The sequence below is a fragment of the Trematomus bernacchii genome, unplaced genomic scaffold (genome assembly GCF_902827165.1).
Source record: "Trematomus bernacchii unplaced genomic scaffold, fTreBer1.1, whole genome shotgun sequence".
In the NCBI taxonomy this organism is placed as follows: Eukaryota; Metazoa; Chordata; class Actinopteri; order Perciformes; family Nototheniidae; genus Trematomus; species Trematomus bernacchii.
The window spans coordinates 2,695,306-2,839,484 of record NW_022987581.1 but is presented as its reverse complement, the minus strand read 5'-3'; the positions used below and the strand labels follow the sequence as shown (position 1 = coordinate 2,839,484).

Here is a 144,179-nt window from a genome sequence, read left to right as displayed (position 1 = left end):
CTCACAAAAACTAAATTATTGACTTTTTTTTTTCTTTCTATAATCTCAGTGTCCTGTTATTTTACTGAGGACTCATAAATCTCCCAGTGCTTGGTCTAGAGCAGGGGTGTCAAACTCACGGCCCGGGGACCAAATCTGGCCCGTGACCTCATGTTATGTGGCCCCACAAGAGCTCTGAAAGAATATAATATATTTATTATACGGTTACATGCCGATTTACAGAAGCACGTTGTCCATAAACTACATGTGCCACAATGCATCTCAAATTGGACTTTTTTCTCAGAATTGGACTTTTTTTCTTCAAAATATTCATTTATTCTTAGAATCTGCATTTTTCTCAGAATCTGCCTTTTTTTCAAAATGTCACTTCTTTTTTTCGATTTTGACATTTTTTTCAGAATTTGGCTTTTCTTTTTAAATCATTTTGTGACATGCGCACTGAAGAGACTTGCAATTGTTTGCCCTAGACTTCTGCTTTCAGACGTAGTTAATTATGAAGTTATTACCCTATCCGATAATAATCCAATGCAGAGGCAATAATGTAATATAATACATTATTTGATATATAATATATATTTATATATGTATTTTTATATAGTCTTATAGATGAAACTGGCCCTTTGAGTGCAACTATAGGCGCTTTCACACCGGAGTACTTTTCCCAGGAATAGTTCCGATAGTTCCTGGGATTTTGCGTTCACACCAAAAAGATCTTGAACTAGAACTTTTTTTCGGGAACCTTTCCCCCCCTTTTCAGTCCCTGCTGGTGGTACTTTACTGGAGAGGAAAAGGTTCCAATTTCTGATTGGCTGGGCGAATTGCAAACCACGCCCCGTAAAACTCCGAAAAGTTTGGTGAAGCCGCCATTTTATTTGCTCGCATTAGCATTATTAGCATTAGCCCAGCGCCCAACGGAGAGAGACTAACTTATGGCAACACAAAATAAAACATGGGAGCGGTGGAGATGAGGAGGTGTCGGCGTTCTGGCGATTTACTCGGTAGGCTTCAGTAGAAGCTGCTGGGAGTCCCAGCAGAAGAAGAAGAAGTGACGTCAGCGGCTTCATTTGCCTAATCTTCCGTCAGGGACTTATTCCGGTGTGAACGCGATCAGCTCTTAGTTCCAGAACTAAAGATTTCCTGGGTAAAGTACTTGGTGTGAAAGCGCCTAATGATGCTAATGTGGCCCGAGATGAAATGTAGTTTGAAAGCCCTAATCTAGAGTCCTGGCAGTGCATGTTATCATTGTTTAGAAGCAGAATCTCTGGGACTCCATGCCACCAGTCCATATGAACTGGAGTAGCCTTTAATAATCACCCAGTCTACAACCAAAGCTAAAAATAGCCCCAGCAGGTGCTGAGATACACCGAACGCCTGAGATTATATGAATTACTAAAATGCTTAAGTGAATTTTCCAGGCTATTATTAAAAGAAGCCAGTGTTTGTAATCAGGTGTGGTGATGTCTCTCTGCTCCATAGCTTCTCTTTCCCTACACTCTTAAAGGGGACCTATCATGCAAAATGCACTTGTGTACGTCTTTTATACATGAATATGTGTCCCCGGTGTTCCAGGGAACTCACCAAGTGTCAGAAAACACAACCCTCTCTATTTTCCTCCATACCCAAATCTCTAAAAAAGGGGCTGCAACGGATCTGATAAAAACTGATCCAGATTTGAACACTGTCCTGACGTCAGGACGGTGGCGCTACGGCTATTGGGCCAACTCCACCAATCAGGAGGAGACAGCCACGGCCATTGCCGTTCGAAAGCGCTATTTCTACTTATGTGCAATGCCTTGTTTTCTTTTGTTGTTTTTTATGCTGCTGCAACTCAAAAATGTCTCAATTTGGGATCAATGAAGTACCTCTGATCTTATCTTATTTAAGTTAGAAGCTAAAATACAATTACTCATTGCATGCAAGTATAGGCTATGTTTTGTTGGTGCGCTGGAAAATGTTTGAATGGTTGATTTTATATGGAAAGCTTTGATATTAAAGGAAACGATAAAACGTCACGTCCTTCGTGCAGCGGGACATATGCTCACATGCACTGTGTGATGATTCTGTCAACAACAACAACAACAACAGCATGGCTCTTAAGGCTCCGTTACACAAACACACGAGGAAACTTGTGCAAGTATATAAGATCCGTGTCAGGCTGAAAGGGAAAGGTTCAATCTGCTTATGTTGATTCTTTTTAAGCCTCGTCGATAAAGCTTTACCAAACAATGAATGCCGCTTTATTCAAAGACGCTTTTAGTTAGTAGTAGATTTTAGTAGCTACCGTTTCGTCCAAAACAAAGGATGGTTAAAAGGATGTTAAATCCCGCTTTATCTAAAGAATATTTTGAGTTTTTCCTTTGCAACTGTTCCAACTCTGGGTTTGGTTTAAGAAACAAAGTCAGTGGGTTTTAATCATAAATACTCTGTTCATTTTTGTATTATAAAGACATTAATGGCGCATTTCCACTGCAGGGCCTTGCATGGCTTAGTACGGTATAGTTAGGCCTTGGTAAGCCAGGCTCACTTTATGCTCTCACTTATGTGGAAAGAGACTCTGAAAGTTTCAGGAACAAAGATTCTCTCTCTTTTTGTCCTGATCCATTTTTATAAAAACCTGTCGAAAATGAGCTGATCAGATTTTGGCCACTTTATGATGTCATAACGATGTTTTGTCTTGTGTAACCATTAGCCAATCAGCAACCAAGGTAACCCGCCCCCCCCTTATCACCTGAATCTCCTCCTAGAGCACCATTGAGTTCTTTTTAACCAAATCTCTCTCAGAGGGGCGTGGGGAGGGGCTCCTTATTTTCAACTAAAGTAACAGACAGAGAATCAGCACTTTGGAAACAGGGCTGAAACAGAGGGGATTATGGGTAATGCTGCAATGATCTGTTTGGTGTTTCAGCCAATCAGAGACAGGCTCTGGATATATCTGAGACCTGTGATATATTGATGAAAAACAGTATAATAGACGACCTTTAAAACACAGACTTTAAACGTAATTGTAGAAGTGATAATGTGAATGGAAAAGGAAAGAGACAGTCAATGTGTGGAGGAACTGATTGACTAAATGTAATCGAATGCAGAGAGAGAAACATCCCTCACCGCCTACAAATATGTCAGCCGAGGGATACGTTTCTCCAATAGCGTCCACCCAGCACCACTGACATCCATTAGTAGGTTTTCCGACCACAGAGCATGGTGTGCCGGGGCGTCGCGGTGAAGAAACAACCCACATGCTGCTCCTCCAGCACGTAGAGAGCCCTCTTATCTCACAATATCTTTACTACATCTGTGGTGCAGCACACTGAAGGTTTCAAACACAGCCGAACGTTGCTGGGTCACTAACTTGTGATTAACCCTCTGAGACCCACATAGGACATTTCCGTTTTTGTATATTTTTGCCTTATAAATTGTCATTTCTTTACAGTATAATCAAGTTTTACACATCCCAGAAACCAGCACAACCTCAGCTAATGATACATGTCACTCATTAGAGACTTATATACATTATAATAGGGGATATTTGCCCATAAAAAAAAAACGGGGCTTTTTACTTATTTCATTAAAAAGAACTGTTAACCATAACATTGAAAGAAACATTCAACACAGACAATTGCACACATGTATTACCATTGCATCACATATTTGTATTGCCGTTGTTTATAGCCGTTTCTGTAGTTTAAGAGGAACAACACGGCATGTCTCTGGCTCAAACAGCTGAGAAGTTATGACGCTTTGAACACAACGTGATATTTGGGATCGTAAACGGCTCCGTGGGTCTCAAGGTGATTCAATAAGTGTTATATCAAAGAAAATGCAAGCTTCATGCAGCAGCGCTCAATGGGCCATTGTCAAGTTTGTGAAATTCTGATTAAAACACAGTTGACATGATTCAACACGGCTTATTTCCTCATTTGAAAGCCAATTTGAAATACAGTATGTGCCAAGTGTTGTGAAAATGGAAGCAACCATTATGCAAGCAGTGTGAATTTGTTTAGCACATGTGAATCGTCAAGAATTCTTCTTATTTGACCTTCATCTTCATTGTTTGAGCGATCAACTATCCCTTTCCATTTTACCGTCACGTTTGACAGGGACTCCTTCCAATTTCGATTAATTCGCAGAGAGAGTTTGTTAGAGAGAATTCAACATACAATTTGACATGCTATTCATCAGGGGTAAAACATTGTCTGATCTACTCTCTAGGAAGAGTCTGTTGAAGTTTGCTTATAATATGGGAGAATTGCACTTATTTCAAGATTACCAGATTCCAGGTGGGCGGGGCTAAGGGAAGCTAATTGGAAATATGTTTAAAGAATATTGGAGCAACTAGTTTGGAATAGTTTGGCACTTGTTAATAGTCAATTATTCTCCAGATGAAGACTCTTCGAATACTACTCGTGAATAATCTTGATTTGTAACCATTTGAGGAATAGTTGAACATTTTTGAGAGATATACTTATTAGTTTTCTAGTGAAGAGTTACATGAGAAGATTAATGTCATGTGTTTCCATTATATACAAATGCACGCAGATACTTTGTCATTCAGACTGGAAACAGGAAGAACAGACTATCCTATATCTGTCAAACCAAACCTACATTTGCCCTCTGACACTTTAGCTTAACATGAAATATATAATGTCCTTTGATAATCTGTACAACATCTGAAGGGTTGAAAAACACAATTTGCCTTTTACTGCCAGGTAGCAAAGAAGCACATTAATACGTCTGAATATAAAACACTAAAACCTTTCAAAACAAACCTATCCTTTCTATCCCATTTCCCCCTCTCTAGGTTATTATCTTTAAAGAAGCACATTAATACGTCTGAATATTAAACACTAAAACCTTTCAAAACAAACCTACCCTTTCTATCCCATTTCCCCCTCTCTAGGTTATTATCTTTATATCGTTCAGGAGACATTTGCTGAACCCATTTAGAAAGATAAAGCCTGGATATTGAAAGGGAATTAGATTGTATGCTTTGAACGAAAATGCATCAAATAAAGCTCGGCGTGGACGCTCGGCTTGCCTCCGGAGTGACATTTGAACTGAAATGCTTCAGCTCTGAAACCCCAAACGATGGCAGCCCGTGAGGAAAAGCAGAAATTAAATAATTGCTTGGCTGGCAATTTTTTTTTTATTATTGTAAACCATACAGTGAGCAGACAACCGCAGCATTGTCTGAACTGAACTCTGTTATAATCCAACATCTCTCTCTCTCTCTCTCGTGTCTCTTTAATCTGATTGAGCCACAATAGTTGTAGGAGTTTCTATTTGAGAGGATTATCTCGTCCACAGCTGCCACGTTAGACGCATCCTCCTCGTCCCGCTTTATCACACGCTCAAATATTACAGCATTCACAAAAGAGACCTCAAGAGACCTCCACTCATTATTCAGTATCTCTCGGTAATACTGGGAAGTTATACAATAATGTCTTTAAATCCATCAACGGCGTTAATCTTATTTGCAAAAGATATTTCGTCTTTGAAAAGGAGATTTACTTCGGGTTGATGCAGAGGATTCATCTTTAATTTATTACATAATCTAATGAAAAGTCAGCGTAGCAACTCTAATCAAATCAAATCAAGTTTTAATTATATAGCACATTTTTAAAACGATTTTGGTCGAGCCAAAGTGCTGTACATGCAATAAAAAACACTTTACTGCGATAGCAAACAGAAGACAATAAATTACAACAGCAAATATAAAAATCAAACACAGGGAAAGTCAGGAGTCGTGCGTATAATCAAGTACTTGTTCATGTAGGGCTCGACATTATAAATGGCCCGCTGGCCCGGAAGCACTATTTAGACCCCCCGGGCCAGCAGAACGTACTTTCCACTTGCTTTAAAAAAAAATCAGTAAGACATAAAATCACATAGTCCTGTGGTATTGGTATTTTGAAAAGCAATTTTGTTAAATTGTTTAGTTTATTAACGCTACAACATAACGTTTCGTGAGGCGGTTGTCGTTGTTGGATGAAAAGCAAACAGCGGTTTGCTGCGGAGTAGAGCGTGAGCGCGCTCGTTCACTACAGACTTTCGCACCACCTAACCATTCGCCAAAATGTTTTTAATACCAGCGGTAACCGGCCAAGCGCAGGGCAAAAAACAATCTTCAAATAAAAGAAAGTCACCGGAGGAGTTAAAGGAGAGTGACAGGGGGTAGGAGAAGAAGAGGGAGAGAAAGTTTCAGCCAGCTTGATGGATGGAGTTGGCTTCAATATGATGCCAACATAAACAAGGTCTTTTGTCGGCTCTGTACTTCAACGCCGACCTATTCTGACAAGCAAGTGAAGAGTAGAAAATATAAAAGGTATTGGCTTTAGGGAAATGTCCCAGCAGTTTAGGAGAATGAAGGTTCTAATCCATTACATAGCCATTACATGCTAACTCCTGATGGCAGGAAGGCAGAAAGCGCATTATACTAATAATAATACTCATAGCAGAAATGTCTCTCCTTTTTTTCTTTTAACAATGACCACAATATAATAATTGCAATAAACCAAATATGAGCAATTGAGGAAAATGAGGAAGAACTGATGATTCAAATGTTGTAGTACAAGTAGTAATGTAGTTTGTGCATAAATTACTATTGCAACAAATGTGATTTTCTTCATTATTAGAGTCGATTTGTTGGACGAATGCCAGTTAGGGTTACAGTGGTGGGGCCACTTCCCTTAATGTGTACCCCTGTAGTAGGCTGCACAATTTGGAAAAAAGAATGAATTGCGATTATTTCTGTCAGATTTAGCTATTGCAATATGATTTGGAATAGAAGACGGATTGATCATTTTTGCATCATTATTCTCCTTTTGAATGAAAAATACATTAAAATGGTCATGTGCTTTATTTAGCTTTTAAGAAGTCCAAATAATGACGTCATAAAGATGTACAAAAAATGGACATGAGGGTTTTCAGTGACAAAAACGTTATTGATTAACTTTTTGCGGTGGTGGTGGTTTTGGGCTACAGGTGTAAAAAAACAGAGGACATTAAGTTAATATACATTTTGGCTGCATTTAACAAATATTGTGCTTTTTTGCACTAATCTTTTTTGTGGTTCTGATAACATTCTCAGCCCTAGCATGATCAGAAATCATGCCTAAAAGGACAGAAGTTATCATCTTTTGTCGGGTTTACAACGTTTTTTTGTGGGTTAATGAGGTGATTCCATAGTTATTTTTAATACCTTTTCACTGTTTATACCAATGCCGAACAAATATAGATTTTGGTTTGATTCAGAGGGGGTGCAGAGAAGACGACAAGAAGATTAAATCAAAATCCTTACTCTCTAAACTTGAATGCCACAAAGACAATCCTTTGTATAAACCTTAAGTATGTGAATTAAAGAAATAGCCACGTTCCAGAAGTCCTGGTTGCATAAGGTGCACGAAGGACAGACTTAGTAGGCATCGCCTGGCACGAGATGGAGATGGTGGGGGGGGTCAGAAACAACAAGATGATAACTAAAGCACATGTCTGCATGGGATTGCAATAAATCATCATCAGCAGCAGCAGCAGGGATTACTGAGGAGGGGTCGAGTTAATCTGAGCGAGCGGCAGGTCATTCAGAGAGAAAGAGAGACGAGCTTTATCAGAACCTCCCGGAACAAACACTGCCACCAAGTTACTGAAACTGATGGAGCCCGTTCTGCTGTCTATTTGCACCGTGATAACATCTGTATAGCGGCCAAAACTGAACTAAAAAAAACTGCTGCTGAGACGTAGTGGGGAATAATTGTGGAGCTGTGGAGATATCCAGACCTACAAATGGTTTTCTACAGACTTAATTAAACATAAATCAAATCATATGTATATATCTTTTACAATGAAAATGAGAATGATACGACTGAAACTGATGGAGCCCGTTCTGCTGTCTATTTGCACCGTGATAACATCTGTGCGGCCAAAACTGAACCAATAAAACTGAAATATAACTGCCGCTGACACGTAGTGGTGAATAATTGTGGAGATGTGGAGATATCCAGATGGAGATGTGGAGATATCCAGATGGAGATGTGGAGATATCCAGATGGAGATGTGGAGATATACAAATGGAGATGTGGAGATATACAAATGGTTTTCTACAGACTTAATTAAACATTAACTAAATCATTTGTATATATTTTACAATAAAAATGAGAATAAATACGCAAAAATGATCCCTGCGTTGGAAATCTTCCTCAGGGAATGATGCAAGTCCAGGCAAGAATATCCTTCCGTACATTTATTTCTTATAAACAAAGTACAATTGTACAGTTTCCTATATACTCTTGCTCTTTAGCCTTTACTATAGCATGCTTGTTTCACCCTGTGCGTTCCCTGGTAAAAACCATGTGCCTATACTGGTGGTCTAATCCCAACACCCCCTGTCTCCAATATATAACAATCACCAAAACTGCCTTCGACATAAAAGAAGGATTACCAACTCTTTTAAAAAACAAAAATCTAGCAATTCATGATCAGATGGATCCTACTGCTGGTCCTGAAACTGTAGACCGAAAAGACGTAATTCTGTCCTCCTGCTTACCGCATCATTTATGAGAATACATGTCATAACATTAAGACAACATATTCGAAGTGGTTTTCAATAACATATCCGTATATATTTATTTCTCCAAGTTGTGTTTTTGTGTGCACTGAGGAGTCTCAAACAGGCGTTTGTTTAATCATTTAAAGATTGGCTTTAATCAATGTTTGAAAATTAATTCTTCATATTTGATAAATGAGAGGTAACATTTTATTTATGGCATTATTTCCACATATTTCTCTCCATTCTTCCTTCTGCCAACGGTGTCACAGTTTCTCGTCTCTCCCGTGTGTGTGCTTAGTGCGTACGCATGGGTCAGAGTTTGCGTGGAGGACCGCACATTTTCCCGTCAAGTTTGTTTTTTATAAATCGCAAACATTGCGTAGAAACTGGCGTACGCCATCTTTTGAGCGTACGCACCGTTTATAAATGAGGCCACTGGTATTTTTTACCTTAACAGTTCACTATCTGGGACAGTATGGAGGGACAATGGGTCAAGTTTTTATATGTAAGATAATAATAATAAGTAGGGCTGTGCAATTAATCATATTTTAATCGCAATTACGATTTTGGCCTGCCACAATTACAAAAACAACATAATCGAAAAAAACAATTATTTTGCTTTGCTAGGTTGTGACAGTGCAACATATTTGATCTAATTAATTTTGGTCTCATTTATTTGTATTTATCATATTTATATATGTTTAGTAGCTTGGGGAAGTGCGCTCCAAAATATTTGTTGATCTTGTTTATTGGTATTTATTATTTTGATATTATTTATTTAAATGTATCATTTATTTTAGTATTGGTTTTTCAGTTGAATTATACGTTCAGGGTAATCAACAGTTAAAAATATACTGTTCAAATTATTATTTGTATTTGTTTTAAAGTTCAATAAATGGATTTTTTCAAAGTCAATGAATAATCGTATTTAATAATCGTGATATCAATTATTGACCCAAATAATCGTGATTATGATTTTTGCCATAATCGCACAGCCCTAATAATAAGTCATGATTTTTATTTTAGCGTTTTTCAACAACAACAAAAACGTTGAAATAACGATTGACTTCAAGACTAGCGAAACCCAGAAATGCTAAAATGCTGACTGGTTGTAGTTTTTTTAGGACTCATTCGTGCACAACTCCATTGTTGTAATAAATGGTTTCTAAACACCCTGAATTGTCTAAAGATGATCAGCTGTTCCACGCTTTGTGACAGATATGGAGCAGATTAAATGCCATCAGTTTTAGACGTGTGTGTGAAGAGACACGCAAGTCAACATTTAGCTTTGTTTGGCAAAAGAAACAGCTTTAAAAAAAGAACAAAAGCCGTCAAAATGAGTTTGACCTGCTTTGCTCCCAGCGGGGGGGCGGCAGCCTTGGATCAGGAGGCGATGAGTGCAGAAAGACAGAGAGAGAGATTACATTGGATTCCAGTAAATGAAGGGCTTGTAACAATCTTGTAATTAAAATAATGCTGAAGGTCATTAGCACATGAGGAGCCTCCCGTATAGAGCAGCATTATTATAACACCTCTCTCAGGGGATAAACGTTAGAGACCCCGGATAAAGAGGTTGAACGTGGCTTTGTTGTGGCATTAAAGTCACAACGGGCGGTAAAATAAAGACCTTAGTTCGTTATTTATTGAAAAGTGTAATGGAATCATGTGGTTTTAGAAAGGGATATAAACACAAAGAGGTTTTAAGCGTCTCAATTTGCGTCATTCTTACGTTTGCTGTTTTGAGTGAATAAGGGCATATCTTAGGTAATGGAAGTTACAAACACAGCACTGTACTAATTACAGATAAACATGTCTTCAATATTTAATAAGTGTACCTCTATACTGGTGTCAAGAAACATACATTTACTCAGAAGAATATCCCAATATATATCATGAACTATATCTACTGTCCTTTACATGTTTGAGACATTTTTCCTTAATACATCCTGATTTCTTTACTCCTGTATGAAAGTAAACTGGTTATCTTTGAGTTGTGGAATTACAAGACATTTGAGGACATCATCTTGGGATTTGGGGAAAATAAATCATAATTTTTCACCATTTTGTATAAATAAAAATCACCAGATTAATAAGCAAAGTGTTTGTTATTTCCTTTTTTTTCAATGAAAATCCACCAACTCTCAAACACAGGTAACTCTCAAACTTCACAAGATGTCATTTTACATTAAATGTCACTTGTTAGACGCTTTTATCCAAAGCTAAATGAAGTGTCTTGCCCAGGGTCACAACGACATACTGACTGCAATGGGGATGGTAGTGCTCCAATGGGGCTGGAACCAGTGCTCCAATAGGGCTGGAACCAGTGCTCCAATGGGGATGGAACCAGTGCTCCAATGGGGATGGAACCAGTGCTCCAATGGGGCAGGAACCAGTGCTCCAATAGGGCAGGAACCAGTGCTCCAATGGGGATGGTAGTGCTCCAATGGGGCTGGAACCAGTGCTCCAAGAGGGCTGGAACCAGTGCTCCAATGGGGATGGAACCAGTGCTCCAATGGGGATGGAACCAGTGCTCCAATGGGGATGGAACCAGTGCTCCAATAGGGCAGGAACCAGTGCTCCAATGGGGCAGGAACCAGTGCTCCAATGGGGCTGGAACCAGTGCTCCAATGGGGCTGGAACCAGTGCTCCAATGGGGATGGAACCAGTGCTCCAATGTGCTCCAATGGGGATTGAACCAGTGCTCCAATGGGGATGGAACCAGTGCTCCAATGTGCTCCAATGGGAATTGAACCAGTGCTCCAATGGGGATGGAACCAGTGCTCCAATAGGGCAGGAACCAGTGCTCCAATGGGGATGGAACCATTGCTCCAATGGGGCTGGAACCAGTGCTCCAATGTGCTCCAATGGGGATTGAACCAGTGCTCCAATGGGGATGGAACCAGTGATCCAATGGGGATGGAACCAGTGCTCCAATGGGGATGGAACCAGTGATCCAATGGGGATGGAACCAGTGATCCAATGGGGATGGAACCAGTGATCCAATGGGGATGGAACCAGTGCTCCAATGGGGATGGAACCAGTGATCCAATGGGGATGGAACCAGTGATCCAATGGGGATGGAACCAGTGATCCAATGGGGATGGAACCAGTGATCCAATGGGGATGGAACCAGTGCTCCAATGGGGATGGAACCAGTGCTCCAATGGGGATGGAACCAGTGCTCCAATGGGGCTGGAACCAGTGCTCCAATGGGGCTGGAACCAGTGATCCAATGGGGATGGAACCAGTGATCCAATGGGGATGGAACCAGTGCTCCAATGGGGATGGAACCAGTGATCCAATGGGGATGGAACCAGTGATCCAATGGGGATGGAACCAGTGCTCCAATGGGGATGGAACCAGTGATCCAATGGGGATGGAACCAGTGATCCAATGGGGATGGAACCAGTGCTCCAATGGGGATGGAACCAGTGATCCAATGGGGATGGAACCAGTGATCCAATGGGGATGGAACCAGTGATCCAATGGGGATGGAACCAGTGCTCCAATGGGGATGGAACCAGTGCTCCAATGGGGATGGAACCAGTGCTCCAATGGGGCTGGAACCAGTGCTCCAATGGGGATTGAACCAGTGCTCCAATGGGGATGGAACCAGTGCTCCAATGGGGCAGTGATCTGAAGATCAGCACTCTAACCCCCTGTGCCACAGCGTCCTTGTCATAAAGTAACAACTCTATTACCGACTGTTTTAGGCGTAAACCGACTGAATTAAGCAACATTCAAATGCATTTATAAATCAGGAAATGTTGTACACGGATATAAAATGAGATTGTATGAAGTCTTACAATACAATGTCAGTGATGGAGGATACATTAGGCCAGTGGTTCCCAAACGGTGTGCCGCGGCACACTGGTGTGCCGTGAGGCAAGTCCGGGTGTGCCGTGGGATTTTGTGACAACCATACGTTATTATTGCAATATACAACTACACAAAAATAATTATTTTTTAATTTACTATATCAGTACTTTGTATGCACTCATTTCATAATACAGAGGCAAACTCTATACCTAAAAACAATTCTTTTAAAAAAAAAATCCTCACAGAACCCCATATTTCGCTGTTAACGCAGTTGCAGGTGGGAATTATAAGACCGTGACACATCGAAGGCTGAAGGACAACACTAGAACTGTGTAACTTTTTTTCAATAAAATATTAAAGTCTTCCAGTCCGTGACTTTTCCTGAAAGTGTGTTATGTAGCACCCTATGTTGTTAAAAATTGTCAATATGAAGTCAGATTGAAGAAATCGCCCAAAAAAATTGCCATTTATACCTATTTCCGCCCAGCGGGTCATATTGACCCCACCCCTTTTCATATAAACATGACGTGTTGCTACAGCAACGCCTTTTGTCTACTGCGGTTCCTTATAGATTGAGAGATAGATTGAGAGAGAGAGAGATAGATGGATAGATATATTGATAGATAGTTATAGATAGAGAGAGAGAGAGAGAGAGAGAGAGAGAGAGAGAGAGAGAGAGATAGAGACAGTCTGTAGTGAAGGAGTGCGCTCCCGCTCACGGGAGACTGCTCGCGCTGAGCTCCGCAGCAAACAGCTGTGGGGCGAGTTGAAAGTACGTTATGCTGGCCGCGGTGTTTAAATAATGCTTCCGGGCCAGCGGGCCATTTATAATGTCGAGCCCTGAGAGTCCACAGATTATATTGGTATACGTTTCACCCCTGTGCTTTGATGAAGCCTAATTTGATAAAGTTTCAAATTAATTTCTGAAATATTTCGTTAATAAATATTTCATGAGTAATATAGTTGTCTTTGTCACATTTTATTTGGCATTAGTAAATAATTATGCACATTTACAGATATTTTACATGATATGAGTGATAACACCTGTTATAAGGGCTATTTCGCACAATAGGTGTGCCTTGAGATTTTTACTTGTCCTTTGGTGTGCCTTGGGCACAAAAAGTTTGGGAACCACTGCATTAGGCAACTCAACAAAAAAGATCTCATGACTATTGAGGCATAAGTGTAACGCCTGAAGAAAATATGGAAACAAATCTGAAGCCACCGGGCAAACTATCTGGGTTGTAAACTCTATAAACAGGGAGGGTGATAATTGATAAGGAAGGATAATTGTAGCCTCTTGTTTCCCCTCTCAACATCAATCTGACTCGGGGGAGGAAGCTCTTACGTCACGATGTTGTTTGTCACAGCTTGAATACTCAGAGCAGTTTATTTTGACAAAACCCTCTATTGACTCGTGTTTTAAAAAAAGAAAAAATCAGTAGTGCTTAACAGATGGGACAGCTTAGGCAAGTGTGTGCATTTAGGAACAACTGCTATAGCGTTAGGAATGATCTGATGCCAACGTGAGGATCACCAGCTGTTGTTGGAGAGATTAACCCCCCAAACACGAGAGGAACCAAATGCAAAGTCAGTGGAAGTGTTGATGCATTGCCTCCTATGTTATGTCAAGGAATAGGGCTGCACAGTTAATCAATATGTTAGGAAAATCAAGATATGGACTAGCCGGTATCCAAAATGCAGTAAAAACAATTTTTGGTAAAGGCAAAATATGTAAAAATATCTGAATGAAGTATCTGCAGAGAAGTCCCGACCTTCAAACAGTATTCTACAGATTTAATGCAAAAATGAAGAACAGAATCTCCCTAAAATATCCAAATGAATTGCAATATCGGTCAAAGATAATCGCAATTACTTATTTTACCAAAGTGTGCAGGCCTAAAAGAGGAATATTGGTCACTATGGCCCTAGTAGTCGTGTATTTATGATGTAGTGAAAAGGAATATTTCCCCCTGAAACATATAATTATTTCCTTTTTCAATTACAATTAGAATAATTATTCAAAGACAATCAACCCTACCAATTTCGTAAATAATATCAGTTAAAAATATCTCTAAATTTGTGATTTTTTCCATTAAACTACTTCACAAAAACATGCATTTTTGCCCAAACTCTAATATTTAATAAACTCTGGACTTGAGAGATGGGTAGCGCGCCTGCAAGCATGAGAGTAACTGCACAAAAGTGTTTTAAATACTCATTTCTTTGTGAAAATGCATGGGTTTGGGAAGTAGCAAGCATACGATTGGACTAAGAGGAGATGGATTAGACTGCAGGTGTTTTAAAAATATGTGTATTGCTACTCAAATGACTTATAAAATACAATAATAAAAGATGCTTCTCTACTTTGCTTTGGTTCTTTGTTGATAGTGAAGACAAATGTCAATTAACACAGGGTCAGTAATTGAAATAAAAATGGTAATTGTGTCAGTGAAGTATTCCTTCAAACTGATCAGTGTCTGGAATAGTTCTCGCTCATCAGAGATGGCAAAAGTACACACATCCTTTACTCAAGTAGAAGTACAGATACTCGTGTTTAAAAAAAGACTCTGTTAAAAGTAGAAGTACTGACTAAACTTCTTTACTCAAGTAAAAGTAAAGGGTTAGGGTTTGACGTCACGTCGTGCCACGTGACTTGAATTTTGAATTGAGCCGTCCCTTATAGATACTTTCTCTTTACGTATTAGTGATGGGAGTTCCGGCTCTTCTTAGTGAGCCGGATCATTTGGCTCGGCTCACTAAGAAGAGCCGGCTCTCTCGGCTCCTAAGCGGCTCTTCATGTTACCACAGTTTACCACGGAGCCTCAGTTTCGCCGCTGCGAGGCTCCGGCGCTCGCAGTTCACGCGCGTGCTCCACTAGCACCCCCCGTCAAGGCTCGCCGGCAGTACACTTTCCGTCACAGGAACACGCTTTGCTGGGGGCGAAAAGAATCCCACCAGACTCCTTTGCCCCTCCAACAGAGGGATGTCCTTTTTCCTTTTCGTCATTTCAAGCAATAAAAACTCGATCTTCTCTCGAATTAATTATTTTTTGGACGCCCTCGGCTCGAGTTCACGGCGTTCTGAGCTGAATAAGGGCGCCAAATGACGGCGGAAACGCTGGGAGGGAGTGATGTGGAGGTGAGAAGGAGAGAAATCTAATTACAGCTCTCTGACTCAACACTACTGAGAGGAAGAGCAGAAGAACGAGGCAAGAGAAGAAGAGTAGTGACGGAGGAGAAGAAGACAGAGGAGCACTTTGAAGAATCACACTCCTTGTGATCAGCTTAGGAAAACTCCTCAGGGGAAAATTACATAAAATGAGGGCATCTCTCTTTCTCCAAGCGAGCGTTTCTGTGGACTGTCCTCCATCTGTGGTGGCTGGCTCGCTAAATGCCTTTCTGTGAGAGCTCATCAATCCCCTGAAAGAGAAAGAAGTTGCCTTTTCATTTCCCATGATGCACTGCATTACTTTTTTTTTACAGTTCCCATTAGATGCAACATCCAACGTCAGTGACATCAACTTGCATTTTAAAAGATCCTTTTTGGTTTGGATTTTTGACTTTAAATGGAATTAAACAAAAGAGGACATTGAGTTCGTAAAGGCTGTAGAATATGGGAAAAACTACTAATTGTGATTTTTTTTTTTTACTCGTATTGCAATTGTGATATGACTCACGATCATCCTTTTGCATCAAATTTCTCGTAAGCATTAAAAAATATAATAAAACTAGAAAATTATTGTACTAGAAATATTGACTGTGTGAGTGACTGGATCCATAATGCAAGCGTTAAATAGAGAGCAGTGGCTGTCTTAATGCTTGTCTTTTATTTTTGAAATACATGCTGCTTCATGTGCTTTCTGTAAGGAAACAGAAACCCAGTAAACTTTCCCACACTCTATAGGGCTTATATTTTGAAGGGGTGTGGGTATGGTGAGAGGGGAAGTAAAGCAGTCATGGTCCGATTCTCTTTTAGGAAGATCTGCGCCAATTTGTTTAGTAGGTGTGTTTTAAGAGGTTTGTAGAGTAGGATATCTCTGCAGCTGTACAACACTTAATTAACATTTATTCAGCCTTCAAACTAAAATGTTCTGCTCAATATTATGCAATTTTGACATCATTTAGATCAAGCACTACTATGATAGTCGTTGGTTAAGACATTTCTGTCCATGGGAAGTGATCAAAACAGAAGAGACGTTGTTTTTTATGATTCAGAGGGTTTGAAGAAGTGTTCATAAAGACTACTTTGGCTCCAAATAATAAGCTGTGAAATTAAATAGATATGTCTGAATCAACTCTTTGACCCGTAAGTCAACAGGAGATGTCTTGAAAATGATTTTAATTAGGTTATATTAATAAGGATAATACATTTTATTTAAGAGGCGCCATTCAAAGCACCCAAGGACACCTTTGAATTCATAAAATTATCTAAAGAAAGGTTTAAAACAGTAAGAAAAGGACAGTAACAGTGAGCATGTAGGGAAACAGGGGACATGTAGCACTAGTGAGTAGGCTGATCTGAACAGGTGGGTTAGACTTTAATGTGGTGATCGTGTCAGACTGTCGGATGTGAAGGGGGGGAGTTCAAAGTTTTAAAGGTCACCTATTATGCAAAATCCACTCTTTCATGTCTCTTCTACATCAACATGTGTCCCCTCTTCTTCATGTCTCTTCTACATCAACACGTGTCCCCTCTTCTCCATGTCTCTTCTACATCAACATGTGTCCCCTCTTCTTCATGTCTCTTCTACATCAACATGTGTCCCCTCTTCTTCATGTCTCTTCTACATCAACATGTGTCCCCTCTTCTTCATGTCTCTTCTACATCAACATGTGTCCCCTCTTCTTCATGTCTCTTCTACATCAACATGTGTCCCCTCTTCTTCATGTCTCTTCTACATCAACATGTGTCCCCTCTTCTTCATGTCTCTTCTACATCAACATGTGTCCCCTCTTCTTCATGTCTCTTCTACATCAACATGTGTCCCCCTCTTCTTCATGTCTCTTCTACATCAACATGTGTCCCCTCTTTCTTCATGTCTCTTCTACATCAACATGTGTCCCCTCTTCCTTCATGGTCTCTTCTACATCAACATGTGTCCCCTCTTCCTCATGTCTCTTCTACATCAACAGTGTCCCCTCTTCTCATGTCTCTTCTACATCAACATGTGTCCCCTCTTCTTCATGTCTCTTCTACATCAACATGTGTCCCCTCTTCTTCATGTCTCCTCTAAATCAACATGTGTCCCCTCTTCCTCATGTCTCTTCTACATCAACATGTGGTCCCTCTTCTTCATGTCTCTTCTACATCAACATGTGTCCCCTCTATCTTCATGTCTCTTCTAGCATACAACATGTGTCCCCTCTTCTTCATGTCTCTTCTACATCAACATGTGTCCCCTCTTCTTCATGTCTCTTCTACATCAACATGTGTCCCCTCTTCTTCATGTCTCTTCTACATCAAACATGTGTCCCTCTCTTCTCTTTCATGTCTCTTCTCTGTCTACATCAACATGTGTCCCCTCTTCTTCATATCTCTTCTACATCACATTGGCCCCTCTTCTTCATGTCTCTTCTACATCAACATGTGTCCCCCTCTTCTTCATGGTCTCTTCTACAATCAACATGTGTCCCCTCTTCTTCATGTCTCTTCTACCATCAAACATGTGTCCCCTCTTCTTCATGTCTCTTCTACATCAACATTGGTCCCCTCTTCTTCATGTCTCTTCTACATCACATGTGTCCCCTCTTCCTCATGTCTCTTCTACATCAACATGTGTCCCTCTTCCTCATGTCTCTTCTACATCAACATGTGTCCCCCTCTTCTTCATGTCTCTTCTACATCACATGTGTCCCCTCTTCTTCATGTCTCTTCTACATCAACATGTGTCCCCTCTTCTTCATGTCTCCTCTACATCAACATGTGTCCCCTCTTCTTCATGTCTCTTCTACATCAACATGTGTCCCCTCTTCTTCATGTCTCTTCTACATCAACATGTGTCCCCTCTTCTTCATGTCTCTTCTACATCAACAATGTGTCCCCTCTTCTTCATGTCTCTTCTACATCAACATGTGTCCCCTCTTCTTCATGTCTCTTCTACATCAACATGTGTCCCCTCTTCTTCATGTCTCTTCTACATCAACATGTGTCCCCTCTTCTTCATGTCTCTTCTACATCAACATGTGTCCCCTCTGTGTAAAGAGACTCTGAAAGTTTCAGGAAAAAAGATTCTCTCTCTTTTTGTCCTGATCCATTTATATAAAAACCTGTCTGAAAATGAGCTGAAAATCAGATTTTGGCCACTTGATGATGTCATAACGATGTTTTGGCTTGTGTAACCATTAGCCAATCAGCAACCAAGGTAATCCCCCCACCACCACCTTATCACCTGAATCTCCTCCTATGCCCCTTTCACACCAAGGCTTTTCCCGTTCTAGCTCCGTGCTAGAGCTTTTCTGGTTCAGAACCGGTTCTTCGGTTCAGCTCCCGCTCTTTTCACACCGCTCAGAGCCCAACTGGTGCTGCCGCTGCTGCGTGATGACGTCACAGTTTACGGCGCTTACGGCGCTCACTACAACAACAACAACGGGGGGGGACTGCGTCGGGTCGATGATCGTGTTGCTTTTAATCATACGAAGCCAGATTAAATTAAATAACGACTTCTCCAACCTTATACTTTTCTCCAGAGTGCCGTGGTTCATTGTTTATTAATGTGTTTCAGCGGCATTTACCGACCGCTGCAGTGCTGGCTGCTCTTCAACGGGAGTTTATTCTCCCGTTAGCTCCGGGTTAGCTCACACGGCTCTAAAGTATTCACTGTCTGACTGTCACACAAGCAGCTGATACATATCCCCAGTTCCCCTTAAGTGAATGTGTGTCAGTCTGAATTGACGCTGTTTGGCATCACAACGCTGTTATGAAAGTTTCTCTGGTATAACATGGGTGATGTTAGCATAGCAACCGAAGCTAAACTGACTACTTGCTAAGCCGTTTTCTACAGGCACTTTTTACCGGCGTATTTTTCATTATGATTCTACTTGTGATAGTCGGACATGACAACCTGTACAGCCCATGTATTGATTCCATCCGATAGCTGCTATAATAACAAACAAAACGTCTGCCTGCTCTCCACAATGATCAATAACAGCGAACGGATGGTCAAAGTAAGGTACAAATAAACAGAATCACACGAAGCCTGGTTAGTGTTGCCTGACTTTATAAAGTGTGTTTTTTTTAACAAGTGTGTGGTTGCGTTCTAGTCACTTTGCTCAGCACTACTGCTTGTTACAACTTTTATTTGCCGTACTCGCCTTAACTGTTAGCTCAGGTTAATCTCGCCCCCCTCCGACGTAAGCGTGACTTATGCGGTTCTTGCTTCTAGACGGACAACTTTTTGGTGCTCGAAACGAACCGGATTCCGGAGCTATGACGCTGCTCCGCTGCGGTGTGAACAGGAAAACCCGGTGCTTTTCAAGCACCAGCACCGAACCGGCCCTGAAACACCGTTGGTGTGAATGGGGTACTAGAGCTCCATTGAGTTCTTTGTAACCAAATATCTCTCAGAGGGGCGTGGGGAGGGGCTCCTTATTTTCATCTAAAGTAACAGACAGAGAATCAGCACTTTGGAAACAGGACTGAAACAGAGGGGATTATGGGTAATGCTGCAATGATCTGTTTGGTGTTTCAGCCAATCAGATATATACAGAACCTGTCTCTGAGACCTGTGATATATTGATGAAAAACAGTATAATAGGAGACCTTTAAAGTTATCCTCATGTCCTAACTTCACATGTTCAGTACAGAGTGTTTCCACCATGCCGTATTAAAATGATATGCATTTCCTCAGAGCCCCGAACCCTCTGCACTCAACAGCTGGTCTTTGTGTGCAATGAGCTTTAACATTGAGCTATAAACCGAGAGGTTCTTTAAGGGCATTATTTAGGGAAAAAATATCATCATGTGGCTTTACCAGAGACGGATACAAACACAAAGGATGGTCTGAATCTATATAAAGACTGAACTATATATACTGTCCGTAGCTAAACGCAGAGTTAAAAATAATGTGTGTGCTATACGGTTCCCTTTTTTGGATTGAATCAAGAGCAGCAAAGATTAATGTCAACAAAGATTAATGTCAACTATTCAATAAAACGGCAAATATTCTTTGATAAAACTAAACTAAACTAGATCATTTTGGAGAGAAAAACCCTCTTAAATTCTCTGAGTCCAGCTTCTGAAATATAAAATATGTTCTTGTATCTTCACTCCTCTGTGACGGTAGACTGAATATCTTTGAGTTGTGGACAAAGCAAGACTTTTGACAACGTCATGTTTACATTTGGGAATATTTTTTACAGTTTGACATTTTACATAAATGTCTTTCGACAGATTCCTAGAAAATGAAATTAATCTTCAAGTAGAGCAGGAGTTAAATCTGTACACATTCTGCACAACATGCAATAAATCCCATTTGGAAGATATGAAAATTATAGTCATAAAACCTGACACGGATGACAGAGTGATAATGATAGTGTTTGCAAATTGAACTCACTCCTCACTATAGACTGAAATACTTCAATTACAAAAGGGGAGCATTTAATGCGAGAGTGCCCTTATAGAGAGGTGCAGGAATGAGTCTTAAACGCTGAAAGAGTCAGCATTTTAACCACTTCCTGTTTTTCTGAACATGCTTTTGGTTGTTATCCTGAAATAAGGTCTGTGGTTAACACAAGCTGAAGAGATCTTTTGTTCTAGGACATAAATGATGTCAGTAAATACCCCACTGGTGAATATCAAAACGGAGGTTACTAACAAGTGTCTTAATGAGACGACTAAACGTCACCACGCCCAACATTAGCCACCTTTAGCTTAGCGGTGGTGATGTGAAGTCATGTGACCGTGCTGTAGTTCCTTTATAGCCCAACATTAGCCACCTTTAGCTTAGCGGTGGTGACGTGAAGTCATGTGACCGTGCTGTGGTTCCTTTATAGCCCAACATTAGCCTCCTTTAGCTTAGCGGTGGTGACGTGAAGTCATGTGACCGTGCTGTAGTTCCTTTATAGCCCAACATTAGCCTCCTTTAGCTTAGCGGTGGTGACGTGAAGTCATGTGACCGTGCTGTAGTTCCTTTATAGCCCAACATTAGCCACCTTTAGCTTAACGGTGGTGACGAGAAGTCATGTGACCGTGTTGTAGTTCCTTTATAGCCCAACATTAGCCTCCTTTAGCTTAGCGCTGGTGACGTGAAGTCATGTGACCGTGCTGTAGTTCCTTTATAGCCCAACATTAGCCTCCTTTAGCTTAGCGGTGGAGACATGAAGTCATGTGACCGTGCTGTAGTTCCTTTATAGCCCAACATTAGCTTTTTACTTCAGAAATCATAAAGTGGTGTTAATATGTGGAGATGATCCTGCTGAACTAAACGTGCAAGTATCATAAACGTTTGACACAGAGATGATATTCTGCAGTAATCCAAGGGAAAAATACCATTGGATTTTTGTGGCGGGAACCGGGGAGATGCTACCTTCCTCCCTGCACCTCTCTATGGTTACTCTACTGCTGCTACTCTTTGCATAAGCTCTAAACAAACTGTCCCTGAGCACAATGTACTAACAAGCTGTGAGCAATAAAGGCCTCAGATATCAATAGAGATTGTCGACTCAATGGAGCGAGTTTCAGCAGCAGGCTTATTAAACCATGCACAGTTGGGCAGCTATTAGACCTTATGAGTGGGAAGTCGCTTGGACAAATAACTGTCACAACATTGAAACAGGAGAAAGGCAGGAAGAGGTTTATGCAAACACACTCTCCTACATTACTAAGCTAAAGCAATATTTGCAGTTTCAACATCGCCTTCCATTGGCTTTGTGAACAGCAACATGATGGTAGCGGCAACACGAGATGAAAAGGGGTTTCTATTTGAAAATACAATGTGTTTTTAGTAACTATTAATAATGAAAAACCTTTAGAAATACAGGTTGTGAAAGCATTGGATTAGAACCAAATAGAAAATAAATATTACCAGTAAATATACACATATCAACAGTTACAAATATACATCTATCGCTATATTGATTGAGTACGCAATATTAATATACAGAAGTGAAGTATGTTTACATTGATTGATGATCTGCTAACCTACAACGAACCGATGTTAGCAAAGCAATTACAGTTATGATATCTAATTTAAATGCAAAAGGATGACAGAAATTCTGTACTACTTCATCCTAAACGACTCATTTCTAAGTGTGTGTTTGTGTTTAAAGACTTCCTTTAATACCTATATTCCTTGTGGGCTATGTATCTTAAGGCTAGACGACGCAGCAAAGTCTTTAAAAAAGTTTTTCTTAGATTAACACACTGTTAGAATTAGACAAGAGAAAGAAGTGAGTCAGGGAAATGTACTTATCTAAGCTTTCTCTCCAGAGATCCAGCCCTTAATTAGAAAATAGTCTGCTCTTATGCTAATGTGAACAGAACACCAGTGAGATCCTAAAAGGCCCGTGGCAGTGTGAGGAAGGGTGAATCTCCGAAAACTGCACAATGAGCAACATAGCAGTAATTTATTGACCCTTCAGATCCACAGTCAGCTGAACTGCTGCTTCACACAGACGGCAGAGAAAGAAATCTGCTACTGGCTCTGAGCGATCAGAAAGGAAAAATCAAATAGAGGGATTTAGATTTTAGGATTGGAGCTCAGACGCTAATGACGGCTTATGAGTCTGTGGAGTGAGGTTTGGATTTTCAAGACATTTAAGGATACGACTCTTCCTCTCCTCAGAGGTCAGAGAAGCACTAATAGGCCACGAGGGAAGCATTCATCTGGGTGAATGTGGGGGGGGGCAATAAAAGAAAGGGTTGAAGGTACTGGCTTTTTGGGAGATAAACTAAGAGCCTTTGCAGTAGGGGTGGGGGAAATAATCGATACAGCATAGTATCGCGATACTTTGCGTGGCGATATTGTATCGTTACACGGACGCCAAGTATCGATATTTTATGATATGTAGCATATCCGTCCGAAACATGGTCGTACACTCGACTGGTGATTTCTAATGTATTGAAAACTCCAAAAACCAACATAAGAGCTACACAAAGACACAAAACAAGAAATACATTTAAGCTACATCCATATGAGCATTACTTTACCATTAAACAAGTGAACTTCAAATAGTTAGCAAAGTTATAATACAGTATATAAACGAATTAAGACTAACACTTAAATGTAAACTTTATCTTTTGATATCGCCGTATTTAAATGTTGATATCTCTCTGTTAATATCTGTACTTTATCTCCCTTCTTTTTCTCCGTCAAGTTTTTGCTTTGGGAACTTCCTGCTAATAGCGCAAATAAAACAGGAAGTTACGTTAAGACATGTATGCAATTGCAATGATAGTAACAAAAACAATGCCATCTCCTTTTCAGGTTCAAACATACATAAAATATTCATATTGAAAACCCATGTTTTAACCAGGAAGTGAAGACGGACATGGATATGAGCCATGTGATTTGCAATATCGCAATATATCGTATCGCAATACTTAGCATATCGTAGAATCGCAGTACGATCGTATCGTGGCTTAAGTATCGCGATAGTATCGTATCGTGGGGAGCCTGGTGATTCCCACCCCTACTCTGCAGACCATCTACATGCACACCAGGGCTGAACGATTAATCGATTTTAAATCGAAATTTGAAATGATGTGATTATCAAAGCCTGCGATTTTTTTTAAACATTTTTTTCTTCTTGTGTGTCAGTCATCCACACCAATCAGAAGTGCTGTGCTCCACATGTACCAGCCATTGTTAACCAATCAGAAGTGGCCCATGATAGCAGGTGATAGACAGATTGATCCAATCACCTGCCAAGTATCTTTGAAATACTTTTCCAAATGGCTTCCAATGGAGCTTTCCTTGATGGTTTGGTGAAACAAAGCATCTGAGTCAGGTTAGTAATGCTCCATCACATGTTTTACATCCATTACAGGGTGACTCTTAAACTGAAGCTTGACTTTAAAGCAACCCAACAGAAGTTTCATGTAAGTTTAGTTCTTTCACTCGTAGCTCGGGCTGCTAGAGACGGGAGCACGTTGATACGACCTTCCTAGCCGGAGATATGGCCACATTTTACAATAAACTTCCGTTGGGTCGCTTAAAAACAAAATCGCAATATCTGTCAGAAAAATTGCAATTAGATTATTTCCCCAAATCGTGCAGCCCTACTGCACACACACCTTTATAACACGCTACAGGGAAGGGAAAACCCCAAAAAGCAGAATAGGGCCTCTTTAATTCACTTAGTGCGAGATATCAGATTTTCGGTAAGATGTTGCCTCGCTGTGCAGCCTTCAAGGGGTTCAGGGTGAGGCGCAATCATTTCACTTTCAGTTATTTTGTCTCGTAGTGAGAGACTTGTGCTCTTGGCGCAGTGGATGCACACTGCAGAGTTTGCTGAGGAGACACAGGAAGCTGCTGGGTGTTGGAAGAGACGTCAAACAGGATGTGAAAACACTCGGCTGATGCATTAAGTGATGCACGCGCAGACACAAGGACACACTCATGTTGGGAAAGACAACTTTACTTCTGATTCTGGGCCGAATTTGATATGAAAACAGAAGGTTGGGGCAGCAGGAGGGTGGTGTCTCTTGAGGGAAAATAACTCTTTGTTTTGGGAAGATATGAGTCTTATTCAGTTAAAACAAAAAAGCTAAGTCACTGAACATACTCCGGAAAAATGATATGTTTGAGTGTGAAATATCTGTAGTGAGAAAACCACTTGATAATATAAGCATCAGAAATGTGCAGTATTTTTTTGTATAGTGTTGCACATAAAGAAATTGCGATATGGACTAGTGCAATATCCAAATCGCTGCAAGCACAATATTTATAAGAGGATAAATGTGTGTTAAAATCATAAAGTATCCATTAAACTATGGAAAAGTATTTTAAAGATTTAGGAAAACATATTTGTTTGGTCAAAATAAATCAAAAATAAATACATTTAAATCATTGTTTTCATGGACAATGACAAATATGAAATACATGTCATTATATCAGTCAAGATAATTGGTATTTATAATGATTATTAATAGTTAAAATCATGCATCCCAACTAGTTTATACACTTTTATCCTTCCGTCACATTTGAGTGGTATTATCTGGACAATGCAAACCTCTTTATTAAGTCTCAGCGTTTGTTTTATTTAGTTGTTGCACTCTCTGTGACTAAATATCAGAGATGGCAAAGGTACACACATCCTTTACTCAAGTAGAAGTACAGATACTGGTGTTTAAAAATACTCTGGTAAAAGTAGAAGTACTGACTAAACTTCTTAAGTACATTTCAAAGCCCATACTTCTTTACTTTTACTTAAGTAAAAAGTACCCATAACTAGCAGCTGTTTTAAAGAGTACCTGACCTCCCTTTATATTAATAGAACAATAATGTCATTGTTAGCTAATGAATGTTTCCATGCTGAACAACGGCAACATGACAACGTTTTCATTGGTCCCTCTTCTTTAGAGAAGACCAGGAAATGATGGATACACGGATCGTGTTCAAATCAATAGGCACGCAATGACTCTAAATAATAATGATCACGCCACCAAACACACATTCAAACTAAAGGAACCAGCCTGTTTGGAAAATGTGAGAAGTAGAAAGTACAGGTATTTGGGTTCAACATGTAAGAAGTAGAAAGTACAGGTATTTGGGTTCAACATGTAAGAAGTAGAAAGTACAGGTATTTGGGTTCAACATGTAAGAAGTAGAAAGTACAGGTATTTGTGTTCAACATGTAAGAAGTAGAAAGTACAGGTATTTGTGTTCAACATGTAAGAAGTAGAAAGTACAGGTATTTGGGTTCAACATGTAAGAAGTAGAAAGTACAGGTATTTGTGTTCAACATGTAAGAAGTAGAAAGTACAGGTATTTGAGTTCAAAATGTAAGAAATAGAAAGTACAGGTATTTGAGTTCAAAATGTAAGAAGTAGAAAGTACAGGTATTTGTGTTCAACATGTAAGATGTAGAAAGTACAGGTATTTGTGTTCAAAATGTAAGAAGTAGAAAGTACAGGTATTTGAGTTCAACATGTAAGAAGTAGAAAGTACAGGTATTTGAGTTCAACATGTAAGAAGTAGAAAGTACAGGTATTTGTGTTCAACATGTAAGAAGTAGAAAGTACAGGTATTTGAGTTCAACATGTAAGAAGTAGAAAGTACAGGTATTTGTGTTCAACATGTAAGAAGTAGAAAGTACAGGTATTTGGGTTCAAAATGTAAGAAGTAGAAAGTTCAGGTATTTGTGTTCAGAATGTAAGAAGTAGAAAGTACAGGTATTTGTGTTCAAAATGTAAGAAGTAGAAAGTACAGGTATTTGTGTTCAACATGTGAGAAGTAGAAAGTACAGGTATTTGAGTTCAACATGTAAGAAGTAGAAAGTACAGGTATTTGTGTTCAAAATGTAAGAAGTAGAAAGTACAGGTATTTGAGTTCAACATGTAAGAAGTAGAAAGTACAGGTATTTGTGTTCAACATGTAAGAAGTAGAAAGTACAGGTATTTGGGTTCAAAATGTAAGAAGTAGAAAGTACAGGTATTTGTGTTCAACATGTAAGAAGTAGAAAGTACAGGTATTTGTGTTCAACATGTAAGAAGTAGAAAGTACAGGTATTTGAGTTCAACATGTAAGAAGTAGAAAGTACAGGTATTTGTGTTCAACATGTAAGAAGTAGAAAGTACAGGTATTTGAGTTCAACATGTAAGAAGTAGAAAGTACAGGTATTTGAGTTCAACATGTAAGAAGTAGAAGTACAGGTATTTGTGGTTCAACATGTAAGAAGTAGAAAGTACAGGTATTTGTGTTCAACATGTAAGAAGTAGAAAGTTACAGGTATTTGTTGTTCAAAATGTAGAAGTAGAAAGTACAGGTATTTGGGTTCAACATGTAAGAAGTAGAAAGTACAGGTATTTGTGTTCAAACATGTAAGAAGTAGAAAGTACAGGTATTTGTGTTTCAACATGTAAGAAGTAGAAAGTACATGGTATTGGGGTTCAAAATGTAAGAAGTAGAAAGTACAGGTATTTGTGTTCAACATGTAAGAAGTAGAAAGTACAGGTATTTGTGTTCAACATGTAAGAAGTAGAAAGTACAGGTATTTGAGTTCAACATGTAAGAAGTAGAAAGTACAGGTATTTGTGTTCAACATGTAAGAAGTAGAAAGTACAGGTATTTGAGTTTCAACATGTTAAGAAGTAGAAAGTACAGGTATTTGAGTTCAACATGTAAGAAGTAGAAAGTACAGGTATTTGTGTTCAACATGTAAGAAGTAGAAAGTACAGGTATTTGTGTTCAACATGTAAGAAGTAGAAAGTACAGGTATTTGTATTCAAAATGTAAGAAGTAGAAAGTACAGGTATTTGGGTTCAACATGTAAGAAGTAGAAAGTACAGGTATTTGTGTTCAACATGTAAGAAGTAGAAAGTACAGGTATTTGTGTTCAACATGTAAGAAGTAGAAAGTACAGGTATTTGGGTTCAAAATGTAAGAAGTCAAAGTAAAAAGTGGTCAGAAAAAGAAGTAGTGGAGTAAAGTACTGATACCAGAAAAATGTACTTAAGTACAGTAACGAAGTATTTGTACTCCACTACTTCCCACCTCTGCTAAATATTAAATGTTACAGTATAATAAACAGTTACATCTTCTCTTTGTGAGCCGACATTAGCCTACGAGCGTCTTAATGTTCCTCAAAGGCCTCGGCTCCATCGGTAATATATCGGCAGAGCTCTCATTCGATTCCTGGTTGGCTTTAAATTGGCGTTTGATGGCGTAGTATTTCATTAGTGGCTGCTCTGTAGGATTTACAGCAGCCCGGCTCACACAGACGTCTCATAACGAACGATCTGAAAGGCGGATCTGGGAGTTGAAAGATCTGATGATAGGAGCTAATTCTGTCCGCCAGCAGGGCTGTTAATCTTTATTTATTTAAGGAGGAAATGAGAGCAAGTGCACAGTGCTCAGGGCAATGGCCACACTCTGCTCAGGCCTCCATAGCTTCCCTCTAGATCTGACACAGAAAATGACTCAGCGTAGCATTTAAAAAAACAGATGATTTCACTATTCTTAAATTGGACATTACTCCAACTTCTTAGGTTTAAAATATGTGTATTATATTGAATTGTATTACATATTTTTTATTGAACATTTTAACTCGAACTTCTCATGTTTATGTAAATGTTTTTATTCGATTTTATTTTATTTTTCACTTTGATTCATTTGATAATTTCAATATAAAACTGTGTGGGAGTTAACCACCGACTGTAGATGTGGCGGGAGGATAGGTCCTTACACGTGACGTGCTTCTATGTTTTTGAGAAGGGAAACTGCTGTGATGATGATGATGATGATGATGATGATTTATCTGTCGGTTGCCTTTCTGTTGAAACGCTACAGCAAAAAGGTCAAGTGAAACAAAGTTCTCATACATCTGAAACCAGCTCCAACAATGGATTTCTCACTTCTATAAATGACCTCAATTATTATTAGTACCACAGAGATCATTTACAGTCGTGATCTCCCAAGGACAAATATACTAGTAAGGACGTCAAAGTGATTATAACTGTTTTCCACCTCAAGAGGACACTGAGTATGTCAAGTGGTGATACTAAAGCTTTAACTGTCAAATAAACAATAGCAAAAGCGTAGATTTGACAACGAAAAGAGTCTAAAACACCTCCATGAATACATCATACAATAAACTTAAATACTGTGTACTGTGATGATATATAAATATGTGGATTTAATGTCTAAAGTGAATGTTCTGACGTTACCCGACAGTGAGAAAATGCACAAAAAACCCTTCAAATCTTACAGCTAGATTTAGAAAAAGATCTCTTTCTCACAAGTGGTAACTTCCCCTTTCTGTCTATGCATGATGGGAGATATCAGTGAAACTTAACTCGTCTGCATTATGCAAATGCGTCACGGGCCCACTCCCTGCACATTTGTACTGAGAGATGTTTTACATATAAACCCACGCTTCAGTGCTTTCAAATGTTTCTTATTTCTGTATCCACTAAAAGTAAGACAAATCCGGCTCCATGTTCAGATTACTGGGAAGCAGTTTGACTAGAAACTGTGTGAAAAGATAAAACAGGATGGTGGTTAAAACAGCTCTGTGTGCCAGTAACTGATAAAGAGAAACATGCACAATATGTACAGGAAAGCACAGACACCTCGATGTGAGAGGAGATAGCTTATACTTAAAATACAGAGTGGTGTAGGAAATGGTCCTAAAACTCAGATATGAAGTCATGTGACCGTGCTGTAGTTCCTTTAGCCCAACATTAGCCACCTTTAGCTTAGCGGTGGTGACGTGAAGTCATGTGACCGTGCTGTAGTTCCTTTAGCCCAACATTAGCCACCTTTAGCTTAGCGGTGGTGACGTGAAGTCATGTGACCGTGCTGTAGTTCCTTTATAGCCCAACATTAGCCACCTTTAGCTTAGCGGTGGTGACGTGAAGTCATGTGACCGTGCTATAGTTCCTTTATAGCCCAACATTAGCTTTTTACATCAGAAATCATAAAGTGGTGTTAATATGTGGAGATTATCCTGCTGAACAAAAACGTGTAAGAATCATAAACGTGTGTATGACACAGAGATAATTTTTGCTTCACTTCTCATGAACTGATATTTTAGAGAGCAAAACGTTGGAGTATGACTCAGGGCTGCGAATCAGAGGGGATTCTGGTCCAGTAGCTGCATGAGTCACAGTGACGCTCTCCGCCTGACAGCTGTGACAACTGATTACTAAATATATTGGAGGAATTGGGAAATACGAGCTTCATTTAATGTAATAAATGCTATTTGTGTACCTTTATCTAAGCAGGAGCGTGTGTTGAAACACAGTTATATTGAGGAGTGAAGAGGAGCTGAAGAAAGTGATCACACAAGAAGTTAAAGTAAGAATCGGCAATAAAAGAATATTAAATAACGTCCTATTTGAAATCACTCCCATTCATGGTTATGTTAAGTGATAGAAGTCAGCATGTGCACATTTCAGGATGATTAAAAAGTTCGACACAACAGGATTTCGTGTCCCCAAATCAACCTCTTGATCCCTCTCTGGCAGACCATTAGATAAATGGTTATATAACAGGTCTTAAATGTAAGCTATTGAAACGAGGTGGAAACTGCTGTGTGGAGTTCAGCCAGAGATGGAGCTGCCTAATATTTGGGCTTCATTAGAGGAGTGAGAGACACTCAAACTGTCATTAAATATAGGTCTGATGCCAATAGTACTATAGTAAAGGCCCAGACACACCAAGCTGACACCAAAGAACACGTCTCGACGGAACACGACTGTTGTGTCGCCTTGCGTCTCCTGCGTCTTAGCTATGTGTCGCACTGGAACACACCGCAAAGACTTCAGCCGACGGCCAAGAAGCACGTACGAACTGCGCATGCGTGAGTGGCAATAACTCTCCTTACCAGCAGGCGGTGGTAGTGTGTATTCGTCATTCAAAAGAGGCAACAAGCGGAAGACAGACTGCGTGATATATACAAACAACAAATAGCGTGTGCGTTCCATTTTCACCCTCGTCCATCGAAAACATGTTTAGTGCGGTACTGGCGGTATCAGCCCTTGGACTGTTGCTTGTGGAAGCAGATCGATTAAAATGAAAAATAATAGCCGTCTGTGTGTACCTTCTTAATCGTTTGTTTGCGTACCTCGCTTCTCATGCACTGATTCGCTAAGCTGAACAGCCAATCAGAGTGATTTCTTTTGCCGACACCTTCGTTGAATCGGGGGCGGAAGGTGTCGGTACGGCCGAGAAGACACGACGGGGCGGGACACACCAATCTGAGTAGGGCGACAGGGCGCTCATCGACGGCCAGACATCTATCGACGGCCTAAATCGGCGTGGTGTGTCTGGGCCAGAGAAATTCAAAATGTTCAATAGAAAGATTATAATAAAATAGAAATAGCTATAAAAGCACAAGAAGTTAATGTAAGATTTTAAATAAATGTTATTTAAATAAACATACATAAAGTACAGCACGTAACAATGACAAATATGTAGAATAATTGTTATCTATGTACTAGTGTAAATAAAGATATTAATGCTGAATTGCCCACTTTGAGAGGCTCCTGATGGCGACGTTAGTCCAGTGATATTGAGAGTGAATGAAAGCAGGAGTGAATAAATACAGCCGCCGTCTCCCAGTGACACTGAGACTGGGGAGAAGCTAAAGGATGCTACATGCAAACAGAGCTTTAACAAGGACCTACTTTCTCATGAGAGGAGCCTTTGTGCTGCGAGCAGAGCTGCTTAGTATTAGTATCAGCAGACTGATAGCTCTGCAGATGAAGAAAAGGGAGCCACTATGAACACACTGCACCTCAGGAGAGCTTCTGATGCTAACGCTGCTGCACTGTATGCTGTAGCCTCCGGTGAAGTTACACGTTATCTAACAGTCCTCAATAAACAAAACACACTGGTTATCTTAGTATTTATCTTTACGAGTGGTAGTTTCAATAGAGGGATATATGTAATGTATGTGTATATTGTACAATACTTTTATGTTATTTGATCTCTATTTGTGGATGGATCAACAGTCACAAAACCTAGGGGTAATTTAATATTCTGATTCTGATATGTAACCAAATGAGCAAGTGGCTTAGGGAGGCGTGTGGCGCAGTGGACTAGTGCGTTGGTGTTCGGATCAGGGGGTTCAAACCCCACTGCAGTCAGCATGTCGTTGTGTCCCTGGGCAAGACACTTCACCCCAAATTGCTCCTGTGGGGATTGTCCACAGTATTGAGTATGTAAGTCGCTTTGGATAAAAGCGTCTAACATGTAACATGTCAGAACAGAAGCAAAGTGAGATACTAAATACTTATCTCCAGGAAATTAGCACCAAAAGGAGTTTCACACCCTCAAAAGGTAGCGTTCACACACAGATAAAACCAGGCTAGCCAATGGCATACTCAATGATATTGGTAGATTATGTTATTATTAATATTTATTTGTTTACATACTGTATATGTGAAGGATTATATGCAACGAGGAGGTCAATATTGTACCTCTCGTTGCACAGTATCCATTACTTACTTCTCGGAAATGTCCAAATCAACCAATCACATTTCCTTCACATAAACATTATCGTGTGTCTTTTTTTCCACAAGAGGCATACGTTAAGGCTTAGCATCAGTACTAGTTTGAATGTTACTGTTGGATCAATTACTCAATTAACTTTACTCATAGGTTACCCAGAATGACTTTGAACTGTGGCTCACTGTAAGATAAGGCTAACATTTGAAGTGATGTCCTCTGAATGACACTAGCCTGTCCCATCCTGTTCCTCATGAGTTACCGGAGGGGACAGATCCAGTCTTAATGTACGAGGAGGAACAAACGCAGAATAAAAGATGGTGAAAGAAATGCACAGTAGGGGGGGGGGGAATGGATTCTGACAAAAATAGGGCCATTTCTCTCGGTCTTAAAAAGTGAAGCGGTCCTTTGGGCAAAGCAGCCGGCAATTGTCTCAGACGAAAATGTGGACAGTGCTCGAGGCTTTCCTTCCCCATTTCAGATTCAGTCTCCGTCCAGAAATAACCTGCCGAGCTTTTTCCTGTAGCTCTTACCGTCCTGCACTTACAGTATGATCGAGCTAGCTGGGTCACATATGGATGAGTCAGGATATAAGAATATATGTTCGTTTTAAAAGCAAATGTGTGTAGCTTTGGTCGGCGCATTACAATAACCCTGCTATGGGATGTATAGACTCTTCTTATACATTATTCTGGCTGCTTGAAACTGTCAAATTAGTCTCCTTGTCGTTAAAATGCTTCTACTGATGTGTGCTTTAATGTGTTAGCTTACACTATATTTCAGCCTTTTATCTGCACCTTCACCTTTGCTGTAATGCTGTACATTTCCCACGTTGCAGGACTTATAAGAAATGTCCGATTTTGATTCTTAAAGTAAGATGTTTCTTTTCAAATGTACACAGTGTTAATACAGTATGCCAGGTGGGGTTAGCTACATGCTATATGATGTCAAATGTTAAAGATTTAGGAAACAATAAGACTATGTATTTACAAAAAATCATAACACATTGATAGGTGTAGTTTTTGTGCGGGAACTTATTTAAACGCCAGAGTAGAGCTTCATTTAACGAACAAGACTTCATCTGAAGAAGTGAGCCCTTTCTTGGGGTCGGAGACTTCTGTAAAAGAGTTCAAAAACGCCTTAAAAAAAACACATCTTGCAGGAAGGAAACAAACTAAGAATGACGTGCCGAACATATGAGGAACTGAGAAGAGCAATTCAGGCTTTGCACATTTCTGAACAATCTTTAAAAGATATCAATTGCGGGAAGATAAAAAAAAAAATCGGTGGTATTTCCCAATAACATCTCGACTGGAACGCTGCCATGCGGTCGGATTTTTCCACTAGCTGTTGAAATCAGAGGAAAGTGTGTTCTCTCTTCTTATGCAAATTTAATAAGAACTCAGATTTAGCTCTGTGTTTCCTGAGCTCCTCCTCATCTCTCTCTCTCTCTCTCTGCGGGCCCCCTGGTCAGACAGCTGACTTGTATATTATATACAGACACAGTATGAAATTAAAGTACTTCATCACATGCAAACTGTCTTAAAGTAGTCCTGCACGCTGTTAGCATGGAGGGGGAGGGGTTTCATCTCACATGGACAGAAAGGAAAGCAGAAGGCCTTAAAGGAGAGGTGTCATGCTTTTCCGGTTATTACCCGTCCCCTTGTGTGTTATGAAGGTTTTTATGCATGTAAACGGTGTGCAGAGTCAAAACCCTCAAAGTACACCCTGTAGCGAGTAAAACTCTAACACAGAAAATACCTCCCCAAAACGCCTCGTTGGAGATACGTCACTGCCCATTTGATTCTTCCATTTCGTTCCGGGTACGGCATGATGTCAAGCGGTACCCGGAACGAAATGGACCAATCCGTGGAGCCGTTACGTTACGTCCGCGGAGCCGTTACGTTAAGCCCCCGCTGATTGGTCCAAATTGACCAATCCACGGACTTCCTCACACACACATCTGTGTGCAGGGAGCAGGCAGCTCAGCTGATTTCTCCTCCCTGGCTGCAGGCTGATAACAAACAGTTGGGATCGTGGAGAAATTCTCTCTGCAGACCCATTCTCACAGCGTTTATCAACCTTTTTCTTACTCAATATCAAGCCACACTTATTGTTTTTACTTCGACTGTGAGTTTGTGTGTGCTCAGGATGAGTTTGGCTGTGTTTCGCTATGTATCCTAAACAAGGAAACAACACTTCCAAGGAGCTCAGCGCGATTCACAACGTCCCGACCAATCAGAGCACACTGTGCTCACAGGGAGGGTGGGGGCTGGAGCTATTGGAGCTACAACGAGCCGTTAAAGGCAGAGAGTGAAATTCAGTGAATACACGTAGTTTACAGAGATGCTGTATGAGAAACCAATGTGAGTTTGGAAAAATGCACAATATAAATCTATTTTAGTAGACCTCAACAATGGAATTATGATCAGTGGAAATGACCATGACACCTCTCCTTTAAGATAAAGACTCTGTTCAACTGGTGATCCTGAAGCGACAGTTCTCTGAAAATGTGTTATGATGATCTGCACGTTAATCTACCTGCATGTCTGGCGAAGCACGTTCAAATCATTTATCGTTACGATCCAAACGGGATGATAGGTCACACAAAGCTTTTATAAAAAGGGGACAAACGAAGTGTTGTTGAGGATCAGAATATTTAGTTTATCCCAAGGGGGAATTGGGTTTTGTGATTGGAGCTCCATCATAAAATAAAACGGAAAAAAATCGTAAATGTATTCATATGAACATAAGAATTTAAACTAAATAATGTGGAATAAAAATGTTAAATAACACCTTAAACAATAGGTATGGGCACAAACAAAGTTCAAGGAAAAATGTGGATTCATAAATAAAAGAAAAATATATGTGTATGAACATAAGAAGTTAGTAAAAATGTGCAATAAAATCTAAATTAAATGGATTTAAAAAATGTTTATAAACATAATAAATTGAAGTACAAATGTGGATTAAATTAAATACAAATAGAAATATTTGTTGTTAACACATGTCAAAGTAAAAAATGTTCAAGACGTAAAAGAAATACTGTAGATTAAAAATTGAATTAAATGTATTTAAATATACATAAAAGCAGGAGGCTGTGGCTCAGTGGGTAGTGTGCTGAACTTTGAATCAGGGGGTAGCAAGTTCGAGTCCCACTTCAGTCAGCATGTCGTTGTGTCCCTGAGACACCTCACCCCAAATTGCTCCTGTGGGGATTGTCCACAGTACTGAGTGTAAGTCGCTTTGGAGAAAAACGTCTAACAAGTGACATGTAATGTATTGTAATAAAAATAACCTTGAAACCTGTAGCCTTTCAGTAAAAATAGCAGCAACCTTTGAGCTAAAGGGAAGTTCTTAAAGTCAGAAAAGATGTCAACACAGAGAAAATGTGAAGCTTTCTCTCAATCCTCTGCCTCTTCATCCTCATCCTGCTCGTCATCACTGTGACGCTCAACAAAGGGATTATGATGATTGCATTTAAAATCTAAAGAGATTCTCTGAGCAGGAGATGTACTTTCTAATATCTTATCTCATCAAGGTCACAGTGACATAAACGCTTTTTAAGCAACCAGGAAGCACGAGGCTTTGAATAAGCTTCTGAAGCCTCGGGGTTGGCACTTTAGATATTTCATAACGGAACAAAAAGCTTCTCTGGCCACTTTAATCACGGGAACTTTTGTGCAGTCAAATACATGCAATGCTCCTTTAAAATACTCTGCAACAGTCCAGAGGAGCTCGAGCTAACGTTCAGCTGTTTTGTTTCCACGTGTAATTAGCATGGGTGTCGTCACATGACGCATGGTGTTGTGGATTTGAGGCTGAAGCCCGGGGCTACTGATATTCGGGTATTTTAACGAGGGTTTTACAGATACATGTGACAAGTATATGATAGTGTAACATATAGAAAAAATAACATGTTTTTGAATCTAAGATGAAGACATAACACTGTAGATGTAATCGTCTGATATATTGACATATTTAATATTTATTTATATGTTATATTATTTTTTAAATGTATAATATTTTTTGAATGATAAAAGAAAAAGCTGGTTTTGCGACTGAACATTTTTGAATCTTTTAATTTTATTTGAATAATCATTAAAAAAAATCGATGGCGCAGTTTTGGCAATGAACAGCTAAAGGCTTAAGCTTTCTGAATAAGCAATGTAAATAAGACATTAAATGAATATAAAATAGTGAGAGAAGATATAGAAACAAAAGATTGCAGGAGAATTGTGCAAGAATAAGATCAAATGAAACCAAATGTAAAATCAAACACTGTATGTTATTTTAATGTTATTAAAGCACTACTTATATCCTACAGATGTTTTCTGTTCAGACTCAAACTAAACATCTCCCGTACCTCGTGTAACCAAGTTTAATTCAACGCACTACGGATATGATTTACTACACAGGAAATAAAAACAGCAAAAGCAGACTTCCCAGCAGCGCATCGTCATGAGTAATACAGACATGTCTTGACATTTGAATCGAATACCTTGTTTTCACTTACCTTGAGGACTTCTCCACGCTTGAAACTAAGCTCGTCATCAGCAGTGGCTTTGAAATCGTATTTTGCTATGGCCTCCATGCTTGTAGTGGTTACTGGAGAGAAAAAAAAATCACTTGCTTGTCTGTGGTTGTGTTTCAGGGGTTGAATAAAAAATAAAAACACGTATCCAGGCTCCTGTGGCCAGATAATATCCTCCGAGTCTCTCCTCCCGTCTATGACCCGCTCCTTTAGGGCTGAGACCTCACATACAGGTCACAGGAAGGTACCTGCAAAACAACAAACAAGATGCAATTAGATGCAAATATATAGAGGAACAACCATGTGTAAAGGTTTTGAGCTACAGTGTAGTTGAACAATGAACTTCTTAAGCTCCTACAACAATGCAACATACTTTACACTCAAGACATAAAGAAAAATACATTAAATAGTGCGAGAAAAGTGAATTTTAAGACCTCATCGCCACTTGGAGTTTTAACCGGTTACATTGGCGACACACTTTACCTCACATTGACTATATACAGTATTGATTGTCCTTCCTCCTTATCTTCCAACCATTTGGACGCAGACTTGCATTTCCCCATAACGATGTTGTTTAACGACCGGCGTAAACGGACCTCCGCGCGCTATCAAGCAGTGAGCGTGCGATGTCCTGTTCAGATGACGTCAAATCCAACGGGATGCCATAAATAAACTACACAGAATCACACTACACACCTACGCAATGATTACATTCAGGCAGACTGTAGAATACAACCTCTTTGGACAATTTATATACTTATTGAGAACTAGCTACAAAATGTAATACCTTGGAAAATGCCGTTTAATACTTTTTAGTTGCCTTAATTTTCGCTAAATTGATTTATCAACTTGTAATACTTTTTAAGACCCTGCGGACACCCTGTGTGACCAAAGAAATCCCAAATTCAGGATCAATATAGTATATCTTATTTAATCTAATCTAATATAAAGTACAGGTTATTGGGAGCTGCAAGGATATCCAGGCCCAAAACTCATATTTACTATGATTCTTATTTTTAAAAAGTAAATGAGAATGAATCGCAATTGCAAAAATCTGTCAAAATAACTTATTTTCCAAATCCAGCACAAATACTAATGTCAAACATATGTGTAAAGTGTTTACAGGCTACAGCTGCAGTTGATCTGACCAACTATAATAAGAGGATAAGAGGACATTGATGCCAAATTCACTCGTTCAATCAATAGTAACTCGTAGTGACTTTCTTGACAGCGTGCCACCTGGCCTGGAGACGGATAAGTCACTCAGTATCCTTCTTAAAGCTGACAGTGATATGCCGGCTAACCCTACAGTTGCTGAGTTAAATGGATAAAGCCGTGTTATCTCATTAAGTTGTTCTCCAATATGCCACCGTGTAGCTCTGATAGCTCTCACACCAATAAAGCCCTGCATCGAATAACACCGGACAGATAGACAACTAAACACGGTGGCAATCTTATGGCAAATTATCTATTTCTTTAAAAAAACAATCCATGTTTTTCTGCTGCTGGATAATCAGTTAATATGTTACAGTACAGACGATCAGTGGTGGAATACTGTGTACACTTTGTTACAATGTTATTCTACTTTATTATTGATGTAAAAAGTACAATATTTCAGTCTGATATTAAGTGAAACAGAAGTAAAGTGACAGAAAATAGATATCCTTCAAGTAAAGTACAATTTTGAGGTAATTCACCTGAGTATTATCATGTTATACTACTTCTACTCCACTACATTTTAGAAAGCCAATATTGTAATTTTTACTCCACTACCTTCATCCTATACTTGATTAAAGTTATTAGCAAATACAATTGATAAAATCGGTGAATTAATACCTATTTGTCATATCATTATAGGTTAAGATATCCCCCAGCAGTATACAAAGTAATTACAATAAGCTCGACACTAAGCAAACTCATTAAAAGATCAAAAATAATCCAGTAATGTAGTATAAATGATTCAGGAGTGGGCCATTATGGTTTTAATGTTTGGTATTTTAAGTATATTTGGATGTCAATACTTTTCTACTGTACTTAAGTAAGGTTTTTAATGCAGGACTGTTACTTGTTATTGTCTCTTTTACCGAAGTATACAATTTGAATACTCTGCTGCAGATACAGGACAGCTATCTAGTCATTTGACGTAACGGTACGTATTAAAATGTAGCCTGCAGCCTTTGTTTACAGCAGTATAACTGTCAACAACACCATGAAGACAGACGAACAACAAAGCACACAGGGACAGAAGTACATCAGTGAAGACAAAGTGAAGAAAGGGGAAGCTGAAGACGAAAGGGAAGCCATAACCCTGAAGCATTTACAACCTTCTCACGGTCCTTTACAGTCAAAACTATGGCAGAAATATACAATTTATCACATTTTAAGCTCACATTTTCACTGTTTTTCACGCCACTTGGAGCAGATCTTGAGAGCTTCTTCCATCTCTGCACTTTACACATATAAGGCTTTGAATGCAGGACTTGTACTTGTTATTTATACAATTTAGTAATGCCTCTTAAGCTACATCAGTGAAGACAAAGTAAAGAAAAGGGAAGCTGAAGACGAAAGGGAAGCAGTCTGCCACAACCCTGAAGCTTTTACAACCTGCTCATGATTCTTTACAGTCAAAACTATGGCAGAAATATACAATTCAGAGCATTTTAATCTCATATTTTAACAGTTTTCTCACGCCCCTTCACGAGTCTATGGCCCTTATTTACATCATTAGGGTCTAAAAAGTTGTAAAATGTGCTTCTGACTTTGATAGGCTTGACAAGCATAATGTCCACTTGCCTTCTAGTCTGTATCTTTGTATTAAACTATGGCAGACATATACATTTGAAAGCATATTTAGCTCTAGTTATTGACTGTTTTTCACACCACTTCAATGGGATTTAAGCACTTCTTCCACCTCTGCAATACGTTAGTACTTTACTCATATAAGGTTTTGAATGCAGAACATATACAACCTTCTCATGATTCTTTACAGTCACAAATATACGATTTTTAGCATATATAGCTCACATTTGGACTGTTTTTAACGCCACTTTGGGACAGCCACAACCCTCAATCATTTACAACCTTCTCATGATTCTTTACGGTCAAAACTATGGCAAAAATATAACATTTTTCGCTCACATTTTGACTGTTTTTCACACCACTCGGAGCGGATCGATTCCGTTCCAGCTAACAGAGAGATAGCATGCCGGCTAACGGTCGTACAACAATAACTGCGATGCGGTGTGACTACTAAACTTAACATATATATATTAAACCAGGCAAAACGGGCACATTAACGCTGACACTACTCACCACAAGTGTCCAGTTGGGAATACACACGAGCTAAAGCGGGAGGCCTACGAGCTAGCTTCACGTTGGCAGATGTGAAAAGGCAGAAAACACCTTTTTTTCGTAACGCTAGCTGTTGTTGCTAGCTCAGTTAGCCCGCAGCTAAGCTAATTGAAGCAAAGACCTCCAGGAAGTGAAGCCGACCGTTGAGGCAGATTTTTGAAATTGGCACAGTGGCCATGAAGCGGTGCTACAGCTTCCGTGGCGTCATAATGGCCCAAATAGACTCGTTCCCCATTGATTTACATTGGGGAAAGTCTATCAGAATCAGAATATAGGGGACATTTAACAGCAAAAGTGAAGAGAGAGACAACTAATAAAACACTATTAGATAACGGAATGCAAATAGTATTAAATAAAAACGTTTTTTCCAATTTAAAACTAACATTCGTGATACATTTCTCCAATTTACATATTGTCAAGTCAGTGGATTGGAGAGTATTCTATTTTATTCTGTAAATATTTTATAATGTTTAAATACTACTCTGAATATAGGTATTGTTTACTGAGAATATGAATGTATTGTTTTTAAATTGTAAAATGTTTGCCTTTATTTTATTTGTATTTTTTCTAGTTCACATATTCCATAATACTGTTTATAATTGTTTCCACTTTTTAAATAATGTCCCAATTTGGCATAAATTAAGTATACCATTCATTTGACTGACAGATAGCAGCAGATTGTAGGCGGGGCTTAAGATAAAACCTCCACTGCGCATGCTCAATGGGCCCACATACGGGTACTTTCGGAATCTACAGTCGCTCCTTTTTCGGGCTTCAAGCGCCTCTGAGCAGCTCTCATAGGAATGAACGGCATCCTCCACCAGTTCTCTTTAAAACATCCATGCACTGAACTTGACTAGCCTGCGTCGGGTAAAGGAAACACTGCACAACTTTAAAGAGAAAAGCATTAAAAACTCACCACTCAGAATATATTCCGTTTCGATGCTGCCACCGTAACAAAACCCTGTATGGTGTTTCTAATCCACTCCCTGCTTCTTCCTCTGGAGAGGCAACAAAACGCTGTAATGTCTCAGGCTGATCGTCCTACATGTAGCTGCTAGCAGAAGGGTTTATTTCCGCTTCCTTCCCCCAGAACAGGGAGGGTCTGCCCGCTGTTGTGACTGGAGCTCCTCCCTGTCAGTCTGTACCACCATGGACTGTTACTTATTTATTTATTAAGCTTACTATATTTATTTATTTTCCTGACATGTGTATAGTTTACTTTACTGCATTACTTGCCAGAGGTGGGAAGCAACTAAGTAGATTTACTCAAGTACTATATTTAAGTTACATCTTGAGGTACTTGTACTTTACTTGAGTATTTCCACGTTATGCTACTTCTACTCCACTACAGTTCAGAGGTAAATGGTGTACTTTTACTCCACTACATGTATTGAATACCTTTAGTTACTTTACAGATGTGGATGAATGATGTGAAATCTAATCAAGTGTTAAATCAGACTTTAGTTCCACCTGGAGTAAATCCACAAGCTACCCTGCAGTATACAAACTAGCTGCACCTTTACCAGCTTTGAGAACACTTTCATGATCAATCATTATAAAACATATCATATATATTATTCTGAAATGGACCAATCTGCACAATGACTACTTTTACTGTCGCTACTTTCACTATATTTTGATGATAATACTTTTCTACTTTTACTTGAGGAACATTTTGAATGCAGGACTTTTACTGTAACAGAGTATTCCTACACTCTGGTACTTCTACTTTTACTCAAGTACAAGATCTGAGTACTTCTACTTTTACTCAGGTACAAGATCTTAGTAATTCTACTTTTACTCAAGTACCAGATCTGAGTACTTCTACTTTTACTCAAGTACAAGATCTGAGTACTTCTACTTTTACTCAAGTACAAGATCTAAGTGTAAATAGTTAAGTAAAGTTCAAGTACCTCGAATTTGTACTTAAGTAGCTAACAGTACTTGTTTAAATGTAGTTACTTACATCCCAGCACTGGTGTTTTACCGCTGTCCTCAACTGGCTTGACTTATCCCTGTGATTATTATAAGCAGCTTAATACTAATACCAAATAATAGTATGTACTTTATGACTTAGATCTATCTATACAGTGTTGGAAGAAGTACAAACATGATTCACTGAAGTAATAGTAGATTATATTATTGTAATTAACTCATTGACAGATTACGTTACATCAGACTTTTATAGCTGCTCTCCTCTTTCCATCTATATTCAGGGAGACTCAAATTAGAGGGCAAGACAACATACATTATTCCATTTCAGGCATTAAATATTTAGTTAGTGTGGCAAGATGGAACATCAGATAAAATGGGATGGATAAGGTTAGGGCATCCTGATATATGTAATATATGACAAGGCTGAAAAATAACACAGCGCTTTGACATAAAAGTAAACAATGCATTAGGGACAAAAACGGCATCGTATGCAATCATATTATTCACAAACTCATGATTGATGCCTGGACATGTAGCTAAATGTGCTGTAAATGTGCACCAAATGTATTATTTTAATGATTTCTGGAACAATGTATTGAAAGAAGTGGTCCTATATTGGATTAAATTGTATTCTTTCTACTTTGTTGAACCCAAATTGCGTTTTGTAGCATGTTAACACGGATGTGCACATGAGTTAAACATAGAATACAGCTCTAAAAGGTATTGAATTATCAACAGTTGAATGATATATATCTATAGAGTATACCCAATATAAATATACAGAATAAGTAAGAATACACTGTAATACACCAATCTACTAATACAAAATATGAACAATGGCTACTATACCCTATTTATTTGACATCTGCTTGATATGGATATAGGAGGGTGCATTTAAATACCTGGACAATGCTGACACCTAGTGGAGAAGTCTAACATCTAAATGCAGCTTTTTGCAATATGACATGTTACTTATGATTACTGACAATATACTGTAGAATACAAGCTGTTTATTAATAATACAAATTAAATGGTATAGTATTTTTATTTCACAGGATGCTATGACACCTTAAAAACATAAAATAAGATAGCATTTAATATAAGTTAGTGGCTATAATATAATAGTACAAATGCAGCATGTGTACCCGATTACAGACATGATATATACATGTTACACACACTATATTCATACATGATTAATACAATATACACACATAGTATTACATGGAATAGAGGGAGGTAAATAGAAAAGAGAATACATACAATAAAATAAGACAAAAGTTAATCACTGATAACCCAAACAGTAAAAGTAAGACAGAAATGAGACAAAATGATTAAACAGAAAATATTATAAAATAAAAATGTGATTTAAAAATACAAATATCTATAATTAAAAAAATGAAATATAAAAAATTACAAAATTAGAAATGACACTTTTTGATTGAAAATGGAAATTAAACAAATAAACAAAGAACAATAGAAAGTGTGTACTGCTTATTGTAAGCTAAGTACAATTTGGTATTCAGCCTCTGTTTCAATAAGTAATTGTAAATCATGCAAATTCCCGTCAGAGGGTCATAGGATGAGTGCATTGGTATTATGGGATGATACATCTTTTCATAATATGATGTACAGGACTCACAGTAATGAAGCTCAGCGCAAGTTCAACCAGGAAGACCTTCTTTACTCATTAATTTACTATTTCCATGTTACTCTCTCTCCTCTCAATAAGTGATCGGGGGCGTCACTCCCCAGCTTAACCCTTCACTTCGCTCTATTCTCACAAGCCTATCATAGCGCTCTGCTAACCCTTTTAAATCTGCTCTCCCACCTCTGTCAGCTGTCATTTCAGGTGACTCGACGCAACCCTCCTCCACCCTTTTTTTCACCTTCTGTCCCTCTGAATCCAGGGTCAAGCTAAGCCCCTCCCCTTCAGACCGAACCCAACTATCCATTCACCACCACCAGGGTCAAGCTAAGCCCCTCCCCTTCAGACCGAACCCAACTATCCATTCACCACCACCAGGGTCAAGCTAAGCCACTCCCCTTCAGACCGAACCCAACTATCCATTCACCACCACCAGGGTCAAGCTAAGCCCCTCCCCTTCAGACCGAACCCAACTATCCATTCACCACCACCAGGGTCAAGCTAAGCCCCTCCCGTTCAGACCGAACCCAACTATCCATTCACCACCACCAGGGTCAAGCTAAGCCCCTCCCCTTCAGACCGAACCCAACTATCCATTCACCACCACCAGGGTCAAGCTAAGCCCCTCCCCTTCAGACCGAACCCAACTATCCATTCACCACCACCAGGGTCAAGCTAAGCCACTCCCCTTCAGACCGAACCCAACTATCCATTCACCACCACCAGTGTCTAGACCCCGGGGGGTTTCATCGGATCGGTTCTCCCCTCCCGAATGATACTCCTGCACAACGGGGCCTAATCGCCAAAACTCCATTACATTCATTTGTGTATTCCTGGCAATAAATATGTATTTTTACATCAACACCGTCTCTCCTGATTGAAAAGCCACACGGTGCTGCAGGGGATAAAGATGGACATGTACTCTTTTAACAAGGAGACACCTCTCTCTCGCTGTCCTTCAAACTCAAATATCTTTATTGACATGAACATAATGACATTGTGAAAGCATTGTCCAAATTATGGAATTTATAACATGCATCTATACATAAACCTTTGGAGACTATGTGTGTTTGTGCATTTTGAACAAAAGCAGAATTAACATGTTTTTTATTAAGGAAAAAAAATATATATATATAAGGAAAACAAACACATTTAAGTAAAAACGTCCCTTCAACCCTCATGCCATTTCCTCACACCTTAATGTGACAATACAGGCTAATTATAGATTATTGTGCAGTATATATACCCATATAACGTGGAAGAATAAGAGAGGAGAGAGCTGGTGTAAATAAAGCCTCTCTGTCTGTCTGTCTGTCTGTCTGTCTGTCTGTCTGTCTGTCTGTCTGTCTGTCTCTCTCTCTCTCTCTCTCTCTCTCTCTCTCTCTCTCTCTCTCTCTCTCTCTCTCTCTCTCTCTCTCTCTCTCTCTTTCTTTCGTTGGCTTTTTCTTTTTTAGTGCGAAGCAGGAGGGTAACAAACAGCCTTTCTGCACGTTGAGCTCTCTTTGAGTGGATTTTAGTTTTATTCGCTTTACAATGCTCTTCATTCAGTCTTACTGGACTCGCTCAAAACAGATATATTATATATTATCATTACTTTAAAGAAAGACCACGAAAAGCTCTTTGGGATGGACTTTGAAATCATTTCAAATTCATCTTTTTCTCCCTTCAGTTCGGCTGAGAATCTAACAGAAGGTAGGTTGTTTTGTTTCTCCTCTGTAACAAAGCTTTGTCTTAAGTGAAGTACCTGCTTTTAGCTTTGGTTGATGTTCTGAGTGGCTGCCTTCAAGGTTTATTGCAACTTATTGTGAGTCGCTTTGGTTTGAGTGTGAGCCAAAGGAAACATAGGGAAGTGTTTTCAACATTTCTGAATTGATTGTCAGACTCAACACACATTGTTAGTGCTTCGTCACAGATGTACAAATATGTGTTGAATCAGATTTTTTGTTTGGATTGATTTATGATGATATCCTGTTTGTTTCCTCAGAGTATGATCAGTACACCAACGGGCTCATGCCAAGCATCTTTGGTGTCATCTGTTTCCTCGGGATCTTTGGAAACTCTATCATCATCTACACCATTGTGAAGAAAACCAAGTTCTGCTCTCAGCAAACAGTACCAGACATCTTTATCTTCAGCCTGTCCATCGCAGACCTCCTCTTTCTCCTCGGCATGCCGTTTCTCATCCACCAGCTCCTGGGTAACGGGTCGTGGTGCTTCGGGGGCACCATGTGCACCGTCATCACCGCTCTGGACTCTAACAGCCAGATTGTTAGCACCTACATCCTGACTGTGATGACTCTAGATCGCTACCTGGCAACGGTTCACCCTATTCGCTTCAAACATGTCCGAACGCCCTTCGTAGCCGGGGCGGCGGTGGCTCTGGTTTGGGTTTTTTCTCTTCTCTCCATCACTCCAGTCTGGATGTATACAGGACTCATGCGTCGGAAGGATGGCTCAGTTGGATGCGCCTTATTGCTGCCCAACCCAGCGACAGACACATACTGGTTCACCCTCTACCAGTTCTTCTTGGCCTTCGCTCTACCATGGCTGATCATCTGTGGGGTTTTCTTCAAGATTCTCCAGAATATGTCCGCTACAGTTGCTCCCTTGCCCCAGCGCAGCCTGAGGGTTCGGACCAGAAAGGTGACCCGTATGGCGGTGGTTATCTGCCTGGCGTTCTTCATCTGCTGGGCCCCGTACTACATCCTGCAGCTGGCCCACCTCGGAGTACAGCGGCCCACCTTTGCTTTTCAGTACGCCTATAACATTGCCATCAGCATGGGCTATGCTAACAGCTGCATCAACCCGTTTATCTACATCGTGTTGAGTGAAACCTTTAAGAGGAAGTTCATTGTGGCCGTGCAGCCGTCCCACTGCAGGGTCTTCAGAGTGGCCCCTGCTGCTCTGGCTGATGGCAGCATGAGTCTGAGGTTGGCTCCTGACAGCTCTCAACCCTCTCAGTCAGGAAGGGAACTGCTTCAGAACATGCTGCCTGTCACTGTGGCTGTGCACTGAAGTGGAGACTTGACTGGCAACAGCCAACCACCAACCGCTATCTCCAAAGGTCAATCGCCAACAGCCTTTGCAAATAGCCAACTGCAATTGCCAATGGCTTGACCCAATGACCAATGGTCAACCGCCAACCATTATGTTCAAAGGTCAATCGTCAACAGCTTTTGCCAATAGCCAACCGTCAACAGCAATTGCCAATGGCTTGACCGAATCTGTCATGGTTTTGGATTTATGTTGCCATTTTCCGGTTTTATTTTCAAATTCTGTTCTCCCTTTGTCTGGTCTTCCTTCCTGTGTTTGCCCTCCTGTGTCTGATTGTCTCTTTGTGTTTCTGCCTCCCCTGCCCAGCTGTGTCTTCTCCTGTGATTCCCCTTCTGTGTATTTAGTCTTGTCTTCTCCTTTGCTCCATGTTCGGTCGTCGTATTTTCGTCAATGTTACCTGCCTGTCTGTGAGTTTGTTCCCTGCCTGTCTGTGAGTTTGTTCCCTGCCTGTCTGTGAGTTTTTTCCCTGCCTGTCTGTGAGTTTGTTCCCTGCCTGTCTGTGAGTTTGTTCCCTGCCTGTCTGTGAGTTTTTTCCCTGCCTGTCTGTGAGTTTGTTCCCTGCCTGTCTGTGAGTTTGTTCCCTGCCTGTCAGTGAGTTTGTTCCCTACCTGTCTGTGCGTTTGTTACCTACCTGTCTGTGCGTTTGTTCCCTGCCTGTCTGTGAGTTTGTTCCCTGCCTGTCTGTGAGTTTGTTCCCTGCCTGTCTGTGCGTTTGTTCCCTGCCTGTCTGTGAGTTTGTTCCCTGCCTGTCTGTGAGTTTGTTCCCTGCCTGTCTGTGAGTTTGTTCCCTGCCTGTCTGTGAGTTTGTTCCCTGCCTGTCTGTGAGTGTGTTCCCTGCCTGTCTGTGAGTTTGTTCCCTGCCTGTCTGTGAGTTTGTTCCCTGCCTGTCTGTGAGTTTGTTCCCTGCCTGTCTGTGAGTTTGTTCCCTGCCTGTCTGTGCGTTTGTTCCCTGCCTGTCAGTGAGTGTGTTCTTGTTCCTTGTTTCACCCGATTAGTGTTTCTTAGTGTTTCTATGTTTGTAATCAGCTTTTTGAATAAAGCTCGCCTTTTGTTATTACTTCTTGGTTCCCTTTTTTTACTGCGTTTGGGTCCTCATACCAGAACCCTGACACACCATCACCAACAACAATTTCCAACTGCGAACCGCCAATCGTCCACTGTGCCAACAACTATTGCCAATGGCCAACCGCCAACTCCCCATTGGTGCCAACAGCTTTTACCAATAGCCCGACAACAATAGGCAATGGTTGACCGCCAATGGCCACCTGCCATTTCTGACTGCTGCTTATCCCTCAGGAAACACCTCTGTTTACATGAATACATATTAATACATAATGTCCATTACAAATGCTGGGGTGGAAGAAGTACAAACAACCTTTATTAAAGTAATACTACTAATACCACACTGTGCAAACACTCTTATCAGCAAAACTTTATGAATAAGTATCCAAAGAAAAATGCTCCCTGTCAGTGTCAGTGGCGAGCCGTCAGGGCCCTCTAGGCCCTCTATTGGCGCATTTCCATTGCAGCGCGTAGCTCGCTTTAAGCGTGCCGTGTCGTGCCGTCCCCTTTTTTGGTTGTGCTTCCACTAGGCCTCGTTCCGGCGCGGCATGGCGCGGGGCCACTTTTTCCCCTCTTTTCTGGCCCTAGAAAATTGTGGTTCTATCGGGGCCAACAAACAGGGCTGAGTCGGGCTGAGTATGCTAAACTAGAGAGAGGAGCGCTGGCAAGAGGGCTAGAACTACAACAAGATGGACATATTTGACCGTGATTTAATTGTAATACACGTTTGAAAATGATGCCGAAGTAACAACATACTGATACCGGTTAGTAAAAACCATGAATTAATGCTTTGTCAAGTCTGCAGACAGACGGCAGGCGAAAAACCTTTTAAAATTCGTGTTTTTCTAGATGGAGATTGGCTAAGCTAACGCAGTATATGCCCCGACCGTCCACACTCACAACAACGGCCTATACAGACATAAATAAAGCAGCGACTGTATTCACCATGACACAGGCAGTCTGTGGTGTGTACTTGTTAACTTTTGTCGAGTTTCTGAACATATATAAGGAGCTGTGAGCTCTGAGTGCTCACAGCTAACGGCTGTGTTGTGTTTCTGGATTTCTCATTGAAGATGACGTCACGGCTCCGCCTACACTGCGTTACTATAGTAACTACCCCAGTTCCTAAACTGTAATGGAAGCGCAGCATGAAGTGAGTCGGCCTTGTTAAGGCCCAACGCGGCCAAGCCGTACCGAGCCGTACCGAGTGTGGCCGAGGCCGACCGTGTAGTGGAAATGCGCCATAAGAGGGCCTAAGAACTTCAAACATCGCAAAATAAACTGGTCAGACTACTGCTTGAACTTTCATCTAGAACCCACCTCACCTCTGCCCACTTTGACAACCTAGGATGGCTTAGAGTAGACGACAGAGTACAGCTACTTGCAATGGGCCTGGTCTACAAGATCCACTACACCTCTATGGTACCCATGTACATGTCAAAATTCTTCCCAAAGGTCAAGGAATACCATGATCATAACACCAGAGGGAGCTCCACAAATCATGTAAAACCCAGATTTGGCACAAAAAAAGGGGAATACACGTTTCGCAATTATGCCACATCAAGGTGGAACGCTCTTCCCACAACTGTAAAGGAAAGTAAAACTATACTTACCTTCAAAACCTCTCTTAAAGAGCACCTTCGGGGAAAAGCATTGCAAAACTGGCCCCGGTAATGGTACAAATCTCAACCTGTCGTACAATGGACAGCTTCCCCCCCCCATCTATGTATATACTCGCATTTTAGACTCTGTTACTAACTGTATATCTGTAGACTTGGTATGTCTTAAATGTCCGGTTAGGATGTATTAGAACGAAATCTAAAATGAAAATTGTAAATAATCCATCTGTATGTAAAAAACCACCTGTATGTAAATTGTAAATAAGCCATCTGTATGTCATATATGTCTTATATGTCTTAAATGATATGATGAATTGGAAATGGGGGACCCTGATGTAAACAAGACGAAAGTCTTTCTCTGGTCTGCATCCCCTTAACAATTGTATGTTTTGAGCTGTACTGTACTGTACCCAATATACAAGCTGTTAATAAACTTTTCAATCAATCAATCAATCAAGATATTCTAAAAAATAATATTTAAAAACATTTTTTTTTTAAATATATTTTTTAAATATATATTTTTTTAATATTATTTTTGTTATATTTTTCATTAGTTTTACCGAAAAAAAACTTGATTTAATTGTATTTAAAATAACATTTCCAAAGAAATAAATCCTTCGAATCTGCCTGTTTGAATGTGAAGGGTTACATGAAAGAAGCTCGTCTGGCCCTCTCTGCGATTCACAGAGGGCCCGCTATAGTAACTGAACGAGAGAGTAATGTCAAATGACAGTACAATTGACCAATCATATCTTCCCTCTAAATGGGTGGGTTTTATTATCGCGGACTTTATGACAAGTTCCGCCCGCTGTGAAACTTTTCTTGTTTCCATAGCAACAACAACTTCCTGTCAACAGCGTGAACTCGCCTTCAAAATAAAAGCATGCCAAATTACACTTAAGACATACAACTGCAACGAAAGTAACAAACACAATGCAATATCATTTTCAATGTCAAAGAACACAAATTGGGTTCACAGGTGTTTTGTGTGGTAGAGGGTCGCTGTCATTGATGCGTTTTGCACCCTGGGCCGTTGTTTTGATATTCCGCTGAAGTATACGCTGTGACGTAACTCTTTTTTTTTCTTTTTTTCGAGTGAAGGGGTGGGGGTCAGAGGGCCTAGGTATAAAGCTCACGGCTCGCCACTGGTCAGTGTTTTACTATTATGATTGTGTTGGATGTGCATTTTTCATTTTACTGCTGTACTGTACATGTGTAAGGCTGTTTTCAGCTTCCTTTTTTGCAATGGATCCATGATGCCTTGATTGAAAATGTTGATTTAATCTGATAACGAGGAACACTTTCTCAAAACCAGAGGTGGAAGAAGTACTCAGATCTTGTAATTGAGTAAAAGTAGAAGCACTGCTCCTAACACTAGGATGGGTCAAATGCAGAGAAACCGTTTCGTTAAAAAAAAAAGTATTGGCATCAAAATATAGTTAAAGTAGCGACAGTAAAAGTAGAAGTACTCAGATCTTGTACTAGAGTAAAAGTAGAAGTACTCAGATCTTGTACTAGAGTAAAAGTAGAAGTACTCAGATCTTGTACTTGAGTAAAAGTAGAAGTACTCAGATCTTGTACTTGAGTAAAAGTAGAAGTACTCAGATCTTGTACTTGAGTAAAAGTAGAAGTACCAGAGTGTATGAATACTCTGTTACAGTAAAAGTCCTGCATTCAAAATGTTCCTCAAGTAAAAGTAGAAAAGTATTCTCATCAAAATATAGTGAAAGTAGCGACAGTAAAAGTAGTCATTGTGCAGATTGGTCCATTTCAGAATAATATATATGATATGTTTTATAATGATTGATCATGAAAGTGTTCTCAAAGCTGGTAAAGGTGCAGCTAGTTTGAATGACTTTGTATACTGCAGGGTAGCTTGTGGATTTACTCCAGGTGGAACTAAAGTCTGATTTAACACTTGATTATATTTCACATCATTCATCCAGATCTGTGAAGTAACTAAAGGTATTAAATACATGTAGTGGAGTAAAAGTACACCATTTACCTCTGAACTGTAGTGGAGTAGAAAATGGAAATACTCAAGTGAAGTACAAGTACCTCAAAATTGGTATTGAAGCACAGTTCTTGAGTTCTCTACTGACCTTTAAAGTAGATTTTTATGCCAAGCGGTGATATATTCTGTGACATTTCAAGGCAAGTGAGTAATTGTTTAGTGATTTAGTCCAACATTTGTCTAAAAGGGTAAAAAAGAAGAATAAATGGCCCCTTCTGTCTGCTGATGGTAAATTGCTCTGGGTAAACAATTAAATTAATAGTTACTGTACCTCTTTAAATGTTTTTTATGTTATTTTTCCACCTTGCACAATGGCACTAATCACTGCAAACCTCCACATAACATTTGTTTATATGATAAATATTGTTCATAAATAGCTTTCAAACCACATGTAATTGCTCTCTAATGTTGCAATCAGTATATTTGTGTTCCATAGTTACCGTGCATGTCATTATGTCTGCCTATTATTCAGTCTGTGGCCCAGATATAGCCGCGGCACTAATAGACACATCCTTTGTGCCAATCATAGAATCCATCTCATTCACATTCAAATGTATGCGCCTACTGCAGCTCATCATTATTCACAATGTTGTATTTTATGTATGTAATGGCGATTTCTTTACACAGAGTTTTCCTGAGACACTGCATGCATATTTAACAGTTGAGAAATGTCAAAATATGTGTTATTCAGCGGCTGCAACACCATTAAAGCGTGCACAAAGAGCTCGAGGCATTAATCAGGCTGCATGTACATACTGCTCCTTACACTCGATGTGACTCGTGCTCAATGTGAACAATTTGAAGTGACGACAGATTGCAAAGTCTCACTGAAGCGAGGACAAAAAGTGGCGTTGGGAAATCTGTATCGAAGCCAATCCCATCAGTTTCTGTTTCGTGATGCTGTGAAGTGTCTGTGTGTACTTCAATATCCATTGTGATGCAGCTTTAAAATCTTCCACGAGATAAAGACATCTAATGCGAAAGGTCAAATTCAGTTCACTCTTATTGTTGTATTTTCAGTGTATCATTGACTTTATTGGATGTTTTCAAATGTACGAATAAAAAGGACAACTTCTGCAAGAGAAAACTGCCCATAAAGTTTTGAACTCATTAAAATGTGTCAGTCGATCCCCTGCGGTTGCATAAGAACATTTGAACCAGAAATATCCACATGAGCATTTCTCCAGAGTCAAAGCGGGGGGAAATCAGCCGAGCTTCTCAGTGGGAATGCTCAGCGTCACCGCTTATCTAAATGTCAGATGGCGGCAAATCAACGCAACACCCTTTATCTTGAGAAGAACAGTGGTGTGGAATAAAAGACAGGATTACACGGCATAAACATCTTAAATCCGTAACAATCCCTACTGAGAGATTATCTTTGAATAGTAATATCTCATATGTGTCACAAATCTGCATGACGTCTATAATTACATGGATGCTTATCTGTCCCTTTGTCTCTGCCTGAACCAAAGCCACAGTTATCCTCTTTTTCTATTGCAAGTTGACATATAATAATAAAGCTTTATTTATATAGCACTTTTCATTCAACATCAGCAGGAGAGGACTCTTTAAAGTAGAGACTCTTTAAAGAGTCTCTACTTTAAAGAGTCCTCTCCTGCTGATGTTCAGGTGTATATCAGTATGTAGTGTCTCTACTTTAAAGAGTCCTCTCCTGCTGATGTTCAGGTGTATATCAGTATGTAGTGTCTCTACTTTAAAGAGTCCTCTCCTGCTGATGTTCAGGTGTATATCAGTATGTAGTGTCTCTACTTTAAAGAGTCCTCTCCTGCTGATGTTCAGGTGTATATCAGTATGTAGTGTCTCTACTTTAAAGAGTCCTCTCCTGCTGATGTTCAGGTGTATATCAGTATGTAGTGTCTCTACTTTAAAGAGTCCTCTCCTGCTGATGTTCAGTTCACTTTGAAAACTTCTGGGAAAATATCCAACATTTCGAACAGGTACCAGATACAAAGAAGTGTCTCTTGCTGTTCTTAGATTCAGATTTCAAAGCTCAATTTCGTTGTAAGGGTGTGAACTCTATAGAGCAGCAAGTCATGTTTCATTATTGAGCCGGCATTTATCTTTCCAAGTTCAAAAGATATATAAAAGTGTATGAGATAGAAAAAAGGCCCAAGGCACTGGTGTGCTCCTGGTTTGATTGCTGATCAGAGCGACTGTTTGAAGTGATGGTTAATAATTCACGTTGAAAAGTCAATCAAACTACAAAGACAAAGATACAGAGATCAGAGAAAACCCAAAGACAAGGAGAACAAGACACAAAACAAAAGAAGAGATCAAAACATTCCACAAACAGACCAAGACGTCAACGCAGAGAAAACAATACTAAACACAATGTGCAAAACGACCACAGAGATACTAAGGGCCTTTCTCATTTCTCTAATTCCCCCTCCTCGACTCCTCGAATCCTCGGTCCTCCGGTAGTGACCCGGAAATGGATTTTAGCGCGCCATGTTGAAGGACATCTCATTTCTCTAAATGCATATCGAGGACCGAGCATCGAGGAGGCTCTCTGGAGGAGCTATGATCGGGTAATATTCCAGTCTCTGATAGTGTTACGCTATTATGAGAGTGCTCTCATACTTGTTTGATTCTGAAATTGTAGGCTATATATTTATATAAACATATTTATATATATATGTGTGTGTATGTCCGCATATGTAGCCTGTTATTGTCTCATTATACCGCACTGTGAATGAATTCAAAGTAAATATATAAGTGGTCATGAACACATCTGTCCATCAGACAGAGGGCTGCTGTGCCTCCTGTCATCATTAATGGACGTCTCTTTAAAATGACCGCTCAGAGGAGAGGAGTTCTCATTTCTCTAACCGCCTGCTGCTTCCCCTCCTCTCTCCTCGGCTCCCCTCCTCGACTCCTCCGCTCGCATCTCCTGTGGGCGGGACTAAGGCCCAATCCCAAACCACGCCCTACACACTACCCCTGTAGCCACACTCGCAGCTCAACGAGGCTCCCTCCTGTCAGATGGAGGGAGTAAATACAGCGGCAAGCTTTGGGACGGCCTCCCCTCTCTCCGGCAGAAACAGGAAATGCCGTAACTGTATGTAGTATGTAACAACGCTTTCAAATCAGCATCTCTTAGACAAAACATTAAAATGAATAACTCAAATAAAACTCCAAACATCTTTAATTGTGTCTGATGTTTATAAGCTTCTTAGTTTTTGCAACAGTCTGTAAATATACACAACTTTATAATAAAATGCACACATTTACCTTTTTCTAGACTAAACACAGGTATGATCCTAAGTTAAAAAAATTTGAGGTTATCATGATTCATGAGGTTGTTAACATGGCAGTTTATCAGTGGATGTTTGCTGGAACTGTTTGTAAACAGCGTGTTTCCTGACGGACACACACAGCGTGACTCCGGTCAGGTAGAGACCGGTCTCAAGTCAGCACCGCTGCAGACTCGCTGTTTGAGGGCTTGATAGCCCACTCCCCCTCCACACCGCTCCACACTCGTTGGTTTGGAACAGCACTTAATGTGGCGGACCCTCCGCGCGCACGAGCAAACGGAGGGGTAGTGTGTAGGGGTAGGGTGTAGGGCGTGGTTTGGGATTGGGCCTAAAACACGAGGATAGGAGTCGAGGAGGGGAGTCGAGGAGGGGAATTAGAGAAATTAGAAAGGCCCAAAGACACACAAAAAAACAACTACTATGTCACGCTAAACAACCAGAAAGTGATGCAAAAAACCCACTAACACAAAACAACCACTATCAGAAAACCACCACAAAGAAACAAAACAACAACAAAGTGACACAAAACAACCACAAAGTGTCATAAACAACCATAGATGGATATAAAAAAAACCCACAAAGACACAAAACAGCAAAACGATACAAAAGCCTTGTTGTTTGTGGTGGTTTTGTTTGTCTTGTTGCCTCTTTATGATCTTCTCCCACACACAGTTCCCATTGATAATCCGTACATGGATTTATAATGATCTCAGCAGGTTTGAAAGGGCCCGACAGACTCTCGGCTTTCAGAGATGAACTGTGGAGAAAAGATGAAAACACGACTTGACAGAAACGAAGATGGAGGATACATAATCTCACACTGGTTATGACTTATCTTGGATTTTGAACATCCCATAAATAAAACATTTCCAAACCCAGTGCTTCTCTCCCGTGGCGGTTGGTTCGGATGTGATGAAACAAACAAACTGTGGCTTTTATCACAACCCAAAGACAGAAAAGTGTCCCTACTGTTATGAACATTTATCATTTCAGTGCACATTTGGGAGTCTGTCTTTTTACTAATTTGATTTCCGCACTGAAGCATTCAGAATATGATTTTCTTGGCAACTCAATGCGTTTAATTTCTCCTCAGCTCCTACGCAGTTGTGTCTGAGAGCAGAAAGCTTTTTCCTCTACTTGCTTTGAGAAACCGTCTCTTTAATTTCTTTAATTTCTAAACCCATTCAAGCAAATTTCAGATGATTGATAAAAAGAAAAATGAGACGTGCAACATTTTCATCACTCACTGCCGAGACATTAAAATATCCTGTTACTGTCAAACTAAAAAAGCAGAGACAATCACTTTCCATTGGGTTTTTTTATACATGAAAAGGCATTAGATATACCAAAAATAATTTCAGAAATAAATTAATAAGTTGATATAATGTGACATAAATGAACATGTTTTAGCTTTTATTTCAATATTACTTTTAAACACATACTTTTTGTTGACTTCTAAATATATTAAAGGGGACCTATCATGCAAAATGCACTTTTTGATGTCTTGTATACATAAATATGTGTCCCCAGTGTGTCAGGGAACTCACGCAGCGTCAGAAAAATAAAACCCTCTCTCTTTTCCTCCATACCCAAATCTCTAAAAACGGGGCTACAACGGAGCTGATCCAGATTTGCGTCCGATGTGACGTAATATCTGAAATGTGGAAGTCAGAAAGTTGCTATCAGAAAGTTGCTATCAGAAACAATGACCGACTGTTTTGGACGTAATATGGTCGGTGTTTACATTAGCATCGCTAACACTCAGAGCTAACCTGTACTGGAGAGCATGTGTGTGAAGAAGCAGGAAATAAAAAGGAACTCACCTTGTGGTATAACCGGCAAGAGAGAAAGCCTTTGAGCTCCATACTGTTTCAGAGATAATCCTTGATCTAATAATCCTTGCGTTTCATCACCGCAGCATTTTAGACAGTATCTGCCAGGTCCCGCATGAGCTGGCATAAGCTCCGCCCCCTCTTATTTTTTTAATAAAAAATAAATAAAAAGCTTTATTTATTTATTTAATGTTAGCCTTTATTTATACAGGTGAAAATCTCATTGAGGCAGAGGGTCTCATTCTCAAGAGAGACCTGTTTATACCCAGAATCAGCACTTTTGAAACAGGAAGTGAAATAGAGGGATATGAGGCATGGCTAGAATGGGTGATCTGTTTGGTATTTTGAGCAAAACACTTCATAGACATGTTTTTTATATATGTTTATATATCTGAGACCTATGCTATTGCCTAAAAATAGCATGATAGGTGACCTTTAACTTTTTTTCAGTTTTTTATTCAATAATACATTTAGTTGTTATACATTTTATTTCATGTATTTCTGCATTAGTTCCATTTATTATTTATTGCAGGTGAATTAGGAAGAGAAATGAAAAGGGGAAATATATTTCTGTAATAAAACCATAAATAAAGACATAAAAAATGACGCACATTTAATAATAAATACATAAAGATGCATATAAAAGAAATGCAAAATGAAATTAATGTAGTGAAATACGTGAAAGGCATTAAACAAATCAGTTAGACGTTTCTCTGTGTAATTTATTATAGAAGCAATAAATACAAAACCGGCACAATTATCCCGTAAACAAAAAAGCAATCATTTCATGTCATTGTGGGGGGTGCCATCATGATGAAATAGATAAAGGAGGGGCTCTAATATGAAACATAACCACCTTCCCTTTCAACTGTGTGTAATAACACCTGTTGGTGATGGTGAGCACAGCAGCAAAGGCCTCCGGATGTTAAAATAGCCATCATCCTTACACCAATCTCAATGTGAGCAAGAACTGCAATCACCCTCTCTGTAATGACTTGGTCCGGAGGCTTGGACCCGTCTCCAGGCCTCACACGAACACCTTCATGCTAACTTTATTCAGGTGTGTGGAGCCGACTCTCTTTCCTATTATTTCTCATAGCATTATATCAGCTTGTATGAGGCTTGATTTCATTTCAAACAATCAACACCTTCACTCCTCTTTGTTCCAGCAACAGGTGTTGGAGAATGATGAAGAACATCCATTAATATATCTCAAATCGTATGTTATAAAAAGGGCCTATAACAGGGGTGGGCAAACGTTTTTGCCCGGGGGCCACTATGAGTTTTAAAATGTGTCAGGCGGGCCGGGCCATTAGCAGATCGGTGAAAAAATATTTAGCTGTCCACTCCTCATTAAACACTCGGCACTCAATGTCGACTTTTCTTTTCTTTGTTCCACTCATTGTTACAGATGCAGGTTCAAAGGTGAATTATTGCGTCATCGTTTGCGTCATGACGTAACCATTTACGTGCCTTTTTATGACCCACACAGCGTTTTACGTCCCTGATTTTCTCCGCAACACCGCTCACAACAACAACAACAACTGTGATCCATACTCTTCACCATTACTAATCTGTGTGTACCAATACATCTGGACCCTTGTATCCCCAACCCAGTCTCACAGCATTTCGTGTTATAGTCACAAAAGTAATGTAATCTATTGATTCGTGTTCACCAACACGATTTTCGCATTTTTTTCGTGTCACACAGAACGATTTTAAATGCAATGTATTTCTATTGGTAGTATGTCTCGTGCCTGCAACACGTCTTTTTGTCCGGTCGGGTCTTGGAAGACCGGAAGCTGTGTGGTTCATAAAAACATTTTCTTACTCAATATCTTACCCTAAGCCTAACCCTATCCCTTTTATTTTAAATTGTATAATGTCTGAGGTTTTTTTGCCCTCCATGAGGAAAAGAAATGGCTCAGAGCCTCAGAATACTGACATCTGTATTTTTTGTCATATTTCTTTCATTCTAAGTTGTTATTATTTGGTGCAGGCACGAAACATACTACCAATATAAATACATTGCTTCTAAAATCGTTTTGTGTTTTTTTTTTTTAAATGTGTTTTTCCTTCTAATTTGTTATTATTTACATTGCTTTTAAAATCGTTCTGTGTGACACGAAAAAAATGGCGAAATCGTGTTGGTGAACACGAATCAATAGATTAATCAATAGATTCATTTTGTGACTATAACACGAAATGCCGTGAGACTGTTGAAATATAGGGGAACAGCTAGCCTAGCCTAGCTCTGTCAAAAGGTAACAAATAACCCTAAATCATTAAATGTCCTGTCCTTCCTTGACATCGAGTAATGTGGACTGTAATGCTAAGCTAATGAGTATCTTAACTTGTGAACAACAAAGCTAACCGACTGATAGCTCTAACTCCTAACTATACCTACAACTCCTATGTCTGTATGGTAAGAAGCTAGAGCTAGCAGCCCGTTAGCTTAGTTTAGCATAACGTTTGGAAAACTTTAAGGTAATACATCTTTCATTATTTTGGCACATCACCCCACAAAGAATACACAAATTGTGTTTTTACACTTAGTTTTTTGTATGGATTGATCTAAAAACACATAACTTGTTATTAAATCTTGCGGAGCAAAGCTAACGACTGCTAGCTCTAGTTTTACATTTGCTGTTTAATTAATTAATAATTAATTTGCTGTGTTTTGCGAATCAGCTAATTTAAGTTTGAGTGTGTTAAAGAGTTTAGTGAGAAGATTTTACCACCCTAAGGATATCAAACAATACACTATACTATAATATATATAGGCAATTCATCTGTGAGTTTAAGACACGTTTTAAAATAGCTTTTGTTACCTTTTGATAGAGCTAGGATAGATTAGCTTGTTAGCCATGCCATGCTAGTGTCCATCTATTCCTTAATGTATTAATTAACACTGTATACACATATGGTAACAGAACTATATTAAATAGACAGTTTTCCACAAAAATATGGAAGAAATCCCAATGAATGAACCATTAAATTGTGCTCTAGCTGTTGAGAAAACCACAAACATGTATTTGTGAATTTGTTCATATGCTGTGCTTGTGCCCGTTCAACTAAATAATGAATTGGCACAACTACCTCTTTCCACACTCACACACAGAAGTGAATATTAAGTCTTATAAACAGATGGGGAAGTGCTGAGGTCAAGCTTTTTACCTTATCTAAATAGAAATGACTCATGCATTACTTAGTGCTATCAGCACCAACATGTGTGAGCGGAGATAACAGAGAATTATGATTCTGTACATGTTGCAGGAAGATGCATCAGCCACATCCAGGCTGATAATGTAGTCTCGTTTTTCTCCACTTCGCCTGAACCTCTGGAAGCGTGGGTTCAGAATCAGAATCGGTTTAATTACCAAGTAGGCTTACACACAAGAGGAATTAGCTGTGGTATATAGACCCCCTCCTGGACCCCCTGCAGTTCGCCTACAGAGCCAACAGGTCTGTGGACGACGCTGTCAACATGGCCCTTCACTTCCTCCTCCAGCACCTGGACACAGCAGGAACCTACGCCAGGATCCTGTTTGTGGACTTCAGCTCTGCCTTCAACACCATCATCCTGGCTCTGCTGCGGGACATCTCTCCCAGCTGCACGTGCCCGACTCCACCTGCAGGTGGATCACAGACTTCCTGTCTGACAGGAAGCAGCACGTGAGGCTGGGGAAACACGTCTCTGACCCCCGGACAATCAGCACCGGTTCCCCTCAAGGCTGCGTTCTTTCCCCTCTGCTCTTCTCCCTGTACACCAACAGCTGCACCTCCAGTCACCAGTCTGTCAAGCTCCTGAAGTTCAGACAACACCACGCTCATTGGACTCATCTCTGGTGGGGACGAGTCTGCCTACAGGTGGGAGATGGACCATCTGGTGACCTGGTGTGGGGAAAACCACCTGGAGCTCAACGCTCTCAAGACAGTGGAGATGGTTGTGGACTTTAGGAAGAACGCAGCCCCGCCCGCCCCCATTACTCTGTGTGACTCCCCAGTAACTGCTGTGGAGTCTTTCCGCTTCCTGGGCACCATCATCGCCCAGGACCTCAAATGGGAGCAGAACAGCAGCTCCCTCATCAAAAAAGCCCAGCAGAGGATGTTCTTCCTGAGGCAGCTGAAGAAATTCAACCTGCCAAAGACGATGATGATGAACTTCTACACCTCCATCATCGAGTCCATCCTCACCTCCTCCATCAGCATCTGGTACGCTGCAGCCACAGCCAAGGATAAGGGCAGGCTGCAGCGGGTCATCCGCTCTGCAGAGAAGGTGATCTGCTGCAATCTGCCATCCCTCCACCACCTGCACGCCTCCAGAACCCTGAGGCGGGAAGATAGTGGCCGACCCCTCCCACCCTGGACACAAACTGTTCACCCCCCTCCCCTCTGGCAGGAGGCTGCGCTCCATCAGGACCAAGACCTCTCGCCACCTGAACAGTTTCTTCCCAAATTTCGCTGAAATGATTTATTCTATTGCTATTTAACTATATTTTATTACAGTGTCCTTAAAGATTTCTTGTTTTATATGGAGATTCTTTATTTTATATTTTATGTCTGCACCACGACATCAAGTCAAATTCCTCGTATGTGTGAACCTACCTGGCAATAAACCCGTTTCTGATTCTGATATGTGGTGCATGAGACACAGAAAGAAGAATAGGTACTGTAGCAAATCAAATCAAATACAAGTAGGACTCTTATTACAGCTATTTAAAACTACTATTTGGTATAGTATTGGATGGGGAAGGTGTTTGACTATGTGTATGTGTATATGTGTATGTGTGTCAGTATGTAGGTGTATGTATATGTGCATATATGTATATATGTCAATCAACAGGTAAAGCAGATAATAGAATAATAATAATAACAATAATAATTAATAATAATAATGATAATTATTGCAGATTATAGATTATAAATAAATCATTTAGGGACAAGGGGGTGATATTAAATAAATTATACTTCTTCTCACTCCTTTTCGCACACTAGATGTGGGACTGTTTATGTTGATAATGTTGTTGATGTTGTTGTAAATGTCATTTTTTGTTTTGATTTCTCTTACATGACATTTTTTTTGTTTTGTAATTATTTATTTTTTCTTGTTCGAAATAAAATGTATCAATCAATCAATCAATTATCTCCAGCATAATCTTGTTTACTTGTGTGTCAGCAACTACCTACAGACCATTAGCTTAGAGTAAACTGTTCTCGCACCCTAATGATGTTTACTCTGGGCTCAATAAGTAGGGATATTGAAACAATTAAAGTAATGGCAGACCCACTAAACAGCCTCTACACTTCAGTTGTCTAATTTAAGGTCTCCACAAGCTGGTTGGTGTGCTCGAAGAACAGAAACAGACATTACTATAACTGCAGATGATTATAAGTGGGGCATTATGTGACTGAGAACCGATTTCTGGGTCAATGCATAATTCATCTTTATGCAAATGGGAAAAAAATACTAACATATTCGCACGATATGCTAATGTTGCTAATCATCCTGATGGGGGTGCCGTTTAGTTTAACCTCTGTAACAAATGTACTTTGTTAAAGTTCGATAAGTATAAAACTGCTCATAAGATCATAAGAACCCGCTTTATTTAATTTTGATTTCAACCAATTACAGGTCTTCTATAACCACAGGAAGTAAATGAGCGGTATATGTTGTACAGTAAGTGACCATTGTAATAATATACTTATCACAAAGACATTGAAGGTACAAATTGTGCCAATTGACATGAATCAGTTGCAATGTTTGCACGTATTGTAAAATAACTTCCTGTTTATGCTCAGTCTCCTATAACAGAAGGTTTTGGCGAGACAATACAAGGGTTGTGATGATTATAAGCGGTCCTATTTATCTTGCCTCTCTTCAATTCTCGAAATGGATCTAGCTCGTAAACTGGCTAGCTTACCAAATCACTTTTCCAGCTAATGGGATACATGATACTTCAATCTAACGTATAGTATTCAACTAGCCATGAGCGATGCAAGACCAGGGCCGCCATGTTTTTAACTGTAACCTAAGCTAAGCTAACTCTGCCGCACCCTAGAAAAAACTTCTTCAAGTTAAAAACCATTAAGTGCAAAGTGCTCGTAGTGAAAACACCAAAACTCCTCCAGGGTTCTGAGCTCTCAGTAGTCAATTGTCGTAGAGGCAAAACGATGGTAATGCAACTTCCTGTCAGTCACGTGATGCCATTGGGCCCAAAAAAACGTTTTCGTATTGACCCACATTGGTAAGGAGATGTCTGTGAATCAGGATTTATATTTCTCTGAGGTAAATCGTCATCACCGTCTGAAAACGTATATAAAATGTGCTTAAAACCATATCCAGGGATTTCCCTCTACATTAATTTGACTGAGATGAGACCTGATGTAAACACAGACCATATTACTTCCAAAACACGTCACGCATTGTTTCTGATAGCAACGTTTCTGATAGGTCCGTTGTTCCCACGTTTTTAGAGATTTGGGTACGGAGGAAAAGAGAGAGGGTTTTATTTCCTGACACTTTTTGAGTCTCCTGACACACTGACCGGGGACACATATTTATGTAGAAAACACGTAAAAAAGTGCATTTTGCATGATAGGAGACCTTTAAGGAAAACAAGTGTGCATGCTCTATGGTCTTAATGAATGTAGAAGATCTGCTGAGGATCCAGGGAAGTATTTTAGTAACGGAGTAACTTTGATAGGAATGAACGGGGCCCGCCTCTATGGCTGAATCCAGTTCTCTTCATACATCCTGGCAGCACCGCTAAGCTAACAGCTAACTCGCTAAGCGCAGCTACTGCTAGCAGCACTTCAGCAACAGTGAGAGGTTTCTGTACATCAGGACACTCCATAAATCACCGAGAGTTGAAGCTGATGGAGGACGAACCTAAAAACATCTTCCCCGCAACATATGATCTAATTTACTTTAAATCCACTACACAGAGCAAGAGCAACCTGCAGAGCGTAAAGAAGGACTGACAGACATCTATCTTACTATTACAAGTCAATTTAGCGCTCCAATGATTTTGAAGGTTTTCTTTTTACGTAGTGACATTAAGTCCCTTACACACCAAGCCGATTTCGGCCGTCGATAGATGTCGATAGATGTTGGGCCGTCGATGAGCGTCGTGTCGCCCTACTCAGATTGGTGTGTCTTGGTGTGTCCCGCACCGTCGTGTTCGGGAAAGCCCCATGAGCTTCTCGTTGTAGAGTGAAAATGGAACGCACGCTATTTGTTGTTTGTTTATATCACGCAGTCTGTTCTTCTTCTCTCGGTGTATCACGCAGTCTGTCTTCCGGTTGTTGCCTCTTTTGACTGACGAATACACACTACCGCCGCCTGCTGGTAAGGAGAGTTATTGCCACTCACGCATGCGCAGTGCGTACGTGCTACTTGGCCGTCGGCTGGAGTCTTTGCGGTGTGTTCCAGTGCGACACATGGCCAAGACGCAGGAGACGTGAGGCGACGTTCTGTCGGGACGTGTTCTTTGGTGTTCTTTGGTGTCAGTTTGGTGTGGAAGGACCTTTAAAGTTATAATGAGCTTTATTAGCAGGGATTCTCTGAAAGTTCAATATGAATAGATGGATGAATTCAAATGCCTCTGTGTTCTGGCCTCAGACCAGCCCTCATCAGAGCTGACACTCTGTCTGATACGCTGCTTGACTTTAGCAGAAAATCCAATTTACCCAGAGGACGCACACACCTGTCCTGAATACTTAAAATGTACCTCTGCTGCACGATGTGGATAAGAGATAAGATTGATGGGATGCACGGGCTAACTCAGCGGTCACAAATCACTCAGATACACTGTATTGTGAGAAAAGCTGTGTTTAATTTGCAATCCATAAAAACTTGCAGTACATTAAGCAGATATTACAGTCAGTTATGACTTCTGTGTGTTGTGACAAATTCACTTATAGTATGTAACTTAGGTTGGCCGACAGGTGCAAATGCTTTACAACGGTCAAAAACACTTACAGTACGTTAGGAGAAACACGCTTCAGGTTCAGAAACGATGCAAATGTGAAAACATCAGAAAACACATCTTCAGCAATTTGAACATGCAGCTTTTAGGAAACATTCAGCAACTTGAGGAAACATGCGCAGCCTTTACTAACTAAAACTACTACTACTAAACACTAAAAAGTGACAGTGTGCGTCACTTTTTAGTGTCCCCTGGTCTCCCAGCAGTGTGCGTCACTCTTTAGTGTCCCCTGGTCTCCCAGCTGTGTGCGTCACTCTTTAGTGTCCCCTAGTCTCCCAGCTGTGTGCGTCACTCTTTAGTGTCCCCTGGTCTCCCAGCTGTGTGCGTCACTCTTTAGTGTCACGTGGTCTCCCAGCTGTGTGCGTCACTCTTTAGTGTCCCCTGGTCTCCCAGCTGTGTGCGTCACTCTTTAGTGTCACCTGGTCTCCCAACTGTGTGCATCACTTTTCAGTGTCCCCTGGTCTCCAGCTGTGTGCGTCACTTTTTAGTGTCCCCTGGTCTCCCAGCTGTGTGCGTCACTCTTTAGTGTCCCCTGGTCTCCAGCTGTGTGCGTCACTCTTTAGTGTCCCCTGGTCTCCAGCTGTGTGCGTCACTTTTTAGTGTCCCCTGGTCTCCAGCTGTGTGCGTCACTTTTTAGTGTCCCCTGGTCTCCAGCTGTGTGCGTCACTTTTTAGTGTCCCCTGGTCTCCCAGCTGTGTGCGTCACTCTTTAGTGTCCCCTGGTCTCCCAGCTGTGTGCGTCAGTTCTTAGTGTCCCCTGGTCTCCCAGCTGTGTGCGTCACTCTTTAGTGTCCCCTGGTCTCCCAGCTGTGTGCGTCACTCTTTAGTGTCCCCTGGTCTCCAGCTGTGTGCGTCACTCTTTAGTGTCCCCTGGTCTCCCAGCTGTGTGCGTCACTCTTTAGTGTCCCCTGGTCTCCCAGCTGTGTGCGTCACTCTTTAGTGTCCCCTGGTCTCTCAGCTGTGTGCGTCACTCTTTAGTGTCCCCTGGTCTCCCAGCTGTGTGCGTCACTCTTTAGTGTCTCATGGGGTGTTTCTCAATCGCGAGTAAAGCTGCTTCCGAGCCACTATTTCAAGCATACTACGTCATCGAGTGCCGCCGAAGTACTGTTCCAATCTCCAGTATACTTGGAAATCTACCGAGCCCGGCGTACTCCGTTTGGAGAAATATCGAGTCTGCACATCAGTAGACTTCGCGGCCTTAAAATCCCCACAATGCTTTGCGCACGGACCAATTTCCCCAAATCTGTGGCGGAAGATGTAAGGCGGGGCCTCTCATATGACGCACACCTGCACACTTGCTAGCGTGTTCCACTCTTTGTTTTCCGAATGTCAGGAAGTATTCTTGACTCGCTTCTGAAGCAAGATGCTCGGCAGACATGTGCTACCAAGCAAGCGTACTCGCGATTGAGAAACACCCCCGGTCTCCCAGCTGTGTGCGTCACTCTTTAGTGTCCCCTGGTCTCCCAGCTGTGTGCGTCACTTCTTAGTGTCCCCTGGTCTCCCAGCTGTGTGCATCACTCTTTAGTGTCCCCTGGTCTCCCAGCTGTGTGCGTCACTCTTTAGTGTCCCCTGGTCTCCCAGCTGTGTGCGTCACTCTTTAGGGTCCCCTGGTCTCCTCAAGTTGCTGAATGTTCTCTAAACGCTGAACGTGTTGTCAAGTCGCTGAAGAGGTTTCTTCATGTGGAACATTTGTGTTTCTATATTTGCATCCTTTCTGAAGCTGCAGCGTGTTTCTCATAATGGAAATGTTTTGGTTTGTTGTCGGCCACCATATTATAATGTATACAGTAACCTGAAACATAAATTTTTTTTACATCTTAAATTACATAATTACACATCAGGTACAAAAACCTTTAAAAAAGTTAATAATAAAATATAAATCTAGCCATATTTTCCTCAGCAACATCCTTCATATACTAGCATTGCATTTTGGTAATTAAACAGTGACATTAAACGACACAACATGAGGCGTGAACAAGTGTCGGCAAACAATCTTACATTCCCTCATAATCCCCCGTGATGGATGCATCAAAAACAGGAACTGTGGTGATGACTTTATTACAGATAATGTGAATGTGACCGAGCAGGATTACCGTAAGAATTCATATCACGCCTGCGGAGAAATAATAATAGTGTTTCTGTTCTGAGAATCCTCAAAATCCCATATGAGAAAACTGAGCTTTACTTCTGAACCTGCGTCTGTTGATATTGGCATTTTATCAGGATCAAATCCATGAACAAATCCTGCTTTTATTGCTCTGTAAGCGTCTGGGGCTGTTCAAATATGTGTTTCTTCTCAGTGCGAACATTTCCTACCTACTGTTTGGAGATAAGCCAAAACTCTTCATTCATCCAGAGAAAAACACGCTGAAAAACAACCGAAAGAAAATGTTTAATGTCATATTTAATGTCGTCTCCCACTGATTAGTTATCTGTTTGTTGGCAATTTGTAGAGTTTCTTTATCAGCCGCTAAGCTCCAGTTGCAATGAAAAGAAGTGCATTGGATAGTAAAGTATTGGTTTGCAAGTTGTAGATTCATTGTTCTATAAATCAAGTGTTTTTTTATGTTTTGGCTTCTGTGTAATTGTTTATTTTTTATCTGGTAAGTTCTGGTTTTGTTGTAGAATTTTGATATTTAATTAAAGGGGCGCTATACTGCTCTTTTTCAGGTTAATATTAATATTTGTGTGGCTTTACTGTGACATGTTTCTATGCTTTAATGTTCAGAAAGCTCTTTATTTTTCTTATACAACACACTACAGGAGAGGGGAAACCCCAAAAAGCAGAATAGTGCCTCTTTGAAAGAAGTGCATTTGTTAGAAATCTGTTGGTTTGCAAGTTGTAGATAAATTCTTTCATAAATTAATATATAAAACACAGAAAAGAAAGTGCTTTTTCCAATTTTGCTGCTGTGTTATTGTTCCTTAAGCTTCGTTAAGGTAGCAGAATATTGAATTAAAGGAAGTGCATTGGTGACATAAGATGAAAATGACAAAGCAATGATGTGTGTGGCTTCAGCAGCAGATTTACAGTGCAGGCGTTAGTAGCTTTTCACAATTATACATGTTTTAGCCCGTGTGGCACAAAGGGTAATGGGCCAAAAAATGCTAATTCACCAAATCCACACTCTGCTTTTCAGATAAACTCAAAATGAAACCAGAAGACTGCTTTGTAAAACCAAAAAAAGGGCTAAATAAATCACATTACAGCAGTTTTTTCTCCTCAGTAAATTCAACACTGCATAGATTTAGTTTAAGACACACACAGGTAAGAACTTATAACAGTACTATAGGAGGAGAAGTGTTTCCAGGAACAGGAAGGAGTCCGACTCTCAGGCGGTCACAGAGGCACTTAAAGAAACAAACACAAAGCCATCAGTCACATGGAAACAGTCAGAGAAGTAATCACAGTGTCAGCAGTCGTCTTTTCTCCAGTTTAATGGAATGAAATGGTTCGTAAGCGCCAAAAAAAGACTTCAAATAAAAGCTTTTGATAGAAAATATGACCTGTTAACTCAAGATGTAGAAACCAGGTGGAAGAAGTATATTTAACTTGAGTAAAAGTACTAATACAACACGGTAACATAGCTTTGTTACAAGTAAAAGTCCTGCATTTAAATGGTTATTTCATTAAAAGAGGCTGAAGTATTGAAAGTTAAAGTACAAAATGCAACACATTTTTTTTTTTTAAATGCTAAATTATTTAACATACAGGAGCAATTATTAAGGGTTAAAAATGTCAATTATATTTCTCCCAATATCTAAAAGAAACCCATCTTGAATGAACTCTTGGACAACTTAAAGGTGGGGTAGGTAAGTTTGAGAAACCGGCTCGAGATACACTTTTTGTTATATTCCATGGAATGCTCTTAACATCCCGATAGCAATGAATATCTTAAGTGCTTTGACAAAAAATCCATAAAAAAATATCATCTGTGGAAGCCGTGGTACTGTAAAAAGCACGACCAATCATCTGAGCCGGTCCGGCTAAAATAACTGGATGGCCTACCTGCCTGTCAGCCTTCCATCTGTGCACAAACTTATCTCGTGCCCTCATTGGTCATGTGCGCGTACGTGTGTGTTGGAGAAGGGGCTCTGTAAGGAAGTGGCAGATTTCTTCCGGCTGTGCATTTTCAAATTCTAGCGATCTCGAGCTGGTTTCTCCGAAATTACCTACCCCACCTTTAATTTATAATAATTAAAAAAAAAATGTTTTTAATGCAAAATATTCCTTTGAATTGTAGTGGAGTAGGAGTGGCAGTAGACAAAAATACAGCCGGTAGGAACTAGTTTCTTCAAACCGAACTACACCCACCAAATGCATCCCTGCACAGTAGGAAGCGTCCATCTAGTCATGGACGAGAGGCAGTGTGACAGGTAATGAAGAGATATTAAATAGTTCCTACATGAAACTGCATTATCTTGAGTCATGATTTCTGGAAAGAGACATTCCCGTTAAGAAAAGGCAGATATTTGTTCAAAATGTGAAATGTCCCTTAATGATAATATTGTAGTAAAACAGACTTAGCTTTACACTTAGAGCTAAGTTCAGTGGTTCAGCAATGAGTCCTTAAGCGTGCCATTGGCTTTTTGTCAAGAGAACCAGGGAGATGCTAATTTATGGATAGGCGTATTCATCTTGAGAACATAGAAAAAGTGTATTATATTTACACATGCGTCTTACTTTGCTGGATCATATTGATGCAGTTCTTCAGAAAATGAGTGTGAACTGCTGCCAGAATCCAATAGAAAAATCCCATTGGGTGTTAAAATCCTAAAGTCTTTGTTTACAGGAACTCTGAATGATTCTGTATCTAACCATCCAGGTGGTTGCTTGCAAAAAAAAGATGGCGCCGGTGATGATGGCTCCTCTCCAACTCTGCCTTTTTTTCATGTAGCACTGTTGGAGGAGCCTGTGACTTCAGTTTCTCATTGCCACACTACACCTGTAGCTACTGAGCACATGACAATAAAGCCTTGAAACTTGAACCATGCTTACCCAGGGAGGAGGTGCTGAGTGGAGTCCGCTGCAGAGTGGTGTGTCCGGGTTTATCCGTCAGCAGGACTCTGTGGGACGGAGCTGCCACGATGTCTCCGTTCCTCTGCAGGGAAGCACACCTGTGGAAAGTCAAATCCATCCTGCTCTGGATGTTGCTGGAGCTGTGAGCGCGCTGAATGTCCACCGGCTCCAGATTCCCAGCCTTCCCATTCCCTACTTTACACTGATGATGATGCGCCGCTCCGTTAGCCTTCCTCTCCTCGGGCACCAGCGTCCCGTTGGAGAGGGACAGTTTGGATAAGTTACCGCTCGCCAGCTTCCCATGGTGTCCGTTCAGTCGGCCTTTAAGTGGTGACACGGGGACGTCTTTCTTCATGAATCCGGGTTTGAAGAAGGACAGGAGGCTCTCGTGGCTCCGGCCGTCCCTTCTGTCCTCTGTTTGACTTTGAGGGAAGTCTTTTTGAGCCCTGCAGGCCACCGTAGTCCTTCTGAGCGTAGAGTCTCTGCTGGGGGGCGCACTGTGGCTGATTTGATCCTCTCTCTTTAGATCCAGGGTCCTACTGTGCTCCTGTCTTAGTCTTTTCGATGACTTTTGCTTCAGAATAGCATCGTCCCGAGTTCTGCTTTGTCCCTCCGGGGCTTTAGGAGAATCGGACCCTTGTCTTTCTGAGAAACTCAAACTGCTGTTGCTAGTTGAGCTGCAGTCCGCTCCTCTTGCCTTCTTCAGCGTTGGGGTCGCCACCAGAGCTACGATGGGGTCTTTGGTGCAGCGGGGCCGCCGCCCAGACTCCAGATACTCCACCAGCTCTCCAGACTTGGCCGTTTCCGGGGGTCTGATGCGATCCTTGGAGCCGAAAGAAGCCCAGCGCAGAGGCAGCACTTTGCTCAGAGGCTCCTTGGGTTTGGTGGGTGATCTCATGCTGACGCTGCGGCCTGGAGTCCCACGGACCAACGGCTGGGCTTCAAACCCACCTGGAGGGGAAGGAAAGACATGTTACATCTACTGAGGCTGCACAATTAATCCAAGATGTATTAAAATCACAATATGGACAAGTGCAATATCCAAACTGCAGTTGAACTAGTATAAAAAGGCATTTGCTCTTTCATTATAACTAACAGTTTTCCCAATATGCATCAGTGTTGAGATACATTATTACTTTTGGAAGTACCTAGAGAGCATTACAAGAACACTGGGGAGGCTGCTTTCTGTTTGGGGGCTTTCTCCCATTGGATCTTAGAACAGCAACCTCAATTGGAATTTTTTTTAAGTACCTATCTTTTTTAATTAGTTTTATTGTTTTATGGTTCAGTGATATAACTCTTTCTGTTTGTTTATACCTTGATTTGAATTATGTTCCTCATTTGTCATTTTCTGCCATAAAGCACTTTGGGCTGCGTCAAGCATGAAAGGTGCTATATTAATAAAGTGTATTACTATTATTATTATAATAATCAAATGAAGTCACATATTTGTTATAAAGCCCAATATCACAAACTATACATTTGTCTAAGGGGGCTTTACATTGTGTACAGAGGTCCTAAAAAAGTCTTGAACCAAAGCCAGCCTTTAATATAATCTTTAATCAAACAGGAAAGTCTACGGACCGTCCACACAGCAGCGTTAAAAAAATCTTGGAACGCTTCTGCCCATTCACTTTGAATGGGGTGACGTCACTTTGCGCCGAACTGCATTGTGGGAAGCAGAGCGGAGATTTTCAGGATTTTCAGGATTCAAAGTTGAGCAATGTTCAACTTTTGAAGCTGAGGTGGAAGCGTCAGCCAATCAAATCCTGTGTATGCAAATCTGACAGTTCAAGCGCTAGCCAATCAAACGGCGTGTATGCTGGGAGAGACATACCGCAGGTCATTTCCTCATATTCCAAAAAATGGAGGAGAAATTAGCGGTAGGGAATCACCCGGTGCTTTATGACCAGTCCCTATTTACCTACCGGGATACAAACCGGAGGAGCCAGGCATGGAGGGAGGTGGCAGAGACAGTGGTAGGTTTTCGCCTGTTTGGGGAGTTTAGATCCAGTTTACTTCGGGCTTTTTTGCTTTGTATGTCGGGGGCGGGAGATTAATGTGATTGGTTGTTGGTGCCTTGCTCGCAAAAAATCCCCAAGCTTCAGATACGCCCATCTCCAAGATTTTTTTAACGCTGCTGTGTGGACGGTCCAAAGGAGTCGGTTCAATGTAAGCCAGAGCCAGCTCTAACTATAAGCTTTATCAAAAAGTAGATTTTAAATCCCAAAGCAGCATAACTTAGGGCTGGTTCAAGGAAAGCTTGCTCCAGCCCTAACTATAAGCTTTATATATATATTGTAGGAGCCATTTTATGGGTGTTGTTGGTGTCTCAGTTTACTTTATTTATATGTATAGTGCAATACTATTTTGAACACTTGGTGGCGGGGTTCAGCTGCACCGGGTGTATAAAAGGGGTCATAGGTGACAGGAAAGGACGAGGACACAGGAGGAAGAGCACACCGATTCCACCAGCCCGGCAGATGCTCATACCACAACCTTTGACACAGTATAATTAAACCTTGGTATGTAAAGCTAAATAAACATCATTAGCAGCAAAAGACCGGAAATCATCTGTTTGTGTCCGGATCACTCTAAACCAGGGGGGTCAAACTACATTTCAACTCGGGCCACATTAGCATCATGGTTGCACTCAAAGGGCCGGTTTTATATATAAGACTATATAAAAATAAATATATTAATATTTAATATATATTAAATAATGTATTATATTACATTATTGCCTCTCCATTGGATTGTTATCGGATAGGGTAATAACTTCATAATTAACTCGGTCTGAAAGCAGAAGTTTAGGGCAAACAATTGCAAGTCTCTTCAGTGCGCATATCACAAAATGATTTAAAAAGAAAAGCCAAATTCTGGAAAAACTAAAAAGAAATAAGTGACATTTTGAAAAAAAAAGTCAAATTCAGAGAAAAAAGTCAAATTTGAGATGCATTGTGGGACATGTAGTTTATGAGCAATGTGCTTCTGTAAAGCGGCATGTAACCGTATAATAAACATATTATATTCATTGCAAGCTCTTGTGGGGCCGCATGAAATGAAGTCGCGGGCCGGATTTGGCCCCCGGGCCTTGAGTTTGACACCCCTGCTCTAAACCCTCCTGTGAAGTAATGGCAAAGGATATAGGACATTGGAACATGAACATTGCCATTACATATATATCGATGCAGTTATTCATTCAATTGGTGTGAACTGCTGCCAAAACATCGGATGTTATAGATTCCCGATACAATCCTGTTCAAATCCTAATTTCTTTGTTTACTAAAATAAGCAAATGTGCTATGCATCCAAAACGGAAACTCACGATAAGCACGCTCCAGCCCTACCTATAAGCTTGAGAAGAGAGGAACATCTTTAGATTATAAAAGAATACCAAGGATCTGATCCACGGTAAGCATGCTCCCTAACTATAAGCTTTATCAGAGAAGAAAGGCTACGATTGAACTTATGTTGACTTATCTAGAAACCACTAATAACTCAATAATCTAGGAAGGATATACCTTTGTTATATGGTTCAACAATATGATATAATAAAGGTAAAGCCTTATAACATATAGTATGGGGTACTATGGGGTCTTCAAGATAAAGGGTCATTGAACATGCTTTCTCTCAGTGATCGTGCTGTTATGTTAAATGTTTGTTTTTCATGTGTTGTGTCTGATATGTGTCTGTTGATGTTACACATGGAGCTGCTGTGATGCAAGTCACATTTCAGACTTGATCTGACCGTTAAAGTATTATCGTATCGTCGTATAAAATGGTGTGTGATCTATACCCACTACTACTCCAGATTCTTACTTTTTTCCTCTGTTTTGGGCGGTTCTTCTCGAAACACTGGTAGCTCCGGAGACGCTGGGGCCTGTTTGGTCTCCTGAGCTCCAGGGGGGGGTCCTCCTGACCCAACACTGCCCCGTTTACTGCCCCCCTCCGCCAGCCGAACCAACCAGTGGTCAGACGTGGAGGAACTGGTGGAACCTGCAGAAAAAAATAAGGTTTATTCAGTAACCAAAAAGCATCTGTGTGCAGGAATACGTGTCATCAGTATTCCCACCATCTGCGAAGAGTGTGCTGAAAACATGAATATAAATGCTCCTGTGAATCCTGTTAATGGAGAAGCTGCTGGAAACATCTTTATCACCTTCATGTAATGGCTTGAACATCTATTCGAGATCACACAGACAATAGGCGCTTTCACACCAGAGTACTTTTCCCAGTATAGTTCAGAAAATGTGCGTTCAAATCCGTAACTAGAACTTAGTTCATGAGAACCTTTTTACCCCCTTTTCAGTCCCTGCTAGAGAGCAGGGACTTTCATGGGAGAAAAAGGTTCCTATGTCTGATTGGCTGGGCGGATTGCAAACCACGCCCCGTAAAACTCCCAAAAAGTTTTGTGAAGCCGCCATTTTATTATCCTGGCATTAGCATTATTAGCATTAGCATTAGCCCAGCGCACCAACGGAGAGAGACTAACTTATGGCAACACAAAATAAAAACTGGGAGCGGTGGAGATGAGGAGGTGTCGGCGTTCTGGCGATTTACTCGGAAGGCTAAGATGAACTAAGTACGGCAAAGTACTTGGTGTGAAAGCGCCTATTGTAACTGTATAAAAGCTCTCTCTTCAGTTTGAGTATTGCACTCGGCTGTGGAGACATTGCTCTACAGTATGTTGTTTGCCTCTTTTGCAAAGATTACAGTTTCAAGGCTTTTATTGTCATTTGTTCATAGCTACAGTGTAGATATGTCAATGAAAATCTGAGGTCACAGGCTCCTCCAACAGAGCAACACAATAAAACAGATAAAATAGTGCAAGTAAATAAAATAAAATAGAATGTAGTAGAAATAGTGCAGAATAGTTTATATACAAGTAATTGGAATATTGATGAGTTGCAAACAGATGAGTGTTATGGATGTTCTTTCAAAAGTTCAGGTGTTTAAGATTAAAGAACCAGAAAGACATCTCTTTGACTAGTTCATTTCAATCATTTCCAGCACAGCACTGACCGGTGACGGAGGAGCTGGCGGACCACGAGGGGATGGTGTGTCTCCTCTGGTAGAAGAGGATGTAGGCTCCACGTGTGCAGACCTCCGCCTCCGGCACCGCCTCCGCACTGCTGTCATCATAACTGTACCACTGGCCGTCCACTGAGTTCCTGCAGAAAGCTGCAATCACCACCACAAAGGAGAGAAATGACCAACGTGTGAGAGTGGAGGACAGAGGAGGAGTAATCAACAGAGGTGGAGGAAGTGTTATTATGTTACTGCAGAGAGAGCAAAAGAATCAGAATCAGAGTCCCACAGAGGGGAAATGCACATTGTTACAGCAGAAAAGAGCCAAAGACAGCTTAAGCTTGTGCTTCCTGTGATTTCAAAGTTTCACTAATGCTTTTTTAGAGATTCGATAAAACTTTAATAATGTTGCAGCCTTGGTAGTCTCTGTAGATTAATTGGTGCAGCAGTTTTATGTTTTATAAATTTTCATTGCTCGAGAATCGTAATGTAAAAAAAAGTTGGATTCAACTCTAATCTAAATCAAGAGTGGTGCAGGAATGAGTCATACAACTAGGAAATGAGTCAGCAGTTTGCCACTTCCTGTTGAAAAAAAACGACCAAACGTCATTAGCCCAACATTAGCCACCTTTAGCTTAGCGGTGGTGACGTGAAGTCATGTGACCGTGCTGTAGTTCCTTTATAGCCCAACATTAGCCTCCTTTAGCTTAGCGGTGGTGACGTGAAGTCATGTGACCGTGCTGTAGTTCCTTTATAGCCCAACGTTAGCCTCTTTTAGCTTAGCGGTGGTGACGTGAAGTCATGTGACCGTGCTGTAGTTCTTTTATAGCCCAACATTAGCCGCCTATAGCTTAGCGGTGGTGACGTGAAGTCATGTGACCGTGCTGTAGTTCCTTTATAGCCCAACATTAGCCACCTTTAGCTTAGTGGTGGTGACTTAAAGTCATGTGACCGTGCTGTAGTTCCTTTATAGCCCAACATTAGCCACCTTTAGCTTAGCGGTGGTGACGTGAAGTCATGTGACCGTGCTGTAGTTGCTTCATAGCCCAACATTAGCCTCCTTTAGCTTAGCGGTGGTTACGTGAAGTCATGTGACCGTGCTGTAGTTCCTTTAAAGCCTAACGTTAGCTTTTTACTTCAGAAATCATAAAGTGGTGTTAATATGTGGAGATTATCCTGCTGAACTAAACGTGTAAGCATCATAAACGTTTGTTTGATACAGAGACTATCTTCTGCTATAATCCAAAATCACATTGAGAAAATCCCATTGGCTTTTTGTGGAGGGAACCAGGGAGATGCTGACTTCCTGGCTTTTGGTACAGCTTTAAAAAATCATAAAGTGAGTATTTCTTACCTGTGTAGTGTCCGCCGTGCATTCCTCCGTGGTGGTTGCACACGGCGTACAGATCGTACAGGAAGTCAGGTGGAGTCGGGTCAGATCGGCGGGACGGTTTCAACCCCTGCTGCTGGTGCTGGTTCGACTGGTGGTTTGTGCTTGACTGGTGGTTTGTGTTTGACTGGTGGTTTGGGTTTGACTGGTGGTTTGTGTTTGACTGGTGGTTTGGGTTTGACTGGTGGGGGTTGTTGTGGTTTCGGGTCACCATGTGTGGGGTCATGTCCAGGCCGGTCAGGGGGAATTGCACGAAGGTGGTGAGTTTGTTCCTCCGGTCGCCCACCTGTCTGAAGCGCTTCAGGTGGAGGATGAGGATGTCCGGCAGCGTCCACAGATTCATCTTCACCGTGCCCTGCTGCAGCTGCTGACAGTGGGGACACTTCCAGGCGTCATCGGGGGCCAACTGGAGGGTGGAGGAAAGAGAATGAGAACATAAATACATATTCAAATACTGATTCAACTCCAGATAAAACCGTAAAAGTAAGCCTTTAAAGAGTCCTCTCCTGCTGATGTTCAGGTGTATATCAGTATGTAGTGTCTCTACTTTAAAGAGTCCTCTCCTGCTGATGTTCAGGTGTATATCAGTACGTAGTGTCTCTACTTTAAAGAGTCCTCTCCTGCTGATGTTCAGGTGTATATCAGTATGTAGTGTCTCTACTTTAAAGAGTCCTCTCCTGCTGATGTTCAGGTGTATATCAGTATGTAGTGTCTCTACTTTAAAGAGTCCTCTCCTGCTGATGTTCAGGTGTATATCAGTATGTAGTGTCTCTACTTTAAAGAGTCCTCTCCTGCTGATGTTCAGGTGTATATCAGTATGTAGTGTCTCTACTTTAAAGAGTCCTCTCCTGCTGATGTTCAGGTGTATATCAGTATGCAGTGTCTCTACTTTAAAGAGTCCTCTCCTGCTGATGTTCAGGTGTATATCAGTATGTAGTGTCTCTACTTTAAAGAGTCCTCTCCTACTGATGTTCAGGTGTATATCAGTATGTAGTGTCTCTACTTTAAAGAGTCCTCTCCTGCTGATGTCCAGGTATATATCAGTATGTAGTGTCTCTACTTTAAAGAGTCCTCTCCTGCTGATGTTCAGGTGTATATCAGTATGTAGTGTCTCTACTTTAAAGAGTCCTCTCCTGCTGATGTTCAGGTGTATATCAGTATGTAGTGTCTCTACTTTAAAGAGTCCTCTCCTGCTGATGTTCAGGTGTATATCAGTATGCAGTGTCTCTACTTTAAAGAGTCCTCTCCTGCTGATGTTCAGGTGTATATCAGTATGTAGTGTCTCTACTTTAAAGAGTCCTCTCCTGCTGATGTTCAGGTGTATATCAGTATGTAGTGTCTCTACTTTAAAGAGTCCTCTCCTGCTGATGTCCAGGTATATATCAGTATGTAGTGTCTCTACTTTAAAGAGTCCTCTCTTGCTGATGTTCAGGTGTATATCAGTATGTAGTGTCTCTACTTTAAAGAGTCCTCTCCTGCTGATGTTCAGGTATATATCAGTATGTAGTGTCTCTACTTTAAAGAGTCCTCTCCTGCTGATGTTCAGGTGTATATCAGTATGTAGTGTCTCTACTTTAAAGAGTCCTCTCCTGCTGATGTTCAGGTATATATCAGTATGTAGTGTCTCTACTTTAAAGAGTCCTCTCCTGCTGATGTTCAGGTGTATATCAGTATGTAGTGTCTCTACTTTAAAGAGTCCTCTCCTGCTGATGTTCAGGTGTATATCAGTATGTAGTGTCTCTACTTTAAAGAGTCCTCTCCTGCTGATGTTCAGGTGTATATCAGTATGTAGTGTCTCTACTGTGACATGTCTCCATGCTTTAATGTTCAAAAAGCTCTTTATTTTTCTCATACTGCCTGTGCTGCAGCACCTCTTTTCACCCTCTGTCTGAAACCATGAACTTGTATTAATCTACGAAGGGGAAATTAATTGATGCATGAAGTTTGGAAATTCAAAGTCCTTATGAGCTCCAGTTTAAACAGGAAGTACATTTTGAATCTGTTGCCATGGCTTCTCCTTCTCCTCCTTGTGAGACTTTGAACAATATGCAGTAATCAGTGGACGCACTGAACAAAACACTCCTGCTGTTGTTGGAAATGCATTCGTCTCGATTGTCTTCACTTCTTCCAACAAAACACAACCAAGGCCAATGCGGCAGAGACTGTGTTTTGCTCCGTCAGAAAATCCATTCAATGCTTTTTCACTCGAACTCATTCCCACTCTTCTTTGCACACCTTCACTAAGTATTGTGAAGCCTAACACAATCCAACATGACCTCAAACTAAAGCGCATAAAGGAATAAGAAATGTAAAAAGCGTAGCCTCGTTATTGACAACACCGAGCGCTTTATTATCTCGGGAACATTTAGTAATTGTAATGGATGTTTCATCGCTCTGACTCAAAGTGGTTTCACTCCTTATCCTCCGTTCTTCTCATGAAGGTCGAATGCTTTTTGAAGCAGGTGCAAAATGATCAGATGCAATGAACGCTAGATGCAGACTTTAGAGTTTTCATCAGGTTTATTGCAAAATAAATGTAATATTGTACGTATTAATTAATTAATGCACTGGATCACCCCATCACCCCAGCCACAAACTGTTCTTTCTGTTGCCGTCTGGCAGACGTTACCGCAGCATCCTGGCAAGGACAAGAAGATTCGGAGACAGTTTCTTCCCGCGGGCAGTGAGACTGTTAAAAAATTGAACTGTTGAAACAACATCAAACATTCATCTGCTACTCAGTAGTATGTATCTAATACCTAATATATATATATCATTCCAATAACTTGTATATAGACTCATACTGCACTATTCCACATCATAACTTTATTTCATTTTTATAACTATTATTATTTTTGTATTGCTCTTGCTCTTATTGTTATTATGTTATGTTATTATGTTGCATTGTTGGAGAAGCCTGTGACATAAGATTTTCAACTGCATAATTACTCTGTAGCTATGTCAGATTGACAATAAAGAACCTTGAACCTTGAACCCTGGAGCAGCCTTCCTCGACATTGAGAAACACCCTGTGATTTAAAGTGGACCTATCATGCTATATTTGAATAATATAGTGTAGGACCATACCTATATAAGGCATATTTAGACTTTTTTTTTTTCAAAATAGCAAACAGATCATGCATTTTAGCCATGCCTCATTTCGCTCAATTTGACATTTTTTAGATCTGTTTGTGCAGGGGCAGATTCTGTGAGAACAGCACCACCTACAGGCCTGGCATATGTACTACAGCGTCTCCAGCGCTTTCGAACGGCAATGGCCGTGGCTGTCTCCTCCTGATTGGTGGAGTTGGCCCAATAGCCGTAGCGCCACCGTCCTGACGTCAGGACAGTGTTCAAATCTGGATCAGTTTTTATCAGATCCGTTGCAGCCCCTTTTTTAGAGATTTGGGTATGGAGGAAAATAGAGAGGGTTGTGTTTTCTGACACTTGGTGAGTTCCCTGGAACACCGGGGACACATATTCATGTATAAAAGACGTACTAAAGTGCATTTTGCATGATAGGTCCCCTTTAAGAAGTGGTGTCTTCATGTTTTCCAGAGCTGTAATTAATAAAAGTTGATCTTCATAGAAAGTTTAAGGCATTTATTTTGTTATCATTTCTGTATCAAATGGAGGGTTAGCAAAAAGGTCCTGTTATTTTAGTCTTATGAGTTTAAGATAATGCTAAATGCCTAAATTACAAACAATAATGAAACATATGGTAACGATATCTGCTGTGTAACTTTGGGTCATTTAGTTCACGGTAGAATTGGGCGACAAATGTTGTTTTCGTTAGAAAGGGTGTGAATGCTTTTGAAAAATGTGAGAAGAAATGTGTTAAAGACTAAATGTAGCACTGAAGAGGTTTTCCTGTCCTTTGCAAACAACCTTAATAGAATCTCATAATGTACGCTGTGTTCTCAGTGAGTGCTTTGAGAATGGGTTCCAGCTAATTGTGTGTGTGTCGTTGTTATTTGTGTGTCAGTGTGTGTGTGAGAGAGAGGGCAGAGACCTCATCTTAGAAGAAAAAGGAGAAGATATGCAGTAGTTATGATGTTATCTTTTCATATTTGTAAGCTTAGATACATAGAAACATATTTTAACAAGACTCTCATCTACCAAAATAAAAAAAAGGATTCTTAAACTCCCAAAACAATTTAGCATCAATTAATATGGGCAAATAAAGAGTGCATGTTGTGATCATTAAGTGTAACATATTGATTAGTCGGCCCATTTAGAGCCTGATTGGTGAGTCCTGTCTGATTATAGACCCTTCAGGAGTGACATGTGTGAGCCTGCAGCGCCACACAGTGGAGACACAAGGAAACAACAAGTCAATGAGGTACAGCTGACGTACAATGTTGAATAAAAGATCAAATAAAGCAGAAAATGTGTATAAAACATAAGCAGTTAAAGGAATAATGCGCAATAAAAAAAATATATTAAAAAACGAAGACATTTTTATAAATTAAAAAAGTTAAGTAAACAAAATAAAATGGAGAAAAAAACAGAAAAAGTTAAAGGGGACCTATCATGCAAAACGCACTTTTGTACGTCTTTTATACATGAATATGTGTCCCCGGTGTTCCAGGGAACTCACCAAGTGTCAGAAAACACAACCCTCTCAATTTTCCTCCATACCCAAATCTCTAAAAAAGGGGCTGCAACGGATCTGATCAAAACTGATCCAGATTTGAACACTGTCCTGACGTCAGGACGGTGGCACTACGGCTATTGGGCCAACTCCACCAATCAGGAGGAGACAGCCACGGCCATTGCCGTTCGAAAGCGCTGGAGACGCTGTAGTACATATGCCAGGCCTCTAGATGGTGCTGTTCTCACAGAATCTGCCCTTGCTAAAACAGAGCTAACATTTTTCAAATTGAGCAAAATGAGGCATGGCTAAAATGCATGATCTGTTTGGTATTTTGAAAAAAAAAAAGTATAAATATGCCTTATATAGGTATGGTCCTACACTATATTATTCAAATATAGCATGATAGGTCCACTTAAAATAAAAAAGAATTCAAGAAATAAAATGATAATCAGCATGTTTTTGGGTCATTTTGATGTGTTAGTGAACTTCAAACCGGGAACATTTAGACACAAACGTCTATTGTAGGTAGTAATACACTGACTGATTGATAAGTACGTCATACAACCCCACTTCAAACAACGCCTTCAAAAGTCCCTTTGAAATATCGTAATGATCAAATACTCTTTGTTCCTTTGAAGCCCCAAGGAGTCCAGGGGCTAGATGTCATAACATGCAGAAAGGTTGAACCTGTGGCTTCAGGAGGCTCATGGTGGTGGGACGCACAGCTGTTATGTGTGTGTGTGTGCGACCTGTTAACAGTTAACAAGTGGGTTCAGGTAACAAACTCACCTGCTCCTCCTTGGTGTACAGCTGGAAACACTCGTCCAGGCTGCAGCTGAACTGATGGACATTCTGCTGACTCCTCCCACTCTCTGACTGCTGCACCACCTCCTCCTGGATGTTCCCAAACACACTGCACACGCGCACACACACACACATACACACACACACACACACACACACACACACACAGACACACAGACAGACAGACAGACAGACAGACAGACAGACACACAGACACACACACACACACACACACACACACACACACACACAGACAGACAGACAGACAGACAGACAGACAGACAGACAGACAGACAGACAGACAGACAGACAGACAGACAGACAGACAGACAGACACACACACACACACACACACACACACACACACACACACACACAGGGTTTATGTTGGGTTCATAAGATGTAAGCGATTTGAGCACCAGGAAAAGCGCTATATAAATAACATGTTTTATTTTTATTATTACTATGAAGATATGAAGTGTTACTGACCAGTCTTTGATCCGGTGCTCCCACTCGATGATCAGCTTCACATGAGGAGGTCCTCCTGAGCCGCAGAGCTTCAGAACTCTAATATATATATATATATTAAAAAGGTTAAATATCATCCAGTGCAGAGGAAGGAGAACCACTAGGTGTCAGCATTACCACAGTTTATAATACAGCAGGATTGAGTGATGTGTGTGAGGGAAAGTGTGTGTGTGTGTGTGTGTGTGTGTGTGTGTGTGTGTGTGTGTGTGTGTGTGTGTGTGTGTGTGTGTGTGTGTGTGTGTGGTGTGTGTGTGTGTGTGTGTGTGTGTGTGTGTGTGTGTGTGTGTGTGTGTAGGAGTGTTTAGGGGATTTAGCTGTGGATATTTCAGGTAAACAAATGTATTATAGGCTAACATATTACATAAAGGTACACTAAAGACTTTGTTATTGTGAAAACAGTCAAAACAAACAAAGTTCACAGCTGAGAGAATATCTGATTCTTCTTGGATTTTCAGTTTTTATCAGAACAAATGTACTTTAACTATATTTTGATGATAATACTTTTCTACTTTTACTTGAGGAACATTTTGAATGCAGGACTTTTACTGTAACAGAGTATTCCTACACTCTGGTACTTCTACTTTTACTCAAGTACAAGATCTGAGTACTTCTACTTTTACTCAAGTACAAGATCTGAGTACTTCTACTTTTACTCAAGTTCAAGATCTGAGTACTTCTACTTTTACTTAAGTACAAGATCTGAGTACTTCTACTTTTACTCAAGTTCAAGATCTGAGTACTTCTACTTTTACTCAAGTACAATATCTGAGTACTTCTACTTTTACTCAAGTACAAGATCTGAGTACTTCTACTTTTACTCAAGTACAAGACCTGAGTACTTCTACTTTTACTCAAGTACAAGATCTGAGTACTTCTACTTTTACTCAAGTACAAGATCTGAGTACTTCTACTTTTACTCAAGTACAAGATCTGAGTTCTTCTACTTTTACTCAAGTACACGATCTGAGTACTTCTACTTTTACTCAAGTACACGATCTGAGTACTTCTACTTTTACTCAAGTACAAGATCTGAGTACTTCTACTTTTACTCAAGTACACGATCTGAGTACTTCTACTTTTACTCAAGTACAAGATCTGAGTACTTTCCACCTCTGTCAGTGTAAAGATTTGTAAAGATATATGAAATGTCTACACATTTCAGTCAATGCTGTAAAATCGTATCTAATGATATACATAAAACAAATATAACCCCTTTATCCAGAACTTCTGTAGAGTCCGTGGCAATCAGTTAAATACTCAGGACGTTACAACGTTAACCTGGAGCTACAGCACAAGACACACTTTATCAGATAAGAGCAGATCTAAATTGCATTTGAATTGATCACATGAGATAACATCTCAATGAGCCTGAGGGAACATCGGGTTCAGTGCTGAACGTTTGGACTGTTGCTCCATGACTGCAAACAAAAGAACAGATTTAGAATAATCTAATAGTTCCTCCCGTCTAATAACAGACGTATAAAGTGTGCAGACAGACATTCAGCTGCACAGAAAACTCTGATGCTCACAGGAATATATCTAACCTGGTTAAATGTTGAGGTACTTTTATTTGACCTGAGTATTTTCACAGTATGCTACTTCATACTTCTACTCCTCTACGGTTGCTGTTGAATTGTGCACAAATCATCTCCTATCGTCTTTTCCTATCAACTAGTCCTTGACCTCTGTGTGAAACGTCACAACAAACATGTTTTAAAAAGTTGAACAACCCCCACACAGCTCAGTAAACACTATGAAATGTTGACTTTATTTGATCATTTCAGTAAAAATGTAATGTTCATATTTCTCTTTTTGATTATAATACTGATGAACGTTCAAAACAAAGCACTTTGGCAACTTACCACATACGTTTTAAAATGCTTAATAAGCACCGTAACTTTTATCGATACACATTTCTCGGTCACGATCGGTTGTTTCCGTGAACGGCCGAATGTCGTGTGACGGTAAATGCTGCGGCCGCAAGGCATTGTGGGGCAGCATTTTCTCCTCTCCTTTCCTAAAGGGAGGTCCAGTGGTTCCTAAGCTAAAGGAGGTTATGAAGGAAGTTTGAAACCTCCTTTCCTATCATCTAGAGAATTGGAACGGCTCTTATCATGGCTGCCACTGAGGGACTTCCGGGTCATTTCACTCCGTTAGGAAGGTCTGACAATTCGACTGCAACCTACATGTCAGAAGTCAGCATTGTACTTTGTTCTCCTCTAAATGTATCTGACACTTCTGTAAATATTCAGAATTATTAGCTTTTAAACACTTTTACTTTTCTAACCAATTTGCATGAAAGGATACAGGATCTCTTATTGTGTTAATGGCTGCTCCCTTTTATGATCAGGCTCTGAAACCTTGGTGACTTGCTTTGTCCTTACAGGTCGTTTGTCTGAATACAAACTCAAACCTGTACCTGCATTATGCTTCAACAGAGAGATGTGTGTCTCAGGTGTGTTTTGTCTCACCTGTCCACAGCAGGGTGGTGCAGCGGCCGTCCGTCTTGAGGGGACAGGTAGCTGTGAAACACCGACCCTCCCACCACACGGACGTTGAACATCACTCTGATGTTCTGGAAGACAAAGACACTTCTGTGAAGACATCAGGGGACATTAATGCTTTCATAATAACCCAGTAATTACCCTCCAATGAGCCACTACTGTAACCCAGGTACGCTCAACACAAACACACCTGTTCACTCTCCTGGCTCCAACATGGTGGAACGAGCTGATGTCAGGACAGTGGAGCGTCTAATCTTCTTCAATGAACACTGGAAACCCAACTGTTTGGACTGTACCTTGGACATTAAACCCACCACTTTAAGAGTTTTTTACTCAAGTACAAGATCTGAGTACTTCTACTTTTACTCAAGTACACGATCTGAGTACTTTTACTTTTACTCAAGTACAAGATCTGAGTACTTCTACTTTTACTCAAGTGCAAAATCTGGGTACTTCTACTTTTACTCAAGTACAGGATCTGAGTACTTCTACTTTTACTCAAGTACAAGATCTGAGTACTTCTACTTTTACTCAAGTACAAGATCTGAGTACTTCTACTTTTACTCAAGTACACGATCTGAGTACTTTGACTTTTACTCAAGTACACGATCTGAGTACTTTGACTTTTACTCAAGTACACAATCTGAGTACTTTTACTTTTACTCAAGTACAAGATCTGGGTACTTCTACTTTTACTCAAGTACACGATCTGAGTACTTTTACTTTTACTCAAGTACAAGATCTGAGTACTTCTACTTTTACTCAAGTACAAGATCTGAGTACTTCTACTTTTACTCAAGTACAAGATCTAAGTACTTCTACTTTTACTCAAGTACACGATCTGAGTACTTCTACTTTTACTCAAGTACACGATCTGAGTACTTTTACTTTTACTCAAGTACAAGATCTGGGTACTTCTACTTTTACTCAAGTACAAGATCTGAGTACTTCTACTTTTACTCAAGTACAAGATCTAAGTACTTCTACTTTTACTCAAGTACAGGATCTGAGTACTTCTACTTTTACTCAAGTACAAGATCTGAGTACTTCTACTTTTACTCAAGTACAAGATCTAAGTACTTCTACTTTTACTCAAGTACAAGATCTAAGTACTTCTACTTTTACTCAAGTACACGATCTGGGTACTTCTACTTTTACTCAAGTACAGGATCTGAGTACTTCTACTTTTACTTTACAGTACATTGCGTTAGATAAAGCACCAGCTAAATGTAAGTGTCCTCATGGATTCAGTAAAACAGGCAGAACTAGAACCCAAACGTCAGGTCTTAAAGGAGCAGCAGCATGTCTCCTGATCGAGCTGCTCAGAGACTTCAGATCCTACAATGGGCTGAAAGTGAATAAAAGAAGACTGGCTCGGTGAGGTTTCATATGATTTATGAAGTACTGACGAGTCCCTTCTGATTCAAGCAATGAACGTGCAGTTTTTTTAGATTAAATCAGGTTTGTCTGGCTTTCTATCTCGAGATTTACAACCACCTCTTACTTCCCATCATGCAACCTGGCAGGTCCTATAGCACTTAAAGCGTCTCCTTTTATCAGAAGACACAAAGGGGTCAACTTTATTTAACGTCTGCTGCTCAAGCGACACAAAGAGAGGAAAGTGGGTCATCATGAGATATAGACCACAACCTGCACCTAACAGTTAACAGCAGATTAGCATGTAGCATCTCCATGTATAACACACAACTGGTAAAGAAATGTTTAATAAACCCAGAGATAATCGGACTACTGGACTGAAAGCCAGGTTGAGGAGAAAAAAGGACTAACACATATGAAGCTAATACCCGTTTGTCCTCTGTTGAAGCCTGCTTTTATTACTCTGAGATCTGCGTGGATTGGAGGTGCTTTAGGAGAGAAAAGGAGCGCTTGGCAAAAAAAAATGAAATAGATTTTCTCTTTCTGCTGTGAAGTCCTGAGAGGATCTGCTGGCTCAAACACTAACTCTCACTCTGCAGGGTCTCTGAGGAGCGGCTCATTCCTGGAAGATATTGATATGTTGATCACAAGAGGAACGCTCCAGTCTCAGGGGGGGAGTTACACAATACTTCTGAGTTACTGCGTCTCACGTGGGACATACAGTATTATTTAAAGTATATCAGTATCATGAGGGCCAGTAAGAGGACAACATACTGCAGCGGTTAGCGGTCAATGGTTAAGTTTGGAGGCTGTTTTAACACTTTTACAGGAAGAAAAGGGTACAAGTGTAAGGACTGTATTTTGTTTTTGTTTTGTGTAACGTAAACTGCAAAGGTTAGCATGTCATTAGGTCACTTTATAATCGCGTTGCATGGTGGAAGTAGCCAGATGAAATTGGAACTTCTTCAACAGGTAGGGATTGGAAAGTATCTAAATATACAATCTATGGTGTGTGTATTATATATATGTTTATTTTCCAACAGTATAGGAGGCAGATAAAGGGGAATGTGAAAGACCCAAATCCAGGAGGCTTGAAGACTTAAAAGAGATGACAGATATGTAAAGGTCCAGACAAGGCGAACAAAGCAGAACAGAACAGACGTTGCACGACATACAAGGACCCGACAAAGACTAACAGAAAGCCAATACTTCAACAGAAGCGAAACTAACGAGGAGTTAAGGTGCAGGTGCGCAGAGAGGGTCAGCAGCTGGTCGCAGGTCTAACGGGGAACAGGTGGAGCTAATAAGGCCAGAACACACAATCAATACGGGTGGGGAACACACAAAGACAGGAAGCAAAAGCTGACAGGACACAGGGGAAGAAGACTAAATCAAATACACAAACCCAGACACCAGGATCATGACCTCAAACAGCAAAGATTCATTATGTTGCAAGGTGTTGAGAAAGTCTGGAGAGGGTGTGCATGAATACTTATCTGACTATAACATGAGTACTGGAGCACTGCTAGGTGAGCTTTAGAGCTGCTAAATGAACATGTGAAGAGCCGGGAGTGAACGTGTCAGAGAGCCGCTCTTTGTTTCTGAATTGCCTCTTTGCCAAAGCTAAATTTAGACAAGAGGAATCGTCCTCTCTTGAGTGGAGCATCGATGCAGGAAACTACAGATCCTGCTGAGATGAAAGATTCAGAGCCAACATCTGCTCTGAGAACGGCTGCTTTCTGAGAGGACGCATCAAACTGTACGAGTTTAATTAAACGTCTGACAGCAGGGGGCACAGAGGACTCACACCCCCCCCCACTGTGAAGAAGATGCCTCACTCTTCCTCTCCTGAAAGTCTGAAACAGCACTGAGGAAGATGCAGAGAGACGGTCATCTGCTGCCTTCCTTTTATTTCTATTATTTCATTATTAGTTCTCGTGTGTCATCTGGCTGCAGACACACTGAAATCTGTTTGGCTGCATGAGGAACAGCATGCTACAGCAGGCTGTCACAAGTTAGACACATATATTGTTGTTTTTTTTGGTTTGGCACATCTTAAACTCTCCTGTCATTTCAGATCCCGCCTTCCTCCAGGCTCTTGCAATCAGCTCACTTCCCTCACCTGGTCTCCCCAGCCCTTTCCCTCACCTGGTCTCCCCAGCCCTTTCCCTCACCTGGCCTCCCCAGCCCTTCCCCTCGCCTGTTACTCATTCCCTCTTTACTCCACAGTATTTACACCACCTCACGCTCACTTGTCCTCTGCCAGATTGTCTTGTCTATTCTGCCAAGCTCTCCAGTGTTTGATATTTTCTAGCCTAAATTCCTGTCCTGTATTCGGACCTCGAGTTTCCTGCCTGCCCCTTCTCGGGTTTGTTTGCCTTACTGCTGGATTTCCTGGTTCTGACCCTGCCTGTCCCTGATCTGATTAAACTGAACATTTCTGAACACTGGTTGTATCTGTGTCGTGCTATTGGGTTCTGATCTGTACCTGTGAGCGTGACAGCAGGCAATCGAGCAGAAAGCAAAGAAGACGTTTAATATAGTATATACATAATACCCTGTTTAAATATTCTGTTATAAGGAAAAGTCCTGCCTTGGAAAAGTCACTTTTTAATATAAAAACTCAGCATAATGTAGCTGAGGCATTAGACGTAAAAGTGTGTAAAACAAATCTGATATACTTTTAAGAAACTTCCATAAATATATTTTGTTTATTGTAAATTGGTATTTCAACATTTCTATTTCATTTCTTTTTGAATTCTGTCTTATTTATATTTTGAGATGTTTACATTTTAGAATTGTTTATTTCTACTCTTTTAATTAATGTACAATGTCTTGTCTTTTATGCTGCTGCAACGCAACAATTTCCCAAATTGGCATCAATAAAGTACATCTTATCTTATCTTAAAACCTACAATTAAACTACCTAAAAAAAGTAAATGCCATATTTTGAAAGCAAAGAAGAAATATAACATAGTCTATAAATAATACCCCATTTAAATAAAGTCCTGCATTGGAAATGTCACTCTAATAAAACTAAAAAAGTAAAATCAGCATATAGTAGTTGAGGTATTAAACATAAAAGTATCCACTGCAAAACAATCTAAACATAAAAGTAAGAAAATGCCATAAAACCCAAAATTAAACTACCTAAAAACGGTAAATGCCAACTTTCGCTATAAAAAATTAAAAGTGTTTACTTCCTGTCTGCCTATCTGATTTATCTGACGTCCAGCGCTTTTCCTTTCTCTTTCTCGACCCTCCTTAGCAACGGTCATTATGGTCCTTGACAGCGGTCTGTACTACTGGATTAACAACGTGTCACATGTTCTGAATGGACCAATCAGAATCGAGTATTCAACTAAGCCGTGTAATAAAAGTAATTACATCTCAAAGTAAAAGGTCTTGAAGCTCTCCTGGACGACGGACAATCTGCTGTGAGCTTCATCATAATGGAACGGCCATGAGGTTAAAAAACCTAATTTAAAAAAGTAGATTTCCTTCCACAGCTTAATTATTCCTCACATTAGTCCACAGTCAGTGTGTGTTCAGTACCTGAGCCTGCGCCCCGTTGATCATCAGGTAATACAGTTTGCTGAGGATGCTCTGCTGCAGCTGCTCCCAGGAAACAGACCGATCCTCCCTCATCAGGAACGGGGGTCCAAACCTGGAGGAACGTTTATTTATAAAGCTCCTTTCAACACAAGGCAATTCAAAGTGCTTTACACAAAATGAAAGACATTAAAGGTCCCCTATTATACTCTTTTTCATCAATATATTATATGTTAAATTGTTCACCTGCCTCCACAGCCATGAGATTAATCCAACAGATATTTAGGTTTCACACATTACATTTCAAACCTAATTAAATCCTACCTTCTGCTATCTGTTGGTTTCACAGTTTTGATAAATGAAAGGAAACTGAGAGCTTTCACACTTTCAGACGTGTACCTGTGATGCTCTTCTGCAGAGTTAAAGTACAGTAAGTGACTCCAAAGTCATTTTCCTGGCAGACACAGAGTCCTCCAGCTGTCACAGGATGAGAGCAGTGGGAGGTTTGATCCACGAGAGCGAGTTGTTTGAAGGAGAAAGTGAAACATGGAGGGGATCGGACTGTGGAGAGCTGGGCGTAAACATAATTTAATTGTACAACTGCCTGTTATGCTGTACATAAGACAATCAAATATCTTGAATCTTGAATATTTTCTCCTCGAAAGGGAACACTTCATTTCATTTAGATTTTACCCAAAGTTACTTTCATTGATCCTCTGGACTGACCACCACACGGCGCCAGATGCAGAGGTGGGAAGTACATACATACATAAAGTAAATACTTCGTTACTGTACTTAAGTACATTTTACTCCACTACTTATTTTTCTGACGACTTTTTACTTTGACTTCTTACATTTTGAACACAAATACCTGTACTTTCTACTTCTTACATTTTGAACACAAATACCTGTACTTTCTACTTCTTACATTTTGAACACAAATACCTGTACTTTCTACTTCTTACATGTGAACACAAATACCTGTACTTTCTACTTCTTACATGTTGAACACAAATACCTGTACTTTCTACTTCTTACATTTTGAACAGAAATACCTGTACTTTCTACTTCTTACATTTTGAACACAAATACCTGAACTTTCTACTTCTTACATGTTGAACACAAATACCTGTACTTTCTACTTCTTACATTTTGAACACAAATACCTGTACTTTCTACTTCTTACATTTTGAACGCAAATACCTGTACTTTCTACTTCTTACATGTTGAACACAAATACCTGTACTTTCTACTTCTCACATTTCCCAAACAGGCTGGTTCCTTTAGTTTGAATGTGTGTTTGGTGGCGTGATCATTATTCTTTAGAGTCATTGCGTGCCTATTGATTTGAACACGATCCGTGTATCCATCATTTCCTGGTCTTCTCTAAAGAAGAGGGACCAATGAAAACGTTGTCATGTTGCCGTTGTTCAGCATGGAAACATTCATTAGCTAACAATGACATTATTGTTCTATTAATATAAAGGGAGGTCAGGTACTCTTTAAAACAGCTGCTAGTTATGGGTACTTTTTACTGAAGTACATTTCAAAGCCCTCTTTACTTTGACTTGAGTAAAGAAGTTTAGTCAGTACTTCTACTTTCACCAGAGTATTTTTAAACACGAGTATCTGTACTTCTACTTGAGTAAAGGATGTGTGTACGTGTACCCTCTCTGGTCTCCATGATTACCTGACGGCTTGTTGTCCCGTCCCAGCAGCGTTGCACACGAGCAGCAGGATCTTCACTGGGACCCCGTGGTTCAGGAACTCTGAGGATAAAGTCCCAGAGGAAGGTAACCTCTGACTCTCAGGACCCGAGGAGTAGGGAGAGGAGGGGAGGCTGTGGTGGTACCCTGAAGGAACAACACAGGAGGAAGTCAGAGATGAGATGTGAGGACAAACTGGGAGAGCAGGTGGTTAAATGGACTGACTTTACATACCGCTTTTCTACTTTTTGCAACCCCTCATAGAGCTTTTACATATAAAATTCTGCATTCACACACAGGCAGCCATACAAGGTGACACCTGCTCAAGGAGAGTAACATTCACACATACTCACACACCAATATGGGGATAAGTTTCTTGCCCAAAGACACGTTGTGAACCAGTGACTACCACCTGATCCACTGCCACGATAGAGTCATTGTAGGTAAGTAAAAAGTACAATATTTACCTAAAAAAATTCTAATTTAAGAGAAATTCAAACTAGTCATAGGACAGTGGTGGAAGATCCTCTCCTTAAAGTGGACCTATCATGCTATATTTGAATAATATAGTGTAGGACCATACCTATATAAGGCATATTTATACTTTTTTTTTTTCAAAATACCAAACAGATCATGCATTTTAGCCATGCCTCATTTTGCTCAATTTGACAATTTCTAGCTCTGTTTTTGCAGGGGCAGATTCAGTGAGAACAGCACCATCTACTGGCCTGGCATATGTACTACAGCGTCTCCAGCGCTTTCGAACGGCAATGGCCGTGGCTGTCTCCTCCTGATTGGTGGAGTTGGCCCAATAGCCGTAGCGCCACCGTCCGTGTTTTCTGACACTTGGTGAGTTCCCTGGAACACCGGGGACACATATTCATGTATAAAAGACGCACAAAAGTGTATTTTGCATGATAGGTCCCCTTTAAGCTAAAGTAGAAATACTAGGATCTTAAAGTACTCCATTAAAAGTAAAAGGTCTTGGTGGAAAATATATATTATTCTATTTTTAGAAACAACACATTTTAATGTTGTAGTTTCTCAATGTTCAGCAAATGTAAGTTATTCTTTAAAATACCGAGTAGAATAGCAGTAAAGTATTGAATTATACCGTTACCCCTATCATGTGTTTTTAAATGTGAAAATAGCAAGTAAACTATGAGTGTTTAATAAATGTAATCGAGGAAAAAAGTACAATATTTGACTCCAACATGCAGTGGAACAGAATATAGTAAAAATGAAGTATGTCAAAAATAGTACTTAGGTACAATACTTGAGTAACTGTACTTTCCACCACTGTCTTAGGAAGAGGAGACAGGAGGAGAACTAGATAAATTATAATAGATAAAAGCAATTTTTCTTGATAAATATTGTTGATACTGATAGCAAACTAATCTCAGATTCTTTTGGCACTTTCAAAGATGTAAGATATATTTAAGTACACATTTGTTTTTATCTTATATGTTTGTTTGTTTTTATAGTTTCCTAATATTTAGCTGAGCGTAAGAATTATATAGTACAGTGCAACTGCCTGTTAAACTTTACATATGACAATAAAATATCTTGAATATTTTCTCCTTGAAAAGGAACACTACATTTTATTTAAAAAGTGCAATAAACCATGAAGATACAACCTCCAAACACGATGAATCCTGCGGGTATACATAAGCTTTAAATAACCTAATTCTGATTCCAAGTGGAAAATGTGACCCCCAAATTTAACACCTCGAACAGTGAGCAGGAGAACGAGGATGCATAAAGTGGCGAGACAGCAGCTTTCTATTTGGGGAGCGGTGATTCAAAGGGGAGGACAGATGTACCAATGGCTGCCTCTCGCTCTGCAGGAGGTTTTATCTGATGCTGCTTCTGCTCCACATCCTCTCCTGGTGGGGTGCCAAGCAGCAATACTTCATCCTCCACCACCAATACCACCGACACCACCAATACCAATACCACCGACACCACCACCCACCGTCTCTATATCTCTATATCTATAACTCCTTCTGGGCTCAATGACTATCGCCCTGTAGCACTCACATCTCATGTGATGAAGGTGCTTGAGAGACTGGTCTTGGCCCATCTCAGACCGCAGGTGAGATCATTCCTTGACCCTCTGCAATTTGCCTACCAGCCTCACCTGGGGGTGGACGATGCCATTATTTACCTGCTGCAGCGTGCTCACTCATACCTGAATGGATCGGGTTGCACTGTGAGAGTCACCTTTTTTGATTTCTCCAGTGCATTCAACACGATCCAGCCTCGGCTACTGAGTGACAAGCTGCAGGCTATGAGGGTAAACTCGTCCACCATCTCCTGGATTACCAACTACCTCACGGACAGACCACAGTACGTCCGGCTGGGCAGTGTGCTGTCTGATGTGGTGGTTGGTAGTATTGGAGCCCCACAGGGGACTGTGCTGTCTCCTTTCCTGTTCACCTTATACACCTCTGACTTTCTATACAACTCAGAGTCATGCCACCTGCAGAAGTTTTCGGATGACTCTGCAGTGGTAGGGTGTATAAGGGATGGACGGGAGGAGGAGTACAGAGCGCTGGTGGGTGATTTTGTTGAGTGGACTGGAAGAAATCATCTGCTTTTGAATGTGGCCAAGACCAGAGAGATGGTCATTGATTTCAGGAGGAAGAGGACATCTCCTCCTCTGCCCCTGTGCATTCTGGGAGAGGATGTGGCAGTTGTGGAGGTCTACAAGTACCTGGGAGTGCACTTAGACAATGGGCTGAACTGGAGGATCAACACTGACGCTGTGTACAAGAAGGGGATGAGCAGACTCTATTTTCTGAGGAAGCTGAGATCCTTCAACGTATGCAGTAAGATGCTGGAGATCTTCTATCAGTCTGTTGTGGTTAGTGCACTCTTCTTTGCTGCGGTCTGCTGGGGGGGCAGCATCAGAGCCGGTGACACCTGCAGGATCAATAAACTGATCAGGAAAGCTGGGTCAGTCATCGGCATCAAGCTGGAACCCTTTGAAGCTGTGGTGGAGAGGAGGACACTGAACAGGCTGTTGTCCATCATGGATAACCCCACCCATCCTCTCCACCTGCAGCTGGACAGTCAACGGAGCTCCTTCTCCAACAGACTGCTGCAGCTCCCCTGCCACAAGGACAGATACTGGAAAACATTCCTGCCCACTGCAATAACACTGTACAACAAATCACCTCTGGCTGGAAGAGAACTCTCTGCTCCATAGTTTCTCTAGAAATAAAACCACCTTGTACATTTTACTCACACATAATCTGTTTCATATTTAATACTCCATAATTCCATATATTTTGAATATATATATATTTGTATATTTGTATATATATATATATATATATATATATATATATAATATCTGTATGTATATTTTCTATTTTGTATTTTGACATGTATATTTTATATTTTATTTATATTTTATTTTATTTTATTTCTATTCTTGTATATTTTGTTTTATTGTAAAATGCCTTTTATGCTGCTGCAACAAAAACAATTTCCCAATTTGGGATCAATAAAGTACGATCTATCTATCTATCTATCTATCTATATCAGCAGGAGTGAGACTGACTGAGCTGAAAGCAGAGATTTAAAGATCCTCGTGAAATGTGACGTTCTGCTCACACAGCTGAAAACCTCTGGACTCAGAAGTTCACCGTTATAAATCACACGGTGAATTACACTCGTCGATACAGATAAGAAGGAGGAGAGTGGTGCAGGAATGAGTCGTAAAATCGGAATTGAGTCAGCATTTTAACATTCCCTTGACTCGAAGTTCTTTGAACATGTTTTTAGTAAGACTGAAATAAGGTCTGTGGTTAACACAAGCTGAAGAGATGTCAACATTTTGTAATTTGAATTACTATAAAGTATAATAACTGTTATCTATAAAAACAAGTTAACCTACAGACCTACAGTGAGGGTGATAATTGATAAGGAAGGAACATTTTAGCCTCTCTTTATCTCCTCTGTTAATTCAATTAAGCTGGCACTGTGCTACTTAGCTAGCAAACGTTTGCTCTCTATCTATCTGACCGTGAAATTAGCTAGCTAAAATAAGCTATCTACTTTGCAAGCTAGCTAACTAACCAACCCAGTCTCACGGCATTTCGTGTTATAGTCACGAAATTAATTTAATCTATTGATTCGTGTTCACCAACACGATTTTCACCTTTTTTTCGTGTCACACAGAACGATTTTAAAAGCAATGTATTTCTATTGGTAGTATGTTTCGTGCCTGCAACACGTCTTTTTGTCCGGTCGGGTCTTGGAAGACCAGAAGCTGTGTGGTTCATAAAAACATTTTCTTACTCAATATCTTACCCTAAGCCTAACCCTATCCCTTTTATTTTAAATTGTATAATGTCTGAGTTTTTTTGCCATCAGTGAGGAAAAGAAATGGCTCAGAGCCTCAGAATACTGACATCTGTATTTGTTGTCATCTTTTTTTCCTTCTAATTTGTTATTATTTGGTGCAGGCACGAAACATACTACCAATAGAAATACATTGCTTCTAAAATCGTTCTGTGTCAGAATACTGAAATCTGTATTTTTTTAAATGTCTTTTTCCTTCTAATTTGTTATTATTTACATTGCTTTTAAAAATCGTTCTGTGTGACACGAAAAAAATGGCGAAATCGTGTTGGTGAACACGAATCAATAGATTAATTTCGTGACTATAACACGAAATGCCGTGAGACTGTGTTGAACTAACAGAGGATAGCTGCCAGTGTATTTCATTTGAACTATAGAGTGGTGCAGGAATGAGTCCTAGAACCCAAAAATGATGATGGTTGCTAACAAGTGTCTAAATGAGACGACTAAAAGTCATCACGCCCAACATTAGCCTCCTTTAGCTTAGCGGTGGTGACGTGAAGTCATGTGACCGTGCTGTAGTTCCTTTATAGCCCAACATTAGCCTCCTTTAGCTTAGCGGTGGTGACGTGAAGTCATGTGACCGTGCTGTAGTTCCTTTATAGCCCAACATTAGCCACCTTTAGCTTAGTGGTGGTGACGTGAAGTCATGTGACCGTGCTGTAGTTCCTTTATAGCCCAACATTAGCCTCCTTTAGCTTAGCGGTGGTGACGTGAAGTCATGTGACCGTGCTGTAGTTCCTTTATAGCCCAACATTAGCCTCCTTTAGCTTAGCGGTGGTGACGTGAAGTCATGTGAGCGTGCTGTAGTTCCTTTACAGCCTAAAGTTAGCTTATTACTTCCGGCAATTATATTTTTGCTTCAACTATCACAACATCAAAACAAATATTTAAACAAGGCAGACATCATGTGCTTGTATTTGTGTAAACACCTCTGTTGTTCTGAGACTTCCAATGTGCAGACAGATAATGGGAGTTGTTGATTGGGGTGTAGAGAGGATCCTTCAGAGGCAGAGGTGTTTAATTATGGGCTCTCAGATACTCTGCTGTGTTTAGTCTGGCTGTTCCTCTGTGTCTGTTTAATGATGAAGAGGAACGATGAGCTCACTGACGTCCTGCTGTTTCCTAGAACTAGTCCCAGGTTTATTCATAATAAAAGATTAGGATCAACAGGTTTGTCGGCTAAACAAAGTTAACTTTTTGTGTGTTTGGTTGCTCATTTTCCCATTTTGCCTTGCTATGATGGACGTGCCTTTTTCTGTACAGCCATGGGAATTATCCAACAGCGTTAAAACACATCGATGCAAGAGGAAACACAAAATTAGAACTAGTGAAATAAGTGCATTCAAATCTTAAAAGTACATAAGTATTGGTTAGCAAAATATACTTAAAGGGGACCTATCATGCAAAATGCACTTTTGTTCGTCTTTTATACATGAATATGTGTCCCCAGTGTTCCAGGGAACTCACCAAGTGTCAGAAAACACAACCCTCTCTATTTTCCTCCATACCCAAATCTCTAAAAAAGGGGCTGCAACGGATCTGATAAAAACTGATCCAGATTTGAACACTGTCCTGACGTCAGGACGGTGGCGCTACGGCTATTGGGCCAACTCCACCAATCAGGAGGAGACAGTCACGGCCATTGCCGTTCGAAAGCGCTGGAGACGCTGTAGTACATATGCCAGGCCTGTAGATGGTGCTGTTCTCACTGAATCAGCCCTTGCTAAAACAGAGCTAACATTTTTCAAATTGAGCAAAATGAGGCATGGCTAAAATGCATGATCTGTTTGGTATTTTGAAAAAAAAAAAGTATAAATATGCCTTATATAGGTATGGTCCTACACTATATTATTCAAATATAGCATGATAGGTCCACTTCAAAGTACCAAACGTAAATTATATATGCGATAATGTGTTCATCAAAGCTGGTCAAGGTGGATTTTAATGACCTTATAAAATGCTGCTGAATATCTAAACCTATAATTATATGTAAATGTGTATTTATTTATATTTTGTTTACACTATAAATCTGAATCTGTAAACAGCGTGGAGGAAAAAGTACAATACTGGCTTCTGAAATTCCGTAGTGAAGTAGAAGTATAAATAGTATAACATGAAAATACTTCAGTAAAGTATCTCAAAATTCTATTTGATCAATATACTACTCAACCACTACATATATCTCATACTTCTATCATTTCTCACGCCGTAAACAAGGTAGAAATCAGTATCGCAGTGACAGGAGCCTTGAAGAAATGTGCAGGAACAGTAACGTTTTCGACAGCAAGCCATAAAAAGGATTTAATAAGTGACGAGAGGAAAGTCGTCTCTGTGTAAATCTCAGTGCGACAGACCGGGAGGTGACCCCTGCTTCAAATTCAGTTTCATTCACACGTTTCTCCGGCTTATTAAAAGGAGATTTCCCCCATAAATTATTCCCACAGCTGTCAGAGGTCGCCGCTCGTTGAAATTACAGAGCATGATTCAAACTGGTTTCATCACCGGCTTGATTAGAGCGACATTAATAAATGAAAAGCTGTGCATACTTATCGTTACTCTCATTGTCAGGGTCAACACTCTGCAATCACAGGGTTAATGAAGAAGCTACATGTGGACTGGGATCAGTTTGGAATATTTCTACTTCATACAGTGCACAGCTTAAGTATTCATATGTAAAAGTACCTTTATATAATGTGAAATACAATCTAGCAAACATACTTAAAGTATTAAAATAACTTTGAAAATGGCCTGGTGTGATATATTATTAAATATATTACATTATTAGGTTGTTTTTATTGTTGCATCAAGTAGCAGTTAACAGGTTAGACTAAAATTACAAATTATTCAAGTTTACGACTTTCTTTTTTAAGTTTTTGTAATAAATACTGGTACTTTGTTTGTTTGTACTCCTCAAGTACTTCAAAAATACACTTAGGTACAGTTCTTCATGAAATAATGATAGTGTTATAGTAACAGTAACAATATCCAGTAAAATTGTTGTGACCCAACTCGATCTTATAAGACAAAGATGTCTGATTTCATAGAAGCAACAAGAAGCGATAAAAAGATAATGTAAGAAAAGGTAGGAAGGTAACGCCATCATTCTTTCCCTTTTGTATAAAACGAAATCCAAGACTCTGAACAGCTGTATTCTCATGTTGCCTTTAAAGGTCCCATGTCATGCTTTTCCGGTTATTACCCGTCCCCTTGTGTGTTATGTAGCTTTTTCTGCATGTAAACGGTCTGCAGAGTCACAAACCCTCAAAGTACACCCTGTATCGAGTAAAACTCTAACACAGAAAATACCTGTCTATGCTGCCCCAGAACGCCTCGTTGGACATTTCTCATTTTCTTCCTGGGTACAGTGACGTGACCATACCCAAATGGACCCATTAGACCAAATGGACCAATCCGTGGAGCTCCTCACACACACACACTCTCTCAGTGGCAAAACTGTGATAGGCTGGGGGGGGGAGGTGCTAGTGGAGCCTCGCAGCGACGAAACTGTGGCGCGCTTACACTGTAGGTGCGCCGCGTTTGGGGGTGCGGGTGCTAGTGGAGCCTCGCAGATGGGGGTGCTGCAGCCCCCTCAGCACCCCCCGCTTCCCGCGTCCATTCGCGATGTCTCGCTGTCTCGCAGGCCCCACGCAGCAAGCAGAACCCAGCTCACACTGTCTGCTCCTCGCACCAGCGAGCCGCGCAACGTCCCGCCAACACGGCACCCAGACCCCTCGCAGCATTCTCATCTGTTTGTCCTTACTGGTGTCATTTTCTGGTTGCTAACGCCATTGTAACACATAATCACTGATGTTCCGCTGTAACGGTGGTGGACTTATCAGAACAGAGTGGGCGAGCTGACCAATCAGAGCACAGTGGGCTCATAGGGAGGGGGGGGCAGGAGCTCCAACAAGGCGTGTAGGACAGAGAGTGAGTCACTATACACATACTATACAGAGATGCTGTATGAGAAACCAATGTGAGTTTGGAACATTGAACAATGTAAATCTATTTTAGTAGACCTCAACAATGGAATTATGATCAGTAGAAATGGCCATGACATGGGACCTTTAACAACCCTTAACATCAGGAGGTTTTACATTTAATTGTCTGAGTAATGCACATTAAAACCCACTGAATTTATGCATCTATCAAGTCTATTTTAAGGAAACTGACCGCTAATGTGCATGATCATTATAATTAAACCTCTGCATATGTTTTGCACTAATTGCAGGATACTTTTTTCTTCACTTACCATGTGGCTTTATTTAATTTAATCCAAATTGTTAACATTACCACTGCACATAAAAACACTTAGATGACCAAACGTAGCTTTAATGAGACCCCTGATGGGAGTTTGATATTTATTTTTAACCCACAACTTTTTAATTGTATAGCTTTGATTTCTCACAAACAGCAAGGCATACAAATGCTTATGTGCTGGACTTGAGTAAAATAAATAAATAAAGTCAGTTAATATTTCATGTATGCATGTAAATAATTGAACAGGCTGGTCAGATATTTATCAAAAGTAAAATGTTCTTTCTAACATTTAGTACCAAAACAAGCTGTGCTGCCTTTTTACTTCGTATTTACTTTGGGTTTGCTCCAGTTTTGAATAAAAAGTTATATATAAATAACTAATAGTGGAAGAGGGAGGAGGATTTGAATTAAAATGAAGTGGCCAAATGTTTAAAGAGTCCTCTCCTGCTGATGTTCAGGTGTATATCAGTATGTAGTATCTCTACTTTAAAGAGTGCTCTCCTGTTGATGTTCAGGTGTATATCAGTATGTAGTGTCTCTACTTTAAAGAGTCCTCTCCTGATGATGTTCAGGTGTATATCAGTATGTAGTGTCTCTACTTTAAAGAGTCCTCTCCTGCTGATGTTCAGGTGTATATCAGTATGTAGTGTCTCTACTTTAAAGAGTCCTCTCCTGCTGATGTTCAGGTGTATATCAGTATGTAGTGTCTCTACTTTAAAGAGTCCTCTGCTGCTCATGTTCAGGTGTATATCAGTATGTAGTGTCTCTACTTTAAAGAGTCCTCTCCTGCTGATGTTCAGGTGTATATCAGTATGTAGTGTCTCTACTTTAAAGAGTCCTCTCCTGCTGATGTTCAGGTGTATATCAGTATGTAGTGTCTCTACTTTAAAGAGTCCTCTGCTGCTCATGTTCAGGTGTATATCAGTATGTAGTGTCTCTACTTTAAAGAGTCCTCTCCTGCTGATGTTCAGGTGTATATCAGTATGTAGTGTCTCTACTTTAAAGAGTCCTCTCCTGCTGATGTTCAGGTGTATATCAGTATGTATTTTCTCTACTTTAAAGAGTCCTCTCCTGCTGATGTTCAGGTGTATATCAGTATGTAGTGTCTCTACTTTAAAGAGTCCTCTCCTACTGATGTTCAGGTGTATTTCAGTATGTAGTGTCTCTACTTTAAAGAGTCCTCTCCTGCTGATGTTCAGGTGTATATCAGTATGTAGTGTCTCTACTTTAAAGAGTCCTCTCCTGCTGATGGTCAGGTGTATATCAGTATGTAGTGTCTCTACTTTAAAGAGTCCTCTCCTGCTGATGTTCAGGTGTATATCAGTATGTAGTGTCTCTACTTTAAAGAGTCCTCTAATGTATTGAGTATGAACCCCAGCAGGCAGTAAGAACCTGAGGGACAGCACTACACTCACAGGCCTGCAGAGAGAGCAGGTTTGTTTACACCACAGAGAGAGAAACAGGGGGGGGGGGGATACACACTGAGAAACACACTTTACATCACTCTCTGAACAACAGAGGCATAAATCTGATCTGCTCAGAGGGGGAGTAATTCAAAGAGCTCTTTATGCGCCCTCTAAAGCCCCCTGCAGTACGGAGGACTCCCCCAGGCTTTCATTAACCAAAGTAAATGAATAAAACGGGTTGTTTTGCTTACATCTGTACATGGATTCAAGTTAAAGAAGGGGAAGAATGAATTATGTACTAGAGGTGGGCAACACATCCGTATCATGTGAGATTTTGGATATCATATCACATAAGTGTCGTCTTTCTGTTAAACACCTGATTTGTATTTCCACATGTATATTTTCCACATGTACATCTATTTTTTATTTTACTTTTTAATGCTATTTTATTTCTGAAATATTTTGGACTGCTAATTTCTTGTGTCTATCTATCTATCTATCTATCTATCTATCTATCTATCTATCTATCTATCTATCTATCTATCTATCTATCTATCTATCTATCTATCTATCTATCTATCTATCTATCTATCTATCTATCTATCTATCCATCCATCCATCCATCCATCCATCCATCCATCCATCCATCCATCCATCCATCCATCCATCCATCCATCCATCCATCCATCCATCCATCCATCCATCCATCCATCCATCCATCAATGTACAAATTACAATGAAAGCCTTGAATCCTTGAATCCTTGCCTCGGTTTTAAAGACTGCAGGATTGCACTTTTTGTACCTGAGATGCGTGCGGAGCCTCCTCTGATGTAAAGGGGCGGAGCCTGGAAGGCGTAGACCACGTCGTTCTCAGCGATGCTCGTCAGATCCTCCTCATCGAAGAAGGAGCGATGGAAACCCGTGGAGTAAACCTCCGTCAGGATCACCTACACACACACACACACACACACACACACACACACACACACACACACACACACACACACACACACACACACACACACACACACACACACACACACACACACACACACACACACACACACACACACACACACACACACACACACACATTAGTTTCCTTTCAACAGCACTTCTAGTTAAACCTTTTTCAACTTCTCAGAAAAGCACGGGTGACGTCACTGTGGAAATTGAAGTAAAGCTTGTTTTGACCCCGTCTGTCTCTCCTAAACTTTATATATATGACAGAAACAGATCAGAACAAAAGAGATTGTCTGAACCCTGGATGTTGCTGCAGGTGATTGTTGAACTTTTACCTCACGGATCGTACTGCTTCTCTACGGCTGTCAGAGTGAGCGCTGAATAAGTGCTGAGTAAACTTTGACAAATACCAGTCTGTGATTACCCATCAAGATATATGATACTTTGATCGAGTCAAAATACTTCAAATGCCTTTATTTTACTCAAATATTGGATTATCCTTAATATTATACGCTTTATAAACAGTCAAAGCACAAAGCATTTGGAGCTCTTGCTCTGTGGACACCGGACCTAAGGCTGTGTGAACGTGAACTCTGAACCCACCTGATGGAAAACCACTGTTTGCTTTATTATTCCTCCTAATCTCTGAGCCGGCTTAATGCATTTCAGACAAGTGGATAAGACTGCCTTACAGCCGACGGCGTGCAATAACTATTTGGCATGTTTTCCTGTTTATTTTGTTGTTGTTAATTATCCCTGTTTATGTCAGGGGAAGAAATAAATCGTAATTAAGATCAATCCGAACTGTCCTCCAGCCCTTCATCACACTAACTTCAAATGAGCGCTAATTCCTGCAAATAACTTTTACAAGTCCCTCTTACGTTAGCTCTTTACCAAAAGTGAGTTTTAGTTACTAATTGCTCGTCATAATCTAATATTACTCGTCATTTTGGTTGATAAAAGGAACATTTTTACATTAAAATTGCCATTCTTTCAATTAAATTGTTAGATTATACATTTACATAGAAAGCTTTTAGTTGTTGCATGACTAAATGTATGTATAGAGATTAAATATGTCAATATGTTCATGTCAACACACACAGTTTTCCTTCTTTGTGGTTAAAAATAAGACGATTTTGGGGTGAATTTCAGTCTTTTTTTCTGCTTCTTGTTACCTGGTCTGGGGAGATTTGTCCCTCGTCAGCCACCATCCTCCTCAGGGTGGCCACGGAGCCGAACAGAGGCACAGCGAGTCCGACCCGAAGGTACCGCTGGCCTTTAGTGCTGAACACCAGAACCACACACAGCCACCTGACAACACACACAATCAGGGGTTAGATCATCAATCAATCAATCAATCAAGCAAAGTGTATTTATATAGCCCAATATCACACATTTTACATTTCATTTTTGTGTGTGACGAATAAAGGTATTCTGACTCTGATTCTGATTGCACCGAGGTAAAGGAGAAGAGTTTAGGAAGAGACACACCCAGGGACGGTGGGACATTAAACAACCTCTTATTTTTTGAGCCATTTCTTCTCTCGGACCAGCGAGGGACAAAAGGAGACTTTCATGAATAAATCAATCCACTTTAACATCAATAATAGATCATTAGGACTTATTTTTATGTGTGCCGAATAATGGAATCTCTATTGCATTTTTAAAAACCGTGACCTCTCAGGAGGCAGCGCTGACACAGAAAGGGACAAAATGGATCTGTGAATAACCTGAGAGAGAGGGGCTGAAGACAAGAGGCATTTAATGGACGAATCAATGTTTTATTTTACTGAAATGGAAAGAATGTGTCTCTACTTTAAAGAGTCCTTTCCTGCTGATGTTCAGGTGTATATCAGTATGTAGTGTCTCTACTTTAAAGAGTCCTCTCCTGCTGATGTTCAGGTGTATATCAGTATGTAGTGTCTCTACTTTAAAGAGTCCTCTCCTGCTGATGTTCAGGTGTATATCAGTATGTAGTGTCTCTACTTTAAAGAGTCCTCTCCTGCTGATGTTCAGGTGTATATCAGTATGTAGTGTCTCTACTTTAAAGAGTCCTCTCCTGCTGAGGTTCAGGTGTATATCAGTATGTAGTGTCTCTACTTTAAAGAGTCCTCTCCTGCTGATGTTCAGGTGTATATAAGTATGTAGTGTCTCTACTTTAAAGAGTCCTCTCCTGCTGATGTTCAGGTGTATATCAGTATGTAGTGTCTCTACTTTAAAGAGTCCTCTCCTGCTGATGTTCAGGTGTATATCAGTATGTAGTGTCTCTACTTTAAAGAGTCCTCTCCTGCTGATGTTCAGGTGTATATCAGTATGTAGTGTCTCTACTTTAAAGAGTCCTCTCCTGCTGATGTTCAGGTGTATATCAGTATGTAGTGTCTCTACTTTAAAGAGTTCTCTCCTGCTGATGTTCAGGTGTATATCAGTATGTAGTGTCTCTACTTTAAAGAGTCCTCTCCTGCTGATGTTCAGGTGTATATCAGTATGTAGTGTCTCTACTTTAAAGAGTCCTCTCCTGCTGATGTTCAGGTGTATATCAGTATGCAGTGTCTCTACTTTAAAGAGTCCTCTCCTGCTGATGAGGTATTTAATGGACATATCAATGTTTTATTTTACTGAAATGGAAAGAATATACCATATCTAATTTCCTATCCTCATAACCTATATCACTAAGGTGATTATCGTATTATAATGTACATTTAGATTTATCAATAATATCTTTATACATATTAAAAAAACACTATATATTGACATGCACATTTTTACTTAACTAATGTTTTTTAAATGTATTATTTTTGTATTATTTAATTTATGCCCAATTTCAGTTTAACTTTTTATGTATATCTATTTATTTCTATCCTATTTATCTTTATTTCACATTGTTGTACTAACTAAATATGCTTTTATACATATTTGGGTTCCTATATGATGTTATTTATCTCTTTATTGCACATTTTTACTGCTCACAAAACCTAATTTCCCCTAAAAATGAGTGCAAAATAACAGCTAAGACTTCTAATCCTGAAAAACATCACTGATCTAAACGAGCTGACCAAAGTCACGGTGACGGCAGAGCACAGCAGGACAGATAACCTCCACTCTGCAGCCAAACATATTAAAGGGAGGTCACATTGACATTAGTTCAACCTCCAAACTGGTTCTGTTTCAGCGGCTCCAACCCCCCACTAAAGCCCAGCTAACAGTTTATATGCACTATTACAGATAGACCTGTCATATAGTGGCTTCATGCAGATGTCATCAGTATATTGTGTTTAACAGGGAAAACATGCACCACATTTAAGATTCAATTCTGAGGTACTTTTATGCTACTGTGTACTTCTACTCCACTACAGTCCAGAGGTAAATGGTGTACTTTTCCTCCACTACATGTATTTAATACCTTTAGTTACTTCACAGATGTGGATGAATGATGTGAAATATAATCAAGTGTTAAATCAGACTTTAGTTCCACCTGGAGTAAATCCACAAGCTACCCTGCAGTATACAAAGTCATTCAAACTAGCTGCACCTTTACCAGCTTTGAGAACACTTTCATGATCAATCATTATAAAACACATCATATATATTATTCTGAAATGGACCAATCTGCACAATGACTACTTTTACTGTCGCTACTTTCACTATATTTTGATGATAATACTTTTCTACTTTTACTTGAGGAACATTTTGAATGCAGGACTTTTACTGTAACAGAGTATTCCTACACTCTGGTACTTCTACTTTTACTCAAGTACAACATCTGAGTACTTCTACTTTTACTCAAGTACAAGATCTGAGTACTTCTACTTTTACTCAAGTACAAGATCTGAGTACTTCTACTTTTACTCAAGCACATGATCTGAGTACTTCTACTTTTACTCAAGTACAAGATCTGAATACTTCTACTTTTAATCAAGTACAAGATCTGACTGCTTCTACTTTTACTCAAGTACAATATCTGAGTACTTCTACTTTTACTCAAGTACAAGACCTGAGTACTTCTACTATTACTCAAGTACATGATCTGAGTACTTCTACTTTTACTCAAGTACAAGATCTGAGTACTTCTACTTTTACTCAAGGTCAAGATCTGAGTACTTCTACTTTTGCAGTAGTTTGTAATTGGTCCAGTAGCCCACACACAGCTCTGATTAAAGGGGTTTATATTCCACAAGAACATCAGAAATGTATTTAGTTTGTAATCCATATAGTGTTTTCTAAACTAGGAGCAGCTCTCTGAAGATTGTTATACAGATAAACATAACCCTGCAGCTTCTTGTTAGGCACAAGTATTGTTAAGTCTGAAAGAAATGAATGACCTAACAGACCTTTTATACTTCAAAAGAGCTCAGCCAAACAAGAGGCCGGTAATTGGCTGCACTAATCAAGCCTTGGCTCAAGGATGTTTCCCCAATTTATGCTAATAACATTTTTCATAGCAGCACAAAACAAAACAGAGGAACTTCTCAACCTCTCACTGGGAGAGGGTTTTATTGTTTACCTCAAGCCTTTATTTTAATGAGTCCTTAACCCAAAATGAGTTAGCAGTGTAGCACTTCAAGTTAGCTTCTCTCAAAGTCGAAAACATTTTTTGAATGTGTTTTTGGTTGTTATCCTGAAATAAGGTCTGTGGTTAACTCAAGCTGAAGAGATATTAAAGTTTTGTTCTACGACATAAAATACGTCAGTAAATACCCCACTGGTGGATTTAAAAACAGCGGTTGCTAACAAGTGTCTAAATGAGACGACTAAACGTCATCACGCCCAACATTAGCCACCTTTAGCTAAGATAGTTAGCTTAGATTTTTGAAGCGTGAATGCAATCTCCAGAAATAAAAAGCTAATGTTGGGCTATAAACGATCTACAGCACGGTCACATGACTTCACGTCACCACCGCTAAGCTAAAGGAGGCTAATGTTGGGCTATAAAGGAACTACAGCACGGTCACATGACTTCACGTCACCACCGCTAAGCTAAAGGTGGCTAATGTTTGGCTATAAAGGAACTACATCACGGTCACACGACTTCACGTCACCACCGCTAAGCTAAAGGTGGCTAATGTTGGGCTATAAAGGAACTACAGCACGGTCACACGACTTCACGTCACCACCGCTAAGCTAAAGGTGGCTAATGTTGGGCTATAAAGGAACTACAGCACGGTCACATGACTTCACGTCACCACTGCTAAGCTAAAGGTGGCTAATGTTGGGCTATAAAGGAACTACAGCACGGTCACATGACTTCAACTCACCACCGCTAAGCTAAAGGAGGCTAACGTTGGGCTATAAAGGAACTACCAACACAGTCTCACGGCATTTCGTGTTATAGTCACGAAATTAATCTATTGATTCGTGTTCACCAACGTGATTTCACAATTGTTTTCATGTCACACAGAACGATTTTAAAAGCAATGTAAATAATAGCAAATTAGAAGGAAAAAAGATTACAAAAAATACAGATTTCAGTATTCTAAGGCTCTGAGCCATTTCTTTTCCTGGCAGACGGCAAAAAACCTCAGACATTATACAATTTAAAATAAAAGGGATAGGGTTAGGCTTAGGCTAAGATATTGAGTAAGAACATGTTTTTATGAACCACACAGCTTCTGGTCTTCCAAGACCCGACTGGACAAAAAGACGTGGTGCAGGCACGAAACATACTACCAATAGAAATACATTGCTTTTAAAATCGTTCTGTGTGACACGAAAAAAAGGGGAAAATCGTGTTGGTGAACACGAATCAATAGATTAAATTAATTTCGTGACTTCACGTCACCACCGCTAAGCTAAATGCGGCTAATGTTGGGCTATAAAGGAACTACAGCACGGTCACATGACTTCACCTCACCACCGCTAAGCTAAAGGTGGCTAATGTTGGGCTATAAAGGAACTACAGCACGGTCACATGACTTCAGCTTGTGTTAACCACATACCTTATTGACTCATTCCTGTATTACTCTATTTCAGACAACAATTAGTCCACACTGTTTTTTGTTCCTATCTTCTTATAAAATATTAAAATGTAACACTTCCTGTGGCTATGTATAGCTCTAATGTGTTGCTCATCTCATTATTTCTATGGCTGCAGATAATGAGATGCATCCAGAAGGTGTGTGTGTCCCGTTCACACACAAAGCTTTACATAAACAGAATGATCCAACATGGACGGAGCCAGTGTTTGTTTAGCTGCTCACAGGAAAAGTTGCTTTGCTAACAAACAGTGTGTGTGTTTACAGACATGATCGGGCAGGGAGTGAGCTGTACTCTGAATACTTTAGAAAAATATCTTCAAACAGCATCCATCTGTTATGTGCTCTTGTTATCCGCCAGAAGTGTTTTCTTTCCCCCTGTCTGCCACACAGCGAAAACAAAAGGAAGGTAACTTAATACTTGGCTCTCTGTCAGAAGGAAGCTCTTACAAACTATTTCCCAAATTAGACGGGATGCTGGCTGAACCTGAAAGACCTTTTTCAAAGAATAAAAACTAAAAAGGGAGGAGAAAAATTGCAGGAAGGAACCCAGTGATAAACACACCTTAGAGTGGAGCTGAACATGCAGGAGCTGATTTTAAGGTCCATTTAAGACCAAAAACTCACTGCCAAATACTTATTTTTTGATTTAAGTCGCAGATGGGAGTTATTTTTGCCAAGAATAAGATCAAAATGACTCTCTTATATGTATGTTTAATGAACAGCTGGAGTTAGGGCTGCACAATTAATCAAAATGTTATAAAATAATCAGATTTATTGATTAATTGGTTTATCGTCCAGAAGCAGACACAATCCCAGTGTTTCATTACACAGACAACATAAATAACGACAAGCTACAGATCTTATTAAAATAAACTGCTTTGGTATAACTCACTCTCTCTGATACAATTACACTTCAACACCCGTGTGTGTGTGTTTCTTTGGGTGCGTGATTGTGTGTGTGTGTTTCTTTGGGTGCGTGATTGCATGGGCGTCGCAGCCATTATATGAGGGTGGGACAAGTCCCCCCCACTTTTTCAAATGATTAGTTTAGACCCCCCCACTTTTACTATGCGGAAAGTCCGTGAATCGGTCTATCCACTCGCGCACTTTGTAGAGCGCTGTGTCAGTGCTTCACTATCAAATTAAATCCATTCCACTTGCTTATTGAGAGAATGCCCAAATCAATGAAACTCCGTACCATGTTTTCACTGCTACTTTGTACCAAGGCAGATTCTCACATAGCGCGCGCATGTTCAGGAGTGATGTCATAGTTGGACAGCTCAGATCTGTTGTATGAAGCGATGCCGGTAGCGGAGGTAAGGCACACACACCAAATGTTCAGGAAATGGTTAATACAGCGAAAATCAAAGCTGACGATCTCTTGGTTTGATATGTTTTCTCCCCCAGACAACATGGACATAAGAACATTTTTGTCAAAGAAGAGGAAAGTAAGTCATCAGCTGGTAGCAGTTAATCAGTTAACAGTGATGGCGGCGTCTCAATTCTGGAGAGGAGTTTCGTCTTTATGTCATGATAGAGAGATACAAATACTGAATAGTTTAGATGAGAAAAGGCATCGAAATGCCAGGTTACTAGTATTTATCATGTAAACAGGGAACATGAATAACCCGATCTCTCTGTGCTCATGTAAACACCATATCCCCAATATGATCATACCCGGGATAATACTCATAAACGGCTTACTGATGTCCATGTAGAGACGCAGTCAGTGTGTTTTACTGGAGCCTCAGTTCGATAAGAGATTATTTTCTGAGTTCTTTAACTTAGGTACTCTCTGTCAAAATGGTAATGTGCATTATGTTTTAATTATACTTCTTATCATTCAGAAGCTTTTTGTGTGTGTATGTTTTACTGAGTGCTTATAGGCTATTTCCATCCCAGTATTCAGTTAACTATTTATTTTCTGTGCACATTACATAGACTAGCTAATATTCTACCTACTGCTTGGGACTTTGAGTCTTCAAAATGTCCAATGTCACAGACTGGGACTTACTTTAGAGTCAGTTGTATTTACATTCAGTATGACTTGTTATGATTCAATGTGAAAGAGTATACTGCTCAATAAATAATTATCACTTCACCACCTCTCTTGACATCTAGGCACTTGAGAGTGAGTCAGAGGCAGAATACAGGGACAGTGGAGAGAGGTCCATTGCTGAGGTGAGTGATGAAAGGGAAATGACAGTTGAGAGTAAATTGTGATGTGGACTCTCATCCCAGGATTTTAAGGAAATCAGTGGGGATATTGAACAGGAAACATTTCAGTCAAGGGGCATCATATGACCAATATAGACAGAAGAGCAACATTTATTTGAACATTTAAGTCAATGTCCCCCCCACATTCAGGATGCTTCCTACGCCCATGCGTGATTGTGTGTGTGTGTGTGTCTCATTCACTGTCCCTCAGGTTGTGGCATGTGTATACATATTGGGCAGCAAGAAGTGCTTTGTCTCCTTCTCCTCGGAGTATGCTTAGTCTTGAGAGGTAATTAACCTCCTTGAAACCCGGGATTACAGAGTTCAACTTGTTTCAGTAAATGTTCCTTATTTCTTTGAATGTTTGGCACTTTAGGAGGAAGTGCCTCTCTCTCTCGAGAGAAGAGTAAGAGAGGAAGAGAGGAGAGAGAAAGAAGAAAGAGAGAGAGATAGATAGAGGATGTCTCTGTTTGTGTCTCTCTCTGTCCTCTTTCTCCTCTCCTACTCTCTCGCTCTATCGTCTCTCTCTCGATCTCTCTCTCTATCTCTCTCTCTCTCTCTCTCTCTCTCTCTCTCTCTCTCTCTCTCTCTTCAAAGAGGTGAAACCAACACCCACTCGCCCTCTAATATGGAGACAAATCTACCTCTATAAGACTGTCTTGAATACATACAGTACTAACACATTTGTTATTGTCTACCTGATCATAAGAGCATGATTCCAGAGGATAACTCAGGGTTAAATGTGTCGTCTTACCTGGTCTGGCGCAGAGGGATGGGCAGAGAGATGCAGAGGAACGGGTCGAAGGTGTTGCTCTGCTTCATGCAGTGAGGACACGTCAGAGAAGACCTGAGGGAAGGAAGGACACGTTACTATTGGTGACTGCAACCAGAGGGGGAGAAGTACTCAGATCTGGTACTTGAGTAAAAGTATACTACTCAGATGTTGTACTTTTGTAAAAGTAGACTACTCAGATCTTGTACTTGAGTAAAAGTAGAAGTACTCAGATGTTGTACTTGAGTAAAAGTAGAAGTACTCAGATGTTGTATTTGAGTAAAAGTAGAAGTACTCAGATCTTGTACTTGAGTAAAAGTAGAAGTACTCAGATGTTGTACTTGAGTAAAAGTAGAAGTACTCAGATATTGTACTTGAGTAAAGTAGAAGTACTCAGAGCTTGTACTTGAGTAATTTTGAAGAACTCAGATCTTGTACTTGAGTAAAAGTAGAAGTACTGAGATCTGGTACTTGAGTAAAAGTAGAAGTACTCAGATCTTGTACTTGAGTAAAAGTAGAAGTACTCAGATGTTGTACTTGAGTAAAGTAGAAGTACTCAGATCTTGTACTTGAGTAATTTTGAAGAACTCAGATCTTGTACTTGAGTAAAAGTAGAAGTACTCAGATCTTGTACTTGAGTAATTTTGAAGAACTCAGATCTGGTACTTGAGTAAAAGTAGAAGTACTCAGATCTTGTACTTGAGTAAAAGTAGAAGTACTCAGATCTTGTACTTGAGTAAAAGTAGAAGTATTCAGATGTTGTACTTGAGTAAAAGTAGAAGTACTCAGGTCTTGTACTTGAGTAATTTTGAAGAACTCAGATCTTGTACTTGAGTAAAAGTAGAAGTACTCAGGTCTTGTACTTGAGTAAAAGTAGAAGTACTCAGGTCTTGTACTTGAGTAATTTTGAAGAACTCAGATCTTGTACTTGAGTAAAAGTAGAAGTACCAGAGTGTAGGAATACTCTGGTACAGTAAAAGTCCATTCAAAATGTTACTCAAGTAAAAGTACAAAAATGTTAGCATCAAAATAAAAAGTACAAGTATCTACAATATTGTACTTAAGTACAGTACTTGAGTCAATGTACTGTTAGGACATGCCAACAGAAGCAGAAGGAACCATAATCATCTGTAATAACCACTTCATTTTAAAACTCCAACCACAACTTTTTATGACCCTTACGACCAAAGATAAGAAGAACCCTCAGAGACATCTCAAAACAAAGAATTTTGTTTTCATAATTCATGTGTTATGGTGAGCTAACAAGTTTTAATTATATACATTTTTATCTTAGTGGAGTTTGATACATTGGATATATCGAATTAAACGATGGAAAAAAGACGTTTGCAATATTTTGTCTGCATAAGAGTCTGACAAACGTAACAGAGGTATCTCAAATTGGCTCCACATTAACAAACTACCACTCTAAAATGCTCTTAACATGTATTTGTTCGTAATGAAAATAGGATGATATAATATTTAAACTACATTTAGCTGTTAGTAGTATTTAGCATTCAGAATGTAGGACTCCTAAATGTATTTTAAGACCATAGTATTTCTACTTTTATTTAAGTAAAGGATCTAAGTACTTCTTTCACCTATGTGTATTCATGTTTGCAGACATGGCAAAAGTACACACATCCTTTCCTCAAGTAGAAGTACAGATACTCGTGTTTAAAAATACTCTGGTAAAAGTAGAAGTACTGACTAAACTTCTTTCCTCAAGTCAAAGTAAAGAGGGCTTTGAAATGTACTTCAGTAAAAAGTACCCATAACTAGCAGCTGTTTTAAAGAGTACCTGACCTCCCTTTATATTAATAGAACAATAATGTCATTGTTAGCTAATGAATGTTTCCATGCTGAACAACGGCAACATGACAACGTTTTCATTGGTCCCTCTTCTTTAGAGAAGACCAGGAAATGATGGATACACGGATCGTGTTCAAATCAATAGGCACGCAATGACTCTAAATAATAATGATCACGCCACCAAACACACATTCAAACTAAAGGAACCAGCCTGTTTGGGAAATGTGAGAAGTAGAAAGTACAGGTATTAGGGTTCAACATGTAAGAAGTAGAAAGTACAGGTATTTGGGTTCAACATGTAAGAAGTAGAAAGTACAGGTATTTGGGTTCAACATGTAAGAAGTAGAAAGTACAGGTATTTGTGTTCAACATGTAAGAAGTAGAAAGTACAGGTATTTGTGTTCAACATGTAAGAAGTAGAAAGTACAGGTACTTGTGTTCAACATGTAAGAAGTAGAAAGTACAGGTACTTGTGTTCAAAATGTAAGAAGTAGAAAGTACAGGTATTTGTGTTCAAAATGTAAGAAGTAGAAAGTACAGGTATGTGTGTTCAAAATGTAAGAAGTAGAAAGTACAGGTATTTGTGTTCAAAATGTAAGAAGTAGAAAGTACAGGTATTTGAGTTCAAAATGTAAGAAGTAGAAAGTACAGGTATTTGTGTTCAACATGTAAGAAGTAGAAAGTACAGGTATTTGTGTTCAACATGTAAGAAGTAGAAAGTACAGGTATTTGAGTTCAAAATGTAAGAAGTAGAAAGTACAGGTATTTGTGTTCAACATGTAAGAAGTAGAAAGTACAGGTATTTGTGTTCAACATGTAAGAAGTAGAAAGTACAGGTATTTGTGTTCAAAATGTAAGAAGTAGAAAGTACAGGTATTTGTGTTCAAAATGTAAGAAGTAGAAAGTACAGGTATTTGTGTTCAAAATGTAAGAAGTAGAAAGTACAGGTATTTGTGTTCAACATGTAAGAAGTAGAAAGTACAGGTACTTGTGTTCAAAATGTAAGAAGTAGAAAGTACAGGTATTTGTGTTCAAAATGTAAGAAGTAGAAAGTACAGGTATGTGTGTTCAAAATGTAAGAAGTAGAAAGTACAGGTATTTGTGTTCAAAATGTAAGAAGTAGAAAGTACAGGTATTTGAGTTCAAAATGTAAGAAGTAGAAAGTACAGGTATTTGTGTTCAACATGTAAGAAGTAGAAAGTACAGGTATTTGTGTTCAACATGTAAGAAGTAGAAAGTACAGGTATTTGAGTTCAAAATGTAAGAAGTAGAAAGTACAGGTATTTGTGTTCAACATGTAAGAAGTAGAAAGTACAGGTATTTGTGTTCAACATGTAAGAAGTAGAAAGTACAGGTATTTGTGTTCAAAATGTAAGAAGTAGAAAGTACAGGTATTTGTGTTCAAAATGTAAGAAGTAGAAAGTACAGGTATTTGTGTTCAAAATGTAAGAAGTAGAAAGTACAGGTATTTGTGTTCAACATGTAAGAAGTAGAAAGTACAGGTATTTGTGTTCAAAATGTAAGAAGTAGAAAGTACAGGTATTTGTGTTCAACATGTAAGAAGTAGAAAGTACAGGTATTTGAGTTCAAAATGTAAGAAGTAGAAAGTACAGGTATTTGAGTTCAAAATGTAAGAAGTAGAAAGTACAGGTATTTGTGTTCAAAATGTAAGAAGTAGAAAGTACAGGTATTTGTGTTCAACATGTAAGAAGTAGAAAGTACAGGTATTTGTGTTCAAAATGTAAGAAGTAGAAAGTACAGGTATTTGAGTTCAAAATGTAAGAAGTAGAAAGTACAGGTATTTGAGTTCAACATGTAAGAAGTAGAAAGTACAGGTATTTGTGTTCAAAATGTAAGAAGTAGAAAGTACAGGTATTTGTGTTCAAATGTAAGAAGTAGAAAGTACAGGTATTTGTGTTCAAAATGTAAGAAGTAGAAAGTACAGGTATTTGTGTTCAACATGTAAGAAGTAGAAAGTACAGGTATTTGAGTTCAAAATGTAAGAAGTAGAAAGTACAGGTATTTGAGTTCAAATGTAAGAAGTAGAAGTACAGGTATTTGTGTTCAAAATGTAAGAAGTAGAAAGTACAGGTATTTGTGTTCAAAATGTAAGAAGTAGAAAGTACAGGTATTTGAGTTCAAAATGTAAGAAGTAGAAAGTACAGGTATTTGTGTTCAACATGTAAGAAGTAGAAAGTACAGGTATTTGTGTTCAAAATGTAAGAAGTAGAAAGTACAGGTATTTGTGTTCAAAATGCAAGAAGTAGAAAGTACAGGTATTTGTGTTCAAAATGTAAGAAGTAGAAAATACAGGTATTTGTGTTCAACATGTAAGAAGTAGAAAGTACAGGTATTTGTGTTCAAAATGCAAGAAGTAGAAAGTACAGGTATTTGTGTTCAACATGTAAGAAGTAGAAAGTACAGGTATTTGTGTTCAAAATGTAAGAAGTAGAAAGTACAGGTATTTGTGTTCAACATGTAAGAAGTAGAAAGTACAGGTATTTGAGTTCAAAATGTAAGAAGTAGAAAGTACAGGTATTTGAGTTCAAAATGTAAGAAGTAGAAAGTACAGGTATTTGTGTTCAAAATGTAAGAAGTAGAAAGTACAGGTATTTGTGTTCAAAATGTAAGAAGTAGAAAGTACAGGTATTTGAGTTCAAAATGTAAGAAGTAGAAAGTACAGGTATTTGTGTTCAACATGTAAGAAGTAGAAAGTACAGGTATTTGTGTTCAAAATGTAAGAAGTAGAAAGTACAGGTATTTGTGTTCAAAATGCAAGAAGTAGAAAGTACAGGTATTTGTGTTCAAAATGTAAGAAGTAGAAAATACAGGTATTTGTGTTCAACATGTAAGAAGTAGAAAGTACAGGTATTTGTGTTCAAAATGTAAGAAGTAGAAAGTACAGGTATTTGGGTTCAAAATGTAAGAATTAAAAGTAAAAATTGGTCAGAAAAATAAGTAGTGGAGTAAAGTACTGATACCAGAAACATGTACTTAAGTACAGTAACAAAGTATTTGTACTCCACTACTTCCCACCTCTGGTAGTGGCTAATAAACTGAATCTCTAAAAAGCTAAATGTAGAGGAGAAAAAGTACAATACTGACTTCTGACATGTAGAAGTATGAAATAGCATACTGTGAAAATACTCTGCTAAAGTAAAAGTACCACAACATTTAACCAGGTTAGATATATTCCTGTGAGCATCAGAGTTTTCTGTGCAGCTGAATGTCTGTCTGCACACTTTATACGTCTGTTATTAGACGGGAGGAACTATTAGATTATTCTAAATCTGTTCTTTTGTTGCAGTCATGGAGCAACAGTCCAAACGTTCAGCACTGAACCCGATGTTCCCTCAGGCTCATTGAGATGTTATCTCATGTGATCAATTCAAATGCAATTTAGATCTGCTCTTATCTGATAAAGTGTGTCTTGTGCTGTAGCTCCAGGTTAACGTTGTAACGTCCTGAGTATTTAAATGATTGCCACGGACTCTACAGAAGTTCTGGATACATATTTGTACTCCACTCCTTCCCCCCTCTGCATGTTTGTCATGGGAACACATATTATTTCTTGTTGTGTGATTGTTGGATCTCCTCCTGATGAACTCTGGCAGTGAAGCAGACGTCTTGATCTGATTACCAGACTGAACACGGTGTTCCTCACAAAACCTCTTCATCTGATTGTGAGAACAGAAAAGATGAGTGATGTAACCGTGAGAGTGAGAGTGGTGGGGGGTAATACGTAGAAGAAGCCCTCAGGTGATGAAGACGAAGAGGTTTCCTTCTTGTTGCATCACTTTCAGCAGCTGCTATAAACACTCATGAGATGCAGAGGTGGAAAAGATCTTTAACTCAAGGTATATATGTGTGTATAAGTATGGGGTTTATGTATTGAACCGTTATCTGTTTAAAATCCAAATATGTATTTATGTATTTTTTTAATAGGCTGTATTTTATTCCACTTCACAGCATTTAATTTGACATTATGTCATTATTTTATCTTTATTATTAACGTAAGTGCCACCTTATTAATGTGGCTTTTAATGGCGCATTTCCACTGCAGGGCCTCGCACGGCTTAGTACGGTATAGTTAGGCCTTGGTAGGCCAGGCTCACTTTATGTTGCGTTTCCATTACAGTTTAGGAACTGGGGCAGTAACTATAGTAACGCAGTGTAGGCGGAGCCGTGACGTCATCTTCAATGCGAACCACAAAACCAACATCAGCCGTTAGCTGTTAGCACTCAGAGCTCACAGCTCCTCATATCTGTTCAGAAACTAGACAAAAGTTAAACAAGTACAAACCACAGACTGCCTGTGTCATGGCGAATACAGTCGCTGGTTTATTTATGTCTGTAGGCCGTTGTTGTGAGTGTGGACGGTCGGAGCATATATTGCGTTAGCTTGTTTTTGCTGTATTAATTCAGTTTGATTTGATTTTGATGTGATGATTCTATTTTACATATATAGTTTACACATTTTTGCATTTTAATCTACATTCTTGCGACCCTTGCACAATTCAGATTTCATTTAAGGATATTTTGGCCAGGGTACGGGTAACTTTCTTGTGCATTTCGCAGGAGAAAATGTCACGTGCGCCAAAGAAAATGTATTTATTTATGTCCCCATAAAGCAGGGGTGTCAAACTCAATTTCATCACGAGCCACATCAGCATTTTGGTTGCACTCAAAGGGCCAGTTGTAACTTTAAGACTATATAAAAATAGTATACATATGTAAATATTTAATATAAACGTATGTATTATATGACATTATTGCCTCTGCATTGGATCATTATCGGATAGGGTAATAACTTCATAATTAACTATGTCTGAAAGCAGAAGTCTAGGGCAAATCATTGGAAGTCTCTTCAGTGAGAATGTCACAAAATGATTATTTTTTAAAGCCAAATTCTGGAAAAATTTGAGATGCATTGTGGGACATGTAGTTTATGGGCAACGTGCTTCTGTAAATCGGCATTTAACCGTATAATAAACTTATTATATTCTTTCAGAGCTCTTGTGGGGCCGCATTAAATGAAGTCGCGGGCCGGATTTGGCCCCCGGGCCTTGAGTTTGACACCCCTGCCATAGAGGCTCTGGATGTTGTGGTAGAAAATGGAAATACTCAAGTTAAGTACAATACTTACAAGTGCAGTACTTGAGTAAATGTACTTATTTTCCACCACTGATAATTGATGTCATTACTGCATCCAGAGGAAAGCTCTCCTAAACGATGGCCTTTCTTCCTCTGCTTGTGAAAGGAAAAGTCCAGATGTGGACAGCAGGGATTTTCTATTACAATAGTTTTCCATCTTAATTAGACGTCTTGAATTAATCCCTCACAGGAGGAACTTTTTCCAGTCAGATAATCGTCTGAACAATGAGGCAGAGAAGTAAATAGGCTGATTGCTGGAACTGTCCTGCAACCAAATTACATCTTTGGTCCACTATTAGAGGTAATTACAGCAGGACTTCCTGGATAAGACTCTCTTTAACAATCACTCACAAGATTCAAGTGAGAAAACAAGAGTTATTCCTGTAAAAGCACTATCTCTTCTTCTAGCATTGAGAAACATTGGCTTTTAGTACAATATTCTGAATAAAACATCTTTGGGTTAACAGATTGCGAGTCATATTTCCATTTCATGTCATAATAACCGGGAACTGTGCTAACGTCGTAACTCTGAATGACTTTTTCATTTCTTTCACTATCGGCATGATGGCATAAATCTGCCGTGGAATAACTTTATTAATGACACGTGTGGTCTGTGACACAATGTGAGCCCCTTCCTGCAGATAAAAGGATAATAGACTTTCGTGCAGCAGTAAAACACAAAGGGTGGGAGCGCTAAGGGAAATCTCACATAAAGAAAAATCATGTTTCCAACACCTTAACGCACATACAGGGACAATATTCTGATTAAAACAAGGAAATTAATTGTCTCGTTCCACATGACGATGTCTAATGGTGTCATAAACTTGTCTTATAAATACTCCCCGTCTTCATCTTTATTATAGAAACCCCCCGATCTGACCCCTTAACGACTTTCACACCACATCCTGCCAGGGGAAATCAAGCCTTATGAACCGTGGAGAAAAAGTGAAGAGGTGGAAAAAGTATTCAGATTCTTTACTTGAGTAAAAGTACTGATACACAGTAAAATCCAGAGTGTTAATTTAACACTGTAGAAAAGGACCATATGTTCACTGGCTCAGTTTTAAAATGGACTCTTTAAAGTGGACCTATCATGCTATATTTGAATAATATAGTGTAGGACCATACCTATATAAGGCATATTTATACTTTTTTTTTTCAAAATACCAAACAGATCATGCATTTTAGCCATGCCTCATTTTGCTCAATTTGAAAAATGTTAGCTCTGTTTTAGCAAGGGTTGATTCTGTGAGAACAGCACCACCTACAGGCCTGGCATATGTACTACAGCGTCTCCAGCGCTTTCGAACGGCAATGGCCGTGGCTGTCTCCTCCTGATTGGTGGAGTTGGCCCAATAGCCGTAGCGCCACCGTCCTGACGTCAGGACAGTGTTCAAATCTGGATCAGTTTTTATCAGATCCATTGCAGCCCCTTTTTTAGAGATTTGGGTATGGAGGAAAATAGAGAGGGTTGTGTTTTCTGACACTTGGTGAGTTCCCTGGAACACCGGGGACACATATTCATGTATAAAAGACGTACAAAAGTGCATTTTGCATGATAGGTCCCCTTTAAGTTAAATTAACACTTAAAGGGAGGGATTAACACTCTTTAGCCGCTTTCACACCAAGTACTTTGCCGTAGTTAGTACCCCCATGGCACTAAATACAGATCGCGTTCACACCGGAATAAGTCCCTGGGGGAGGATTAGGCAAATGAAGCCGCTGACGTCACTTCTTCTTCTTCTGCTTTGGGTTTACTGGCAGGCCGCAAACAACTTCACGGCGTATACTGCCACCTGGAGTCCCGGCCAGAAGTCCCTGGAGCTTGAAGGCTGAAGGCTTCCGAGTAAATCGCCAGAACGCCGACACCTCCTCATCTCTCCACCGCTCCCATGTTGTTTTTTGTGTTGCCATAAGTTATTCTCTCGCCGTTGGTGCGCGGGGCGAATGCTAATGCTAATAATGCTAATGCCAGCAAATACAATGGCGAGTTCTTTGAACTAAGTTCTCTTTTTGGTGTGAACGCAAAATTCCAGGCACTATCGGAACTAAACGGGAAAAGTACGGGTAAAAGTACTCCGGTGTGAAAGCGCCTTTTACAGTAAGTGTTAAATTAACACTTAAAGAGTCAATGTTAACCCTGAGAGCCAGTGAACATATGGTCCTTATCTACAGAGTTAAATTAACACTGCAGATTTTACTGTGTACCACACGGTAGAAATACTCAAAAGTCCAGCATCAAGTATGGTACTTGAGTGAAAGTATTTAAGTGCGATAAGGAAAATGACCTTAAAGTATTAGGAATAAAAATAGTCATTGCAAAAAAAAATGAAAAACATATTTTAAAGCAAAAGCAGACAATCTTCACATTTAAGAAGCTGAGCAAAAAACTTCTTAGCAAAATTGCTGCCAATTAATTTTCTGTTAACCCACTCTTGGTTTTAGTTACTTAAATATATCGTCGGATGGTTTCATTTATACCAAATAATCATATTTTAAAAGTTATCATAAGTATTGTGTGTCAAAATCTGAATTAAAAAAACAAGTTGGAAAATAAATCTGTAAATCGTCGAGTAAAAAATACAACATTTCCTGAAGAAGAGTAGAAGTATAAAGTAGTCATGACAAGTACTCAGGTAAAGTACAAGTATTTAAAATGCATACTTAGGTACAGTATTTGAGTACATGTACTTAGTTACTTTCCACCACTGTTGAAATGTGAGTGCTCTTGAGTTGCTCTCTGTTTAACTATATCCCTAATTCACTCGTATTGTTTTCAGGTGTTTCCAGTTCAACTTAATATCGTAATTATTCTGCTAACTCAAATGTAAATTGTAAAGTATATATTGTATTCAATGTTTACATTTAGGGAGGTTGATAGGCTGGACAAGCATTATGTACACTACCTTCTATTGTGTGTATTTGTATATGTATATTGTGTATTCAATACATATACTCTATTGATATGTATCCTTCAATATTGATATATGTATGTTCACTGTTTTGCGTATGTTGTCTATCTTCTACTTCTCATATGTTTATCTATTTGTATTGTATTTACTTCTCATTCATGCACGATGTCTTCTCTTTGCTTCTGTGACAGAAACATTTACATTTGGGATCAATAAAATCAAAGTCACTTTTATTGTCACTCTTTGTGTGTACAGACAGAGAGATCGAAATACCGTTTCCCACAATCCCGAATACAAAAACTAATATATATAAAGATATGTATACAAATTAGGGATGGGAATTTGAAAGCAAATGTATATTCGAATATTCGACGAAATGTACATTTCCTATAAAAAAATAAAAATGTGGGAAAAATGTTGACAAAAAGAAATTACATTTTTATTTTTTTATTTGGAAAAATAAATAAATACATGTTCAAATAAGTATAGAAACCAAGTCGAATTTGTCACATGTATTGAACTGGTGATCACAGTTTGAACAGTTGACAGCTATAGGCCTACAGCTTTCACGCTTAAAACATAACTTGGTTTTTAAATGAAAGAGGGATCATACAGGAACAACATAACGGGTTAGGGTAACGTAACCCTATCACAACAGAGATCAACCTGTAACAGGGCCTCTGCACAGAATGCAGCTATTCAATACTCATTCTTGTTCAAGAATATGAGCATGTCTACTCAGGGGAGAGGCGGGTGCGGAGACGATTCCCAGAGTAGAGAAGACCCTCTCAGCTGGAATTTGGGCATAAGATGAGGTTTGAGTCTGCGTGATCTGCGTGTAGGGAGGGGCAGCAGCCATATCATTAGCTAAAATTAGCAAAACACACCTTTAGACCTAACACACTTAGCTATGACACTGTCGGATACATTGAATTATTCCATTTGATCATATGTAATCAACTTAGGCACCCCTCCCATAAAAAAGAAAAAAATTACCATACAAATATTCATAACTCATATTCTGATATTCGAATACCTGAATAATTTTGAATATTCGACTAATCGTTCCCATCCCTAATATAAATATGTATATCGTATATATACACAATCAACAGACACATTTATACATATGCACACATTAAGACATACATAAAAGCACAACAATCAATATCATAACAGTCACTTCAATATCTTTGGGAAATATACATTAGTGTAAGATTGTCCATAGCAGCGTAAAAAGTGTCTGGCGGTTTATCTCATGTGTTTCCCTTATATAAAAAGGCACCTGACGGACCCAGTGGGTGAGGAAAGGGAGGAGGGGGGGTGTGAATAAAGCTCTATTCAAACTGCCCAGCTGACTCTGAGTGGATGTCTCCCTCTTGGCAGGGCAGAATGGCCGCCCTACGGATGTCTTATTCTCGCCAGGAAACAGTGAGGGTAACTGCACCCTATGCATACCAATCACACTCAGCTTCCACTGAAACATAGATGTGCCCCGCTCGGCTGGAAAACACTTAAAAAAAGAGAAACCGGAGCAGAGGAAGATGTGATATTCTGCTGATGCTCTAATGGAGGGAGCGTGCAAAGGTTGAAAGGTTTGTATTGGGATGCAGCCATGCTGAAGAGACTCAGAGCTTCACTGCCAAACACTGCCAGGGATTAGGACTTTCCACAGTGACATACGCATCTCTATCTAATAACATGTCTTTCCTAAGAGAGGAAATACTACAAATCAAAGTTTTGAAAGACTGGTGCAGGGAAGACATATTTGAACCCTGAAGGTAGCATCTCCCTGGTTCCCTTGACAAAAAGCCAATGGGACCTTTCCATGTGATTTAGGAAAATAACATTGATGAGAAACAAACGTTTATGATTCTTACACGTTTTGTTCAGTAATCTCAACATATTAACACCACTTTGTGATTTTTAAGTAAAAAGCTAACGTTAGATAGCTATGTTTGCTAGATGGCTTGTTAGATAGATTGCTTACTATATGGCTATACAGTATAGAGCGGTGCAGGGATGACGTATTTACCCGGAAGTAAGCTGCTGGTTCCCTCGACAAAAAAGCAATGGGATTTCTCCATAGGATTTTGGAAAATAGCTCAAAATAAGGTCTGTGGAAAACGAACCTGTTTGATAAATGCACGTTTTGTTCAGCCGGATAATCTCCACATGTCGACCCTACTTTTATCATTTTCTAATCATAAATCTAATCTCCAGAAGCTAAATGCTAACGTTATGCTATAAAGGAACTACAGCCGAGTACAGCAGCACTGCTTCAACGTCACGCCGACTTAAGATCCATATTCAAACACACAGATTCTAAATGGTACGAGTTGAAGCGTTTGTTTGAACAGTTTGCAGGAGGCAGGTACTTGCTTTCAAGCAGAACAGGGCAAACAAACTTAGAGGAGTGTTTACGTGTTCGGCGTAATGACGTACAACGGCCTCAACTTCTGTAGTCCTATTCAGCCACTTGGTAACAACCATCGTTTTTCAGACACGTCAACTCTTCAGAAATCACCAGTGGGGTCACTGCTGATGGATTTAATGTCCTAGAACAAAACGTGATCTGTCTCTTCAATGTGTCTCAACCACAGACCTTATTTCCAGATATTTTCCAAAATCCTATGGAGAGATCCCATTGGCTCTGAGACGAGGGAACAGGAAGTGGAGAAATGCTGAGTCACTTCCGGGTTTTAGGACTCGTCACTGCACCACTCTATAGCACCCTGACAGCTCAGTTGAATTTAGTCTCTACGTAAACTTGTTTTTATAAATTTCAACACTGGACCTTTTATACCTTTCTGGCAGTGAGCGTTATTATTAACTTTCGAAATAGGCTTTGGTATTACACCAGCTTTGTTTTGGTACTTTTTGTAGCTCTTCATTTATACCAACAGACACTACAGGGTTATTAAAAATGTCACTAACACAGGATGGATGCTGTGAACCCATCCATCGCTGCAGTATAGCTATGAAGGATGATATTAATTGTATGCTGCTAGTGCTTAACTGGAAGAACTAACTCAAATGCAACTGAACTGGAAGTGAGCAGGGGGCTAAGCTACATGATGTGAATAATAACAGATACACAGTTGTGTGTCTGTAGGCCTGAGCATCATGAACAGCCCTTGATGTCATAATAACACTCACATATAAGAAATCCCAGTTTAACCCCTGCCTGTAAAGTACCAATTCTCCCAATCATAACAAATCAATCAGTGGAGAAACAGATCTGGACAAAGGGTCACGACTGATCAGACGTGAGGGGGTCTTTTTACACAGAGTGGCGTCTCAGTTGCACTGCGTTTGTAATCTGAAACGCTCGGCTTCACTCTGATGAACAACGCTTGACAGACAAGACATTTTATTACTATACAGTATATATAACTCAGACACAGATCACAATCTTTCATCCCACAGGCCATAAGACTGTTAAACACCTGCACTTTTGAAAGAACATCCATCTGTTTGCAACTTACAAATTATTTACCTAATATATCATATTCCAAATACTTGTATATAGACTCTCCTTGCCCTATTTTATCTGTTTTATTGTGTTGCTCTGTTGGAGGAGCCTGGGACCTAAGATTTTCATTGACATTTCTACACTGTAGCTATGTACACATGACAATAAAAGCATTGAATCTTGAATTTAAAATGTACGTATCGGAGAGAGCAATAGGTGCTACAAACAGAAATGAGACCTGAAAGTGACAGCTGCAGCATGTGACGACAGATAACATACATTCAGATTAAACAAGGGTCGCTGTGGCTGTACTGGACAGTGATTTTTAACTGGCCTGAACGTGTATAATGGCCGTGATGATTGCACAGTGACAAACCGTGCTATTACAAGGATATCTCTCCGCTCTGTCAACTCTAGATGCTGCATCACATCGGACGCTGCAGTGTGAAGATGAACAGGCAGTGGAGGAGGAACAGAGAGGGCAGGAGGCAGGAAGGGTTTGTTAAAAGTCCAATTCCAGCCGTGATAAAAACACACATAATTCATCTTCCATTCAAAACATTTCAGCCTGAAGTGTTTCGCATTGTTAAAATACACTGTGCTGTGTCGTAATTGAGTGAATAAGGGAGCAAATTGGTATCTTGATCTTGGTTTAACAATTGTAAATGTGCAGTAGTGTTTGGTGTTACAGAGTCTAATATTTCTTTGTAATTTATTTTATTATAATCACACAAATTCTGTGTTCTGTATCTACCCAAAGTTACCTGACTTGTTTAGGCCTCAAATCATTGGGCGAAACATCCGAAATTCTGTCGCTGTACCCATACGATTCTTTTTGTAGGGACTTCCCCCCCTTTACGGTATATTGTGTCCCTTAACGTGTTTGACAGGAGAGGTAAACTGCCCTGGTTTCGGACATTAATGCATTAAGATGTGAACATGTGCCTCCAGGACATCAGGAGCTGGATGAGCAGGAACTTCCTAAAACTCAACGGCAGCAAAACCGAAGCCCTGCTGGTTGGCACCAAAACCACCCTCTCCAAAACCTCATCCTCCCCTGCCTCCAACCTCATCATTGATGGCTACTCCATCCACTTCTCTGGCCAAGTTAAGAGCCTTGGTGTCATCCTGGACAGCTCCCTCTCATTTTCACCTCACATAAATAACATCACCCGGACTGCCTTCTTTCGCATACGCAACATCCAGACTCCGCCCATCCCTGTCTCAATCAAACACTGAAGTCCTGGTCAATGCATTTGTCATGTCCCGCATCGACTACTGTAACGCCATCCTCTCAGGCATACCCACCAAGCTCATCAATAAACTTCAAATCATACAGAACTCTGCAGCCCGGATCATCACCGGCATCAAGGCCTCAGGACACATCACCCCCATCCTCATCCAACTCCACTGGCTCCCCGTTCAATCCCGTATCAACTTCAAAAACCTACTGCTCACTTACAAAGCCCTACATAACCTGCCCCCCTATTTGGCTGACCTTCTTCAGGAGTACACCCCCTCTCGCTCCCTCCGCTCCTCCTCTGCTGGTCTGCTAACCGTCCCCACCCCACGCCTCGTCACCATGGGTGCTCGGGCTTTTAGCTGCACTGCTCCCAGACTCTGGAACTCCCTCTCCCCGCACATCCGACAGTCAGACACAATCACCATATTCAAATCCCAATTAAAAACCCACATGTTCAAATCTGCCTACTCACTGTAGTGCTCCCCATTATATGTTTCATTTGTGTCCACTTGATTGTCTCCTCCATGATTTCCTGTTTGTGTTTTTATCATGTTCTGTTGCCTATTAGCGTTTTCTTTTTTTAACAAATTGTACGGTGTCCTTGGGTGTCATGAAAGGCGCCTAAAAATAAAATGTATTATTATTATTATTATTATTATTATGTGTGCATGCTGAATCATTTCTTTCTTATTTAATCTGTGCAGGAGCCGAAGTGTGAAGGCGTACAATGTAGTAACGACTGATTTGTTGATCATCTGTTGTCAGAAGAAACAGAGAATGGCACCAACGATATGCAGACTTGGGTCTTATCCTTCCACAACACAACAGAGACAGCACTAGTCGACACCAGTTACTTTTTAGCCGCTGTGCAACAGTCACACTCACCTGAAGTGACAATCACAGCTGTTAGTTAGCTAGGAACATTATCGTTGGCGGTAGCAAATTATTACATACTGCTCAATTAACCAGATACAATAACCGTGGCTTCTTTTCCACACTGGTATAGTGGTAAATAACCATATATGTTTTAATTGTTATAGTTCTGTATTCACTGGGGCAACCACTGGTTTCCCAATTCCTGTTATTTCTGTTTCTGTGTTGTCTTTTGCTATGTCTCATTTCAAAGACTAACCTTAGTACTAGGGCTGTGCGATTATGGCAAAAATCATAATCACGATTATTTGGGTCAATAATTGATATCACGATTATTAAATACGATTATTCATTGACTTTGAAAAAATCCATTTATTGAACTTTAAAACAAATACAAATAATAATTTGAACAGTATATTTGTAACTGTTGATTACCCTGAACGTATAATTCAACTGAAAAACCAATACAAAATTAAATAAAATAAATAATACATTTAAATAAATAATATCAAAATAATAAATACCAATAAACAAGATCAACAAATATTTTGGGGCGCACTTCCACAAGCTACTAAACATATATAAATATGATAAATACAAATAAATTAGACTAAAATGAATTAGATCAAATATGTTGCACTGTCACAACCTAGCAAAGCAAAATAATTGTTTTTTTCGATTATGTTGTTTTCGTAATTGTGGCAGGCCAAAATCGTAATTGCGATTAAAATACGATTAATTGCACAGCTCTACTTAGTACACTGCATTTTGTACACTGTCTGTCGTACACTGTGAACACTTGCACAGGGTGTGAATTTCAACCGTGTAGCTTTGTCTAAAAACGCACACGGCTGCCATGCCCTCACAGGAAATGGCGTTCACCGTTGTTACATGGCTAGCTAGGAAAATTATCGTTGGCGGTAGCAAATCATAACAGACAGCTCAATTAACCAAATAAAATTAATGGTAGCTCCTTCTACGACTATGACACTGGTATGTGTATTAAATATAGAATAAAATACCCACATTGTATAGAGCTTTGTTTACAGTAGCACTTGAGCTACGTAGCCAAGATGGTAGCCGTTGAGTTTGAGAAGTGTCGACTTTTGGACCGTTATGAGAGCAACATTTTTCTACTCAGTACATTTTCCATACTTCACATTGGGACGCACTTATGGACTCAAAATAGCACATGTAGGTTCAGAAGTACGCAAAATAAAGTTACCTCTTTAAAGTTTGTGCTTAGTCATGTATATACTCCCTCTGTCTCACCTCACTTACTCTCCCTGGCTAGTGTTTAAGTCGAAGAAGACATTTCACCACCTGCCAAAATCCTCAGCTTCCTGCCTGACACACCCAAAGTGTCCCAAAGAGACATTTGACAGAGAGGCTGGTAATTAAGAGAAGCTCTCTGACAGATGTATTACTGGCAGTCACACTGACACGCCAATATTCAGAGGAATTGGCAGATGGAGGATGGTGCCGAGCAAACAAGATATCAGCAGTTCAGTCTGGAGGGAAGTGCTTTTCAACTAAAAACTGTGTCATTCAAGGATGGATTTAATGATGGAGGGGCCAAGATAATCGATTAGTGGTTTGGTGAAGGGGTCCAGATAGTGGTGGGCTTTAATAAATCAGGAGCTAAGTGTTCATTAGTGTTACAATACAACATCGTTTAGGATGGTTTGGCCACAGATTTAATCTTTTTGCCTGAATTTAGGAAAAGGGTTTTTGAAATACATGACCAAAAGTTGACTTTACTGAATCTTTGTTTTGTGTTTGGGCCCTTTGTCTGTGTGGCAAAGACTAACAAGGATTTGGATTACAAGTGTTATAAAGTATGTTTAATACACAGTACAAATAGACACATGCACAGGACTAAATATTAGGTCTAAATACACACATTTACAATCGGACCAGGCACTACTGCCATACCCAATACGAATCATATGGTATTGAATCGTTTTGTATAGTAACGTATTATGCCATAATGTACATGCTGTGTCACTGCCACCATCAGTATGAAACATATCATATCGTATCGTATCGTACAAATTGGATGATATATTGATTTCAAACCATGTCAGTGGGCTGCAGCATACATTATATGAGAATCAGTTGATTGTTACCAATAATGATCCACATTATAATCTGGACATGCAGAAGAGGCTAACATGCCAACACAGTCTCACGGCATTTCGTGTTATAGTCACAAAATGTATCTATTGATTCGTGTTCATCAACACGATTTCGCCATTTTTTTCGTGTCACACAGAACGATTTTAAAAGCAATGTAAATAATAACAAATTAGAAGGAAAAACAGATTTCAGTATTCTGACACAGAACGATTTTAGAAGCAATGTATTTCTATTGGTAGTATGTTTCGTGCCTGCACCAAATAATAACAAATTAGAAGGAAAAAAATATGACATAAAATACAGATTTCAGTATTCTGAGGCTCTGAGCCATTTCTTTTCCTCACTGACGGCAAAAAAACTCAGACATTATACAATTTAAAATAAAAGGGATAGGGTTAGGCTTAGGGTAAGATATTGAGTAAGAACATGTTTTTATGAACCACACAGCTTCTGGTCTTCCAACCCGACTGGACAAAAAGACGTGTTGCAGGCACGAAACACACTACCAATAGAAATACATTGCTTTTAAAATCGTTCTGTGTGACACGAAAAAAAGGGGAAAATCGTGTTGGTGAACACGAATCAATAGATTACATTAATTTCGTGACTAATAACACGAAATGCCGTGAGACTGGGTTGAACATGCTCACGAAACATTGGAAAAGTAATCTCTCTGTCCTCTACTCATCCCTCATTGTTAACTGTATTATGCTCCTCCTCACTTGTCGCTCCTGCCAGTGTATTACAAATAATTCAGTAATTTAGTTCATTTCACTTTGCAGATAGATAGATGGGGTTATTAAGTTTGTGTTGAACAGCACATGAACAGAATGTAAATGCAACCCTGGGCTCAGAAGGCTGTCCCTGCAGTTCCTCTCTGACTTCCATCACTTTCTCTCTTTCTCTCGGCCTGTCCTGTATCTCCCTTACCAAAGCTGAGCTTGGACTGATAATCTTTTCATTATATCTGTGTCAGTAAAAAAATAAAACAATACAATGTTATCTCCTCAACCTTTTACGCAAATTATAATGAAAGAAAAGCATTGAAACTTTCGTTAAAAGGTCTGACATTGGATGAATGAAATTAAAGTTAGCTGTCTAGCTATTTTATTCACGCAATTTAAACCAAAGTATAGCCTATAGCTCAAATATGAATTATTGTGCATGTTGTCGTACGTCCACTGACTAACGTAGAGCGTTCACACAGGATCTGCTGGTCATATGATGTCCTGATGAACAGAAACACAAGCAGCCCGCTGGACTCAGATCTCTAGGTATCTCAATCACTCCTCCGCTGTTTTATTCCTACAGAATGCATGGTGAAAGGATAAGATGTGTTTTGTCAGTATAGTACAATTTTATAAAACATTCTCTGTTGTTTAAGTGTCTGATACTTGATAACCACGAATACAAAATACGTAAAAAATGACAAACCACATATATGATATAGTCAGACACTGTGTTATTTCAAATCAAGCCTAACGAATAATTAGTTCAAAACTGGCTTTACTCACTTCAATTGCTCCTCAGAATGTAATGTTCCTCTGTGGTTTTCTATGCAACACATGTTTGTATTGTAATGCCACTCGTATGTTATATATTTGTGTATTGTAAGGTGACATTGACTGTTTTGAAAGGAGCCCTCAAATAAAATGTATTATTGTTATTGTATCTCCGCCTCTCTCACACTGTTCTTTTTTCTTTTCGACAAGGTTAATCCTGGTGTCAATAGCTTTGTCCAGGGTGGTCGTATTCCCACCAAAATCACACTGGTGTTTGCTGTCCCCCTCTAGTAAAATAACTTAATGTAAAGTATTTATTTCACCTTCCCTTATTATACATCCATGGGTACAAGTCCGGACCGCGGCTGTGTGTTGATACATTGATGTTGTCTTCTTCTGTTTGCTTTAATGTAGGCTACTTAGTTGTGCATTGCCCCCACCGCCAGTAAATGGAAGTACTACAAAGAACCCTGTTAATTATGTGCAGTTATTTCACAAGTTTTATTATATACACCTCGAAAAAATTACCGAGGTCCGGACCTCTGTGACCTCAATGGTGGGTACGGCCATGGAAATGTACCGTATTTTATAGTAACGTATCATACTGTACCGTATTGTATAGTAACGTATCATACTGTACCGTATTGTATAGTAACGTATCATACTGTACCGTATGTTATAGTAACGTATCATACTGTACCGTATTGTATAGTAACATATCATACTGTACCGTATTGTATAGTAACGTATAGTACCGTAACACACCAGACTGCATTACTGCCGCCCCCAATACGCATCATATCGTTTCGTATTGTCTCGTATTGTATCGTAGCGTTTCATATTGGAGATTTGCACAAACATGGGTAAGAAAGAAAGATTGAACAGCATCAGGGGAAATTATAGTATGAAGCAATCCAAGAGGGAGTAGCATCTACATTTTAAACCGACTGGAAAAAAGAGAATCACATATTGCAAACCCATCGCTGCACAAAGCTGTGAAAAATGAACCATGATGTTTATAGCATGACCATCTCTGCAGTGCATACTTCCCAATGGTTCTTTCGAACAAAACTCACAGATTTTTGGACAGAAAAACTCTACGACGCTGCTCTCACAGTGAGCCACAGCTAACAGATGTACGTCTCACGTCAGAAATGGTCTTGCTCTTTGTGAGGACTGATTGATGGGAGTCATGAGGACATGCAGCTGCATTACACATGTTGATTACACAGAGGGGAGGGGGGAGACTTTGCTGCACATCACCACAGTTGCCAGCAGTAACCAGTTCAATTAAATAACTCTTTGTGATTCTACCAGACAGACTCACAGCATATTAACGGTAAATACTAGACCACTTGCACAGCTGACATCCTTAATTGCTGTATTTCACCGAGCAGAAATAAAGTAAGCACTCTAAATAAGTATGTGTAGTAAAGGGATTTAGTTAGGGCACCAGAGCAGTTTTTAGCAGACCTTTTAGTGTTACTACTCGTGCCTGCTTGGTAATTATTGGAAGCGAGGCGGATATTTACTAAGCTTCTACCCGGGCAGCTGTGTCTCTGTATAAAGTTATATTAAAATCACAGAGCAACACTGTGTGGGTATATCATTATTATTGGACCTATAAAAGGACTGGTCTTAGATAGATGTGTTTTCAATTGCTGTTTCAGTTGTGACATTTGTCTTTTAGGCCAGTCGGACATTAATTGTTCATTTTGAGTGTTGTATGTCTTTTCAAAATGGACCTAAAGTCTCTTCAATAAAGCTGATGATGATGATGATGATGATTAAGACCACTTGGTAACAGTAGAGCTGTTGTACAGTAAACAAAAGTCACTGGGCATTGAATAACACGGTTCACGTTAAATTATACTTTCAGCAAGTTATTTATTTGCAGACGAAACAGAGAATGAAAGATACAACTAATCAAATTCTGCTGCTGTGGGACAAAAAAAAATATACCTCCATATTTCAAAGAAAGGATTACTGTTTTGGGGAGGGGTTTGGCAAACAGTGAAATATTATACATTAACATATTCCCATGGTGGTAGGAAACTTTCAACAGAATCACTGTAACTGATCACCTTAACATACATGTACAGTAGGAGGCATGTTGCTATTCTGTTGTAAGTGTAATTTGCTTTGTGGCAGGTGTGTGTGTGTGTGTGTGTGTGTGTGTGTGTGTGTGTGTGTGTGTGTGTGTGTGTGTGTGTCTGTGTGTGTATGTGTGTGTGTGTGGTGTGTGTGTGTGTGTGTGTGTGTGTGTGTGTGTGTGTGTGTGAATAGAGGAGACTCACTTGTACTGGGCCTGGAAATGTTCCTTGACGAAGCTGTGCTGGAGTCTGGACTCAGACAGAACTTCCTCAGCTCCACAGAGACCCTGCAGAGGAAAGAGACCCGTCAACACAAGTAGACTCACAGAATATTTTATTTATTACAGGAGGGAGGGGTTTGGGTTTGTGACAGTTTCTCCATTTACCTGAAAAAAAATCCAGAAATATGAGGAGACAATCACATTTCTAAGAAAAAAGCCAGAATTCTGAAAAAAGTCAAAACTCTAAGAAATCCATAATTCTGAAAAAAAAGGCATTACAAAAAAATTCAGAAAAAAGTGAAATATCTGACAAATCTCATTTCTGAGAAAAAGTCAAAATTCTGAAGAAAAAATAAATAAAATGTCTTAGAAAAAAATTTCTGAAAAGCAGACTAAGGCGGATTTGGGATGAGACTCAGACTGTATAAAGTTGTGGTGCAGCAAGAAACCCAACAGATCGCACAAAGGCTGAGTGCAGTGCAGCTTTAGCACTTTTCCTCAGTAATGAAGTGATAATCAAAAGTGAAAGCACCAAAAACATAAACCCTGAGGACGCCATCTTTCACTTTCATCTACTGAGCTACAACAGGGAGGAATCTGGCCTTGGACAAAGATAAAAGAAATATAAAATCAAAACAGAACCGATCACTGAAAGACAAGGTCACAAAGCAAATTAGTGGGACAACACACACACACACACACACACACACACACACACACACACACACACATACACACACACACACACACACACACACACACACACACACACACACACACCGCTGTGTTAATGACACAGAACCAACTGATCAACCGTCTGCATCAGTTCAATACAGTCCTATAGTTAGGGACCTTCATGATGTTATTTTACATGTTATAATACGTGTTAGCTTGGTAATAAATGTTGTGAGGCGGCTAACGTTGGGCTATAAAATAACTAGAGCACGGTCACATGACTTCACGTCACCACCGCTAAGCTAAAGGAGGCTAACGTTGGGCTATAAAAGAACTACAGCACGGTCACATGACTTCACGTCACCACCGCTAAGCTAAAGGTGGCTCTATCTATAGGCCTATAGATAGTACACCTTAGAGCCTGCAAAGCATAAGGTGAATAAGAAGTGAATAAGTGTTGTTCCCAAAATGCCCGACTATATAATTCATTTTTAAAAGACTTGTGAGTGGAAGAGTGCTAACAGTTATATTTAGCAGGCACACTTTATCAGTTCATCTCTGTACAGTACCCACTCCATTTCACACCTTATCAGCCGTGGAAAACGACCTGAAAAACATTCTTTCGGTCGCCAAGTGGTTCTGCTTAAAAGGCCATAATGTGGCACCTTGTTAGCATTTCTCTGCTCTCACGCTATCAAACCCCACAATAGCTCGGTGTACAAGTCAGACACTTGAGAATGCATTAAGTCGTCATATCATTTCAGCTGTGCTTTCACACTTGGAAAAGCACTTTCCGATTCTTCTCTGTGACACATGCTTTCTCTCCCTCATGACTTCCTGCTCCTGGTCCCATACTGGCTGCCAGTCAGAGCGTGACCTCCGCTAACAAACAGAGCAGAGAAGAGGTTTAGAGTTTCTAAAAGGAGAGTGGGTTCATCTGAGAAATCAGCATGAGACAGAGACGGAGAGGAGGGTCGTTTTCAGTTCACCAACATTTCTAATCCCGAGTCTATTCTTCTGAGAGCATTTGAGCTTTGCAAAGATGGAGCGCGAGACTGCATCCTGACCGTCCTGCTGCAGTGTGCTTCAACAGACACGAACAATCACTCATCTCCCTGTCTTAGTCTTTCCTCTGCACATGGATTTCAGCGTTTTCTTATGCTTGGTCCAAAAGAGTGTTGCAGGAATGAATCATAAAACTGGGAAATAAGTTAGCCTTTTGGAACTAAGTTTGCCCATCTTGAAGTCAATGTTTTTTTGATGTGTTCTTGGATAGATACCAGAGTAAATGCCCCACTGGTGAATTTAAAAACAGCGGTTGCTAACAAGTGTCTAAATGAGACGACTAAACGTCGAACATTAGCCGCCTTTAGCTTAGCGGTGGTGACGTGAAGTCATGTGACCGTGCTGTAGTTCCTTTATAGCCCAACATTAGCCACCTTTAGCTTAGCAGTGGTGACGTGAAGTCATGTGACTGTGCTGTAGTTCCTTTTTAGCCCAACATTAGCCGCCTTTAGCTTAGCGGTGGTGACGTGAAGTCATGTGACCGTGCTGTAGTTCCTTTATAGCCCAACATTAGCCTCCTTTAGCTTAGCAGTGGTGACGTGAAGTCATGTGACCGTGCTGTAGCTCCTTTATAGCCCAACATTAGCCTCCTTTAGCTTAGCAGTGGTGACGTGAAGTCATGTGACCGTGCTGTAGTTCCTTTATAGCCCAACATTAGCCTCCTTTAGCTTAGCGGTGGTGATGTGAAGTCATGTGAAAGTGCTGTAGCTCCTTTATAGCCCAACATTAGCCTCCTTTAGCTTAGCAGTGGTGATGTGAAGTCATGTGACCGTGCTGTAGCTCCTTTATAGCCCAACATTAGCTAAAATGTGTACGTTTCATGAGCATTTGTCCGCCACAGAGATTATTTTCTGCAATAATCCAATAGAAAATTCATCCCATTGGCTTTTAATTGTCAATGCTAACTTCAGGGTTGGCCTACAAAAAGGCATCATCCTTCACCATTGTATTCCCCAACAAAAACCCAGCTGACGTTGTTCAGGTAAACCATGCAAAGTGTAGTGCTTCTGTTTTAATAAATGCACTGACATCATGCTCTGGATTCCTCTCCTTTTTTCCGTCCACATACTTGGTAATGGATTCCTTTGCTATCTTCACGCAGAGATAACAAAGCCACTGAGTGCAGACACGCTGTCGGTCTTATCACCTTTCAGAAATCCGTGTGAAAAAACTGCAAGGTGTCAGCTATGTGTTGACAGTAGCTGTTGAGGAAGTGGACATTTAAGCTCAGTGAGAAAGTGGGAAATGCACACAGACATCTGATAAAGCCTCCGTCATCACTTTGATCATGACCAGATAGCGACAAATCCCACGGAGTGAGGTGTGAAGAAACGGGTTTAACAGTTTGTAAAGTGACCCCAGAAAAAACATGTGACTCCAGTCCATGTCCGTTTGAAATTGAGATGCTATCTTTGAAATTGGTTGTCAGAAAAATATGGCAACTTCAAACTGATAGAAGAAAAAAGCAACTAAACAGGAAGGTAACAGATATGAGAAGCTATTAATAGATGCAGGTCTGACTGGTAGACACCACAAAGGACGAGGAGAAGATGGGAAAAGCAAAAAGGTGTATAATTATTCCTCTTTTGTGTATACTGTATACTGGACAGGAGTCATTTTCTGTGGTCTACAATGCAAACTCAAATAAATTAGTTTGGCCATCAATATATACCTGGTTATTAAATAATTATATTATTCAGTAATCACGATGAAATTGAAACCCTGCAAATTTCATAATCTTCACATATTTTGAGCCAGTTTGGAAATTAGGTTTGTGGACAGTTGCAGTTAAAGCCTAAGTATTGTATTTCGTGAAAGTTGCTCCATCTATAAATAAAAGTAAAATTAGATCGAAAATATTTATATAAACCCCAAAAAGTTCTGAAAATAGTTTAAAATGTCCATAAAAAAAAAAAAATACAAATATTCATAAAAACTAAATAAAATAGCCATATTTATATAATTGTAAAGTAATTCATGTTAAAATGACTTCCTAAATATAAGAATGAATTTGTTCCCAGATAATATCAAAGTACAATATCGTCTAAACACTTAAAAAAAAATGCTTGTGTCATGAAATCTCTCTTGAGCTTTTCCCACAGAAAGTCAATATCATAAAAAAATTGGCAGCATTTCATTTTCTCATTATCCATCTGAGCAGCGAGGAACAAACACAGACGAGCAGCTCAGCACCGACTCTCCGTTAAACCGCCTCTGTTGACTCCTGGTCATCTGCACCTCAGAATAAAAGCCTACACACACACACACACACACACACACACACACACACACACACACACACACACACACACACACACACACACACACACACACACCACACACACACACACACACACACACACACACACACCACACACACACACACACACACACACACACACACACACACACACACACACACACACACAGATTAACGGCGCACTCTGTCCCACCCTTTCAATTATTCACCCCGAAAAATGTTGCTGCGAGGGATTCATCTCCGTGAGAGGAGACACTGTAAAGGAACTCGGGCACTTCACTGTGGCTAAAATCCAGGAAATGTAGCCCCCTGTCTTCACAGACCACCCCACGGCGGGGGGGGGGGGGGGGACGTGTTGTCCCAGTAATGGCCCTGATGTGAATTATTTAAACAAGCCGTGGAAACACACAGGGATGGACATGAGCTGAAGAAAGCACTATAGTGAAGTGATTGGGACGCAACAGCAGCTAAATCCTGCTGTGATCGTAACAGAGAGAGAGAGACGGGGGCAGGAGTACACTCTGAGTATCAATATATATAGATGGATGGGGATAGATCAAAATAGTGTTATTGATTAAAGAGGACATATTCGGCTGATGTTCAGGTGTATATCAGTATGTAGTGTCTCTACTTTAAAGAGTCCTCGCCTGCTGATGTTCAGGTGTATATCGGTATGTAGTGTCTCTACTTTAAAGAGTCCTCGCCTGCTGATGTTCAGGTGTATATCGGTATGTAGTGTCTCTACTTTAAAGAGTCCTCTCCTGCTGATGTTCAGGTGTATATCAGTATGTAGTGTCTCTACTTTAAAGAGTCCTCTCCTGCTGATGTTCAGGTGTATATCAGTATGTAGTGTCTCTACTTTAAAGAGTCCTCTCCTGCTGATGTTCAGGTGTATATCAGTATGTAGTGTCTCTACTTTAAAGAGTCCTCTCCTGCTGATGTTCAGGTGTATATCAGTATGTAGTGTCTCTACTTTAAAGAGTCCTCTCCTGCTGATGTTCAGGTGTATATCAGTATATAGTGTCTCTACTTTAAAGAGTCCTCTCCTGCTGATGTGCAGGTGTATATCAGTATGTAGTGTCTCTACTTTAAAGAGTCCTCTCCTGCTGATGTTCAGGTGTATATCAGTATGTAGTGTCTCTACTTTAAAGAGTCCTCTCCTGCTGATGTTCAGGTGTATATCAGTATGTAGTGTCTCTACTGGAACATGTCTCCATGCTTTAATGTTCAAAAAGCTCTTTATTTCTCTCATACTGCCTGTGCTGCAGCACCTCTTTTCACCCTATGTCTGAAACCAGAGCCCAGTCTGCTCTGATTGGTTAGCTGGCCGGCTCTGTTGTGATTGGTCAACCGCTTAGAGATGTCCCGCCCCTTAGCCTATCACGTACAATGTGTTGGAGTGCTAGCCAATAGGAGTGTGAATGTTACATAGTAATGTCACAGGAAGTAAAGAAAGGACAAACTACGGGGAAGGGAAAGCCCATAAAAGCATGATGGGGCCTCTTTAAGTAAAAGAAGCAACACTGAACTTAAAATAAATACTTAAAAGTCTTGCATTCAAAATCTTAATTAAGTAAAAGTTATTTGACATTACTAAACAGAGAGGAGAAAGTCGGAAGCTGCTTTGTTTGACGGTGAAATCGTCACACAGAAAGCAGAACATGAAATACTCAGTTAAAGTACTTCAAAATTGTACTTAAGTATAGTAATCGAATAAATGTACTACATTCTCTACATTCCTTTACACACTCTGCATGTGTGTGAGAGTATCAATATAGTCAGATGGGGGTAGAGAGAGTGAAAAGAGAGTGTTATTGAGTGAGTCGGAGTAGTACACACTGCTGACAAACAGATAAATAATGGACCTCCTCCTCTATAAATAGTCCTGATGATACTGGAGCTTTCTCTCTGACCTTTCAGCGCATTATTCCCCTTGGGTGATCCCTCTGTTTTGGGTGCATTTGTGTGAATCTGCAATGCGCCTAGACATTGTTGCATGGACTCAAAGTGACCTCAGAGTTGTAACTGACTGACTGCTGCATGTACAAACCATTTATAGTCTGCTGGTTCAGACTGCTTTAGTTTGAACTGACAGGATGAAGAGTAGACCGGGCTTGAAGCATGTCAGTAAACCTGTCGTTACTTTAGCAGCAACATCACTGGTGTTTTATATATGTGACCTGCTCCCTAAAAATAAATTACATTGAACCTGAAACACATGTTTGGCTCGACTAGAAAAGAGGAAATAGGCCTACTTAGTTTTCAAATTGTATCTTGTTAGTAACCGCCGTTTTAAAATTACCGCTAAGATAAATGCGGCTAATGTTGGGCTATAAAGGAACTACAGCACGGTCACATCACTTCACGTCACCACCGCTAAGCTAAAGGCGGCTAATGTTGGGCTATAAAGGAACTACAGCACGGTCACATGACTTCACGCCACCACCGCTAATCTAAAGGAGGCTAACGTTGGGCTATAAAGGAACTACAGCACGGTCACATGACTTCACGTCACCACCGCTAAGCTAAAGGTGGCTAATGTTGGGCTATAAAGGAACTACAGCACGGTCACATGACTTCACGTCACCACCGCTAAGCTAAAGGAGGCTAACGTTGGGCTATAAAGGAACTACAGCACGGTCACATGACTTCACGTCACCACCGCTAAGCTAAAGGTGGCTAATGTTGGGCTATAAAGGAACTACAGCACGATCACATGACTTCACGTCACCACCGCTAAGCTAAAGGAGGCTAATGTTGGGCTATAAAGGAACTACAGCACGGTCACATGACTTCACATCACCACCGCTAAGCTAAAGGAGGCTAACGTTGGGCTATAAAGGAACTACAGCACGGTCACATGACTTCACATCACCACCGCTAAGCTAAAGGAGGCTAATGTTGGGCGTGATGACGTTTAGTCATCTCATTTAGACATTTGTTAGCAACCGCTGTTTTTAAATTCACCAGTGGAGTATTGACTAACGTATTATATGTCGTAGAACAAAATGACCAGCCCAGTCTCACAGCATTTCGTGTTATTAGTCACGAAATTAATTGAATCTATTGATTCGTTTTCACCAACACGATTTTCACCTTTTTTTCGTGTCACACAGAACGATTTTAAATGCAATGTATTTCTATTGGTAGTATGTTTCGTGCCTGCACCACGTCTTTTTGTCCGGTCGGGTCTTGGAAGACCAGAAGCTGTGTGGTTCATAAAAACATGTTCTTACTCAATATCTTACCCTAAGCCTAACCCTATTGCTTTTATTTTAAATTGTATAATGTCTGAGTTTTTTTGCCGTCCGCGAGGAAAAGAAATGGCTCAGAGCCTCAGAATACTGACATCTGTATTTTCATCTTTTTTTCCTCCTAATTTGTTATTATTTGGTGCAGGCACGAAACATACTACCAATATAAATACATTGCTTCTAAAATCGTTCTGTGTCAGAATACTGAAATCTGTATTTTTTTTTATCTGTTTTTCCTTCTAATTTGTTATTATTTACATTGCTTTTAAAATCGTTCTGTGTGACACGAAAAAAATGGCGAAACCGTGTTGGTGAACACGAATCAATAGATTAATTTCGTGACTATAACACGAAATGCTGTGAGACTGTGTTGAAATTACAGCTTATTTCAGGCTAACATCCACAAACACAATTAGAAAAACCACTAACTTCTAACACATTTCCACATTTTTAAGACTTATTCCTGCACCTCTCTATATATATATGCTTGCTTGAGTGCAAGACCCTAATGGAAACAGAACACAGGCAGTGAAACACACAGAGGGGAAGAAAAATGGATCAGACAGGGATGGTGACAGGAACAAAGACAAGAGGAAGCAAAGATGGGGAGCTGGTCAGGAGGGAGGCACGGAAATGTCTTGATGCACTGTCAACACACTTTCTGACGAACAGTGTGGGATAGAGAAGTCAGTTGAAAAGATTTCCTTTTTTTGGGTTTGTGGTATGAATGACTCATGTTTTTAGACACTACTGAAGTGAGGAATATGACGTTATCTTGACCAAAGGCTTCGTTAACCAACCAAATGATCTGACCTAAGACTGAGTCATAAATGATGACACCAACAATACATATATTTAAACCATAATAACATTGTCTTCTTGCAGCTGGTTTCTCTACCATTTTTTCTATCTGTTCTCAGCAGCTAGTTACTCACAGTTGGAACTTTATTACCTGCCAAGCTGTCTTTTCTTTCATGGCCTACTGGGTTTCTTGCCACAATCAAAAAAATGCACTGGAGACTTCAAATTGCTAACAGGTCATATTGTGAGATTGAGTGGCTGTCTGAAATCTGGATTGCATTTGGACCAAAGCATGCTGGGATACCAACACAGTCTTACGGCATTTTGTGTTATAGTCACGAAATTAATCTATACGATTTTCGCATTTTTTTCGTGTCACACAGAACGATTTTAAAAGCAATGTAAATAATAACAAATTAGAAGGAAAAACAGATAAAAAAAAATACAGATTTCAGTATTCTGACACAGAACGATTTTAGAAGCAATGTATTTCTGGTAGTATGTTTCGTGCCTGCACCAAATAATAACAAATTAGAAGGACATTTTTTTTTTAAATACAGATGTCAGTATTCTGAGGCTCTGAGCCATTTCGTTTCCTCACGGACGGCAAGAAAAGTCCGACATTATACAATTTAAAATAAAAGGGATAGGGTTAGGCTTAGGGTAAGATATTGAGTAAGAACATGTTTTTATGAACCACACAGCTTCTGGTCTTCCAAGACCCGACCGGACAAAAAGACGTGGTGCAGGCACGAAACATACTACCAATAGAAATACATTGCTTTTAAAATCGTTCTGTGTGACACGAAAAAAAGGGGAAAATCGTGTTGGTGAACACGAATCAATAGATTAAATTAATTTCGTGACTATAATACGAAATGCCGTGAGACTGGGTTTGGGGATACAAGGGTCCAGATGTATTGGTTGTCAGAGATTAGTAATGGTGAAGAGTATGGATCACGGTCAATAATGGATTTGCGGAATTACACTTGCAGATGATCAACACCACTCTCATGTCTGTGTGTACTGGTACATGTGTTTCTGATACAACAAGCTGTTAGCTTAGCTTAGCACAAAGATGGAATAAAGCTCAATTATTAAAGCCTTCAGTTACTTTTGATTATTCGAATTAAAGCAACTGTAAAAATGTGAGGTTGACAAGTAAACAGAGGAGAAATGAGGAGTTGTTTCCCCTCCCATTGCCTGACTTTGTGCTAAGCTAATTCGAGTGATTGCTAGCCGTAACTTCAGCAACTTGAATAAAAGTGTATCTCTCAATTCTGGAAACTATTCCTTTAGTAGATATCAGCCAAATATCTTGATCTACATTAAATACAGCTTTGTCTCAGAAACGTTTTAGTTGCTACGATATGTAATCGGGTATCATCTTTTAACATTACCCAAATTGTACAAGTTGAATACAAGAAACAATCAGACCATGATAGCATTAACATGACACTTTTGTTTTAGTGAAGAAGCGTTTTGTTACATATCAATAATGTATAACCCGATTTTAGCCTGATAGTTAAAGGTTAGCATCATAAGGGCTCCCTCAACAGAACAAGGTGGGATTTTTCCATTGTATTTTGGATTATTGTCAGAAAATGATGATCCTACTCAACGTTTTGTCGCCACATAATAACACCAAGATGATTTTTTAAGTACGAAGCTAACTCTTCAGCTTGTGTTATCCACATACCTGACTAACAACCAAAAACACATTCAGAAAACCATTGACTTCCAGACCAGGGGAAAGGAAGCGGTAAAATGCTGACTCATTTCGGGGTTATTTACTCCACACACAGATGAGAATAAAAACAAATCACATCAATCAACAGAGACACACAGGAGCCTCTTTAACCTGCTACAGAGGCAGAGTCTTAAAGTCCATCACAAACCAAATGAAATACGCTAAAAAAACTGAGACTAAAAATGTATATCATTGTAGAAATACAAACTTTTTCATTGGTATTTAATGGAACCTCTGTTTCTCAACTGGCATTTGCTGAGTGATAATTATTGTTTTTTTAAAAATCCATTAATCTTCACAGACAGATTCAATTTAACTCGAGATAACACATTAAAAGTGGACTGGGCGTGACTGATACTGATAGGCGTCCTTGGTTAAATAATTTCTATCAACGACTGTTTAAATAATTCCCGTCAGCCGGGTTTCAGGCAATTGAATCTCTGGAAAGCCTCCGCTCAGAAAATGTGAATCACTTAATTTGTTTTGGGTCGGTGCCGTCTGCCAATCAGGCCCAGCAGGGTGCGGAGTAATTATCGTGTGAGGGCATTTCTCTATATTAAATAACAAATCAGTCTGGTTTAACTATATTTCTCTGCAAAACAAGACGCTTTGTTCTTCTCCTCAGGCAAAGCACGTTTGAAGACAAATCCACGAGTTCAAACAATGACTTTTCAAAAGCTTTGTGCCGTTATTTAAACTTTTAACGGTCGAATATTTAACTTGTGAAGCATTTAAACCCATGTAGCCTCTCTGAGAAAGAACATCCCACAAAGCAAATGGTCAATTTAATTCCTTTTATTTCAAGTCTGCTCACAAAGTGTTTTTTTTGGCGAGGCTCCCTGCAGAGTGCAGTAAATAGAAAGGTCCTCCGACTGCTCCAGACAAAACAATGCATCAAAACTGGGATAAAGAACAGTTTTTTAAAGAAATAGTTGCAGCTTAATTGTGTCTGTGCCACAGTGAGCAACCAGAAGTCAACAAAAACAACTTTTTGCCCCTTTTCCCCTGTTCTAGCGCCGTGCTAGAGCTTTTCTGGTTCGGAACCGGTTCTTCGGTTCAGCTCCCGCTCTGTTCACACCGCTCAGAGCCCGACTGGTGCTGGGTCATTGCATCATCGTTCGCGTCATGACATAACCGTTTGCGTGCCTGCTTCATAAAGCCAAACCGCGAGGAAACCCCTCACATCGACAACAACAACAATGACCGATTGTATTGAAGCGCTACTCGTTGTGGTTTTGCTCTGTCGAAACTAAATGGAAGAAATGGGACGACTTTACTACCAACTTTACAGTCGTTACATGCTACATTCAAAAGTTCTTACACAGTTACACAGTGGGGCCAAAATAAAAAAATCGGTACTAGTCGAGTGCCGGACTGGTTCAATGTTTATTGCAAAACGTATTGAAATGAACTTATTGCACATATTAAACCTGGAACTAACAAAGCTTAAAGTGGACCTATCATGCTATATTTGAATAATATAGTGTAGGACCATACCTATATAAGGCATATTTATACTTTTTTTTTTTCAAAATACCAAACAGATCATGCATTTTAGCCATGCCTCATTTCGCTCAATTTGCACTTTTTTAGCTCTGTTTTTGCAAGGGCAGATTCAGTGAGAACAGCACCACCTACAGGCCTGGCATATGTACTACAGCGTCTCCAGCGCTATCGAACGGCAATGGC

At 39.9% G+C, this 144,179-nt stretch overlaps 3 protein-coding genes across 4 annotated transcripts in view; 1 reads left to right on the top strand and 2 right to left on the bottom strand.

The window, feature by feature from the left end:
• Positions 1-41,451, bottom strand: part of grb2b (growth factor receptor-bound protein 2b) — a 64,325-nt gene extending 22,874 nt beyond the window's left edge. The window contains exons 1-2 of one of the 2 annotated variants that reach the window (XM_034127073.1): positions 41,279-41,451; positions 36,991-37,256 (exon numbers count right to left, since the gene is read on the bottom strand). In XM_034127073.1, the coding sequence (XP_033982964.1) occupies positions 36,991-37,068 (78 nt within the window). In that variant the 5' untranslated portion in view covers positions 37,069-37,256; positions 41,279-41,451. Of the gene's footprint in view, positions 1-36,990; positions 37,257-40,320; positions 40,426-41,278 lie in introns of those variants that run through there. The other variant, XM_034127074.1, reaches the window with a different exon arrangement.
• Positions 41,452-45,570: 4,119 nt separating this feature from the next.
• On the top strand, positions 45,571-46,960 carry mchr1b (melanin-concentrating hormone receptor 1b). Its single transcript, XM_034127183.1, has 2 exons — positions 45,571-45,637; positions 45,930-46,960. Exons 1-2 carry the CDS (start codon positions 45,571-45,573, stop codon positions 46,958-46,960), a joined length of 1,098 nt encoding a protein of 365 aa, XP_033983074.1.
• Positions 46,961-67,544: 20,584 nt separating this feature from the next.
• On the bottom strand, positions 67,545-133,938 carry LOC117479957 (ubiquitin carboxyl-terminal hydrolase 43-like). The gene is made up of 15 exons (XM_034127060.1): positions 133,930-133,938; positions 132,669-132,751; positions 111,247-111,339; positions 103,479-103,614; positions 102,143-102,287; positions 91,285-91,447; positions 89,598-89,709; positions 84,633-84,736; positions 82,123-82,200; positions 81,619-81,742; positions 76,197-76,638; positions 74,837-74,995; positions 73,634-73,810; positions 69,791-70,762; positions 67,545-68,142 (listed from the first exon to the last, which is right to left on the bottom strand). The coding sequence occupies exons 1-15, from the start codon at positions 133,936-133,938 to the stop codon at positions 68,132-68,134; spliced, it is 2,808 nt and encodes a 935-aa protein (XP_033982951.1). The 3' UTR covers positions 67,545-68,131.
• Positions 133,939-144,179: the final 10,241 nt, after the last annotated feature.

Bases quoted from the DNA above. Each gene is read 5' to 3' on its own strand.
- LOC117479957 (XM_034127060.1), bottom strand. The intron at 103,615-111,246 runs GTAAGACGACAC...GTGTGTTGTCAG, and splicing joins ATCCCTCTGCGCCAGACCAG to GTGGCTGTGTGTGGTTCTGG. The intron at 84,737-89,597 runs GTACTGAACACA...TTTGTCTTCCAG, and splicing joins TCAACGGGGCGCAGGCTCAG to AACATCAGAGTGATGTTCAA.
- mchr1b (XM_034127183.1), top strand. From the start codon at position 45,571: ATGGACTTTGAAATCATTTCAAATTCATCTTTTTCTCCCTTCAGTTCG. The intron at 45,638-45,929 runs GTAGGTTGTTTT...TTGTTTCCTCAG, and splicing joins GGCTGAGAATCTAACAGAAG to AGTATGATCAGTACACCAAC.